The 144179-nt window shown below is 43.1% G+C and overlaps 1 protein-coding gene and 1 pseudogene across 2 annotated transcripts; one reads left to right on the top strand and one right to left on the bottom strand.

Annotated features, from left to right (window-relative positions):
* Nucleotides 1-26873: 26873 nt before the first annotated feature.
* On the bottom strand, nucleotides 26874-122561 carry CBFA2T2 (CBFA2/RUNX1 partner transcriptional co-repressor 2). 2 transcript variants are annotated; one of them, XM_066623662.1, is made up of 11 exons: nucleotides 122486-122561; nucleotides 49639-49782; nucleotides 47088-47329; nucleotides 45925-46014; nucleotides 44361-44542; nucleotides 41763-42013; nucleotides 41199-41284; nucleotides 39303-39498; nucleotides 35358-35429; nucleotides 32570-32760; nucleotides 26874-30874 (listed from the first exon to the last, which is right to left on the bottom strand). In XM_066623662.1, the coding sequence occupies exons 1-11, from the start codon at nucleotides 122511-122513 to the stop codon at nucleotides 30584-30586; spliced, it is 1773 nt and encodes a 590-aa protein (XP_066479759.1). In that variant the 5' UTR covers nucleotides 122514-122561; the 3' UTR covers nucleotides 26874-30583. The 2 variants fall into 2 exon arrangements, with proteins under 2 accessions (XP_066479759.1, XP_066479760.1); XM_066623663.1 differs by having other exon boundaries at nucleotides 32570-32757.
* An 821-nt stretch (nucleotides 122562-123382) lies between these two features.
* LOC136650842 (5S ribosomal RNA) lies at nucleotides 123383-123499 on the top strand (annotated as a pseudogene).
* The last annotated feature ends 20680 nt before the right edge of the window (nucleotides 123500-144179 follow it).

Here is a 144179-nt window from a genome sequence, read left to right as displayed (position 1 = left end):
TCATGGCTGCATTGTGGCTGCATCAGCACTGGAAAGTTGGATACGATTGGGCCCAAAGTCTCTTTTTCATGATCCCTTACTAGGACTTTTAATGCAGGGCCTACCAATTGGCTGTGGTAATAGAACCCTTGAGGAACGAGAATGGATTTAAGGTCTTTTTACAAAACCATGGCACACTAAGGACAAAATGATTACGTAAGGGCTATCTAGGTGGCATCAAGACCACGATTGGGCACACTGTTATTCCGTAACTATTTATGAACTGGTCCTTAGTAGACTATGTATTCCATCTGCCTGTTATTAAGAAAGAGACCTCGGTTCTTTTTAAGAGTAGGACACAACTTCCTGGATCATCCTAAATGATGTTCTCATGAGACAGTACATTTTAGAGCAAAATGTTCATATAGTACCAGAAAAATACAACTTCTGAATATGAATCTATACACGACGCAACCCAAATTTAACAAGGAGATCTGGAGGCATAGCTATGCAGACATCTCAGTGCATCTAGGCAGCTCTTTAGTTAGTGCTTTTATGATGACTTTGTATGCAACAACAGAATTGTATGCTGACTTTCATACAATTTTGTAAGAGCATTAAAAATAAATCACAGTTTATAGAACAAGTGATTCACTGAGTAGCTTCAAAAGATGCCCACCAACAAGGTGACAATGACATGTTCACATAGCAGCAGAAGAGTGCAAAAAGGAAACCCACTAACCTTAGGAATCACACTTGTCAAGTCAGTTGTCATGAGTGGTTTCTGCTGATAAAGAGAACAGCAAAGTTAATCAGTGTGGAATATCTCTAAATGTCATCAATTTTTTCTCTATTCAGGCATCCTCTCTTGATTGTCCTTGGTTATAAGGTTCCCTGGTTTGAAAGTCATGCAGGACCAGCTGAGACATGTGATGTCCCAGCCACTTTACCCCTGCTGCTCTGGTGAAAGTAGCACTGCTTCCTCCAGTTAGAGCAGCTATCCCTTCGCTGATGAAATCTTTGCTCAGTGCCAGCTGGAACTTGGTGCCAGGCTTTGGGCTTGCTTGGAAGGGTGTGGTGCCAGGTGGGTCTCCTAGCAGGGGAACCTGGAATGTAGCCTGATGGGAGAGATTCAAGAAAAAAAATGCAGGAGTCTTCATTAATCTCCAAAAACAGAGCCAGTTATGCATACCCCACAAGCATTCAGCAGACTTAGCTGAACACAACCCCCAAAGCCAGAACGGGAGCTTAAAGAAGTAATCAAGATATGGGATTAGTCACAATTTCAAAGCACATGAGATCCTGAGCCGAAAGCCAAGAACAGTACTTGCCTGATAAGGGATCAGGAAATACCTATCAGTTACTTGGGGGGAGCCTATTAGATGATATTTTATGGTCCCAAATGTTCCAATTGGAACTGCAGCTGCAGAAAAATACAAGGAGATAATTGAATTCAGCATGACTATGCATGTGGGATCTCAGAGATCACTTAGATCCTGCTTCCTAAAACAGTGGCGTAGCTATGGGGGGGCACAGACCTAAGTTTTGCAGGACACCTCAACAAAGCAGCCCTTCCCCATTCCAAGAGATGAAAGCAAAGTGGAGGAGACAGCTCTGCTTTGTTCTAGCTGCCCAGAATGGCTCCAAAGACAAGGGGGACTGCTTCCATGGCACATTGAGGCCCTCTGCGAAACTTAGCACTGTGTCCCCTTGTAGCTATGCTACTGACCTAAAATCATAGAACTGGGAATTGTAAAGGATTATTCAATCATGCTCTTACAAACTGGATATACTGCAAGATAGAGACAAACTGTGGCCCCTGGTAAAAATTAATGCTACTAAAGAAGTTACAAGGGAACAAATTCTGGGTAACAAAATGGATGGGTAACTCCCTCTGGATGTTCTTGAACAAACAAAATATAAATTGAATGTGTTGCCCAAAGGCCAAACTAAATGCATAATGTGGCTTGGTGGATTTTTTTTTCTTTTTGATATAAAGTGCACATGGGGGGCACAGCATGTGTGCAACTGAGACGGCGTGGCAGGGCTTTAGCACTTTGCCCCAACACAGCTCCAAATCCAATTGCCTTCCCCCTCCCATGCTATATTTACTGGAAAAAACAATTTCAAGTTAAAACCAATGGAACATTTTTTCCCAATAAAAATTGTTCACAGTGGGGGGATCATAAGCAAATTCAGAATGGTAGGAGGGGGTAAAGTATAAAAATTCCAACTAAACCCCCTCCCCAGTCATGGTTTTGGCATGTTTCACAAATCCTCCATGTGCTATTTTAAGATAGAAAAAAAAGACCCAAAGACCATATTTTGTATTTAGCATAACATGTAGTTTAACTCCATGTAAAACCTTGATGAATTGTTATTAAGACTATGAGCTAACTATGACTAACTTGGAGTACATAAGTCTTGGGAATTTATAAGCTGATTTCTTATCTTCCATGTCTAGATAAAGTTTTATGTTAGTTTCTGTGAGACTTCCTGCAAAGTCTCCCCAGTAGAGGCAAAACTGGATTAAGAGGGCATCAACAGCAACTTACAAGCCAGTGTACTCAGAAGTGACGCATTAAGGATGTCGGCCACCAATCGAATGCAGTTATTGATCTATAACACAGAGGGAACACAGACTGCACAGTGAAGAATCATAGCACAGAGCCAAACATTTGAATAATTAGGGGTGGAAGATAGTACTGGTCTCCCAGAAACTAGATGCTGAGAATGTTCTTGAATAATCATCCAGAGACAAAATCGTGTTAGTCTGCTGCAGCAAAAACATCGTGAGTCTTGTGGCACCTTAAAGATCAACAGATTCACTGTGACATAAGCTTTTGTGGACTCAGTTACATACTGAAGGGCATCTGATGAAGTGGGGCCTAGTACACCAGAACTTTTCCCACAGTAGATCATTTACTTTTTAAGGTGCCAAACCACTATGTTGTTTTTGAAGAATCCTATAAATGGAGATTTTGCTGAAGAACTTTCCTCCAGAAGCTTGACCAACAAGACAGTGAATTCAAATAAATTCTACTGTGTACTGTTTTATTGTTGAGTATCTGGTACCTGTCTGCATAGGGAGTTCAGCGTGTATGTACCCTAAAAAAGTTGAATCCAGGGAAGCCATCATCTTATCCCAGATAGGAAAAATGTAATGTTGGAGAACTTTGTCCACTTATTGTGCAGTGTGAACTGATAGCCCAATCCTATGCATGCCTCCTCAGAAGTAAGTCACATTATAGTCAATGGAGCTTACTCCCAGGTAAGTGTGGATAGGATTGGGCTGTCAGCCTGCTATTCCAGGCAGTGTTTGTGCTGGAAGAAAGACATTATGGTCTAAAAATTGTGCCATGTGGCTTGTTGGAATGGTTACTCTGAAATAATGCATCTGAAAGTATTCTATTTTACATGAGACCTCTGCTTGCTCTCAGATTAATCAGTAAAGTACCATGACCAGTTATCAATCAGTAGTAGATTTAGTGCCCAATCCTATCCAATTTTCCAGTGCCTATACTGCTGTGCCAATGGGGTATGCACTGCTTCCTGTATTGGGGAGGCAGTCTCAGAGGCCTCCTCAAGGTATGGGAACATTTGTTCCCTTACATCGGGGCTGCATTGTGGCTGCACCAGTGCTGGAAAGTTGGATAGGATTGGGCCCTTACCCTTCAGTTTAGTCAATTGTTGCTATACAAGATAAAACAAACATTATACATCCTCCGCAGTACCTCAGCACTCAGGTCCCTAAACCCATAATTAGGCACATATGATCCCCTGAATTAAGTAGCAACTGATCTGGTAGTGGTTATCTGTTGGCCAACTCACCACGTCAATCAAGATTGTCCAAAGCACAGACTGCATGTCCTTCTCAGATGGGTCAGTCCAACTGAACAAAACAAAATAATTGTCACCATTATGAAGATTGGTGTATTATTGACCATTAATTGGAACTTATGTTTACTGTTGCTTAATGCTCTTTGATATCTACATGAAGCCACTAGGGGAGGTCATCTGGTAATTTAGACTTGGATGTCACCAGTATGCGAATGACATCCAGCTCTATCTTGTCCAACGGTTGTTTTTTTTTTGGGGGGGGGGGGCTGCCAAAGTTCTGAAGCACTGCCTGGAAACTGTTGGGGCCTGAATGGTGGCTAATAAACTGAAAGTATGCAAAACTACAACCAGTGAAATTGCTGGTGCAGATCTGAGCATCCTGGTGTAATGCCAGTCTGCTTGGGAGGGGAGTTAGGATCTGGCCGCTCACCAACCTGCCCACCAGCCTGCCCACTACCTGCCTTCACCCACCATGCCGACCTCCCCAGACCAACTTGAATTTAACCCTGCCCATTGGAGATATGCATTCTTGCATCAGCCTGGAGTCGTTGCAAACATGTTTTACAGCACGTTCGTGACACTCCAAGGCTGACGCAAGGCACTTTCACAGGCCAAGGACTTACTTAGGATTGTGCTGTTAGTGGAATTCACAAATCACACCCCATGACCACCCCCAATTTTAGACAACTCATTTGCATCCTAATAACAGTCAAGGGGAACATCACAAAAAGCAAGAGAGTCAAGCTGCCTCTAGACCCCTTGCAGTTCAAGCACTGCATCCTTTCATGTAAGTGTCTCATCTGGATTCTGATCAGAGTGCATATCTCTGCTGCCCATAGCCATCTGCTGTCCCCAAAATATGAATGATCTTCACCATTCACCTCTTTTGCTTTCTGATTTGAATATCATTAATAACAATTCTGGAAGCTTCAATGATGAATATCTGGTCCTTGGAGGCATCCCAAAGTAGCTTGGCTACAACATCAATCTTGACTTTTGCTAAGGAATTGAAGATGCTGGTCTTGATGCTAAACTCCAGGAAGAGAAAAAAACACACAAATATTTATTATAAGGGCTCTGGATGTTGGCAGAATATAATCTTTTAAAGAGTGCATCTGCATTTATGTAAAAGCCATCACTATTCTATCATGGGGTTAATACAATGCATTTTCCCTGCAATTTCATCTGAATGAAATTCCTAGTGTAATCAATTTTGAGTCATGACAGCTAGGCAAGTCTAAACATCCCAAAATTTATCAAAGTATGATTAGACTGAAACTGACATTCCTCAAGAGTGAAACTACATTTGCATCTTAACGAGACAAAATGACAACAAAAAAGAATCAAGGCATTGCTCACGGTGTGAATTTTTTCGTCTTCTTGGTGACTGTTCAAAAGGTTTAGCAGGTGTTGGAACACAGCAGTTCATCTGTGGATTGCTGGAAGCATGTGATACTGGAGATTTAGGGCGCAATCCTAACCCCTTATGCCAGTACTTTCCAGCACTGGCATAGCGGTGCCAATGGGACATGTGCTGCATCCTGCAGTTGGGTGTCACTCACGGAGGCCTCCTCAAAGTAAGAGAATGTTTGTTCCCTTACCTCAGAGCTGCATTGCCCTTATGGCAGTGCTGACATAAGGGGTTAGAATTGCACCTTCAGGGTCTTTCATTGACTAAAGTTGCAATCCTAAGCATACTTACTAGGGAGTAAACCCCACTGAACTCAATGGGACTTCTGAGTAGAGGTGCATAGGATTCTAATGTAAGTCTCTCCATTGTCAAGGTGCACGTCAAGAGCCTGTCTCAGGAAAAGACTTCCATAAAGTTCAAAAGAACCAAGGAGATTAAGTATGATTCAACTGTTGATTGCACAGTGTTGCAGCATAAGTTCCAAGTTGTGACAGTACCCTTGATTGTAGTGTACTTGGTTCTTTTCCAGCTACCAGTGAAATGAAATCCCTTTGTATACTTACCTTTCGCCATCTATGCCAATTTCAACTGGAAGAGAAAGGTGGACCTTGTCACCAGATGAAAACTTCATGGAGGTGGGAAGGATGGAAATTTTTGCAATGTCTAAGCTAAGAAATAAAAGCAAGGAAGATCATATTAAGAAGGAAGGAAGTAGATGTATTATTACAAAAACCTCTGTCAAATTCTCCGATCCTCAGAGGTGACAAGCAAATAAGGGGTTGAATACAAAGATATCTTGGGGCACAGTCCTATCCAGCTTCCCAGCACTGATACAGCTGTGCCAATGGGACATGTACTGCAACCTGAGGGGGAGTCATAAAGACCTTCTCGAGTTAAGGGAATGTTTGTTCCATTATCAAGGGGCTATACTGCAGCTGCATCGGTGCTGGAAAGTTAGATAGTATTTGGATCCTCAGTTGGGCCCCCAATTTTACCACCTGAAATATAATCTATAGTCCATTGTTTGTTTGGCTCCTGGCTTTGTCTGCAACTAGTTTATTAAGTAATCACTACTTACTAAGCTCTCTAAAGTTTTGGTGCCTCGATTCCCCTTTTACAAAACTATGAAACTTTCTCTCTCTATGAGCAGAAGTTCACAAAGGTTAGGGCCCAATCCTAGCCAATGTTCCAGCACTGATGCAGCCGTGCCAATGGGGTACCAGCTGCATCCTGTGATGGTGGGGGCAGTCACTGAGGCCTTCTCAAAATAAGGGAACAGTTGCTGGTGGGGGCAATCACTGAGGCAATCACAATTGTTCACAATATGTTCTTCCCTTGGGGCTGCATTGTAGCTGGATCAGCGCAAGAAAATTGGATCGAACTGGACCCTTAGACAGCAAACACTGCCAAGATAAACTCAGGTGACAAGCCATGGTGCTTATATGCAACCTTTGAGGTAACCAAACTCTGGATGCCAGGTGAGAGGGAATGGCAACAGGATGCAGGTATCTTGTTGTCTTATATGCTCCCAGAGTCATCTGGTGGACCACAGAGAGATACCAGAAGCTGGACTAGTTGGGCCCATTGCCTGATCAAGCAAGGTTCTTATGTTCTTACATAACTCTTCAAATAAGGTTTCTTTTTTCCTTGGAATTCAAGACTGTGCCTTATGTTGCAATAGAGACTACCTGATTCATTTCTTTTCCTGCTTGAAAGGGTAACTATATGGCTTAAGTGACTGAAAAAGACACCAAAGGCAACAGAAGCTTAAGAGCAGGACTACAATTGTAAGAAATTGCAGCCCTGTAGAGATCTCCACTTCCTACTGTCACTTCCTTACTGTCTAAGTCACTGGCTGATGTGATGCTGGGATGTCATTACTATGACTCTTTGCATTTTGTCACCAAGGTCCCCCGGTCTCCAAGGTCAACTGGTACATCACTCTAGAAACACCAGGCTGTGAAAAGAAAGCTTTGAGCATATAAGTATAACCTTGAAGGAAATCTCTATTGATATACTATACTGGTTTGGGATGCACATATAACTTACAAGAGCAGTTTCACGACAGTGGCCTACTTACTGTTTCATATTCTGTATTCTTTTAAGGACATCACGTTCATCAATGTTGCTCTTTGATAGATTTGGATCATCCCTGTCTTTTAAAAGCGCGTGTACAGCTTGGACTGTCTTGGGTAGTGACTTTGCTATGTCCAGTGGCAGCAGCTGCTTGATCACTTCTGACAGTAAGCTTTGGATAACTGAAAGTGTGAGATAGTACTGTAAAGGCTTCTTCCCATACTGATTATAAGGAATCCAGAGAACAAGGAAGGTTCCAACACTGGTAAATTCAAGGACTTGCATATAACAATGATCCATCACAGTTAATGGCCTGACAAATTTCTGGAGATATGGTTGACCATGATTTAAGACATTGTGGGTGCAATCCAAACCTGTATTTAGGTTTAAAGCACATTTAAAGGTTTAAAGTACCTGTAAAGCACGTTTGCGCCTCCTCAAGGGGAAGCCAGGCTGGAGCTCTGAGAAGTGCTGGCCTGCAGAGGCTGACAGACGCCTCCACACCGGCTTTCCCTCTGGTGCTTGTGTTGGCACTGCAGATCGGCAGAGCCAACACAAGCAAAAAAGGTAGGTGTGGGGGGCAGGGAGGAGGAGAGAGGGAGGTGTTCCTGGGCAGGGGCAGGGAGGGCAGTGGGCGGCCCCGGGGGCAGGCGGGGGCAGTTATGCCAGATCCCAACCCCCATTCCTGGGGAGAACGGAGCGGCTTCAAGTCGCTACACTCTCCTCGGACTTGTGCCACCTCAGGAGGTGGCACATGTCCGAGGAGACCCATAAGCGCCAGCAGCCCTTTCCCAGGGGTAAGGGGAAAAGTTTCCTCTTGACTCTGGCTAAGCCGCTGCTGGTCACAATCCTGTGCTGGATACAGTGCAAGACTCCCGTCTTGCCTGTTCCAGCGCAAGTTAGGATTGCACCCTGTCTCTGTTATGTTAAATGTAGTATCTTTGCAACACAGGAAGGAAAAGAAAGGAGGGTACAAGCTTTTATACAGACATTCCATCCTGCCCAGAAATGTTTGATTTAACTACTAACATTTTAAAAGATGTTGTAATAGAGAGTCAATCTTTTTCTGAGCAGCCGCCGATAAGAGAAAGCCTGTTGTGTAGGAAATGGAAAGCAAGCTACAAAGATCCAGGCTATTCTGTGTAGTCCTCTGGTTGAACAGGGCAATTCAAGTCACTTACTACACAAAAGCTTGTGCAAGAATAAACTTGTTAGACTTTCAGATACCACAAGATTTATTTTCTTGCCCTACTGCAAACAGGACTTTTAAAAGAAGAAGAATGTGATAGAGCTGAGGTATTTAATCTGTGCATTGGGACTCCCTAGGGAGGCATGGGTAGCCCCAAAGGGGTGTCGTGAGGCATGTGGGGAGGGAGCGGTGGCCGTGGACTTGCTGCTTTTCTGCAGCTGTGAATGAGGTGGGTGGGGCAGTGTGAGGTGGGGAGGGCTGTGAAACATGGTGGGGGAGGAAGCAAAGGCTGGCTGGGCAGTGGGAGAGGTGCTGCATCTCATCAGCACAGGGCGAGCTCCTGGCAGGCTTCAAACTGGGAGGGAAGAGTAAGTACAGGCAGCACAGCGCTTTCCTCCACTTGGGAAGGAGGGAGCCCAGCCTGCTCTTAGAGGGGGGTGTCCAGATGCCCCAGCCTGCATTCCTCCATCTTGCCTAGGGGGAATAAGGGTGGCATCTGCATGTTGGGGTGTATGTTTGTGAGCAGCCCCCATCTACTTTGGGGGTGAATTGTAATCTTGCTCTGGGTGGCTGCAATCCTGTCCACACTTTCCTGGGAGTAAACCCCATTGACTCAAATGGGACTTACTTCTGAGTAGACCTACATAGGCTTGGGGTCTGCGTCAGCTTAACCAAGGATCTTCACCTTTCTCTTTTTCCTCCCCCTTCAAAAAAGGAAAAAAAAGACACTCTTGATCAGTCAAGCTTTGCCTCCAAAAATTGATTAAAAAATAAAGATATTCCTTTTCAGCCATCCCGCTTTTTCCTCCTGCCTTCTTTGGGGGTACTTCCCATGTTGGCTGCTATTATAAGACAAAAGGCACAATCCTAGCTAGGTTTACTCAGTAGTAAGTCCTATTGTGTTGTATGGGACTTACTCCCAGGAAAGTGAGGTTAGGATTGCAGCCAAACAGTCTCTGGGTCTCAGTTTGCATTAGTTTGCAGTTAGCAGATACACACAAAACAAAGTCTTCCCCTCCCCCAGCAAATTCATCACTTCTCTCTCTCCCCTCCTTCCCTTTCCAAAACCCTCCAGGTGTGCTGCTAACTCAGGGCACAATCCTAACCAGGTCTACTCAGAATTAAGTCCTAATTTTTTCAGTGGGGCTTACTCTCAGGTAAGTGTGGTTAGGCTTGCAGCCTGGCAGCTGTATTTTTTTCTTTCCTGTGTATAATTATAACACCTTCATCCCCATTTTGGGGGTAAATGAGGTGAGGTGATGCAATGGGGAGCCGTGGCCAATGGCCACAAGGATCAGGGAGCTGTGGGCCGGAAAAGTTCGAAAACCACTGTGATAGAGGAACATCAGAGAAAATTCTAAACACTCAAGGCTTATTCCTGGTTTTTTAACAGGGTTAAAATGCTTCTCTGTTGAAATGCATTATTTCTGGAATTATTGCAGAATGATTAGCTGATTACTTACAGTCATTAAATGCAGTGTCACTGATGCTTACGCTGACAGAAGCATGCAATGTAGGTGAGCTGACTTTGGTCATGGCGGCTCTGATGAATCTCACTGTTTGATCGCTTGGTAAGCTTGGTAGATGGCTTGTATTTCCAATAAGAAATTCTCCACCTCCTTTCTGATGGATTGGCCCAATTCCACTGCTTCTGGTTTTGCAGGAAAAGAAGATCAGAACCATATACCAGCACCTTAACATCATTGGATCTGAGATGTGGGAAAAGAAAACAAAAAAGATATGATCGAGACAAACCCAGACAAAAGAGCCTTTCAAAATATCTTGAGAACCCAAGAAACAGCAGCATGAAGAGAAAAACATCTGCTCACAATACGTAAAAGCACGATAAATGTGGAGCCACTGCTCCACTTTATCCGTTCAGTGTGAAAGGACCTTCATGGGTCAAAGTGGCAAGCAGAGAGGGGGTGATCAGTAAGAAAGGTTCTAGCTAGGACGCTGCTGAGCTAGATGATCTTGCTTTCAAGTGAAAGGTTTGTTTTTTAAGACAGGTACGCTCAAAGTTTCAGCTCTCAGGACTACATGCCTTGCTCATTGTTGAAGTGGGCTGGAATGGAGCAATTATAGAAAATAATATGTGAATTTTGTACAGAACATCAAGAGTGCTCACAATAGGAGAAAAATAACCCTGCCTTTCTGCAGCTGCCCTCAGTGGAGAGTTGTGATTGGGTAGTCAGTCTTCTTCTTCCCTGCAATTGGTGGTTTCTCTGTTGCTGCTGGGGCTGCTACAACTCTTCTCCTTCCCAAGCCTCTTGTGCCATGCTGGAGTCCATGCAGGAACACAGACCCAAGCAGACCAATATTGCCTGAAGTTCCCTCCATGCACTTGGTAGTGTACAGGCACAGCTCCTCTCCCAAAAGACAGATCAATACAATCCTAGGCACACTGGGATGGAAGTGAGCCCTGGCAACAAAAACAAACAAACAAAAACTCCCAAAGACTTGCCCTAACTCAAGCAGGCTACTTTTTCACTGACCATCAGTTATCTCAGAAGCAGAGGGGGGAGCCACATATAATTATAATGCTACTGAACCCAGTTAAAAATGTGTTGGTGGTTTGGATGTGGACTGTGGAGCATTGCTTGGGAACCCTTGCTGTAAGGCAAGCTTGTGATTCTGTCCATGCACAGTCAAAGGATCAGTCAAATCATTAGCCCATTGGCTTCTCAGAAAGGTAGAAAGAAGAGAGAAGATCCTAACTTAGAAAGAAGATATCGAAGCAGGCAGTTCTGTCCGGGGACAACACAAATCTGCAAAGCTGTTCTGAAAAGAGGCAAAGACCAGGAAACAATGAGGAATAACTAAGGAAATCACAACACCTATAACCATTAATGAAAGTGCTGGAGGGTTGAACAAATTTTCCATGGAGAGAAGCCTACATGTTGCGCTCCAGCCCAGAGCCCCTTGCTCTGCTTGGTGGAGACGCTTCCCTGTAACAGGGCACTGTCTCAGCATCGCTGCCTTAATTCTCAGGGAGCAAAGCACAGACTACTCCTGAGAGGCCACCTCCTCCTTCCTTGATGTCTAATTCTGTTTGGTTAAACATGACTCTTCCTACCCCATTATTTCCCCTCATCTAGATATCTTCCACTGTAGAATTTAATTTCCTTCTTCTACTTGACATCCAGTGACCCCCTGCATGCACTAGCTTTCATCGCTCAGATCTCAGTATGAATGTTCTTCTGGCACAAAGCAGTGTACACCTAGCTCTGTGAGGATCACAGACACATATTCAGCCTGATTATTCATTCCTATGCATATTGTCTCAACGTTGACGAGAAAGAGCTACAGCAACCAAATGAAATGACCAATTCAATTGTCATACAGAACACCTGCGATAAGGGTCAGGTCTGAGCCCTCACACTGTTGCCATATTTCAGAGAGTGCAGAACCCAAATAGTACATACTGCATGTTCTGAAAAGACCTAGAGCTCCATTGTCTGAACAGTCCATTTCGAATAGAGACCAGTGGTGTAACTCGGGTTTGTGTAACCCAGTGCGGGAAACTAGCCCATCACCCCCATGATGGGCCTCCTCCCATGCAGTAGGTGGGCCAATGCCCCAGGTGGTGATATATGATATATATCACCATCAGAATGATATATAACATAATCATTATATTATGGGCAGGAGGTCTGGTCTAGAGGGTAGAGCCTCCATTTGCCTGAAGATTAACATCCACAAGGTCGCCAGTTCGAGGCCACCGGCACCGTGCGACCTTGAAGCAGCTGGCAAGCTGCAGCTGAGCTGTTCCATCTGCTCGGAGCGTGGGAGGATGGAGGCCAGAATGTTAAACCAGATCGGAGTGTAACACCTTGAATGTGGTGGTTCTTGAAAGAGAGAACCTTCTTTCAATTTGTAAAAATCCCTGCGTGGATTTAATAAGCCTGCCTGTGTAAACCGCCTTGAATAAAGTCTTGAATAAAGACCAAGAAAGGCGGTATATAAATACTGTATATTATATTATTATTATTATATTATTATAATGGAATAATTCAAAAATACCAAGACTTAAAAATTTTTGGCCACTGGTGGTGTCACCCCCCTGTGTGCGTCACCCGATGTGGCCCACACACCCTTGAGCAACACCAATCATAGAGACCCAGGATACAGTACCTGAATTTCCCAAGAGCAGATGACTTGACTGGTAGCTCTTACAGTGAGGGTTTGCAGGAATGGCTTCTCACACACCTCCTATTCCTTGTTATGTACTGACTGAAGTCTATCTTAACGAAAGGGTTACGCAGCAAGATAATTGCAGCAAACTTATATTCTTATGAACCTTCCAAGATAAATAATGGGAGAAAATACAGTATTCTGGACATGGCTGCGGGCAGAAGGTATCAGGTATGCCTACAGATTTAGAGCCAGTTTAGTTACATAACTCCCTTGTTTATAAGCCATGGGTATAAAAAGGGGCAGCACTGGTCACATAGCCCATCCAGCAATCCATGATTGGTGGGTTCTGTTTTGAAGATACAGCATGAAACAAGGACTTGGTTGTCTGAAGAAGTCAAAACATGATAGTCTCCACAGTAAAGCTTGTACTGGCACAAGTACTTTAGGGCACTTTTGCAGCAGCCAGCACTTGTGGAGCATGTATTCCGCCAACACTTCTTTTTGTGAGGATTGGGCCATCAGTCTTTTCTTTCCCGGAATCTTGTCTTTCCCAGATGCTTGACTGCAGTAAGTAGTCAAAGCAGGCCTATAAACAGTAAACTCAATGCAGGCCTTCCTACCCAACTATATAGTGCATTTCAAAAAATGATGAATGCTGTTTGACCATATGTTTTCTCTGCTGGGTGAGATTCCTGTTCCTTTGGAAGAAAACAATATAGAAACATTTCCTGCACTAAAAATTATTCTGAAGCGTGTCTGAATAAAACGTATTCTAAAAACGTATTCTGAAAAATTATTCTGCACGTCCTGCAGTTTGTGGTTTTGCGTGGTTCTGGTTTGGCACCCTGGTATATGGCCAGGAGGACAGGGAGTATCCTGGGAAAACGTACATTTTCCTCCTAGGCTCCATTATAGTAAGCAAAGAAAGCAATATCTGGTCCTCCTCTGAAAGAAATGGACAAGTGAATAGTAGTGTATAGAATAATAGATTTTGTCATGCGGGGGGAGGGGGGGCTACAAAATCTTCTTTGACCCCAGGTTGCAGATAGATGCCTTAGCTATGTCACTAACTGGGGGGATGCAGCAGAGCAAGTGGGTGGTGAGCTGCTGGGGGGAGGAGGCGGGTTCCTCCCAATTTTCACTTTTTAAAAAGCCTGGGTATGATGTCACTTCCGGTTGTGACATCATTTCCGGGGCAACATTTTGAGCTTGGCACCGGGCTTCACAATCATTAGCTATGCCACTGCCCTGAGCCCCATCTAAGTTGATGTTGCCACAGCTGTAGTGATAAACTATGCCAAGCCCAGCATTCAGTTTGAACCAAGGTCCAAACTGACTAGCAATATAGTCTATTGGTACATAGAGTACTTCAAAATGTCTTTCCTCAGTTCCTGTATAGGCACATAAGTGCTATGCCATTGGCTTGCAATCTGTCACGGCACCTGTGTAAGTTTCTCATTGGAACAACTTCTGCCTGGCTACAAGGACATTGAAATGATCTGACCACATGAACGGTGCTGAGCAGTTCGTTGAAGCAAAGCCGGTTCTGTGGGAAAGACTCACATGAATGTCCCCACCCCCATGATCAGTGTAGTCAAATGTTCTCTTGGCTATGTGCCAACTGCTCCTGGATAAACAGCAAAGAGAACCTCTCAAGCCCCACTTGCATTTATTGCCTATTAGTGAGAAAAATGTTCGTTTGCTGGTATTGGGCGGGGTGGGGGAGATCTCAGTTTGGGAGGTCTGTTTGACCAGCCTAACAGCAAAGTTGTAAGAAATGTCTGCGCAGTCGGTAGAGCACCAGGCTGGAGGCCTGGGCTGCATTTTTGATGAGTGGTTACCATGGAAGTCTGAAGTGGTTAGTGATGCGAGACACAACGAGGCCTCAAAAGAAACCACTGAAGCCCTCCTGAACAGATGGAGTTTTCAAACACACCCTATAATATTCCAGAGCTGTACACTCTACAATATCTCCACCAAATTGACTGGCCATAAATGCAGGGCAGAGAAAAAGAGACTGTTAACACATAATGAATTTATGGAATTCCCCATCACAGGGTGGCTGCGAGCTTTTAAGAGGGGATTTAGCCTTTAAAAGGAGGTTAGATGGGCCCAATCCATCCACCCCTGCCCCTGCCATCCCTCTGCCCATCCCACTCCTCCCTGCCCTCCCCCACCACTGTGCTGGATGGACCTGCTCCACACGCATCCCTGCAGCCACCAGCACCAGCAGGTAGGCTCCAGCCAGCACAGCTGAACCAACGCTGTTGCAGAGTGCTTTATGGTTATTTCAAGACAGCATGCTCTGCTGGAACAGAAGCCGGCTAGGATTGGGCCAATGTTCATTTAAGAGAAGTGTATCAACGGCTATTAGTCATGTCAGCCTTACAGAACCCCCGGTTCAGGGGCAATATCCTCTGAATACTATTTGCTTGTACCAAGAAAGAGTACTATAGCCATGCCCTTGCTGTGGGCTTCCTGAAAGCATCTGGTGTTGGTTACTGTAGGAAACAAGGAACTGGCCTTGTGCAATCATGTGCACTTGGATAACTGGTGTGACCAAAATCTGGTGTTTTCTTGTTTTGAATATTTAAGCATTAGTTCCTGCTCACAGATTACTGTATTTTTCGCTCCATAAGACACACCTATTTTTTAGAGGAGGAAAACAGGAAAAAAATATTCTGAACCAAATAGTGTAATAAAATATTTAATAAACTATAACAGAATAACATTTGAAACATGTAAAGTGAACAGCAGTCAACAGTGGCATTAAGAACCATTATCACTGTCATTAACAAATGGAGAGACTTAAAGGTTTGAGTACTCTAGTTTTCTGGAAACCCCAAGAACTCATCATCGCTAGAGTCAGAATTTATGAAGCTCATTTGCTCACAATCACTGACATCACTTTCTTCGCTATCTTCATATAAGATACCGTCTTCACTTCCATCTAAGGCATTGCTAATGCCACATTTTTTGAATGACTGTACAAGGATCTCCTCCTTTACTGAGTCCCATGATGTTTTCACCCATTTTTTCAGAAGTCCTCCAGGACGTTTGGGCCACACTTTTTCAACCCATATTCTCATTCCATTTTCATCCAACCATCCTGGCATGAAGATCCCCCCCCCTTCTTAGGGTGAATGTGAGCATAAACTGGCATGAAGATCCTCCCCCTTCTTAGGGTGAATGTGATCATAAACTGGCATGAAGATCCTCCCCCTTCTTAGGGTGAATGTGAGCATAAACTGGCATGAAGCATAACATAACGTGCACTCTTTTTTGCAGTATTCGCTCCATAAGACGCACACACTTCCCCCCCCCCCACTTTTGGGGGGGGGGAAGTGCGTCTTATGGAGCGAAAAATACAGTACCAGATAATTAATTTTCAATCAACAAACTAAGGGCCCAATTCTATCCAACTTCCCTGTGCTGATGCAGCTGCAATGCAGCCCTGACGTAAGCGAACAAGGTAAGTGAAGAGGACAGAGGAGTAGATGAATGGAGAGCTTTCTGCCCCTCTCCTTTTGGGGTAGGTGGTTGTAATTGTTGCAGCTTGCTCTGCTTCTTTCAGTCAGACTACCACTTTCTGTAAGCTATGCAATGTGGGATCATGCCATGTGGAACATTATTGTTGACAGGAATATTTTTATGCACAATAGATTGATTTGCCTATGGCTTTGTCAGGCCTTGAAGAGAAGACACATGTTGCTAGAACCAACAAATGAAGATGCTCAAACAACATCAAAGCCGGAGGGAAAGAAACCAATCACATCACATTAGAAAAATGCAAGCAGGCAGTGACTCTGTGGAGAAAGTTGGACCCTTGGTGGTTGAGCAACTCCATGAACCTGTCATTCTCTCTTGAACTAGTATAACGTTGTCAACTCCACAATTAGACACATTTGCATTCTTCAGTCTGATAACATGCTAACAATCTGCATGCATCAAAGTTATATTTATGTCAACAGTAATTGTCACATATTAAGTGATCCCTACAGGTGATAACATGGAGATTTATGGCCGAATCTTAATGAAAGATGCGCCACTGTCAGACACCCAGGAGTCACTGGCTCAAATGGCCGGAGGCTCTATCTGCCAACAACCCACCCAGGCCACACCAGAGCAGATTAGGCGGCAGATTATGGACAGATTGGGGGTGGGGGGAAGTTTGGAGGTAATCTTGCAGTAGCAGTGTGTCCCAGATCTTATCCCCCTTTCCCAGCATGGACCTGCCCCCTGACTCTCCTCAGGCATATACCAGCAAAAGAACTGATGTGGATCCTAGGAGACCCATTGATGCCCAGGCAGCCTACAGGGACATACGGGAAGCCTACAGGGAGGTATTTCAATTGCATTTATTTGCTCTTTGACCTCACTATTTACTGCAGTGTTATTCAAACGGTGAGGCGTGGCTCTTTAGGATGGCGCCAGGAATTCAAAGGGGAGGCGCAGGATGTCCTCTTGCAGCGATACAGTCACAACCCTGGGCAGAATAGGGGAGTTGCTCAGCTGTGAGAGTGGCTGCTGCCGCCCTGCCCTCTTCCGAGCATGCTCAGCTTGCAGTCCTTAACCCTCACTGATGCTTGTCTGGTTGGTTCCTAGTTCCCAGCCTGGGATCGCTTCTCATCAAAGTGAAATCTCTCTTTTCAACCCCCTCCCTCTTTCACTCCCCCCTTTCCATCTCCAAACCTTCCCGCTTTCCTCCCCCTCCCCTTAAAGTTGTTTCCATGCAGTTGGCAAAGGGGGAGGGGAGAGAGAAGCACACACTTTACTTGACCAGGAGCAGAAAAAGGGTACTGTTTTTAAAGTGATTTATTAATCTTGTTGTTTGACTGAAGAGGAAAGGCTGTATTTTTAAAGAGATGAATCTTGCTATTTGAAGGGAATACTTACCAGCCATTGATGAAGTGATTGCCAGCCCAATCCTATCCACACTTTCCTGGGAGTAAGCCCCATTGACTCTAATGGGACTTACTTCTGAGTAGACATGCAGAGGCTTGAGCTGTGCATCTCCTAGTATAGGAGACAAATCAGCTTCCTAACCAAACCCTCCCTTATCAGCTCTGATATATTTTCATGGTCTATTTTTGTTTTCCCCACCAGCTGCTGGAAAAATTTAATTTCATTAAATTAATTAAATGCTCAATCCCATCAAAGGAGAATGGGAGAAATGACTAGTTGGATTGGGGTCCACAGGGGTGTGTTTGTGTAATGTTGGTCAGACTGGTTGGTCACAAAGTTCATTTGATAAAACAATTCTATTGGTATGCTTACACAGTTTAAAAAAATGAGTCTTCCTGGACCAGACAAAATCTACCTACTCCAGCATCCTGTCTCCAACAGTGATCAGCAGCTGATCATTTATAAAGCATGTACATTGCTGTGTATTAATAATATATTTTTAAGATCTGCATTTAATTAATGATATGATTAATATAATTAATATTAATATAGTTAATATAAATTTAATATTAAATATTATAATATTATAATAAATATAATATAATATTATATTTTAGTTGATATTTCTGGCCACTTCCTGTTTAATGATGTCACTTCCAACCCTCAGGAACATGATGGGGAGTCATGGCCAACAGCCACGGGGGTCAAGGGAGCCACTGGCCAGAAAAGTTTGAGTACCACTGCTTTACTAGCTGGGGCTTTCTTCCAAGGAGGTTGTCCTTCCACTTCCTAGTCTGTGGGCTGGTTCTTCCTAATTCTTTGAACTGTTCCAGCAACTTTGCAAGATCTGTCTATGGCTGAGATAGGGGAGCATCACTTGAGGAACTAGCACAGATGAGCAACCCAATCCTGAGCTCTCCAGCGCCCAGAGGAGCAGCACTGCCAAAACTCTTGCTGCTGGTGGCTTCTAGGGAGAAGGGGACATTCATCCCCTTCCCCCAGGTAAGAAAGCAGGCCCTACAATTAGGCTGCTCAAGTCTGTGCCCACTATTTATCCGGCACAAAGTAAAATGGCCCTGTGTTGGGCTTAAAGGCTTGGCACGTGGTTCTGGATCCAGCGGAGCAGAGCTCTGCCGGTCTTGCCCCACTCCTTCCCTCCATCCTTCCTTCCCCCCCTCCCCTGGAACACCTCACCCCCACCCCATTCACCCCTCCACCACGCAGAGCAAGGGATGAACTGGGTGCAAGGGGCCTCTGGCTGACGATGGCTCAGCGCCAGCGTTGAGTCTTGCATGCATGCCTTGCGGCACATTTGCAACACTCAGCACCAGTGGAGGCTGTGCTGGGTTCATAGGATTGGGCCCTGAGGGTCCATTCACAGCATCTTTGTTCATAGTATACTTAGAACATTTTTGCCAATGTCTATCATGAGTAATCAAGATCGGAAGTGAACATAGCTTAATTCAATTGATATTTAAAGGGTTTTGTAATGGTCATCTCAACAGGTTTTTAGTTGATTATCTTTTTGATCAATTTATTCTTAAGAAAGGGAGCTGTTTCCGCTCCTATGGGCTTGAGTTCCTATTAGAAATGGGAGATAACTTTTCAGATTATTCTAAATGATGTTCTCTTGCATCAATGTGCTTCAGAATGTAGTTCAGATAGTGTAAGAAAGAAAGACTTTAGAATGTATGCTGAACACAATCCATATTTAACAAGCAGATTTGCAGGCATACAATATACCACTATCTATGCTAATACATCAGTGCATTTAAGCTGCTTATTAGCCTTTATCATAACTTTGTATGCAACAACACAAATTGTATGCTGACTTCATTCATGCCACTTCATAGGAGTTTTTTTAAAAGATAAACTCTAGCTCAATGGTACCCAATCTGGGGTATGCACACCCTCAGGAGTACATGCCAGGTATATAAGTGTATATATATAAGTGTATAAGTATATATATATAAGTGTATAAGTATATATATATATAAGTGAGCACCTCAGTCAGTCAGATGAATAGTGTTCAGTGAGTGAGTTCTTCTGGGTCTTCTCTATGTACAGTAGCTTTAGGCACCACTTTAAGTTAAGTTTTAAATTAAATTTTCAGTTTGTTTATCAGATATGGATCAGTGGTTGAAACTTGGCTTTTTAATCCAATTATTGGGCCTTTACTTACAGTCACAACGTATTTATCTTTATTTATTTATTTACAAATTTCTATCCCATTTTATTTCCAAAGTGGGCATTCAGAGTAACTTACATAAAGTTAATAAAACATATAAATATTAACAGTCCTAAAAAAAGTATATAACCTAAAATTCTAATTAAAAGCCAGGAGCAAGAGCAGAAGAACCAGCAAACACCCAAAAAGAACACAAGCCCATAAAACTGATACTTAAAAACTTTAAATATCTGTATTAAAAAGCCAAAACCTCAGAAGGCAAGAGTATAAAGAAATGTTTTTAAGCCCTGCTGGAAAGTTTCTAAGGAGGGAGCAGTTTGTAAACTAAGAGGGAGGGAATTCCATAAAGTTGGTGCCACTATGGAGAAGGCCCTACTCCTTTCTGCCACCCACCCACCTCCATAGGTGGCAGCACCCATAAAAGGGCCCTCCCCAATGTTCAGAGAGAACGAGCCAGTTTATATGGAAGAAGATGGTCTCTCAGTATCAACTTTAAATAACAGCAACCATAATCATTGCAAGCATTTGCTAATATGAAGGGTACAGTTTATGGAAATGGCCTACCAAGTGAAAAAAAAGGCTGGGAACCACTGCACTAGCTGATACATTTTGGAACCAGAGCTGCTACTTGTGTGGGAAGTTTCCGACCTTGAGGACTGTTCAGTTGTGAAATCCCTCACATGCATTCAGAAATTGTTTCCTCCTATGACATGTGCACCTTTTGCTTCTTTTGAGCACATAGTCGGGTCTCGATGCAGGTACAGGAATGACATCTCAACATCTTACTAGAACTACAGTACTTCTAAAGCAGATTTCTGTGATCACAATCACTAAGGCAAGAAAAGAGCTTACAGAAGTAATCAAGATATAGGATTAACTGGAATGAAATCACTTTGTCTCTCTCTCCCCAACTCAAAGCAATTTCAAAATTTTTTTATAATGAAGGTAACCAGTATGTCCCTGCTGCTATTCAGGTTTTTCAGTCTAAAATTCTCTCCCATTTGTTTTACGGTGCCCCAATATGTATTAAAGTAATCAACAAGGATATCGATCAGATTGCAGCATCTTTTTTTCGTAGAATTCTAGGGATCCCAAATTCAATTCGTGTTTCCACAATTATTTTAGAATTAGGTATACATCTTCCAACAACCACAGCCTGGTTACTTACTTTTAAATTTTGGCTTAAACTGTGTTTAAATTCTCATTCTGGGTCCCTTTTATACAATTTGTTAAGAGACTTATCTTTTTTCTTGGTTTCGTTTGATAGACAACAAACTTGCTTCTCTTGATCTTCCATTAGAATCCCTGGCAGATATGAGTCTTTCTAAAGCAAGCTTTTATCATCCAAATTCAATTATCTAAGTAATAACCTTAATCCTACTTGTTCTCCTCTTTCTTTTGGTTTGGCCCCATCTTTCGATCATGCCCCTAATTATTTCTATACATTAACCAACCCGTTACATAGACGAGCCTTTATGTTAGCTCGTTTTAACATTTTTCCTTCGGCAGTCCATTCTGGCCGCTTTTTTAATATTCCACGGGAGAAAAGGCTCTGTCCCTTCTGTCACTAGTCTCCTGATTTTTTGTCTCACATTCTCTTTTTTTGTCCAGTACACCTTGATATTCGTAACCATTACCTTACTTCTTGGATTTCCTCTGATCTTACCCCTTCTGATATTACTCTTTCCAAGTTCATGAGTGATGTTTGTGTTTCTCTGACTGCAGCTGTGGCTGGTTATTTATCTGAGATTCTTAAAGTAACGTTGTCAGAATTTAAATAACTTGATATCCTGCTTTTAATTGTCCAGTTTGTTATGCAAATTGCTGTGTCAATTGTAAATTTTAATTGCAAACCGTGTTGATATGCCAATAAAGGTTTCAGAACAGAACAGATTAACTGGAATTTTACAACACTGGAGATTCTGACCAAAAGCCAAGCACAGTTCTTGCCTGATAAGAGATGAGGAAGTACCTGTTAGTTACTAGAGAGGGTTTCTTTCTTTACACTTGCACGTAATTGTTCTATGGTGATTTCCTCCTGCAAAACAGATATCGGTGTGTATGCCTTTATTCCCCAAGGTCCACATTCAGGGTGTTCGTAAAATCTTTGTGCGGTTAAGATCCTAAAAACTTGGATTCTATATAAGATTTAAGAAGTCAGGATAGGATCCTAAAGTGATTTTTAGATAACAACCACCATGGACAATATACTAGGTTGGGTAGTTTATTAGAGACAGAGGGTGCTGTAAATGGCTTCTGTGGCTGGCTGATGTTAAGAAGTTTGGCCCACAGTCAGCCCTTCCATTGCTGTGCTTTATGTACAACACTGAAATAGGACTGGACAGCACCAATACATCTAGATCCAGCTACAGCTATTGCTACAGCAGCATCCATGAACTAGGTGCTGAGGCATCAACTCTTGCACTGTTCACTGAGGAAAGTACCTCTCTCTCTCTCTCTCAGCTAGTTAGGGCTTTAAAAAATACATGTCCCTTACAGAGTGCCAACATCCAATAGGTTACAGTTACCCCCATTTGAAAGTGATAGAACAGTTCTTGTACAGTTCTTTTTTTTTTTAGATTGTGAGCCCTTTTGGGACAGGGAGCCAGTAGTTGTTTGATTTTTTTTTCCTGTATTTGTTTTTGATTTTTTTTTCCTGTAACTTTTTTTTGAGAACTTTTTGTTGAAAAGCGGTATATAAATACTGTTGTTGTTGTTGTTGTTGTTGTACACTTAACCTGCTGGATAATTTGACAAGTGTTGAACTTCACCTTTTTGATGTATTGTGCCATTAACCTAACCTAAACAAGGAATGAAGCATGCTCCAAAAATGCTTCCTGAAAGTTGAGGTGCCAGAAGATCCAATACTAGGCAACCACAGAGATAGGACAAATCGTTATTCAATCAATAATGCAGCTCCATTTCTTTTCCTCTTAAAAATCTGCATCTGTGATCCTTTGTAAAGCCTTGATCTCTTCTGTGGCCTCCAGGCTCTGCAAAAATTCTAGTAATTAAGAGTAATAATGAATATTTAGTAACCCACAAATGTATCCCTAGCAAATACATACTTCAATAAGCTATGTTGAGGGAATGAGGTTAGCGGCTTGATGATCTTCTGTTTATCATCAAGCCAATTTCCTGACAAATCTCAAATTGCAACAAGGGTTTTTAAAAATAATAATGTATACATCAAAGCTGATATCCCACTTGGTGCTTTAATTAGGCTGCCTGCTTTTCATGGCAAAAACTGTGGTGATTTTTTTTTTTAACGCAACTCTTGATGCTGATGGAATGTTTTCATTCAATACTTCTCAAGAAGTCAGTTGTTTAAAGCCTTTCTGGATGTATTCTCCATTTATGAGCGATACTGAATCTACTGATCTGGAAGTCTTCTTCCATCTGTGTCTTCCACACAACCCTAGCTTCCATGGGCTAACTCAGACATATTGATACTGCTGCAGATCTTGAAACAAAATACATGTTACTTTAAATGCATAGTTTGGCCCTTCTGTGCTTGAAACAAGAAGATAGAATGCATGGGGAAATGTAGCTTTGGCCCTGCTATGGTGCTAATCTCGATCAGGGCAAACCATGTATGCTGTTTACACTGGGAGGAGTGGTACCAAGAACTGGAATGATAGCAGTCTCCATTCCAGATGGGACTGTAGTTTTATAAGGGGGACGGGGTTTCTAACAGAATTTTCAGCAATTTACAAACAGTTGCCAGGAACAGTTGCCAGTTGACTTTTAAGGAAGTCATGATGGTATAAAAATTATACAAGTATATAGAATACATGCCTCTCACTACCCACATCCCTGTAGTTTTGTTTACAGCTAAATCCTATACAAGATGAGCTCACAGCTGGTTCATTTTAATAAGTAAAAATCAAATAAAAATAAACATAAAGTGTTTTTAACTGCCAAAATATTTATCGCCTTCTCTGCTCTAAGAGGTTAGAAATTTAAATTAAAATAGTGTGCAAAATCTTAAACCTTCCCTTTCAACTGTTGGGATAATCCTAAAAAAAAAAAAAAAATAGACTGTCATTACAGTCATCATGATGCCTCAGAAATCCAATGCTTAAGGTATAATAGTGAAACTTTGAAATGAATTACGTCGTATCATGCAAGTTTCATGTTTTGAAAATGATCTGGATTTCATTGTGTTTGGGTCTCTGCCCCACCCCCAGTATTCTATTTCAGCTTTAATCTGAATCACCAAGAGATGATAGCAATTAAAAGCAAGGAAGGAAAGCATTCCTTCAGCCCAGTCAAAGCCTACAGTTCTATGAACATGGGCCACAGACGCCACACTGTGGTACAAGTGGGGAATAGGAGCTTTTGGTGAAGAATTCCAGTGGAACAAAAGTGGTGATCACACACACACAGTTCTACAAATCATGTAAGAAATGGAATCAAAATGAGCCCCTTAGTCAGAAAAAGGTTCCTCTTTTCAGGTAGTATTTCAAAGAGAGCCCAACTTCTAGAGCCTTTCCATCTCTATATATACTAATAGGAAACGTAGGTGGTTGAGTGTCTATCTGGTCTCATGCAAAATGGGGCCACCCCAAGATAAAAGCACATGCTCAGAGTGCTCCCTGGGTACACAGTAGTAGCTACATTAGTAAATTAAAAGGAAAAAAGGGGAACAAACTAAAACCTTACCAACTGACACAAGATTGAGCATTCTCAGGGGTCTTCTGGAACCATGTAGATTGTTGGGGGGAAGAAATGCAGCAGAACACAGTGATGAGGAAAGAGAGGAATGGCTGGTTGGGTCTCCAACAGCATGTAGTATGCTATGAAGTAATGCATTTTCTGTGCTAAAATCAGCACTTGGCCCTGGAATGAAATTTCTCCCCCAAGAAAAGCTATACCCTGCATCCTATATAAATCACACAAACTGAGCAAATGTGCACACTGATTTTACATAACACGTCTACCAAAAAAAAAAAAAAAGCACACCTTTTTTTAGTTGCCAAGAATGTTTGAACAAATTTAGAATATTTTTGGGGTGTTCAATCCAAAAATAGCATTGGTTCTGCCCAACTGGCTCTAGTTTTGGGGGTATGGCATAGCCACCTTATATGCCGATTCAAGCAGCTTCCTTGTGAGGAAGTCCACACCATGGCTTCCTCGTGAGGAAGCTGCTTGAATCAGTATATATGGTGGCTATGCTGTACCCCCAAAACTAGTCAGTCATATGAAAACAATACCATTTTTGGATTCGGCACCCCAAATATAGCCAAAAATAGGTCTAACTTTTAAGACAACAAAATGTGCATAGGCCTGTGTAATCTATTGCACAAATTTCTCTATGTTGCATATCCAGTTCTGGTTTTGTGAGGGCTCCCTATGTCTCGTCTCACTGGAAATCTTAAGTCACCCCCTTCCTGACATCCAGTATATGGAGGCCCACATCCATGCATAGATTTGCAGCCAACAGCGCAAAAGGTTTGCTTTTAAACCCAGATTTTCTGGAGCCCACATTCAGTACCATTCTCTCTGCTTTTCTTGCAGTATACGTAAATTGCAAGCATATGTGCATAAATATGAATATGTCCTTGCTGTCAAGGCACCAGTCCTGAAAGTAGCTCAGAGTCAGGCCTTGAGAAGCAGGGGAGCAGTTGGATCAGACAAAACAATGCCGGATGTCGTTCCAGGCTTTGACACCAAGCTGAAGCCTGAGCTGAGGCCCACCACCCAGAAGACCCCAGAACATGAGACCCTGGAACCAGGACCCACTGAGCCAGGACTCCTCAATGAACTGGTTCCTTCTGTACCCAAAACCTCAGTTTCCAGAGCCTGCGCATCAGCACTCAGCACAAGTATGGGGTGCAAGACTCAAGGCCCAAGGGCTGCCCCTTTAACTCCCTCTACTTTCTGGGCAGGGAGGTGGAGCCCTGGAGGAATAGGCTGAGCCTGAAGACATTTAAGAGCCCATTCCTTCTCTGGCCCTTGTCCAGCAAGTAGTTCATTGGGAGCTCTCCAGGTCTTATACCCTGATTTAATCTATCCCAGTAGGCAGAACAGATTTGTCTTCAACTGTGCAATTGTGTTTGATACAGATGCTTTGCTCCCCTTGAATGTACTGGAGCAATGTTCTTCAGCCTGTGGGTTGGAATTCAAATGGGGTCATGAAGCCTTATTTGGGGGGGAGGGGCTGGCTGGTCCCTATCTTGCGCTGAATACAGTGCAAGCCTCTTGGCTTGCCTATTCCAGTGCAGGGTAGGATTAATGTTTCAGGAGAAGTTTGGGAACCATTGTGTTGGAACAGGGGCGTCCAAACTTTTTGGCAGGAGGGCCACATCACCTCTCTGACACCGTGTTGGGGACCAGGAAAAGAAGAGTTAATTTACATTTCAAATTTGAATAAATTTACATGAATATATTAAAGATAAAACTTTAATGAAAGAAGGTCTTGCAATAGCTCATGGTCTATAAAAGGTCTTGCACAAAGCAAGGCCAGCCTTTCCTTTGCTGCCACTGCTGCATCATGGACATGAAATAAGCAGTGGAGGGAGCCCTTGTCCCACAGCTCACATGAAAGGTCACACAGTTGGCCGTCATGCTGAGAGCAGTTGCATCAGGTCAATGCGGGCTCCACCAAGTCTCTGGAGGGCCAGAACTCATTGGAGACTGGGGTTCTCTGCAGGCCAGATTGGGAGTCCTCGAAGGCCGCAAGCGGCCCCAGGGCCAGGGTTTGGGCACACCTGTGCTAGAAGATTATCAAGTGGTTATGATAATCAGTTCAGGTGCGGACATATAACTTCATCCCCCTAGAGCAGTGTTTCTCAAACTGTGGGTTGGGACCCACTCGGTGGGGTGCAAACCAATTTCAAGTGGGTCCCCATTCATTTCAATATTTTTAATATATTAGACTTAATGCCACCATAGATCTATGCCATGCATAGATTTTTAACGATAGTAAATGGGACTTACACCTGAGTGTGGTTAGGATTCTTAAAAAATTTCCTGCTTGATGTCACTTCCTGTCATAACATCACTTCCAGTGGGTCCTGACAGATTCTTATTCTAAAAGCTGGGTCCCAGTGCTAAAAGTTTGACAACCACTGTCCTAGAGCTCCAGTTGCTTACTGACACTTTTAAATGAAAATGTGTTCTATACAATACAAAAGGAGGTGTTGTAAGGTGAATATAGTCTTTTTATTGACTACTGTGAGTAGAACAAACTAAATACATCTGTAACAGTTTGGGTTCCTTTATACAGTACATTAAATAAGTTATGCACATGGAATAGGTAACAAAAATCCCTAGTATAGAATCAAATGACAAAAAAATATATAGAAAACTGAATCCAAGAAGTCGTCCCATAGAAGAATTTCACATCTTTCCATTCCATTTTCCGAAATCATTCTAAATCATGGTGACTGCTAGTATTTCATTTATGCACATTAGTGTATTTTTTTTTCTCTTAATACACAGCAAAGCCATTGTAGTTGCATGGAAAAATTATGGAAGACTGTCTATTTACACACAATATATCAGAATGCCATTTCTCTCACTCACAGGATTCTTTGGAGCTGATCACATAGCACTGGACTATCTTCAGAAAATTAGGTGGCTGTTGGAGTTTAATAATAATAATAATAATAATAACAGTATTTATATACCGCTTTTCAACAAAAAGTTCACAAAGCGGTTTACAGAAAAATCAAATAACTGGCTCCCTGTCCCAAGAGGGCTCACAATCTAAAAAGATGCAAAAGAACACCAGCAGGCAGCCACTAGAAAAGACACTGCTGGGGTGAGGTGGGCCAGTGACTCTCCCCTTGCTAAATAAAAGAGGAGCACCCACTTGAAGAAGTGCCTCTTTAACCAGCTAGCAGGGGTAAACCAGTTAGCAGGGATTTCTAAGCTTAATAAGCTATTTCAGCCCAAAGCCTTAAGTGGCATTTCCATACTTGCTACAATACTCCGGAAATTTTGTAAACTATCTTGAGTTCCCTGTAGCACTGGGCAGTTTATGATATAAACAGGGTTATTGGGGGGGGGGGGTTACTTCTATACACCAGGTGCATTTTGCACCTGACAAAGGTTGCCATTAAATCAAGTTATTTTGATGAACTTCAAATCCTTGATCCTCTTCCTTCTCAGTCAATATGAATTAAGACTCTCTCTAACAGTACATCAATAAAGTTGTAATTTTATACACTCTTTCACTGGAGTAGTGGTCTAATGGTCAAACTAGATATGATGTTGGAGACACATGAATGCATCTCAATGTTGGGGGAGGGGCAGAAAAATCTGGGGCAGAGAGCACATATAGGCACAGTATGGGTGCCTCTTCACACCTAATAGCAATTCTGGGGGACTATTTGCATCAAGCATGTGGGGAAAATAATTAACCCCCCTTTCCCCATGTTATGTCCCCATGCCCCCAATTCAATCACACACAACACTGTAGGTCAGCAGTTTTCAACCACTGTGCCATGGCAACTGGTGTGCCGTGAGTGGTCCACAGGTGTGCCACAGGAACTTGGGGAAAATTATTTATTAGTAGGGTCAACGGGGAAGTGAGCCCCCAATTGGCAGCATGGTGTGCCTTGTCAATTGTCAGAAACCTGATGGTGTGCCTTGACAATTTTAGTGCCTTGTCCGTGTGCCATGAGATGAAAAAGATTGAAAATGGCTGCTGTAGGTAGTCCCCCTCTGCCCACCAAAGGAGAGGCATTCCTGCATCTTAAGTCCTTAAGAGGACTCGTTTGGTCCTCCATCTCAAGTGAACCTGAAACTCCAAAGCAAGCAACACCAGAATTTTTTTGCATAAGCCACACTACTGATGATTCACTCCCTGTGAACATGCATAATTAACAGCCCAATCCTATGCATATCTATGCAGAAGTCCCACTGAGGTCAGTGGAACCTGCTCTCAGGTAAATGTGTACAGAATTACAGCCTAGGTCACCTATGGGCTGGTTTGGATAATATATCTTGGCCACATGCCCAGCTAAGTTTCCTTATTCTCATGTGTGGGGGAGGAAGCTGTTTATCTCTCTAAATGCACTGGAAACGCAGCTTTAATGACCAAGATGCAAGTGCCTGGACAGGTGCACAAAATGAGTGCACATGTCCTTAAATGCATGGTGTTTGTACAGAAAAGTATAATCGAAACCAGCCTAATGCTATGTTTCTACATGTGGCTTTTTATTATTTTTTTCGGATCTTCATACAGTCTTTATATCAAACATGTCATTAGAGGGCAAAAGGTTTTAGAGCAGTGTTTCTCAATGTTTGTCCTCCGCTGTACCACTTCACGTGGTCCACCTATTTGAAGTGCCTCTGAAAGTAACTGGCGATGAAATCATCATCAATTACTTCTGGGTTGGAAGGCTAGATGTGATGCAACAAACACCAGTAAAAGGCTCAGGATGGACAGGAGGGCTGTCCATGCTTCGAAGCTCTGCACACTGAGCTGAGCCTCCAACCACGGTTTGTGGTGTTGCATTCGTGGTCTCGCTGTTGGAAAGCCAAAGTCCAGGGGTCCAGCGAGTACCACCACATACCAACACAAGTGCCACTGGTGGTACCCATACCACTGGTTGAGGAACACTGTTTTAGAGGGAGCATTACAAGTGCATGGAATTGAGGTCTTCTGAAAAGAGCTTCTAAGGGCACACTTTTAAATGCTGCACAGGTCACAGGAGGTTGGTTGCCAAGCATGCCACAGATAGATCTCAGTGCTCACAGAAGTGTGGCCAACTGCTTCAATGCTTTGTTTTTAATGCACAGAACCTTTACTTAGAGCCAAAAGTCTAAAGACAGACGTTGCTTAGAGAACAAAGAAATTAGCTTTGAATGTTTGCAAAGTTAAAACTTAAATAGGTCCCAACAGTTTAGCTGTTGTGCTGTGAGAGAATAGGATATAAAATGATCTGTTGGAATAATGCATGTGTGTCTATTAATTTATACGTTGATAAAACTTCATATAATGTATTTAAAGCCAACAACTCCTATATGGGGTGGTGGTGGAATGTCTTTGGAATAGCAAAAATCAACCAATTTGATCTGCAGAAGGAGCCGTCAGCTGCTCTGCAGAATCTTTGCATGAAACTTTTCAATCTGTTAAGTCTCCGAGATAAAAGTCAGGAACGGCCTGCTCCATAATTGTAATGGATTAAAATGGCTCAAGTGAGATGGTTGGCAATTCATTAGATGAAGTAGTTTTAAATCCTCCTTCTAACAAACAAGAATCACATCCTTCTTTCTCCCATCATTCTTTCCTCAAATGTGTCCAGACTGAGAAAGGGAGAGAAAAAGAAAGATCAATAAATAGTCTTTGACAGGGGAAGCAGGCAGAACAAATGACCAAGCATCTACTTATACCCCATTTCACTTGATGCACTTTTGCCAGACAAATACCCATTTCAAGAGTTCCTGCCCACACTATCCTTCAGCGTGGTAAGCCTTTTGCAAAAAATCAGTTGTCCAGATTGTGCAGGGGAATGCCAAGTGGGGAGAAGTGGCTGCCAGGCAGCTCTGCTGTGTAATAAAAATAAGAATCACCTTATTTGAAGTGGATATATCTCCCCTCACTTGAATTCTCAAAGTGAGAATATGAGAGCACGTTTAAAAAAAACTTCAAAGATAAAAACAAAACAGGCCAAAACAGGTCTTCAGGATTCCAGGGAACCAGCTTCTCCCAAAATCAGGGGAGACCATTCTGAGACCTCAACAGTGAAGGCTGACAAGGGTTCCTAAAAATGACAGTATAATGATATGGAAAATGCCCCATAAACATTAGCCTGAGTGCCAATGCGCTGGAGTACGAACTGTTGAGGCGTCCGTTGTTCAATGTAGAAAACTAGGAAACTAATAAAGTGTGCTATCTTCTTTCTTAGAGCCCATTAGTGTCTACAGCTGTCACAGACGCTGGAGTGGAGGATCGCGAGGTGGTGGCCGATGTTTTCTCTAGAGCTGGACTTGGAATCCCCTCAACTGCTTTCAGAGTGGCTGCTGCAGATCGCCCGGCGGGCAAGGAGATGGGTTTGACCTGGCTGTGTAAACCTTGCCCACAGATTCGATGGTGTCTCTCCCAATCTTTGTGTTGACAGAAGGAGCCACAATAGCGGGCAATGTTGCATCCACTGCAAGTCTCGCTGGCTTTACGACCACAGTTCCAGCAGCTCTGGGAGGGGAAAAAAAAAGAGAGCGAGAGAGAAGGGACCTCTCTTAAATACACTTCCAGACAAAAGCAACACTTTTAGTTTCAGCGATAACAAAGATCAGTATTAATAAATACTGTTAATAATAACCTCCAGGAATGTGCTACGCAAGGCACTGTTCAAATGCTCAGGTACCAGTGTTGAGGGCAGTACATTTTGACATCAGAAGTTGAACATGCTCTGTAATCAACTGGAATGGCTTTCCAGGCTCTACCAAATGACGGCTTGCTTTATAACTCAGCCCAACTGAGTTCATAGTTCTCAGTTGGGCTGAGTTCAAATGACATCATCATAGTTCAAATGACACCAGAGGATTATCAGTTGATATTTTTATATGGCAGGGTTTCTAAGGTATGCATACAAGTCTGCCCCACTAAGGTTACAATTGTCCCTCCTCAGAACAGGTAACATCCCCTCCTATGAAACACCTTGGTTTTTACTTTCTTACTTCCCCTCTTATTAAGTGTAACCTCTGCCTGCAGCCTGTTTTTTTCCTTTTTTCCCCTCTGCGGAATTTTCATCTTTATATTTTAAAAGTATATTTTTGATTCTTTCTCCTTTATAAATAGCAGTTTTTCCTTTCCAGTTAACACTGTAAACATGAGCACCCATGTAATAGAAATTGCTTATAGTTCTCAACAGCTTTATAATTGTATATCATTTCTTTTATTCTGTATATTTCTTATATACTGATAAATATTTCTGATAGTGTTGCTTCTGGTCAAATTAATTCTTTTCAATAAATTAGTTGTCTGGAACTGAGTGAATACTGAGCTATTTTCCCCTTTTTCCTACAATAATAGTTTATTAGGCATGTACACCAGAACTATGAACTATAAACACCTTGACATGCATGTTTAGGAACACCCATAAATGTACCACGCATGTGTAACTACAGCACGTTAATTCACAAAATCTAGCATGGGAGAGACTTCCAGGGACACAGGTTCCAACTTAGTAGTCAAGTAGAGCCACTTAGGCCACTTGGACATCAGTGGGTGGACTTCCAGTGTATGGACCATACCATATGGTATGGCCAATTTGCAATGACTGTAACAGTGAGGGTGGGGGGATCAAAGCTGGGTGCTCCAACAACAGATGGCTACAGATGTTGGGCAAGAGGGTTGACCTGCTGTAGCAGAGTACAGTACTGGGAGTGGGGATTTTTCTTTGACAAAACATCTCCTACACTTGCTTTACTCACCTGCATTTCACCAACTACCAATATTGCTTCAAATTCAACAGAGTACATAGCAGAGCTGGGAACCTCTCTTACAGTGTTATGTAAGACATAACCTACTGCGCAACTGTTTCCCTGCAGTGAAGATCAGTAAGGCGCGCATAAATGGAAATTCTCAAAACACTGCCACCTAGGATACTTTGGTAGGTTAGAGGGTAGAATGAAAGAACCCAAATCAGTGGCTTGCAAGAGGGAAAAGTGTCTCAAAATGCTATCCTGAACTAGGCAAGAGAAGAACACAGAGCCCAAACCTATGCAGGTCTATTTAGAAGTAAGTCCCATTATAGTCAATGGGACTTACTCCCAGGAAAGTGTGGATAGGATTGCAGCCTAATGAGTTCTGAATTTTTAAGATCATGTCTTCAAATTTCTTCGATGCTCTCCCAAAACTGCCAGGGATGTTTCCTTGGTTCCTTACCTCTGTAGATTCTTCCTGCTCATTAATCACTAGAAAAGCATCCTCTGTTGCCTGGCGCTTGGCATCCGCGATGGTCTGCTCCATTCGGGCCCTCTCCGATGCAATCATTTCAAATGCCTTCTGCTCTGCCTCTGCTACGGCTTTCTGGACCTCAGACATGGCCTGGCGTTTCACTTCATTCACAGCTTCTTCTGAAGGAAAACAAAAGCCTCATCAAACAGCCTCCCACGGAAGGCAAAGTACACCCTGGATTTAGAAAGCTCCACCTCTGCATGTACTTCCATCTGATTTGTAACTGTGTATTGAAACAGAATGAGGATCAATGTCTGGGATCAGTTTAATTCCTTGAGAAGGTCACCTGTTGTTACCGCGTTTCTGCCCAAAACGTCCTATACGGAAAGCTCACTGCAGCATACAGTGGGTTTATCTTGAGCCTATGGGATTGGCTGGAGTATCTAACTACATCTATTTTTAGATTTTTATCCTTTTAACAGCCTAGGCCAGCAGTTTGCAAACTTTTTAGCACCTTGACCCACTTTTTAAAATGGCACTGTTGGGACCCACCTAGCTTTATGGGACTAAAAAAAGTTTCACTTTACCAGCTGCTCAAGCCTCTGTTTTTATTCTTTTTTTACTATGGTGGGAGGAGGGTCTTTTGGAGCATTTGTTGAATTCCACGTTCATCAGATCAGGACCACGCTGTGGTCTTGCGTCCCTTTACCCTGGCATTAGACAGGACACAAGGCATGTCTGTCTGCCTGTGAGTGAATACACACATGCTGCTCCATTTCAGTTTCCACAGGGCTCAATAAACTTTGCTAGTCAGCTATCAGCTTGTCAGTTTCAGTTTCATGACCCATCAATTATCAGGTTGCGACTCACTAGCGGGTTCTGACCCAGGTTTGGGAAACACTGACCTAGGCTATCCATACGGACCATAGCCGTGGATACTATTTTGGGAGATCGAGCAAGGTAGGAGAAGTTTTCTACTGTCAGTAGATGCACTCTAGCCTTGCAAAATCACACGAAGACCCTTCCCCCCCCCCACCCACACACAAAGCATAGAGCTAGCATATGTATACTAGACAGAGCACGGGTGCTAGCTGAACTTTCCAGTTGTGCATGGTGAGACTCAGTGGCATAGCTAATGATCGTGTAGCCCGGTGCCAAGCTCAAGATGTTGCCCCGGTAGTGATGACACGTCCGGGCTTTTTAAAAAGTGAAAATTGGAAACCACCCAGCAGCTCACTTGCTCTGCTGCCTCTCCCCAGTCAGTGGCATAGCTAAGGCATCTATCTGCTGCCTGGGCTCAAAGAAGATTTTGTAGCTCACCCTCCATGACAAAATCAAATTTAATTAATTAAGAAAATAAATAAATAAAAAAGTTATTGGTTCCATGCTGTATCATAACAACATCTCACTGGCACTCAGAATAATCAGTCTCATAGGTCAGTTTGGAGTTAAGCAAATCCACTTTTTGTTCCATAAGGCAGTTGTGTTTTCATTTTCTGGTTAATTGGCCATACCTTTTGATAGAATACAGATATTCCAATGCAGTTGGTTTCACTGCATTCTGCATTAAATTATCTTTCCAATGATATATAACATGACGGTATTATTCATACATACCAAGATTTTCACAATTTTAGTCACTAGTGTCAAGCTCAGCTTGTTGCCCCCCTAGAGCTTGATGCCCAGTACAACTGCTACCCCCTGCCCCCCTTAGTTACGCCACTGGTGAGACTGTTATTTTGCAAGGCTAGATGACATCTAGTGAAGGTACAGGATTTCTCCTCTCTTGCTCACAAAACAGCATCCGTGGCTTGTCTGCATGGACTCACTTTACTAAGTTATTTTATAACACTGATGAAAAAATAGGGTGAGATTTTTTGTATTAATTATACAAAATTAGTTACCTTTCCACGCTCTCTCTCAGCCTCAGTCAACCCTCCACTCCACCTCACGACTTGCATAACACCCTAACAGGTGCTGCAGTTGTTGCCATTTGCCCGGGGAACTCCCAGGTTCAACAATGCAGGACCCCATGACAGTGGTGGGCCTGGAGGGGGCAGGGGGGTAAAAGCCCCGTGCACTGTATCTATGGACCCTATGAGCATGGCATCCTTGCACCCGCCACAGCACTGCCTCCAGCTCCGCAACGCTGCCTCCATCCACCCTCCAGAGCCATTTTGGAAGGCAAGTGAAGCCCAGCTCGACCTTCCCCACAGTGCTCAAAAATTTGTCTGAGGCTACTGGAGCACCCTTAGGAGTACCTCAAGTTTAGTGTAATTTTAACGGCTGCATTTTTACAAGATGTACTTTTAATGGCTCTCCAGAAGTATCAGACAGCTTTTGGAGTGCTGTGAGGTTCCATGCAAACGGGTAAGAATGGGGGGGGGGTGGCGTGTTGTGGGTCTGGCTCCAGGTGCTACAGCTGGCCAAGCCTGCAACTGACCCATGAGACCTTCGGCTGCCTGTTCCATGGAAGTGGCTTGCACAGAGACTCACCACACAGGGAAGATGCCGATGCTACCTGCACATTGGCATTTGGCCCAGGAATTCTACCTAGACCAAACAGGTATGCAGTCATGTGTCCATCTGGGTCCATCTGCTCAGAGGTCCTGGCTGGCTCAAACCCTTTTAGGACAGGAAGTACCAATGAGGCTTTTATGAGTTTTGTTCCCCAACCAACCAGCAGGGCACCAGTCTTTCCTAATGGCTAGAGTTCAGGTTTTAACACCCCACACATTTGTGTAGCCATCCTCAAAAGACGGTCTCCCATACTTACCAGCTTTTTTCCATATCTCTTCAGTGACATAACCAGCTGTTCCTGACCTGCTACTGAACTCCCGCTGAGAATCTGTAGAAAAAAAGAGTTGGGGCAAGAGTATTAGATGCAGAAATATTCTCTACCCCCCCCATCCCAAGCTTCAAGAACTGATATGCAACATCAGAAAGAGACAGCATGACGAGAAGAGGTCAGGGTTAATCGCTAAAACCAAGCCAAGATTCTGCAGTGAAGAGTGTTCACCAAATGGCAAGATGATAAATGACCCCCTTTAATTTCGTGTCCTGCATAATTGATTGCACTGTGTAATCTATTTCTATCTTTTCAGACTCTGTCATCACAAGCTACGCACTTATAAATATAACCTGTCAAGCATCTGGTTTGTCCTACAGTAATGGACATTAATCCTCGCTAATAGCAGCTCGCCTTTTCCACAGTGTCTTGTATTTCTAAGGATTTCAGACAACTGATGGCCAAGCCGCAGGGGAGGAAGTCATTCACTTGTGAACTCAAAACAGGAGGATGCACAGTACAACCAAGATCCAGCAAGATGAATGCTGATCGATGCCACTGCCCAACAGAAGGGTCTCGCTGTGCTCAGCAGTTAGATTAGATCAGTGGTTCTCAAACTGTGGGTCGGGACCCACTTGGTGGGTCGCAATCCAATTTCTGGTGGGTTGTGAGAAGCTGGCGGCAGCCATATTGGAAGATGGCAAAAGACATAGGCGGTGCCATTTTGGAAGTGGGCAAAGCCTGGGCGTCACCATTTTAAGCTTCCTGGCATGGAGATGTAACTAAGAGCGGCTTGCAAATGTGCAAAGAAAGCAGCATGCTGCTTTTCCCCAGTAAGCATGCTGCCGCCTTCCAGCTGGAGCTCCCTCTGTACTTGGAGGCTTCCCACAGGGGGGCCAATCGCAGCCAGCCAGGCTTCTCCCCACCAACTTTTGTCAGCTTGGCTGCCTTGATGGGATAGGCTGCCTTGGGGTTGTAAGACAGAGCAGCTCCCCACTCCTGCAGCTGGACTGGAGAGCATAGGTGGAGACCTGAACACAGGGCTTGGGTGAGTAGAGACACACCCTTGTGATCTGCCCTCTTGTGAGCCTGCCTTGAAAGCAGCATCACCGCCACCGCCACCGCCGCCACCCCGCTGCAGTTCTCATCCTCTGCATCACGACCTCTCTCCCTCTCTGAAATCGCCTGGAAGCCATGATCCTTTCCTGCCCTGGCTAGCACATCCTCTCTTTATACCTTTGCAGGGGTGACAGGGGATCCTGGTTGCCTGGCTGCCAAGAGAGCAGTGGAGGGGGCAAGCCTGGCATGTGAGGGGGAGCACCCAGGGAGAGTGCTGCTCCCCCCAGCAGCTTCTCTGATGTGCACCCTTCCCCTCTTCTTACTTCTCTCTTAGGCCGCAATTCTGTCTACTCTTACCTGGGAGTAAGCCCCATTGCCAATAATGGGAATCAATTCTGAGTAGACATGCTTAGGGTTGGGGGAGACGAGGGGAAGCATCCCTGCTTATCTTCCTTCTGTGGGGGATACTACTGTTTTTACTTCCTTTATTTACAAAAGCTCAAGCTACTTGTATTGAGGTGCATGTGTAGCATGCGCTTGTTTCTAATGCTGAGCACAGTATCAATAGCCACATCAATGTTTGTTAGTTTCAAGCACAATACAAGAAGCAGCTTGAGATTTTGTAAATAAAGACAGAAATGAAAACAGTAGTAAATACACAAATATTTTGTTCTAGATGTTGTTTTATTTTTTTGCTTGATAGCAATGGTAGCGAGGGCAGGGAGAATTAGAAGAAGCTTCTGAGCTGGAATACTGTCTCTTGTCATTTACAGTTTGAGTTTCTACGCAGGAACATCCTGCTTGATGACATTACTTCCAGCTCAAACGCCAGTGATGTCACTTCCTGTTTGATGGTGTCATTTTTGGCTATGACATCACTTCCGGTGGGCCCCAGACAGATTGTCATTCTCAGAAGTGGCTAAAAAGGGTGACAACCACTGGATTAGATGATTGCATGCCTTCAGGCTGCAAAGTGATGGATTTCTGGCACCAAGATATACATGTGCTAATCGGGAAAAACCCTGAGGATAAAGCACCTCTTAATTCTATTGCATCTCCCTTTGAATAGACAACAACTTTTCCCCCACAAAGCAAGGCCATCAGGTCCAGCAATGTGAGAGACAGCAGTGGGTGAAACACAGCACTGTACAGACCACAAATGAATACAGGATGCAATTAAATGAACTTCATATCCAGCCAATGTGGGCATGAGCCACACTGATTAGATCCTCTCCTCCTCTGTGTACTGAGGGCACATATACATCAGACCGTTTAAGTCAGATCTTTATGCTCCTATTCCACACAAGCTTCTTTTCCATTGCTTCCCCTTCCTCTCCACCTTGTTCCCTGCTCAGAGATCTTGCTTGGAAACTCTTTTCCGTATCCAAATAGCAGCCCACATCAAGCCTACTACTAATGGGGAATGAGAGGGATATGAGATTCTGCAAAAAATGATGTGCGTTCTTGGCTACTACTGGGAAGTCCCCCCACCCATCCCCTGGCTGCTACTGGAAGTCCCCCCTTAGTGTGTGAAGGTTAAAAGAACAAATCCAGCCCAACACTTTGCCCCACGTGTGGTTTTGCTTCCATGGGCTGTTATGCTGCTCTCCCCTGAGGTCAGACTAAACCTCCCCCCACCATCACTGCCTATTTTGATTGAGGGATGCTGAAGTATCCTCCTGTCAGTCTTTCAGGAGGTTTCTAAACAAACAGGAAGTACATCTTACATATGATGGTTGCTACTCGCAAGTCAGGGTGTTTTTGTTTTATATAGATGGATTTATGGAATACAGGCCTGTCAACATCTTGTCATGGTAGCTACAACTGAACTTTCATATTCAGAGACAGTATACCTTTGTTTGTAAGATGCTGGGGACAAATCAACAGGGGGAATCTGGTTGGCTACTCTCAGAAACAGAATATTTGATCTTTAGTCAGATTCAGCAAAGCAACAGTTATGCTCAATTAAACCCATGCCATTCTACTCACTGCGAAAAAATCTGGCCTTTAATATTAAAGAGTGAATGGGTTTTTAATTTGACAGATATGTCAATGGCAATTTCATTTCTTTCTACTGTATATTTGCTTTGAAATCAAAGCCACTGGACGCCTTGGCCCGTTTTCAGAAGCATTACGATGCTGTTTTATATGACTCTAGCATCATGCCAAATGGATACACATTCAAGCTCAGCATTATTTCCTTGCCTGTCTGCAAAATGCTGAATTTGGAGAACCACACTCCATACCACTTTCAAGAGAGGTCTTTGATCTCAAGGGCGGGATCTCTCCTTTTCTGTGGAAAAGGAGGCAATCTAAAAGGGGAAGTTCTCCACAGACAAGCATGCCCTTGATTCAAACAATCTGAATACACGGCAATAGAGATTAAAGTACTTCTAAGTACGATAGATTAGGTTGCATCTCCAGTTTGCATTACAGCAAGCTTGGGGAAGTAGCTCTCAGTTTTGTAGTCTTATTGTTAATGGGAATATTAACACACACACACACACACACACACACACACACACACACAGAGAGAGAGAGAGAGAGAGAGAGAGAGAGAGAGAGAGAGCGAGCGCAGTGGCAACCCTATGGTTTTCACTATCCCTCAAAGAGTTTAATACCTTAACTCACTTGTGTACAGCTCCACCTTAATTTTGATATCTGATGCCCTAGATAGACAATCCACACCCTGACTGAAATCTTGCCTTATTTCAGTCAGTCAGTCATAGTAGCAAAATGACTGCTTGCTTTTTTTCAGTGTTAAGATCTCAGGCAATTCACAACTGACCAAAGCCTACACACAGTCACCTTTAAAACTATTGTTAAGCAGCATTCCACCTCATGTCACAATGCAACCAGCAAAATATAGCCTACCGCTGCTAACAGAGTCTGAGCTCCCGGGACTGTGCTGTCTAACAATTAAGTCGCTCCCTCCTTTCCGTGGCTCTGTGGTTTCACTACATCGCCTCTTCCAGTAGTTGAGCTCTTCCCTATCAGCTTCCTGACAACGACGGAGAACAGCCATGGAGCGCCTGGTCTTCTCTACCATTTCCATGATGCAGTTCAATGCCTTCAAGAAAGGAGAAAAAGATGACATTTGAAGTTCTAGTTGGAAATGATTTTACTGCAACTTTGAGAAACTCGGAGGTAAAACCTTTTGCAATTCAAACTAAAGGTGAAGCAGTATTTGAATGCTTTCATATATAAATCCCTATATATAGAAAAGTACTATGTTGGGGAAAGAATTCTTGACATGCTAGGTTTCTATGTGCAGGGATTTTTTTTTTAATAGAAGAACATTAAAACGTGCAATCCATCACTTGATAAGTTATGATCATTTCTGAATTCACACAAGTTAGTAGCTGAAGAACTATAACAGGTTATCCTTTTTTAATTGAACAACTGGGAATTCTGACACTATGGCTGTGACCACTAATGGTTCTTGTGCCTCTGCACAGACCCCTTCCAAAAGATGAGCTCTGAGCTGTGTGGAGTTTGGAGCCAAGTTGCATGGCCCTGCAGCTTAGAAGGAACACTGGCTGTGACCCAGAGACTACAAGGGCAGCAAAAGGCCATGCACACTGTAACCTATGCACCCATGAGCAGAGAGTGTTCACAAGGGTTATAAACGCATATATGTAGCTACTGCTAAGGACAATGCTTGCTCTCATGCATCAAGATCCACCTGCAGAAGCCTGTTCTGCCCACAGCATTGCTGAAGTGATCATACACAAGATGTTTTCATCAGACATATCAAGATCAGAAAATGTAACACTGTTTGCTCTGAGGATTGGGTTTGAGTTTGTAGTTTTCACCCATTATAAACTACTCCACCGCAAACCACTTTCCACAGTAACCCACAGATTACTGGGCCTATTTATGTCTATTCTATCCCTAGGGCCTCACTTCCCTTGCAGCTCATGCCAAAATGCTAGAGTGAAATCACAATCTGTGTTGGGAAGAGAAACACAACTGTAACAGTGAGATTGCCAGAAGCACTTTGCCTGCTGCTAGCCTGGCTGAATTCTAGGGCTGCTCTCATTTGTTAAAAGCAAAACGGACATGAGGGCGTAAAACACACAATTTTTCCCCACAAGAAAGGTTCTTCCCAGTTAAGAAAGAGACTGTATATAGCATGCAATGAATTATATAGGAAGATCTTTTATACCATTGTTCCATCTGACCAGTGTATCTCAGGCAAAGGTCTTTCTCAAGAACTGCTGCCCCAAGATCCCTTATTAAAGTAGAGATGCCAGAGTTTGAACCTAGCACCTTGAGCACATAAAGCTAACAATGAGCTATGGCTCCTTCAAGCTAGATCAGGGGTCTCCAAACCCTGCCCTGGGGGCCAGATGTGGCCCGCAGCAAGCCTCTTTCCAGCCCGCAGCCAACCTCTTGACCCCTGAAAGCCTCTGGCCCACTCAACTGAACGTGACCAGAACTGTGCTCTGATTGTGTCTGGAGGGTGTTCTGAGGGCCAGAGAGGTTGAATGAAAGAGCCCATTCATTCATTTATTCACTTATCTAAGTTCAATCTTTATTTATTTAAATTTTTTTTCCACACCACGCCAGACATTTGATGCGGCCCTCTGGTCAAAACGTTTGGAGAACCCTGGGCTAGATGATCCCATGATCCTGTACCCATCTCTTCTGCTATGCATACATGGCTCTGTCACTGTCAAGGACTGATCAGAAAGAACTCAGCATGCAGGCCACACAAAGGGGAGCAAAAGGGCCTCTTCTGTGCTGTGACCTCATTCCCATTCTTACGTGATCAAGATGTTTCCATTCATCAGCCCACTCTCTCTCGGTCAAGCGATGGTCCACCAGTTCATCCTGATAGCCTCCATTTAATCCTGATGTATAAGGTATGAAACATGCAATAGTCAGACAGGACTCTTGCAACATCTTGATGCAATACAACAAAGTAAACAAATGTTTACTTGATAAACATATACTGGACTTCTAAAAGTACTACAAAATCAATACGATGCTGCTGTATGTTGTGCGTGCCCCATTTTGCTATACATGCATTTATGCCATTGCGTCCCATTTATCGACAGCGTTAGAAAACATGTTTATTCCAAAAGGGCATTTTATGATCTATTCCACTGCTTTTTTGTTACTTTCTGCTAGTCTTCAATGCTACTGTGCATTTTTAATATTTTCTTTGATGTTTAAGTTGTATTTTATTCTTGTTATTACAATGCTCTTTTCACTGTAAGCAGCTCTAGAATGTTATTTCAAAAAAGCAGGACACAAAGATTAAAGGGTCATCTTTTAAAAATATCCTGATAGGAGCTGGAAGAGGGCACCAGTGAGTGCCATCCTTACCTATACTATGTCTATCTCGCAATTCCCTGTGCTCCAACATCTTGCTTGGGTCTCTGTACAAGTGGGATGTTGCAATGTCCTCCAGGGTGTAATGCTGGAGCGGGGGTGGAGTGGGATGAAACTGCCCAGCTGGATTTACAATGGGCAACATTAGAGCTGGACTGTGCCGAGGTGCAGGGCTAATGGTGCACACCCTCTTGGCGGGAGGCTCAGAAGGAAGTGGGTCTCTCTCAAAGCTGCTGTCTTCCCTCCTGTAAGCAAGGCAAGGAAGGAAGGTTCCCATTAGTGCTAGGAAAGCAAATTTAGAAAGGCAATTAAATTAATAGATCCACTCTAAGAAAGCAACAAGTTCTTAATTGTACAAAGCAGAGGAGCAAGAGGTAATTAGCTAAGTAAAAATGAACTTGCTCAAAGGAGATTCATGCCAGACGAAACAACACTTTTGAAACATCATTTGACACTGCAAGCTTCCTCTTATTGCAAATACGTGGCCACTGGAAACTATGATAGGGACAAAGGGGTCAATCTCCCTTTCCTCCACAGATATTATTTACCCAAACACAAAGTTACGCAGGACCAAGTCAAATCAAGTAAACCGTAAGTTGAGCCTCCTGGCCTAGGTAAAGAAGTGATCCCCTTGTACCAGGGATACACTATCTCATTTGTTCGGCTCACACGGAACATTTCCATGTCACCAGCATTTTTGTAGGGTCTTCTAAGCCACTTGCCACAGGCCTATGAACACATTTTGGGTGCTGATTCCAAAAATGGGATCAGTTTTGCCTTATCACGAGAAAGCTACTTGAACCATTCACTAACGAGGATATGCTGTATCCCTGAAACTAGACATATTAGGGCAAAACCGATGCCAATTTTTGGAATCAGCACCCCAAATATACCCAGCAATATGTCTAACTTAAGACAGTAAAATGTGTGTTGAACTGTGTAATATGTTTCACAAGCAAAATGTTATGTTTCCTGAACTATTTTACATGCTTCACTATGGGGATGCTTTTGAAATTTCCTCTGTGCACACTTCTTGACAGATTTGGGGGGTCTGAATAATTAAGGGTGCAATCCAAAGGTGCAGCTGGGCTGGTGCAAGTTCCTTGCGCTGGCCCAATGTTGTCACGAAAGTGCTGTAGAGCACTTTTGCGCAGCTGCAACTGCACTTCAGCCAGTGCAAGGGACTTGTGCCAGACTCACTCCCTGTGCCAACGAAGGCCCTGTGGAGAGTAAGTTTGCCCTGGCCAAGCTCAGCTGGTGCTGGGATCTGGAGAGGGCGTAGGGAGGGCGGGGAGGAGGGGTGTTCTGGGGTGAGTGGTCAGTGGTCGTTCCTGGGGGCAGGTGGGTAGGGAGTGGGAGGTAGGGCTGGGACCTGACAGTTATGCCAGATCCTAGTCCCATTCCCGGACAACCCGGGCCGCTCGGATTTGCACCGATTGAGGTGGGGCAGATCCTAGTAGCCCCACTAGGACTGCAGTGGCTCTCCCTGGGTTTAGTGGAAAAGTTTCCCTTGCCTGGAGGTGAGTCTCTGGCTACCTGAAACTTGCCCTGGATACAACGCAGGTCCACTTGCCTGCCTGCCTGCTCCAGTGGAAGTTAGGATTGTGCTGCACATCTCATTTGTCAAGTACTACCAATGAGCCAGTGATCCACAGTCTTCTGTTTCTGATGCTATTCAGGTTGTAGCATAAGTGCAGTTTGCTGCAGTTTCCAGTTCATCTTCTCCTATGCATCCAACCAGATTACCAATGCACAGAAGCACTTGTGCACACTGATTAAAACAATCAGTGCCAAAAGAGATTTTCATGTGACTGCATGAGAATATCAAGATGATTTTTTTTTTTTTTTGGGCCTGGGGATTTAAGTCACTGCTCAAGTGCACCCTTGCACATCAGTAATTTTGAGTGGGGAGACATGCCCTGAAAATGTGCTGTACTGTGCACATGCCAATTCTCAATTTGACAAATTCTCCTGGTTGAAATGAAAGACAGGCAAGGTGTAGAACCATCTCACGGAACAGCAACAGAGAGTCACAGAGGACAACTGCTAATCCCTCTGCCAAAGGATGTGTGACAGACTAGTCATAATCTTCCAGAAATTATCTAAAACATTGGTTCCCAAACTTTTTAGCACTGGGACCCACTTTTTAAAATGACCCTCTGTTGGGACTCACCTAGGTTTACGAGCTTTTAAAAAAAAATTGTTCCACTTTACCAGCTGTTCAAGGCTCTGCTTTTATCCTTTTTATTACTGGGGGTGGGAATTACCTTCTGGAGTAGCCCTAAAGGCTGCTGCAGCCATTGGGCTACTGCCTGATTTACAAAGGCCAAGGGATGTGGCTATAATGGTGATTGGGCAGAAGTGCTCCGCATCCCCCAAGTAGCAGCTTAACACCCTTAATGTGCATAGCGTAATCTGCCCTGTCAGTTTTGCAACCCACCAAAAAAAATTGTGTTGTGACCCACCGGTGGGTCCTGACCCACAGTTTGATAATAAAGGATCACTTGCCTTAAGACAGGGCATGGAATAAGCTTCCAGTAGAAGGCATAAGAACTGGCAGAGATTTCTGGGCTCTGGAAACAGCTTGTTTACCTGTCTGGGCTGTGTCTCTTCCCATTTCCATTCACTTCCATCAGCAGCTCAGAGGAGTCCGCTGGGGATGCAGTGTTTGTATTCAGCAAGATGTGCTCATGCTGGGCCAAGTACTGGGAAGGAGTTTGTTTGGCTGCCCGGGCACAGTGTAGCAGCTCCCTCTGAAGAAGGGGAAGGTTGGCCTGCAAGACGAAGGTACAGCTTGCATTTAAATTCAGAAATGCAGTAGGTGCTATTGCTGCTGTCCATCTAACAAACCTGTGAAAGCAGATGATACTAAAACAGGGGCTTTCCTGTCACAGAGGTGCCCTTCTGAATCAAGGATGTACTCCAAGGCAAGCAAGCCTTCAAGAACAGAAAGAACTCTTTATACAGAGTCCCCTACCCTCCTCCCTTTTTAAAGACCATGCTGTGGCTGGTAAGTAGATTATTCACCTGCTCCTTATCTGTAACATTTCAGTTTGAGTACCAGAAATACCTTCCCCATTTAGAGTGATCCATAATGATAGGAAACCAATGGAACTGTTCTATGAAAAATATATTTCTCATGGTCCAATCATATTGGGACCTGGCGCAGTTGGAACTAGCACTGACAGTGCAAGGTTCTCTATGGCTGTTGCAAACAGCAACACACCATTCAGTGCAGCTGGGCTGCCACCATAGCAGAGGGCAGCCCTGTGCAAGCAGCCTGCCAGTGACCCCTGGTGCCAGTTTACAGCCCAATCCTAAACTCTGCGAGCACCAGCGCTGGGTGTGTTAAAAGTGATGTAAAACACTTTTCAACACTTTGCAAGTAAGTGATGCCAGCAGAAAAGCCTTCACTGTCTTGCAGGTATCTCATCCCACCGGGGCAGGGAAAGTGCTGTGTTGGTTGGCAGGGGGAGGGAGGAAAGGAGGTGGGAAGGGGGTGTTTTGGGGCAGGGGAGGGGTAGGGAGAAGGGCAGTTCAGGCTTGGAGGGGGGTGAGCAGGCCTTTGCTGTATCCTAACTTCTGGGCCTGAAAGCACTACATGGGGCTATTTGGTTATGTGCCAATGAATTAGCTGTCAAAAATCTGAGTAGCTCCATTGAGCATGTTGGGGCTCTACACAGGTGTAAGGGAACAAATGTTCCTTTATCCCTAGGAGGCTTTCTGTCTGCTCAAAGCCAGCTGTGTATACAGCATGGGCCTGTTGGCCCTGCTATGCCAATGTTGGATAGGATTGGGCTGTAAGTCAACACAGGGGGTGGACAGGAAGTGGGCAGTGAGGGGAGGGTGGATCTCCTTCCTTTCCTAATAAGATTTTGGGGAAAAGTGCTTTTGAACTGAGCCCACACCCTACCAAAAGTGTAAGAGATGCATACTCAGGGAGGATCCACATCCACTGTAGAAGGTATGCAAACCATTGCCATTTTGGCAGAACTCTGGTTTGCAGGAGAACTGCTTGAACAGGAAGAGCTTTTGGATGTTCTCAATGCACTGTGACTTACAACCTTTGGAAGATCTTACTCCCAGGCACTCACTCCCACTCTCCTTAGTGGTTCATAGGCTACAAGTCAACACAATAAGACTAATCACTAATCACCTTCAAGAATGGAATCACAAACGGACGAAGAGGGAAATTAGTGGCTTCCTGCAGTTTGCAGTGAAACTCCTCTATTGTCACTGTAGAATTCTGCAAAGAGAAACAAAAGTCTTACCAGCCTTCTCATGGATACAAAGAGCCTGGACTAAATGCATTTGCATCCCCTTTTCTCTCATGTTCCTTTTTATAAGAAAAATATCCTGATATAGCAAAGTAGAATTAAGCTGAATTTCCTAGATGTCAAGGGTTATCTAGAGCAGGTGCATGAAATGCATTTCATATAAGGGGTCAAAATGCATTCATGGCACCTGCTGAGGGCCAGAAGTGGCATCACTGAACAGGAAGTAATGTCATTAAGTGAAATAAGTACTTCGTTCTCATTAGCTGCAAATGGCAGAAGAGAAAATATGCAAATTTTGATCATTTTTCAAGATATGGGAGAGCCCAATACATTAAGAGAGCTATCATGCAGGCCACCCTGTCAGCAGCACTGCTTCTGCTGAGGTATCACTTCACAAGTCATCAACCATGCCTCCGCAGAAGTTGCACTGCTGAAAGGGAGAGCTGCGTGATAGTTGGGTTCTCCCAGTGCCTTGACAGCGTCTCCCTGGTTCACCCCCTTGGTCTGTGCCTTCCCCTGCAGCGTTCCTTGCCTTCTGAGGTCTCCTTCTGTCACTCCCTCCCAGAGCCATGACAGAAGCGGCACTGCTGAAAGCGAGGTGTTGGGAGAGCCCAATTGTCGTGTGGGCTGGATAAAGATCTTCCACATGCTAGATATGGCCCATGGCCTTATGTTTGACACCCGCTGTCTAGAATTCATTATAGGGCATCATTATGTTTTTACCCCACTGAACACTGGTTAGATTTCAACCAAACACTAGAATGTTATGAATTCACACTCCAAATGATCCTGGCATAGTCAAATACTCTAGTTCTTGGATAAAAGGTGTGCAGTGAAGATCCAGAAGAAACTAAAAATCAGTCTAGTCAGGAAGGCAAATATTTTAACAACCCCCAAAAAGCCCCACAACATTTAAATTGCTTAAAAAAAAAAAAAAGATGTTCTGCTGACAAGCATTTGACATAAGTAAAAGGCTCCATAACAAACTGCAGATGTGTCCACATCAGAATTCCTTGCTGTATTCAGTTCTATTAACACTCACCACTAATGCTAAAACAAGGGTCCGGACCTTCTCCCCAATTTCTGGTGAAATGTCATTGCCAAACTGCTGGAGGGTAGTAAGGAAGCGTTTCAATTTGCTGAGCTGGCGAGCGCCACAAGTAGCTGGCAGCTGCTGGTTGGTTAGTGAAGACGAAGAGGATGAAGCAGGCCCATTGCTGAACCTTTGAGGGGGCGATGGTGCACCATTCAGTGTTGGAGGAGAATGGTTCATCCCACTGGGTACTAAAGTGCCAAGAAAAGCAAAAACCAATTAAGATGATAGCCTTATTCTGAAACTGAGCTGCAAGATGCTGGCAAACACTATGCTGGTCACAAACAAACACAGATATTCTGTATTTAAAATTTAATATCTTAAAAAGACTCAAGCTTTAATTTAAAGCTCTTCCTCACAGCAGTGGTTCCCAAACTATGTGTTGTGGTGCCCGGGGCTGCAGCAGCAAATTCACAGGAACACTGTGGAATGTCCCCGGTGGCCTGGCTCTCTTGGGCACAGACATTTTGGATCATGTGAGATTTTGCACCATCCAAAATGGGGGTGCCCAGAAGAGCCGGGAAGAAGAGGCCTCCACAAAAGAAAGACGCTGCGACCCCCTAAGTTTGGCAACTGCTGCTCTACAGGATTCTGGACTTCTGCACTATTGGTAGGACAATAAATTCAAAAGACCTGGGGAAAAATACTTACAGTGCCATCCTACCTTGCACTGGAAAAGGCAGGCCAGGAGGCCTGCACTGTATCCAGCGCAAGACTGGGGCCAGAAGTTGTTACCCCCAGGTAAACCACCATGGCCCCAATGGGTTTCCTCGGACTTGTGCCACCTCAGGAGCTGCCAGCTCAGCCGGCTCCCAAGGAGGCACAAACATGCTTTATGGCACATTTGCAACCCTCCTAGGCAGGTGCAAGGGACTTGCACTGGCCTGGGGGGCCGGTAGGATAACGCCCTTAGTGTCATGGAATAAATAAATGGGAATAAATAAATTTATTGTCAAGCAATAAATAAAAAGTTAGCACAACAGCTTTGAAAATAAGTTCAAGCTTTACCCTAGGTGCCATACAAGTGATCAGAGATAGATGACCCAAGGTAGTTTGAAATTTTCAACTGCAACAGTGAATGATGTGGGAAATATAGCATGAAATTGTTGCAGATGCCTCTGAAATAATCAGGGGCTGAACTCTCCCCTTTCTTGTCAGTACTCACAACAAGGGTGTACCTGCTGGACCAAGCAACAATCCCTGATCTCCTCATACTTGGGTTACTTCATAATGATTGTCAGCCTTATTGGAGTCAAATATGTTATTTAAAAGGCTGAAGGAAACAAGAACAGGTTCTACCCCATAAAAGTGATTTATGCGGATAGTACAGTGGGCCCTCCGTGTCCGAGGATTCAGAACCCACAGGCTTCATCATCCATGGGTTCCAGTTTGGCTGTACTTGTCGTAAGAGGCGACTAAACAGCCACCGGGTAGATGGGACTCATCAGCCTGGGAAGGCAGCTCATCTGAGAGAAGGAAAACTCTGATCCCAAACCTCCACTGCCTTGTGGCTACATCCAGTTATGGAAAAGGCTTCAGGAGTCAACCTCGAGGCAAAATCAGGAGCCGGAGTCCCTGAGGCAGTTCATGGCCGAACACAGTCACGTTCTGGCAACTCCTGCGATGCTGCTGGAACCAACCGTATTGGCTTCTGCCTTTCCATTGGACCATTTCAGCGATGTGGAGAGGGGGGATTTGCTGCATGGGTAACAGTCTATCCTCCATATCTACTTTACCCAGGCTTCGCGCACTGGAGAGGACACTGTTCCAGAACACTATTCAGAGCGCGATACCCTAGTCTTCTGAGACTGAAGGGTGCCAACATAAACCCTTCAAACCAAGGCCCTCAGATCACCCTCCAGACCTAGGTTAGGGGGTACCCAAATCTGCGGATTTGAACATCTGCAGATTTTGGTATCCGCAGGGGTTCTGGAAACAGAACCCCTGCTGATAACAAGGCCCCCTATAGCACTGGCATAGCTAGAGGGGGGTGGGACACTAAGTTTTGCAGGGAGCCACTCCACAGCATGCAAGTGGCCCCTCCCCTTGGGTGCCATTCGCCTCCATTTAGTCTCCCTGCAGCGTGCAAGCGGCTCCTCCCCTCCCTTTTGGAGCCATCTGGGCAGAGGGGCGGCAAAACGGAGGCGAATGGCTCCCAAGGGGAGGGGCTGCTTGCACACTGTGGGGTGGCTCCCTGCAAAACTTAGTGCCCCTCCCCCCCTCTAGCTACGCCGGTGCCCTGTAGATCTATTGAAAAAGTCAGACATCTACATTTCGGAAAGCACTGCTCAATCGTGGCCTGCCAAGCCAGTGAAAACAACAGGTCGATTTAATTAGATTAACACACCAGCAGTTAACTCTTCCTGGCTTGGAAGAACACTGTTAGAATCAGAATGAAAGAGATGGAGTTTCATTTCTTCATAGTCAACAAAAAACAGTTAAGAAATATGGCCAAGCAGTTATAGTAAGAGGTATTTAATCCAAATTGCCCAAGTCTTACATGCAGCAGGGGTAAACGAGATGGGTCGGGGTCCACCGGAGTTGACAGGTGGCAATGGTGGCATGCTGGATGGAGAAGTTCTTGACTGTATCTTTACTTCCACAGGGGATCCTGGCATCACTGGCACCCTCTTCTCACTGGCAACTAGGATGGAAAGCAGAAGAAAACATTTAACCCGGTGTTATTTATTCATTCATTCTTACATCTCCCACTTGTCAGCCCAGACTAGCACTCAAAGCAACTCTAAATCCACACAAAGGTGCTGCATGGTTAGGGATATGCAGTGTTATTATGCAGTGGCATTAGTGTTCTCCATAGTGCAGATGGAAGATAGAGGATAAGTCTGGTCTAAGGTCCACTTAGGATGCAATCCTAACCCCTTATGTCAGTGCTTTCCAGCACTGACATAAGGGCAGTGCAGCTCTGAGGTAAGGGAACAAACATTCCTTACTTTGAGGAGGCCTCTGTGAGTGACACCCAACTGCAGGATGCAGCACATGTCCCACTGGAACAGCTATGCCAGTGCTGGAATGCACTGACGTAAGGGGTTAGGATTGTGCCCTTAGTGAATTCACGGCAGAAGGGATGAGATCGGAACTACAGACATCCTGTTATACAATCCACCAAACTCTTAGCTACTCTACAACTTCAACGCCCACATATTCTCCCTCTTCTCATACATACACATGCATATTTTGGTGAATGCCAACATTCACGTGTTCAAACACGTGGTCCAATTCTGGAGATACACCCTATTTATGCAAATAGTCTTGCACATCCCTATCACTATAGATCAGGCTGCAATCCATTTTATACAGGTCCAGGCAGCTGAGACCATCCACAGCTCCCAGAAGGAACCCCTGGGAGGGAGATCTTTCTTGACGGTCAGGTTTCCAAATAGTCATGGGTTGCCTCTATGAATAAGAATTGCTTCCAAGAGACAAGATAGGGGAAGCTACACAAAAGCAATCTTATCCTTTGAGTCAGTGTTTCTTGAATGGTGGCTCAGGACCCACTAGGTGGGTTGCGAGCTAATTTCAGGTGGGTCCCCATTCATTTCAATGGTTTAATTTTATTTTTATTTTATTTTATTTTTACTTGATGCTACCATGGTATGTGACTGCATTTGGGGAAATGTTACAGACCTGTACTTTTAACAAGCTACTATGTATATTCTTTTAACAATGATAGTAAATGGAACTTACTCCTGGTAAGTGTGGGTAGAATTGCAGCCTAGGATTGTTAAAAATTGTCCTGCGTGATGATGTCACTTCCTGTCATGACATCACTTCCGGTGGAGTCTGACAGATTCTCATTCTAAAAAGTGGTCCCAGTGCTAAATGTGTGAGAACCACTGCTTTGAGTTGTCATTTGAGTTTGTCATTGGCCTTTGTCAGGAAGGCTAACAGAAATGGAAGGCTTCCAGGACAAAAACGTGTGCAAACTATTTGCAAGGACTTCCTTAGCCACACAACTTGAAGCTTAGGGAAAGGAGCCAGAACAAAGTAAGATGTAGGTAGAACTCACACTAACACAAGCACTTTCACCTTTCCTTTCCAAATGTGGCGAACAGAGGAAGGACGGAATGCTGAAATTCCACACTTTCAGAAAAAGGACCCAGGTTCCAAGAAGACTCCCTGTGGTTCTTTCGTCATTGACCCCCCCCCTCCAGTATAACATTCTATTCAAATTTTAAAAAGGATCTCAACCAACTGCTTTCCTCAATGGGTGAGACCATCCTCCGTAGTGCAAGCAAATCTGTTGTGAGTCTCTGTTGCGCAGGCACCTTTATATAACCTTGTGGCTATAAAAGTCACGTCTCCTTCAGTAACACACTGGCCACTTATTAGCTCAAAAGAAACAAGAAATGGGTGCCTGTCTGATTTGATTATTTCACGGGCAATCTGGGGCTCTGTTCTATGATGCCTTTCAGAAACATATTAACAGGTTTCCAATGCATCCATCTGGGTCCCGTCTCCCCCCCCCCCCACTCTCCTTTTGTTAAGAGGGAGACAACTAGAAATGGAACGAACAGACAGTTGTCTTTCACTTCCTCATGGACAGAGTGTAAACCCCCAAGGGAGCCCTCATTTTTGACCACCTGCTTTTTCAGTCATGGGCGCCAAAAGGCCTGGAGGAGATCTGAACAACAACCTTTGCAGCGCTTGGCACAGCGCTGGAATTTGGTACAGCACACCAGCAGGCATGCGGAAATGCCTGCTCAAAAAAGTCAGACTAAAGACAGCTCCAGATTCTCTCTGCTGTCAAGGGAAAGCTGCTTCTATGCATCCGTAACCACTGAAATCATCAAATATATGTGGTCTGACAAAGCCTCTTCTGGAACAGAAACCTGTTTGCAAGTCCTAGAATAAAAGTAAAATATTCAGTTTCTAGGTAAATATGGGAAATGGGAAATATTTCCTTTCACCCTCCCCTACTTACAACCTTGAAGGTTTCTCTTTCCTTTGGTGTAGGGTCCCCAGATACATGTTCAACAAGTGTATGTGTGGACACATATATGTGTCACAGGAAATGCCAGTGCAACACTGCCAGCTCCTTTCCATGCAAAATGTGCAACAGTCCTGGAACTTCCTCATCATCAAATCTCTGGCATTACCAATGAAGTCAGTGGTCACAATACTCTTGCATTACAGTGTAACTGTCTCTCAGTTCACTAAAGGCCCTCAAGGAGACTTGCAACAAAAAATCATCATTACACCATCACAAAATAGCACAAGCTGGTCTACACCATAAAGATAGACTACAGCATCAGATATCCAAAACAAAACTGCTGAATCGCTTGCAAAAAGACCTGATGGAACATTGAAAGGTCTTAGCAAGTCTCCTGAAGCCTCCAACAGAACTGGCCTAATGGAAATTTCCAAAAAGGGTATTCCATAGGAAAGGTGCTACCAAGGTATCCCGAGCATGACTTCACCAGAGGTTTGATGCACTAGCAATATGGACAAAAGGCTAACACAACTGAAGCACTCAGCTTTGTAGCAGGGTTACAGCCCAATACTATCCAAAGAAGTAAGTGCCATTATAGTCATTAGAGCTTACTCCCAAGTAAGTGCAGATAGGATTGCAGCCTCAATACGGCATTCCTTGCACTCAGAAGCCTGTCACAGTTTCCAGGGAGGAAACGGATCTGAAGAAATCAGAGTTGGTAAGTGTGCAGACCAGAATGCCCCCAGACAAAAAAAAGGGGGGAAGCTTTAGGTTTTCACTGAATTACAATGACAAATTTAAAAAAAAATGCCACTTTGCAACTTCTGTTGACAATCTGTTCATCCGGAGGGAGGGGGGGAATGTGCTACTTGTGTGAAAACATGTGAGGAATTGAACAAGCAGAAGAACTCTTCTTCACACAGTGCTGAGCTCTGCTGTCCTTCACCTGAGAAACCCTGTGGAAATCCCAAGCACCTGTTTTTGTTTTTCCAGTCCTGCACCAAGCTGCCATTGGCTCCTTCCATTTTCATACAGGAAAACAGAATGTGCGGCAAGGCAAGAAAGAACTTGTTTTGGGTTTGCTCCAATGACAGTATTGGTGACAACAGTCTCTCATTAAGGTTTTGTCTTATAACAGACACCAAAATACACATATGGGAAAGCCCATTATTTACAGAGCAACAAGGAGCATCCCATTTCAACATCCTAGAGGACCTGCACCCATTCACGTTTATCAGCTCAACGTGACAACAGGTTCATTGGTTTATAGAAGCCAATTTAGAAACCATAAGCCCCCTCTTTAAAAGAACAAAGAAACAATCTTGTACTTGTAATCCTTTATATGTGTTGTGTGACGTACACTGGTTCCTGGAAAATGAGGGCATGCTTACATGCTAATATAAAGGAGCTATGGACCCCCAGTTGCAGACCACCCAAAGAGTCACTTATCAAGGAATCAAAAGCTGCTGGTAGCTCTGTCTTTTCACTGTTATTCATCCATTCTATTCCTAGATCCAAAGCATTAGTTGTCCCATCACAGAGTCTGCACAGTTTCAGGTGCGCATTTACTATGCAGCCAACTGTGTTTGTGTGTGTGTACATTGTAGAGAACAATGTAATATGTTAAATACAGATTTCAAGTCCTGACCCCTTCTTTACCTGCATATTGTGAACACCTTTATGTTAGCAAAGAGTATCTTGAAACACGCAATGCCAAAACCCACTAATGCTGTGCGTTAACATCAGTGCTGTAAAAATCAGCAGTTCCCTTTTGGAAGTGTATATGTGCCAAAGAGCCTAGTCCAATTACTTAAGGTAGCAAATAAGAGTTTGAAATTGGGGGGGGGGGGGGAGTGAAGAAAGCAGAAGCAGAGGTAGACTATTTCAATCTCACAGGAAATTCCAGCTCTGATCTTAGTGTTGCCATATTTAGAGTGGCTTCAACTTCATGGGGGGAATGGAAGCATGTGTGAACCACACTTTGTGTTTTCTGTATTCATTTGTGATATTCAATGAACAAGTTCTGTATTTTCCTCTGCAATCAGATGAGCAAGTTGCACAGACAGTAGCACATCTAGCTATGTGGCAGCATCCGTGATTGTCCGCAACATTCAAAGTGACAGATCAGAAAGGCAAGTCTTTTATGCTTCTTCTCCCCCTTGTATCTCAAATATCCAAAGTGTCTCACTGATGGAAGAATGTCAAAACTCAGAGCGGAAGGCATCTGTATTGAAAACTGGAAATAATTACCAAATTTGATGACAGCATTTCTCAAGGACTGAGAAGTTCAATGAGTCCATTTCCTATCTGGGTGCACACTTTATTCACTGCCAGGAAACCAGGATGTGGTGTTAACTTTTGCAAGATGTGTGGACAAGACGCACACAACACTGCCATTTCTTTACTCTATTTTTTCATCTAAAGGAATTCGACCATTTACAAAACTCATGTCTCAATACACCTGTTAGTCTCCATGGGTCCACAGGATACTTACACTGCTGGTGCCTGTACAAAATGTATGCTGCGTGGGCTGCTATCACACCCAACTAGAAACCAGAACTGTGACAACTCATTCCATATATCCAAACCATTCGAATATCAAAGATCCAAGCTATGCTAGCCCCAACACTTGCAGTATTGCCAGGTTGCGGCATTGGTAGTACCTGGGCTATGCCATGCCCAAGGTGCATAAACTCATGCTTGTGGCCACTGCCCAGCTCTGAAATTTCATCCAAGCAAAGGTTCAAACAACACATTTTTCTGAATGCAATACAAGACTTGTTTCGGGCAAATATTGAATAGACAGGGATATGTAGGAGTTTCTTTTAAATGACAATCATGTTGTAAAACATGTATTATTTCATACTTCAGAACTTCATTGCTTTAAATAGAGCCATTCGAACGCTGGCCCAGGGGCTGAATCTGGCATTCCGCCTGGGCGCCACATGATGTCCTCTATGATTGGGGGACAGGGACACTCTGAGCAATTGCATCTGCCCAAACATCCTGTCCCATGACCTTCTGGGATGCCGGGCAGCTAATGCAACTGCCTAGAGCATCCACGTCCCCTCATCATGGAAGACATTGTGCAGCACCCAGGACAAACAGAAAGAAGTGGTCCAAATGAGGACCACTTTTCCATTGCTCAGCAGTCACAACTTTGGGCACCGCTACTTTAAATAATAGTTTCTCTGAGTTTGGCAATGGAGAGGGAGACTTAAATTTGATTTAAAACCATCCTTCTACCAGTTTTACAGGCACATACAAAATACCTGAGATCCCATACTTGCTTTCCAAACTGAAGCTATTCTTGTAGCCTAACTTCTTTGAGCATCATATTAGCATTATTCCCTCCGTTAAGAGATTTTAAAGTCTTTAAAACAGGGAGATGTTTAGCATGTCATCCAAGTACACCACCAACCTCTAGTTTCTTGAACCCTAATCAAATCTGAGACTTTGTTTCTCAAGAAGAAGAATCATTGGCTGGGACAGTTTGGTCCAATGCTGCTGATTAAATAGTTTTCAGAAGCAAGTACCAACACTCTGTCATTCTCCATCATTCTTGCTCAGTCAGGTCCTCCTTTTCAGCCCACTGCCTGCTCCCTCAAGCCCCCCTTCCTTACAGGTTGAGCCTACTTATCCACAGATTTTATGCCCATGGATTTGGCTAATACAGGTCCCGTGAACCCATGCTGAACCAGATTTGGCCTAACCTGAAGCCTCCAGAGGCGACCGGAGCTCAGCTTCTCAGAGTTCTTTAGAGGCCATGCATGGCATTTAAAAGTCTCAGAATGGCTTCTGGGGGTGTGAAGGGCACTGCTGGTTACTGGCCCAAAAAATTGGATGTGCCCTTCTGGGACCTTGGGAGGCCATTCTGAGGCCTGTAGTGGCCATGAATGGCCTCTACAGGCCTCAGAATGGCTCTGGTTGCCTCCAGAAACCATGGATTTAGTTATCCACAGTTTGTGGTATCCATGGTGGTTCCTTGTGGGCTATCAAAGAGACAGCTGAGCTTATGTTTTTTATCACTAACTCTCTGCAGGCTATCAAAGAAATTCTGTCCTTCGTGGCCACATGAGGAAGACCTCATTCAACACCTTCACATATAGAAATCTGCCATCTACCTTTTCAGGATTTGGACTTGAGCCATTGATACCGAATGGCCACTAAAGTTATATTTTCAGGAGCAAAAGGAGTGGAAACAGTCAGCCCCGTTACTTCATAAACAATCACAGAACAGCCCCTTCTAATGGTACCCTGAATGTTCCAAGCAAACTTGATTTCATCTGTCCAAAACGAATACATCACTAAAAAATTTTCACTCTGTGAGACTTGAATGTTGTGCCATCTTTTTTGCCGCCCTTAATAATGCTTTTCCCCCCTTTTTCTTTTCTTTCTAGTTTGTTAAATGTGATCATTTGTTGCTTTTAACCCCTACTGTGAGTCACCCTGAGCTGTGAGTTGAAGAGTCAGGATAAGCTGAAAAGCCAAGTTCTGAGACTTGTATACAAGTTTACTTGGATAATGTTATTTCTAAACCAGACAAGGGGCAGTTTCAGAGTGCTACAGACAAGCATGCCCAGAAGGAAAAGAAAGAAAGCAAAAGATGAAATGCAAATGTTCTCATAACAATAATTCTGGGAACTATTGCAGTAGATGAGGACCAGTTCAGAAACAGGTCAAGAAAAGTCATCATTCCTAATCAGTCAAGCTATGCAAAACCCTCCATTTTCCTTAGCATGCAATTCTTTACACATTTTCCTGGAAGAAAGCCCCACTGAACACAGTGGAACTTAGTTCTGAGTAAACATGCAACAGTGCACCATTAGGCTCATTACAATGCTTGACCATCAAGCAGAGCACAGAGTCAGACCAGTTGTTTTACCCAATATCCCCCTCTGATCCAATCGATCCCATGATCAAGAAGATTCCTTACAATCTGCTTGTGCTTCCCAGGTATCATGTGCCATGTTTGTTTTAATGCATTGTCACAGAAACTGGATGAGATAATGCAAATATGATTTCTCACCTTCCCAGTCTGGTAACTGCTTATTTTGAACAATATGCTTATCTATTTCAGCTGCTCACCATCTGTTTCCAGTCTCTATCAAGCTAATATTTTTCATATTGGGAACTAAAAAGGGTGGGAAAGAATTCTCTTTTGTTTTCTAATTAGTACCATTCTTTTCTGTTTGAGGACATCTTGCCTTGCCCATTTATAACACCTCTAAGTACCGAGACCCTCAGTTGACAGGTAACAGTGGTATCAGAATCTGACAGCTGCTATCAGAACCAAGGCTTCCTTTCTCTGGCATAGTTCTATCCTTCTGCCACATTGACTTGCTTTGAGTTCTGGGTTCTAGAAAGAGTTCTGGGATACACACTCAGGTCTTGTAGGACACTGTGCAGGCCAGCTGGAAGCAGAGAAATGCAGCCTTGAACATGCCCTGCACTCTCAAGGTTGGACATGACAGCTAAGGACGAGGTGCACTGGATGAGCTATTGTTAATGGAAGCTTAGCCAACATTAGTAGTCATCTCAGTGATGAACCTCCAGATAAGCTTCCATGGAAACCCAATGCTTCTCAGAACTCAGTTGGAAAACCACTGCCTGATTGAACTGTAACCTATGTGGTTCAGCACATAACAGCATGTCTGGTATTTCACAGTACATTGTAAGCACAAGCTGAAAATAGCTAGAAATAGGGCACATGGAAACAAAGCTGTCACAGGGGAGGGGAAGGAACAGGAACCATGCAGAAATTATCTACAGCAGAAAGGGCAGGAAGCCATGGCCTGCCACCATCAAATGAATGCACAAAAGTGAGTGGGTCTTTGGGGGAAAATTCTTGGTCTGCACAGAAGAATCAAGCCTATGATTAAAATACTTTTCAGATGTTAAGCTTTCTATAATAAGAATGCTAGTGTATATCGATACTTCCCAAAAGCTTCAAAAATGTACACTGGGGACACGTGGATTTGCCAGCAAAAAATATTGATAAGAACCAATTATCTTTCGGTCACAGCCTATCCAGAGTGCGTCAAGGAAACTTTCATGGGAATTATTTTCAATGACCCATCACCGCCTACACATTCTCTTATTTCACCTCTGCTGCTACAAGCCTTATTAGTCATCCTGAATCCTGTCCTAAAGGGAGAGAGAAGGGGGGAAAAAAATCATAATTTCCCCCCCTTCCCAAAGTGAAATCAAGAGACAACACATCAGAATAGTTTTCTGCTACTTCCAATACAGTTATCTGCATAGCACCATATCTACCTATGGCCATTTTGGAGCCTTTAGCGCTAGCTGACTATGAGATAGTAGCAGCAACAGGAGCAGAACTAATGGGGAAGTGGAAGATTAGAAAGCAGTCCTCAGGCTAGGACTAATCCAAGGGCTGCTACTTGCTGATCACAGGGAAGGTTTGTTCAGCAGCGCTGTTGTAAGCTGAAAGGCTGCCATTTACTTGAACATGGAATGTTGCTTTGGGTGCCAAGCCACAGCTAGGATGTGGGTGTTCATTGCTTTTTCTTGGTTAATCTCCCCCCCCCCCCAACCCTTTAGGACAGACCATAGTACTTCTAGAAATAGGTCTCTTCCTTGATGGCAATTCACATCTACTGAATAATGACCATATTCACTTGTTATATTCCCATTTCCTTGAGTGCTGTGAATGGATATTCAGAGCACTCACAGAAAGACATAAATGACCCCAGCATTTAGAAAAGTGGATGTCGGAGTATGGGTGAAAACCTAACCCCTTGGAGTTTTAATTCTGCAGGATGCAGTGGGAGGAGAAGGGATTTAACACCTCTTGTGAGTTCTTGGCAGCTTGTAGGATTGGACCCCAGAAGCATGGGCCAAATACTAGATAATTCAAAAATAAATACATGCCTCTCCCACACACAGCTGTTTCATTTTATGCTCAAATCAGCATCGAAAGCAAGTATAATATAAGCTTGATACAGCAGAGGATTTTACAATTCAAAACCAGTTGAGAAAGCATTTAATATGGGGAGCCACATAAGCTTTTCTTTGTTACAGAGGAGGATAGACAGCTTTGTTTGCCTTCCCTTCCATGAAGCCAATCTGAAGCATCTGTCATTCAAATGCTATTGATTTATGGCTTGGAAATTTTGATGGATTCTCTTCATCCTTTGCCATCACACATTTAATTTTTAATAACTTCTGAACATAAGAACTTAAGAACAGCCCCACTGGATCAGGCCATAGGCGCATCCAGTCCAGTTTCCTGTACCTCACAGTGGCCCACCAAATGCCCCAGGGAGCACACAAGAGACCTGCACCCTGTTGTCCTCCCTTGCATCTGGCATTCTGACATAGCCCATTTCTAAAATCAGGAGGTTGCACGTACACATCTTGGCTTGGAACCTGCGATGGACTTTTTCCTCCAGAAATTTGTCCATTCTAGGTCAGAGATGCTTCTGCTTGCTTTCCCACTGTACAGAGCATGACGCAGTAGAAGCAGAAAAGATGGGACTGAAGCAATAACATCTTTTCTTTTTCTATAAGGATTGACATCCCCATTTGCAAAGTTCTCAGCTGTTGAAAGCAGTGAATAAACAAACCTGTCTCCTGGTTATTACACTAGGATGTCTGCAGAATGACTGAAAGCCTCCAACCTGTTATTCTCCCTTTCAACCACAGAAAACCTTTTCCCACTAAGAATTTTCTTCTAAAAGATGGAACCAAAAAGTTAAATTTTGGTAAGACTGCACATAGCCTCATTCCCCTAAGCACATGGCCCTAGTGATGATTAAACTCTACTCATCTTATCACAAATTCTACAAAACCTAAAATACCATGTTCAGAACAGAGTCTGCAAATTTGTAACTTTCAGAAATGTTGAGTTTAATCATTCATTCCAAAGACAGGGTGAGGGTTTTCTCGGTGTTGCATAACTTCAAAAGGATATGCATGTAATGCCTCCTGAACTTTTCAATTTAAAGCAGGGGTCCCCAAACCCTGGCCCGGGGGCCAGATGCGGCCCGCAGCACGTCTCTGTCCAGCCCGCAGCCAACCTCTTATCCCCTGAAAGCCTCTGGCCCACTCAACGGAACATGACCAGAACTGTGTTCTGATTGTAGCTGGAGGGTGTTCTGAGGGCCAGAGAGGTTGAATGAATGAGCCCATTCATTCATTTTATTCATTCATCTAAGTTCCAATTTATTTATTTAAATTTTATATTTAAATTTTTTCTGGCCCTCCCCACCATGCCAGATATTTGAAGCGGCCCTCTGGCCAAAAGGTTTAGAGACCCCTGATTTAAAGGACCATGCCAGTATCATGAAACATTTTGCTTTATTGCCAGATTATGAATGCCACATTTTATATTCCTAATTATAACAGTACAGGCATGCCCCTATCTTTTAAAAGGGTAACCCCAGTATCAGCAGAACCACAGATAACCGTAATTGCGGATAACAAATCTGTGTACTTTATACCAGAGTACACCTGTATTTATATAGCACGTTCTCAAAGTGCTTTACGTACATTCTCAGGAACTCTTACAACAGCACTCTAAGGTAGGCTAGTATTCTCTCCCCCACTAAAGATGGAGGTGGGAATGGGCCTGAGATAATCATGGCAGGGGTAACATATAACACGGACTTCTGAGTTCCACGATTCCAGTGCCATTTACTCTTAATGGAAATAATGAGACCACTATTATGCTTCCTGCAAACAACCATACTCAACACGTATTATTAATCATCCCTGCTGGATCAGGTCAAGATCCACCCGGTCTAGTGTTCCATCTCTCACAATGGTCATCAGATGTCTTTCAGGAGTCTACAAGCAGAACAAAAGGGACGTAGCACTCCCCTAACATCGTCTCCCCCCCCCCCCACCAGCAATCAATATCCAGAGGCATACTCCCTTCTGGACACAGAGGTTCCATGCTTTGCAGTCAATGACACACCTTTCCTTCACAAATTTGTTCATACCCTCCTTCTAAATTCACACACAACCCCCAATCCATTCACAGCACTAAAGAATTTGCAAATGGCCAGATTTTCTTGGAACTGTCTACGTCCCAAGCATGGTTACTCAACAATCAGCACCAATGAATTCAGCAAGCCTAACTTCGAAATAGGTATGCTTAGGGGTGTAGTTTCAGTTTGTCTGAAAAGTTTTAACTAAAGTTGAAAATGACAGGGAGTTCTAACAGGCAGGTGCAGAAGAAAAACATGAGATGGAAATGTCTCCTACCTCACCATTCTCTGCATATTCCTGCTGCAATTTAAACTCCTTCACTGTAACAATGAAGCTGAGCTGAACTGTCCAGATGCGAACATCTGTTTCTCATTTGCTTCAGCCAAAAAAACATTAGGAAGATTAACGACTCCAAAACCAGGACTGCTCCAGACATAACAAGCAAACCTAAAACTACTCCGGAGCAATAGCTGCTATTATGGAACCTGTGACAAAGTCTATAACCAAGGTGATTTTTCTTACCATTCCCACAAGCTCAGAAATCACTAAGACATACACAGACAGTTGCAAGCTGGCAGACAGGTAAAGGATTCATAGGAAATACAATTGGGACTTCCCCACCAAGATCAACCTAAGCACTTAGGGCACAATCCTAATCAACTTTCCAGGGCACATGCAGCCCTGAGATAAGGGAACAAATATTCCCTTATCTTGAGAAGGCCTCCATGACTGTCATGTGTCTCTCTCTCCCCCCCCCACACACACACACTGCAGAATGCAGCACATACCCCATTGGCACGCTGCATCAGCCCTGGAAAGTTGGAAAGAATCAAGTTCTTAGAGTTTACTGTAAGGGTACTTCCATGCAACCTAGAAACCCGAAATTGGGTACACAAGTAATCAACAACCATGATTATTAGTAACATCCAAAAGAGACATTTGTACATCACTTCCTCAGAGGAGGAGGAGATGAGGATGTGAAACAAAATCCAAAATAATGAAGGCATATTTATTCCAGATACAAAGCTAAAATTTGATATAGACTCAGTCCCGTGTTGCAAATGTGCACATTTCTCAAGGGACTATCAGAGCTAAAGACATTGATGTCTACCTCATTATTTAAGCCAGTTCTTCAGGGCAGAGGAAGACCATCAATAAAGAGGAAAAGTTGCTGGGCTTCAGCACAGTACACCCCTGAATCAGGCTTAGGTAGACTTCCAGTAACAACCTGAGACACAAGCACTTTTGGAATGCAAGATCAATGTACCAGTGTGGTATATGCTTTCTAAATACAGCTTCATACCAATGACCTACATATGCCTATACTGCAGGATGGATCACAAAAGGTCCCTTGAATACCATATAAGCAAGCTGCAGAGGAACCAAGCCCCTTCCTGTTCCTACGGAATAAGGTCATTAGGCAGTACAACGTCTGGAATGGGGCAATCAATAGTACAGCAGTGATGATGGCTGCTGCCCTCTGAAGTCTCCAGTGGTGTGGTCCCAGTTCAGCAGTGTTCTGAATTACCAAGTGTGCCAGGTGTGTAGATCAGTGATGAAGCACGTACTTCATCAAGCTCAGAGGATTATGCTGTGGCGTCTGCATTAAGCCATTTCTGCCCAACGTTGCATATATGCTATGCAACCAGGACCAAATGTATACACATGTGGGCTGGGCAGAAATGGGTTAAAGGTAGCAAGATTAGGGAAGATCTTTGCATGAAGCTTGGAGAGCTGATGCTCATCAGACTGGAGAACACTGGCTTCATACGTCCTGGTACCTGAACCTGAGTGCCCTTTTACTGGCACAGAAGCACTTATGAGTGGAATGAAAAACAAGCAATAGCATCCCACAAAGGGAATGGACCAGGGTCACTCAATATGAGACCGACATTCTCATGTTACACAAGATCCCATCAATATAAACAGCACAAGAAACATACATTCTATAGTACTGAAAGCACATTGGCTGAACCATTTAGAGGAACAAAATAGTTTTACAGTATGTGCTAATTTAACGCAGTGTGTGGGAAGTCTCGTGTGCCTACTACGTTAAAAACAAAAATTGCCATAAGCAACCATCATCCAAATGGTACAAGATTATTAAATGCAGTAGGGGGGAAGCGTTTCAACCCAATGCAAAAGATAAAAATAAAGGCCTATTCCCATACACTCTCTGTGCTGATTACAGCAAATCTGAATAAAAAATGCTTTGTATTTATTTCATGCTGAACTCCATGATCAGGATGACTTACGTATGTATTTAATGCTAAACACATGTTGCTCTTGATGACTTCAACTTCATGCATGGATTTTTACACAAGTCTTTTCTGCCTCCTCTTAACCCCCCCCCCCCCCGTTCCAGAATAACACTTATTTTACCATTCAGGAAAAGAGGTCCTGAAATGAAGTAGAGAAAAAAAAACTCCCACATTAAGCCTGCAATCCTATGCTTACCTAGGAGTAAGTCTCATTGAATCCAATGGGACCCACTTCTGAACAGACATGTATAAGGCTGAGTTGTAAATTTTCCCTTTTGTGTTCATCTTGCTCTATTACAGGGGTGTCAAACACAAGGTTCATGAGTTGGATGCAGCCCCTGGAAGCTTTTCATCCAGCCCCTCGGCTCTCCCACCACCACCACCACCAGCTGCTCTCAGCTGCTGAGCTATGCTGAGATGTCACTGCTGAACAGGCAGCCCACGTGATAAATTGGGCTCTTCCATATCTAGAAAATATAATCAAGATTTGCGTATTTTCTCTTCTTCACTTGTCGTTACTAAGTGAGAAAAAAGTGCTTATTTCTGGTTACTTCCTGCTTAATGACATCACTTCCTGCTTAATGACATCACAGCCTGACTCACAATTGTTCAGGAAATATGTGGGTTATGGGGGTTTGAAATGAGTCTTTTTCCTCAGTTATTTAATCCATTATTTAAAACAAAGATAATAAGTGATAATAAAACCAGCCATAATTGATGATTTGGTACTGGTTCGTAGGACCATGAATAGAAATAGGGAACTGAAGCATCATTTAGGCATATGTCTTGCTTTTGTATAGCGATAGAGCCTTGTTGGATTGAGGTTATTAGTTGCATTAGCCAGGTATTAAAGCAATCATTGCTTGTGGGTATGTATATTCTCTGGAATTATCTGCCTATGGAAGCTATCTGAAGGACAATGGAAATGGACTCTTTGTGCCCTTACTGTAGCTAAATGACTCATCCTGAAATGTTGGAAAAAAGAGGAAAAATATAAGGAAAGAGAGAGTGTACACATTATACACACACATACGTATTTTCCCTTAATTTTCACTCCTTTAATTTTTTCCCCTTTTTTCTTTTCCTTTATTTTTTCTTTCCACATTTGATATTTAGTTTAGCAATTGTATTTTCACTAATGAAGGAGATTTAAAAACAAGAGTTTAGTGAACTGGATACTAACCTAAAGCTCAGAAAACAGTCACTACTAGACATCCCTGTCTATCACTCAATGTGAGTCCATTCTCTTCTCATCCCACTCTAGATAATATCTTGGTCTCAACATCTGAAGACTTTTAAACAAAGGCCCTTCTGGGAGCTGCCTGCCATCTCCAACCAGGATCTGATGATGTCCACCCAAAAAGGGTGGGTCAGAGAAGAGACTGCAGTATTTAAATCCAGTTATATTTGATTGTAAGCAGCAATATTAGGTTTCTATGGCTTTCTCCAAGCACAGGGTGATGGGAGGGACCAAAACTATTTCCTCACTGATCCACACAGCTTAATAAAGCCCCTCCCTCACATGTCTTCAGCAAGCATGCCCAAGAGGCTTAATTAAAACACACTTATAAAGTATTTTATAACCTTTTCCCAGATACGTAGGTGGTCTCCCCTAGGCAAGGTCATGTCTTGCCCCAGATAGTCACCCCGATCCAGCAATCTTTTCCATGTGCAGAAGTTGTGACATTTGGAGAGCTCCCCCACTCAGAACTGCTTCTCTATCCTCTCAAAAGGAATGAGGCAGACATACAAAGGAATGTCCACATGCCGTGGCTCCCTCCACCAACATGAATGTGGAATTCCATGATCACAAGTCCCATGAGCAAGTTGAGACTGCAGAGATCTCTGGGTTCGACTGTGCATAACTGCTAAAACTGAACGCTTCCAACATTAACATATTCAGCCCGGACGTGTTTGCAGTTGTGCTACAAGACAAAAGGGAGCCAATGAGGATAACAGAACATGGAAAGAACACAAGGATGAGACTGTCCAGCATCAAGGTCCACAAGGAAAGGTTTATTGTAAGGCAAAAAGTCAATGCTAATGTGCACCATCTAATAATACTGAAAATAATGTACATAATGGTTACTGACCAGGGTCTCTTCCACCCTGTGATGCTTTGACCCCACCTTTTTACAATTGTGTTTTCCCCTCTCTCCTCTCCCCACGGTATGTGCCGCTTTTATGTATACTTGAGAATAGCACTTTATGTATCAGATAAAGAAAGCTTATGCTGAAATAAATCTGTTCGTCTTTAATGAGCTGCAGGAGTCCTTGTAGTTTCTGCTGAAACAGAAGCGTCAATCCCTCAGAAAGGACTGAGTCTTACAGTGCAAGTCTAGGCATGTCTACTCAGAAGTCTCATTGTGTTCAATGGGGTTTATTTTCAGGAAAGTGTGCAGGATTGCAGTCTCAAATTGTGTTCCTTTTTGCTTCTCATTCTAGGGCTATCAGCATGTTGTGTTGTTTATGCTTATACAGACATTTATATATGGATGCATCTTTTGTGTGAATGACTGTAGAAGTATTCATTTTAAAAAATCAACACAGGGACGCTTCATAAATGCAGAGTAGAGACTGCTTGTACTGCTCTGTGCATTCAGGTCTACATTAACAATCATGTACTCTGTACACATAATCCTTCTTCAGTTGTCACCCCTCCAACATATATTCAGCAAAGACATAGATAGAGTGGGTGAACTGGAGTGTGCTGGCTAGTGATGATTTTGGATGTTTTTGCAATGGCAGGCGCTGAAGGCCCATATGCTTTCTCTGCACCAATGTAAACCCTGTCCAGGTTAGAAATAAACTTTGTATTTGAGAAAACTTTAGATCAGTGTTTCTCAAATTGTGCTCTTAGGAGCTCTGGGGCTCCCTGAGTTCAGAGGCTCCATGAGCACACCATAAGTGGCAGAATGAGTGCACACTTTCTCCACATACGTATAAGAGGTATCTGCTAAACTTGTTTGGTGTCTGCTTACAGTTTGGCTGTACTTGTCGTAAGAGGCGACTAAACAGCCACCGGGTAGATGGGACTCATTAGCCTGGGAAGGCAGCTCATCTGAGAGAAGGAAAACTCTGATCCCAAACCTCCACTGCCTTGTGGCTACATCCAGTTATGGAAAAGGCTTCAGGAGTCAACCTCGAGGCTAAATCCGGAGCCGGAGTCCCTAAGGCAGTTCATGACTGAACACAGTCACATTCTGGCAACTCCTGCAACACCGCTGGAACCAACTGTATTGGCTTCTGCCTTTCCCTTGGACCATTTCAGCGACGTGGAGAGGGGGGATTTGCTGCATGGGTAACAGTCTATCCTCCATATCTAGCTTACCCAGGCTTCACGCACTGGAGAGGACACTCTGTTCCAAAACACTATTCAGAGCGCGATACCATAGTCTTCCGAGACTGAAGGATGCCAACTGGCTAAACTTGTCAACATTAGTAAAAAAAACTTAGGAAAATTCTTCTGGTACTGCTGGCCACATGGCAGTCTTGAGACACGGAATGCTTAACCTAAGATTTATAGACAAGAAACATGCATAGGAAATGGGAAACTTAAGTAAAAATATTTGAAAGGAGAAAATTTGCATCCACAAATGCATTGTGGAAGGACAGTAGTTCTTAGCAATGAAGTACAAACCAATGCAGAGAGCCATTTAACCTAGACCAGTGTTTCTCAAACTGTGGGTGGGGACCCACTAGGTGGGTTGCGAGCCAATTTCAGGTGGGTCCCCATTCATTTCAGTATTTTGTTTTTAATCTGTCAGACTTGATGCTATCATGGTATGTGACTGCATTTGGGGAAATGTTGCAGAACTGTACTTTTAACAGGCTACTCTGTATATGCTTTAACAATGATAGTAAATGAGACTTACTCCTGGGCAAGTATGGGTAAGATTGCAGCCTAGGATTGTTAAAAATTTTCCTGCTTGATGATGTCACTTCTGGGCATGACATCATTTCTGGTGGGTCCTGACAGATTCCACTTCTTAAAAGTGGGTCCCATTCCAAATCTTTTGAGAACCACTGACCTAAATTGGGATTTTATCCAAACAGCAAAAGTATCCTCAAAGTAAAAACCTCAAGGACACAAGATTCTGAGGCAAAGACCTCCTGTTAACTATAGTAACTAGAAAGTGTATTAACTCAATTAGGGCTGTAATCTTATACTGCACACACCTACTTGGAAATAATCCCTTTTTGATTCAATGGGACTTGCTCCAGATTCCATTTACCAATCTCATCTAAAAAGCAGGAGAATAATGAAAGAAGCAATTACAGAATAATTCTCAATTTAGCACTAAAGGAATCAAGAGTCAAAGAAGCCTACAAAACCAGACATCAAGGGGGTAAACCTCATCAAGAGTGGGTAGATTCGAGAATGAAGACTGCACTGAAAACAGTTCCATGCAGACAGTATCTGCTCTTTGAAGATGCAATCTGGCATCTTCTGGCCCAGTTTTAGGGGCTACCCATGTGTCAAAGGGTTTCAAAGAAGCAACACATGCACATTCAAAATTTAAGACAAAAATCACAACACAACTGCAAAATGCACAACCACTGAGCAAGTCAGGCTCAATTAAACAGAGAACATACAGTGCACAAACTGACAGGCACAACGGCTGACCTGGATGTGAAATACGTTGCATCACAAGGTCAGGTTTCCTTGACAAGAACCAGCAGAGAGTCACTAAACATAAAGGAAAATGAACGCTTTTTGAAACAATCTCAGATGTAAAGCAGAGTCCTTCAGGCAATCCAGCCTCCAGGATGCTGGCTGAGCCACCAAGGGAGAAACCCCTTTAACTGAGAGGTCTTTCAAAGTGAGATGGAAGACAGCCGCTGGAAGAAAAAATGCATGTGGAAAAAGCTCTAATGCAGGGATTCTTTCCCAATGAGCTTCTCAGATCAACACAGGCCCTTCTCAAGCCAACCTAAGTCAAATAAATACCAAGTGAAAGTAGGCAAGACAGCTAGACACTCACCCTAATCCCATAATAATGAGTAGATTCTGTAGCCCATAAACACACAGCAGATTGTCTTTTTCTGTCTCATCAAAGTACATGTATAGCTACACCAAGCCCATTATCTTAATGCAAGTTGCTTCTTTAGAATATTTACTGCATCTGTATTAAGTGATAGGCTATATATCACCATTTATATTCAAATCAAAGAGGTAGCTGTTTGCCACAGGGCTTTCCAATGAATGGTATTAGTACCACTACTGGTACTTTAGTATGGCTGGTGGTGTTTGATCCCATGGCCCTGCTGAGAGTTGATGCACCAGCGGGAAAGATGTGGTGGTATACTTATCTGGCTCATCTAAGCAGGCATAGAAAGAGGATGCCGGGCTGTAAGCTGCTCACTCCTGTGCACAGCTTCTGTCTCTGGTTGCTGGGGTGGTATTTGAAAAGAGTGGTACTTTCCTTGGTTTACTAACACAGGCAACAGCTTACAAGCCAAGTGTCTACAACAGCTATTTTCATCCACTGTGCCATGGCACACTGACACGCCACGATTAGTCCACAAGTATGTTGCAAGAATTTAGGGGAAGGTCATTTATTACTAGGGCCCTTGGGGGATGTGAGCCCACCTGACAGTACACTTAACAATTGTCAAAAAAAACCTGATGGTTTGCCTTGACAATTTTAGTGCCTCGTCAGTTTTTCAAGTGAGATGAGACGACAAATGTTGAAAAATTCCAGGTCTACAGGATGCACAGAACAAGTGACAAAAAGTTAACTCACAGTCAGATCTTTGAATACAGAATGGCCTTTACCCACATCCATCTCAAAACATCCCTTGTAAGGGATGTGACATTTTATACTAATCATTCAACTTTGTCCCACCTTCCCTTATCAGACCTGCAAAATCTCATCTACCTTTCAAAACCAAGAGCGGGGGGTGGGGGGAGGGTTTGTACAGAATATTATTCACAGCCAGGAACACTAGAAATAAAAAACCACAGACTCCCACAGACACTTGACTCCCACAAATCAAGACAGAAACATTCGGAATCAGAAAATATGTCCTTAAAAGCTGAAGCCACAGGTGAAGCCACAGGTATAAAGTGATAACCATTATTCATTTCCAATACGTAAAAGATATGGGGCTTGTAAAATTTCCTTAACAAGGCAGGCTGAGCCATATTTGTGCTCAAGCACAAGTGCACCTTCTCACAATTACTTAGGACAGAAAGTCTTTCAATTACATGCACTCGGCCATTAAGCAAATTGGGTTTGCCCAGGAGAAGACAACTGGCAAGACAATAAAGAGACCCTTAAGATAAATAGATCACATAATAACACCCATAAATTATGCAGGCAGATGTTGCAAACTATTTTTTTCTGTTCAAAGCCTGACTGTGTGCTCAACAGTAACAGACATTGGTTTCCATAACAAGAATGACCTTTCGCTAGAATCATCATTACCAATTTACACAGCGTCATCTGCTGGGCACAATTCTGAGCACACTTAGCCAACCCATCTCCAAGGAACCGTTTAGTGTCATGGAACTTTGGTTGGTTGGTAACCTTCAGTCTTGAAAGACTATGGTATAAGCCTACAGCACCCGGTATTCCCAGGTGATCTCCCATCCAAGTACTAACCAGGCCTGATCCGGCTTAGCTTCCGAGATCAGACGAGATCGGGCATGGAATCGAACACAGCTCTAAAAGCATTATGAAAGAACATTATATGACAAAATACAATCAACACCTCTTCCCAAACATACAAAATACACAGGTGGATCAGAGATGAGATATTAAAATTATTATGTATTTCTCAAGCATTTAATGTAAGAGGAAGAGATTAACTCAGCCCACAGAAGTGGTGAACCAATGCAGTGACATGTACAATTTAGCCCAATTGTACACAGTACTAAGCTGGGAGGCAGGAATGAGTACAAAGACTATTGCTGCTGGCATGTCACAATTTGTGAAACTGGACTGGCAACTAGCAGACCTAAGATGCTTCACCCCTGACACAATTATGTGTCAATGCTACCACAGCAGCAAAACTGAGAGATCCCATTCGTGGAGCTCTGCATGCTCCAAATCCAAACAGTTAACCGGCTCTGAATTCTGCTAGTATAGCAAGACTAAGACAACCTAAGAGCTCCTGCTTTGGGGGAAAGCAAGTCCAACAAACTTGCAAGTCCAAAGGATCCCTAACTCCTATGGTCCTCACCAACCCCCGTATACAAAAAAATCAATCAAGTATGTTCATAAACAGGTCAGCCCCAACCGGCTGTTAAAAGACAAAGGGCAGAATCCAACAGGGATCCTCAACTAGCAAGAGAAAATCCCTTAATTAATTCACTCTAAGAATCCCATCAGATTCTATGGGGGAAACAGTCTAAGAAAACCATGGGCACTACAGCCTTGTGTTCTTCATCTGTTCTTCCTTTTCAAGCTGCCTTCTCTTCCTTGCTGTTGAGCATTTGGGAATCTTGCCAGTGCTTGGTCAAGTCACCCCCATTCAAGCTGACATCCAAGGACCACCATACCAGCCAGCACCCAGAAGCAGTAACATCCCGCTCCCCTTTCCTTTCTGGGCCCCAGTTTTAGATCACTGTTTTGGCACTCGAATAAGTTCATTCATCGCACCTTTCAGCCTTGCCTCCATTGTCCTTTTCCTGCAGAATTACACAGCTGTGTCACTGGCATACAGGATCCCTCCATAGTCATTGCTTTCCCCCATGTGTGCATGTTACATGTACAGTACTTTTAAAAAAAGCCAATGCTGGTAACGCTATATTCAATCAAGTATGCCTCTTGGCCATCATGCACACAGCCACACTGGCAAAAGATTACAGTACTGTCATTAGGCTTTATAAAAGGACTTCATCTCACAAGAAACAGATGACATAACTGGAGGTATAATGGAGCTATATATTATGTGCCATGTCATTATGTGACATTTTTGTAGCACCTTTTTGTGTATGTCACTGTAAACTGGTTGGGCTGGACTGGGGGAAGTGCATGGGTAATGACTGTGGCTGCATCTGCAGACACTATACCATCTATATCGCCTATCTAGTACACTTTTAAGGGGATAATTTATAATTATAATTTATAAAAAGGTATCCTTGGAATAAAAACACGAAACACCGCTTTCTGCACTTTTCGTTCCTGGGAAAAAACAAAATTGCAAAAAAATTAACACATTTTAAAAACTCCTCTAAGCATAGATGTTCAGGATTAAGGGGATACAAGGGAGAATGTGTGGGTGGGATGCCACTTCAGGATTCTGAAAGCCTTGACATAACTGAGTAATGGCAAGGGTCCGTTTCCATCATACAATTGTGGCACTGCAAGCATAAATTTGAAGTCCTATGGTATGAACACTGACTGACCCATATGTTAAGCCATTGCTCATAAATAGCTCACCACATGAGCAACTTGAAGTGGTCCTGCATGGCAACTGTAATATGTAACTGAGCCTAAGAAGATCAGAAAGCATCACAAAACAGCAACTAAAACCAGCCCAGTTAAAGTCATCTGCACTTCATATGATGAACAACTACATATTCTTGCCAAAACAGCAGCATCAGGTAAAACAGCTGCAGCTGAAACTGAAACCAAATGCGTGGCATCCTGACTAGTGCTGATGCCATCAGGCGCTCAATCCACAAACAGAACCTTCCTCCATGAACGAAAGGAGCGTTTTGTTCACTAGAGAAGAGACAGAGGTTATCTTCCATGAACCAAGTGCTCCTTCCATTCATGATGGAAGTTTCTCTTTGTAGAATAAGCTCCTGACAGTAGAAATCTTAGTTACAGTGCAACCCCTTATCTCCCCCAAAACATCAGCATCTGTAATATACGACATTCCAAGGAGGGGTTCAATAACTTAAGGCGCAAAAGTTGCAAACAAGTCTTAAGATATTCCCAACTTTATGACTTGAAGCTAGATATTAAACAGTCACTTCTCTGCAGCATTGAGAACTGAACTTGGGACGACTCAGACTCAAGTCCTGAAAATGTGCGTTTTCCGCTGACTCTTTGACTGGTGAGTCACGTGCATGGAAGACTCTGGAAACACTCGACTCAGGGCCCTCCTGACTCAGCACCTGTCCCCACGTGTGTAGACTTGAGTCTGCCAGTGTCTGGGTGTGCTGGCTTACTGTTTTTGCAGTATGACAAACCTCATGGGCTCATCATTTCAACTGGGCAAGCAGCAGGGAAGTGCCAGTTGTAGACAGGGGAGGGTTAATGTTTGTATTTGAATCTCTTCTGCAGCAAAGTGCTTGAGTTCCAGTTGTTTGTAGAGGTCATACATCTCTTGCATGTGAAGCAACACAAGAAATGCAAAGACATTGAAGTCCCTCACACCTCCGCTTCTGCAACTTGCCCATAACATCTCAAAGTTGCCCTCCCGAAACAAAGTCAGTGATAGTTCAAAGTCTCCTACAGCTCACATCAGCTAAATGTCTGTGTCAGCAGCTGGAAGCAAACAACATTCTTGATCACCACCAGCTGGGAGGTTTGTCCCATTAATTTGTAAACACAGCAGGAAAGAGCAATTCCGTCCCACCCACGTGCACAGGCAATCACCACAAGCAAGCAGAACTCCGAACATCTTTTCTGACAGAGATGCAGGTGAGGAAGAAGCTATTTTTGCTTATTTTCCCCAGGAAAGTGAGAGATAGCCAAGCGAAACCCAAAATGCAACCAAGTTGAATTTCCAGGAACAAACAGTTGAGATTAAGGGCCCACATTTAAATCTCCATTACAAGACTGCGCAAGTTGAGAACAGAGGCTTTTGGCGCATACAAATGCTCTAGAGCAGTTAGCGTTGGCCCAGGCTCAGAAGAGGTTGTCAAAGAGAGAAATCGGAATAAAGGTCTGCTGGCCATTGGTGGAAAACCAAAGTACTGTATTATTCCTCAACACCCCTGCAACTTAGGGGCAGGAATTAGCCCCCATTGACAGACTAGCCATTGCCAGACTAATGGAGGAATTATAGGATTACCCAAGCCTTCGAGTAAATTAGTGCCACTCTCGAGAACAGAACACCTACATTTTCGCTCACAGCCAGGATTACCACTGGGCACAACTATTACATGAATATAATGTTGTCTTGTGTCCAAAACACAAACTGTCTAGTTTCTCTAAGTGGCCACCATACCATATAATATGCACAGTACACAGAAAACTGGCTGCTAAGTGCTGAAGTGTGAGATAAACTTGAGGATATGCATGTTTGATTTTATATGATCACTTGGAAGAATTAGCCTCAAACAACATAATGACTCCATTTTACAGGAACCTAATCAGCTTGCTTCTTCCACCTGCTTCATGTGCAAAATGCTCATCTTTCAGTAATTGGTGTCCATTTTCTCCTCAAGAGCCTACCACCCAAGGTATCGGTGGTTTGCATACACTACCCCAAATTTGCCAACAGCAACAATGAACATCCTGCACTGTACATAACTGAAGAAGCTCGCTATCTTCCTGCAAAAATCCTACTAGCATGGTCACACCACAACATTTTAAAGGCCGCTCAAGCTCAATTCAAAGACTTTTTAACCTCCTTCCCACAGAATATGTGCCCAATCCTCACTCAACTGCAAAAGGTATTTGCTACATACTATACAACACTAGATGTGATAAGGGCTAGCTCACTTCCTGAATGGAGCCAGCCTCCATACAGAAAAGGTATATGATGAATGTCACAGACATGATGTGAACATTTAATTTCCTATAAAGTTCCTATATTTAATGTTATTTAAAGTTCCTATAAATTTCCTATAAAGTCACTGCATCATGTACATAGCTACTGTAAATGTTTGCACTGTATGATCCACAAACAACTTAAGCTACAATTTGTAAACTACTTGCCCCAATTTGTTTACCATTACAATGGGTACACATGTGGGCTTAAAGTCATATTTCTCTATTTAACCCATTTCTGCCCAGTCCACAGGTGTATACATTTTATCCCTGTTGCCTATATAGAAAGTTGGGCAGAAATAGCTTAAACAGCCAATTCTAGTTTAGAAAGCAACATGCTGGGTTGTTTTTTTTTAAATCATCACATTAAAAAAAAATCTTTATCAGGTTTTGGCTTAGACAGAATAGTTATGAAGGTTCAAGACCACACAATGAAGTTTATGTATCAGTACCATAGGTATCTAAAAGTAGTAAAGCACAGTTGTGTTTTTTTCCACGACCATGTCAAATAAACCAATTATTATGGGTTGAAAGGGTTTGTTCTCAGAGTTCAAGTCACTTCTTAGGATGTGGCCAAGAGTTGAGAGCATCTCCCCACTACGTATTACAGAAGAGCCACAGCTAATCAGGAGCTCCCTGCAGCTTGGAGACATAACAAAAATGTTTTAAAACGTATAGTAGATGCCCCACATGACAAAGCAGGGAAACAAACCAGATACTGGCTAAAAATATATGAAATGGTCCCTAGCAATTTGACTACAGAATCAGAGACCAATAGATGTTCCAGATTAATGGGGTAAAACAAAGGCATGATCTTGTGCAGGATATGTAATTCTTTTCTTCTGAATAAGCAAGTTGCATTTGCTAACTACTTGGACCTAAAACTGAATGCCTATACATTCATGTTGACTAGTATAGAACCAGAAAAATATCAGTATGGTCAGTAATGTTTACTTTCTTTGGCTCCTGTCAAGCTTTTTTAAAAATAATAATTAAGTGGAAATGTGCATGACAGAAACTACCCTGCTAATGTACGTTTCAAAGAGACCATTCATTCGGAATATTTTTGGGCTGTTTTTCAGCTTGGAGGATCAGAAACATATCACAGACATGCACTGCCCTTCCCTTTGCATACGCCCCCACCCCAATTCCTTGTTTGTGCAAACCCTAGTTTGCCCAGTTTGGAGGTAAAAGAATGCACAAGATGAAGAGAGAAGGAGGGGCAGGAATGGGAATATTATACTGAAAGAACTCATTTAGATAGCTTTTATGCAAAAGAAAGAACAGTGGAGGGAAATATCTAACTTTTGGAGATCAAGAGCATTACAAATAAGACACAATAGATATTGAACAGTATTTATTATTGCAAGTTTCCCAATGTACCCAGTACTGGGCACTCTATCATAGGTCTTGGGATCCAGGACACAGAGCAAGCGCCAATCTTGTACTTCCATTTTACACTCTTTGTCTGAGTTCTGTGTTGTGTTCATTTCTACGATGATGAAAATTACATCTAACCCAAACTCCACAGGCACGTATTTCCACAGAGAAACACCACTTTTGCCCAGTAACTACTAACTGTAAGCCCTTACATCTGGAAAGCTCTGAGCACGTAAGTTTTCAAATAAGTGATCTTGCTTAGCGCAAGTGTATGAAGAAATCCATTCATTTCACAACTGCCCCTTTCTCTTTTAATGGACATCATTTGGTAGCACAAGAGCACAGTCTGAACTCATGCAACAAAGCAATCTTGCTGAAGGAAAGCAGGACAGGGTTTGGTCACAGTGCCTGGATTGGAGACCACCTAGGAATCTCATATAATCTGCCTTGAGCTCAAGAAAGGCAGGATTTTAAAATGTAATAAATACGTTTACTGGCTGCCTAATGAAAACTATGTTCTTACAACACCTCTATTTAGTGCACACCAATATGTTTTCACCACTATTAGGATGCACATTTGTTTAGGAAATATGTGGATTACAAACAGGGAAACTTAAAAAATAAACCAACAACATCCGTTATTTAATCAGTCTTTTTGTAATTATTTACAATCTCCATGTTTTGAATCAGCCCCACCATAACCTGAATACTCTACCTATATGGAATAAATATGGATCAGAGAGAGTACTTTCAGTTAAGTCCTTTTCTCAATATGTTAACTTACTGCAATACAGGAAGCTGTACAGGGAGGGCACCAGGATGAGGTCTCTTGTTATCTGGTGTGCTCCCTGGGGCATTTGGTGGGCCTCTGTGAGATACAGGAAGCTGGACTAGATGGGCCTATGGCCTGATCCAGTGGGGCTGTTCTTATGTTCTTAAGCTCTTTTGACACTGAGAAGCACTCAAAAATACGACCTTCCACCTGCAGTCTGACGGGCATCCCAAACTTCTGTCACCTCATTCTACGCCATGTATAGATAGCTTAGAGCAGTGGTTCTCAAACATTTTAACACTGGGATCCACTTTTTAGAATGGCAATCTGCCAGGACCCACTGGAAGTGATGTCATGGCCAGAAGTGACACCATCAATTTAGGTTTCAAGCCAAAGCTGTGATCAGGCAAATGTCCCATTACACCGTGTGCTCATGCTGTTATTTTGCATTGCTCTGAATTCAAACATTCCAGCTCAGAATTCAAAGCAGAATGTAGACTTGGATCCTTCTCCAACCACACAGATCTCCCATCTTTCCTGTGCCCCATCTTCCCACTAACAGAGAGCACCAAGCCTCTCTACCATCAGGAGGCACTATGCCTCTCTACCATGAGGAGTCCGCCCTGCCCAGCAGCTCTGTACCCTGTATTTTCACCTCTGTATTTTCAATGGCAGCTGAGCTAGGTGCTTTGTGACCCACCTGAAATTGGCTCACAAGCCACCTTGTGGGTCCTGACCCTCGGTTTGCGAAATGCTGGCTCAGAGCCTTCCAAGGCACATTCTTGATTGCTGTACTCAAGTTATGGACTACAGGAGATAAACCGACATCCATGGTGGGTTAACTTTGGAAAGTGATGTAAAACTTATCTGTTGAATTGGTTTCATGGGTTAGCATTACGCCAACACAAGCAAGAGGACTTAAAAATACCAATGAGACTAAAATAACACTGTTTTCCTAGGGAGAGAAGCGATAATAACGTTTACATTTTATCATTTCATCCAGTCTGTGGCATTAAGTAGGCGTTATTTAGATCTACAGGTGAACCAACTCATAAGTATTTATAAGTCTAGGAAGTAAGCATGTGACATGGGGACCCACCCAAAAGCTACCCAGAAAAATAAGCTGATTAGCAAGGCAGCAAGATTTGTACTATTGCTAGCAATCCGCAATTCAACATCATTTCTTTTTTCAGTTTACAGACTGCTCTGCAGGATCAAATCTCTTTGTTTTATTTTTAAAGACTCTTTCAGATCAGTGTATATTTCTACTGACACTTGCCAACTGCTAATTAAATGTTAGGAACTGTGGTCCCGAGAAAATTCAGGCAGAATCCCCCAGGGATGTTCTCTTCCAAAATCCCCACTGAAAACACACAGGAGTGGTACTGGGCTGCTATACAGGGCTTGTGCAAGAACATTTCTCAATCATTTGCACTCTAGGTTTGTAAAAGTGTTGACTCAAAAGAATATCTTGGTTCATCTGCCCTCCTGTTTTAATCCAGTTATATTCAGCAAAATTAATCAGCAAGATGAAGAAAAAAAAATCACCACTTTGCTCATCTAGTCTATAGGAGCGGTTCTGCAGGGTAAGGAGTTCGTTGGGTAGATATTTTCCATGGAAGATCATATAAACACTGGCAGAGGCTTTCTGATTAGCAAGATTCCTCACATTTGGCTAGCAAGTGAGTGCTCTGAAACAGCCCATGTTTACTGTGCACTTGTGGGAAGCATGGAAAGCAGAGGGGGTGGGGAGAAGAGGGTGTAATTAGCTTCACTTGTAAAATGTTCGCCATAGTTGTAACGCGGACTGATGGGAAGCCTATGGGGGCGGGAGTCTAATAGATTTCAGGACATTGTTCTTTGCAGATAATAAAGCGTGTGCATTTCGGGGTGGAAGCAAATCAGTAAGTGGATACTACTTCTCACCACAAGCCCATATGGAAGTAATCAAGCGCAAGGGTGGCAGCTGGGGCCAATAACAGTCACCTGCAGCTGAGGGACACGGGGGGGGGGGGCCTGGGGATTGGTTTTTAATGCTAATTTCCCCTCCAAAACAATGAGCTAGAAAGAGCAGAGTAACAGACGAGACCGGATGAATAGAGACCCACTAGAACAATAGCTGCACCTGGTGTTAGGAGCAGAGGAACAGAACTGGCACGCGTCAACAGCACAGGGCACATCTGTTACCCTCACAAAGTGGCCCACCCCCCCCCCTCCACCAGCCTGCATAAGCCATATGAGGTCTTTAAACATTCACAGCTTGCAGTGCACAACAGGTTTCAGTTCTTTCAAAGCTTCAGTATTCTTCTACGCCTTGCACAGACTGAGCAGAATGACAGAAGGCCATCACAATCCACTTACACAAAACGGGGGGGGGGGGAGGATACCTCTGGTTAAGAGTGAAAGTCAGATTAAGTTAATGAAAAGTCCAAACATCTGTGAATCAAGTCACTTTCCATGGTGTTCAGATACTACTTGAATACTTTAAGTACCTCACAGGTTCTGTCTCACTCGTCACCCAGCAGCAAGACACCACAACTCACACAGCCTTGAAACAGAAAGTCTTGGAACGCACAGCGCATCATATACCGCACATTAACGTGCATCATTTTTAAAGAATTCACTTCACACTTGTAAGGACGTCACCACAATGCACTTGTTGAGTTATCGTTCACTTGTAAAGAGCTTGGCAGTCTTGACATAACGAACATTCAAACACACGGCTTCAGCTTCTCATCACAATTTTGACACATCCATATTATAATACGAGTTGGGAAAATGTAAGGAGAAAAACCAACAATATTTACATGGCATCTCTCCAAAGAGGATTGAAACTCCTTACTTGCAAACCTGTGCCATAACCACAAGTTCTTGATATTCCATGGCTCGTGAGCTACATGTGGCTCTCTGACATATAATGGGCGGCTGTTAGAAATATGTTGGCTGAACTCCTTTGCAAAATTTTGTAAAAAGTTTTCAAGATTTACAATTATTTGCCAAGTATAAACTGAGAGCCCACTGGATTAAAACGTTAGTTTAATGTTCATGGTGAGTAAATACAATTAAGAATTTCATTGCTTCTTAAACATTGCAATTCTCAAACATCTCTCTTGCGGCTCTCAGACATCTGAAGTTTATCATATAGGGGTCTTATGTTAAGCAAGTTAGGTTCTATGAACTTACTACTGTCAAAAACAGAATAGAGATACTTCTGAGATTCCAATCCGTTCAGAAGCATGTCATTAACCTATACCTTAATTCCAGCTTCTCAGAAGCAATGGATCAGATCCACCAATAACTCTTTCAGAGCCAATCTATATTCAAGGTAGAACTGCAAGGGCATCTTCCCTTCTCACCCACCCAGTGCATCTACTCTGCCTTCAGTGTCCCCAGATGCCTACACAGGGGTGCAATGTTCAAACATAGCCTATGCAACTAAAATACGATGCATGTAAGCCCAAACCACATGATTGATTCTGAGATTCTGGAATGGCCTAAGTGAGGCAGGTGCAACAGATGAGTTTGAGCGAGTAGACACTGGCACTATCCACCAGAATATGGGCCAGCATCATTATGCTGCTGGGCCACCAATATGGCCCATCATTATGGGCTAGCGGCATTGGGAACAAACATCATCCAGCCTGACACACCAGTTCTAACTTGCTTCTGTTGAGAGTCCAAAAGGTTATTCAGATTCCTATTGGGATATCTTTTTGTTGATCAACTAACTTCTGAGAAACAAATACTTTAACATAAAGTATTTGTTTAAATACTTGTTTAATACACAGTTTATTAAAACTGGACCAAGGAAAGAAAAGTGAGTACTTAAACCAGCAATTTTCAACCAGTGTGCCATGGTATACGGGCGTGCCATGAACCGTCTTCAAATATTCCATGGGAGTTTGGGAAGTGTTATTTATTATTAGGGCCATTGGGGGATGTGAGCTCCCCACAAGCAGCACAGTGTGGCCCTGACAATTGTCACAAGCCTTGACAATTTTAGCACCCTGTCAGTGAGCCATGAAATGAAAAAACTGAAAACTGCCGATTTAAAACCTCTTTTCTTGCTGCCTTGTTTTCAACTTAGACCACTGGTGTTCACAATTAAAAAAAGAATAATTTTACCAGGTTAGCCTTAATCAGGGGACACCGATACTTTCAAACTGGAACATCTTCCATTGGTGAAAGAGTGTAAACTTTAAAATGCCAAAAATGGGCACTTTGCCATCTAGTAAACAGATACAACCGACAGGCAGAGCCAGCCTTGACCCTGACCAATAGCAAAGCAAAATGTTTCAAGCACTGCACTGCAGAAAGGGTGCATTTCTCCTCCCTCCAATTTCCATCTCTGCATCTTATCTAGGAAATGAATGCCAGCTGAGAGCAGGGCAGAGTGGTCATGCTGATATTTCAAGTGTCAAGGCTGGCACTGCCCCACTCTAAGGAACATGACCAGCAAAAGTGCTGATATTCCTACAGAAAGATGGTTGTATTTCCAAGAACTGAATTACGGTGGGGAAAAATATACCTCAAATTCTTAAGAATCAGTCTTAAAATGTTAGGCCCTGGGTCATAAGAACATAAGAACAGCCCCACTGGATCAGGCCATAGGCCCATCTAGTTCAGCTTCCTGTATCTCACAGCGGCCCACCAAATGCCCCAGGGAGCACACCAGATAATCACCAGGGTCATCAAGGAGTTGGAAAGATTTTCTGTCATGTGCTCTGTGATGTACAAGATTCTTATCATGAAAGCCATGAGCAGCACCAGTGTAGAATGCAACCTATGCATTTCCTCTTTTTCCACCAACAAGCTAGGGAATTTTGCATGTCAGTGGTCATGGCACCCCTTGCAAATAAAGGAGATCCACACCAGTGTAATCCTTTGAAACCTGTTGGTGAGACATGACTGGGAACAGAATCCAGTTTTTGGCCTCCTGAGATTTACTGTTCAGAGCTAAAAGGGTTAGAATTTGACAAAATCCGTGCACAGTGGGCTTTGTCAGTAAACAGAAAGCAACTGGGTTATGTGGAGAAGAAAGAGGCCATCTGAACAGCCAAAACAGTATCGACAAGGTTTTTAAGTTGAGAAGGATTCCACTGCAACTCTCACAGTAACAACAAGTACTCAGCTGTCTGCCACATCAGGCACGATTCTAATCTTTGCTCAATGCTATTCTTTCCACCCAGTTACAAAACTAAGCCTACTTGGAGAGCCAGAGTGGTGTAGTGGTTTTGGAGGTGGACTTAAGTCTCTCCCCCCCCCCCGCCATGAAGCTGACCTTGGGCCAGTCACTTTCTCTCAGCCTCACCTACCTCACAGAGTTGTTGTGAGGACAAAAGGAGGGGAGCAGCTGTGTACATCGCCCTGAGCTCTTTGGAGGAAGGGTGGTATAAAAACGTGAATTAAACTTTATTCATTCTTTTAGGAATAAAGGGCAGGAGGTCTGGTCTAGAGTGTAGAGCCTCCATTTGTCTGAAGATAACATCCGAAGGTCGCCAGTTCGAGGCCACCGGCACCGTGTGACCTTGAAGCAGCTGACAAGCTGAGCCGAGTTATTCCATCTGCTCTGAGCGTGGGAGGATGGAGGCCAGAATGTGAAACTAGATCAAGAAAGTAACACCTGAATGTTGTGGTTCTTATAAGATAGAACATTCTTTCAAATTGTAAAAATCCATACGGGGATTTAATAAGCCTGCCTATGTAAACCGCCTTGAATAAAGTCTTGAATAAAGACCAAGAAAGGCGGTATATAAATACCTGTATTATTATTATTATTATTATTATTTTTCAAGACATGGACTTCTCTCTTTAAAGGCCAGTGTTCAGGAATTCCTCCCAAACTTGCCTTCTGACAGTCTAGGACAGCGATTTTCAATCTTTTTCATCTCATGGCACACTAAAATTGTTGAGGCGCACCATCATGTTTTTTGCAATTCACACCATGCTGCCATTTGGGGGCTCATATCCCCATTGGCCCTACTAATAAATGACCTCCCCCCAAATTCCAGTGGCACACCTGTGGACTGCTCGCAGCACACCAGTGTGCTACGGCACAGTAGTTCAAAAAGGCTTATCTAGTGATCTGAAATACCACCAGGGTATCCTAGATGTAGGTAAAACTGCAATAAGTGAAAATATTATTCCATCATTATTTCCCTTGAGTAATGCTTTTTGGGGAAGTCATTCAACAGAAATCACTACAACTACCGAAAGGTCATGACTGTCCACTGTAAATAAGGTGCAAACGGAACCCCTAAATTTGAAGAAAACATGGATCCTGACTGTTTGAGCAAGAACTTACTTTCATTGCTTTTAAATCAAGACCAGGGAATTCTCCACGGACAATTCTATCTCACACTTAACATTTCATTTTGGTTGTCTTGTGTTATTAATTTCCTGATATAGTTGGTTCATAAGCTATATCTACATAAAGTCAGAAAAGAGCTAGACTGCCTTCAAGAATTCCCTGAACACCCTGAAATCTTTCAAATGTGTTTTCTTATCTGTTTGCATGCCCTAGGCAGGACCTTCGCATGGATCAGCTTTGATTATACTGTACAACAGGGGTGCTCAATAGGTGGATCGCGATCTACTGGTAGATCGCGAGGCAAAATGAGTAGATCGCGGAGTGCCGACCCCCCCCTTCAGGTGCCTCTGGGAGGAAACGCTGGGAGTAAGGCCCATTGTACTCAATGGGGCTTACTCCCAGGTAAGTGTGGCTAGGATTGCAGCCTCACAGCCTAATCCTAGGCATGTCTACTCAGGATTAAGTCCTGTTATACTCAGTGGGGCTCAAGGTACACCAACATACATTGTACACATAAATGTTATATGTTATGATGGCGCGAACATTGTAAAAAAAACTCTGTTAGATCTCCGGGCCTTGCTGGGTTTCAAAGTAGCTCTCCAGCCAAAAACGTGTGAGCACCCCTGCTGTACAATGAAGCTTGCTGTGCTGAATTAGCATCAGCTACACACAGCAACTCAACTTTGCCAAAGTAAACCTCCACAAGTCATAACAAAAAGCATTTGCGCCACTTCTCAAGCTCACTTCCTTTCTTCTGGCCATGTTCACACACTATAGGTTTTCATAGACACGAAGGAAGTACTGCGGCACACATTCACTTTTTGCATCATGTCATGGTCTCTGGCTCTGTTACTATGGCAGGCTTTCATAGCACTTCAAACTGTCACCTGGAAAAACTGAAGCTAGTTCCCATGCAACAGATGTGTCTGTGTTTTGCTGTGAGCACGACTGTTACCTATACTGTGAGTAATACTTACTAGTTACTAGTAAGTCTACTAGTACTTACTTACTAGTAAGTCTTACTAGTAAGATACTTACTAGTGTCATGATTAGTAGCAAAGGCTTAGTCCCTCACCCACTTTAAACCAGTTTTTGTTGGGGGGGTGGGTTGTAAGTACCTGTAGCCAGAGTACATGACCTAAAGTAGAAATCATTTATCTTGCCTTCTGTCCCTACAAGGTTCTCTTCCCATTTTAGGGACATTCTGCTAATCTATTCAAGAAAATATCCTGCCTTTTCCTTTTTAAACCAAGTTCCCAAAACTAGATTAGGGTTGGTGTCCCACAGAAATAATCTGCATCACCTCTAAATCTTCATCCTGTCTCTACTCATTCTTTTTTTTTCAGTTGTCCTCACCCTGTCACACTGCCTTCTCTGTATTGCCTCACACTTTGACAACTTTAGCCCAGACTTCATTAGCAACACTGACCATCCTCAGGCTGCAAGAACAGAAAAAAACTACACTAAAAAGGTACCTGGAATGCTTCATGTTTACAATATACACTGCAATAAAACCTATGATGGCGCAAAGCTTCACTGCCAATGCATGGAGATGGTTCTTTTTATCTGGGATATTTGGATTTCTTCTGAGAGATAAGAAACACAGCACATTGTCTAGTTCTGACAACTAGTTCTTATAGCAGAATGCTACCAAAGATTCCAGAATACCCCAAAATGGGGTAGGAGTGGAGGGTTATGCTCGCCAGCTACAGAGTTACTGGTGCTGCAAAACTGCAGCAAGAGTGAAGATAAAGTTTGCTCAATCCAAAGGCTTGCAAGTTCTGCAAAGAAGATGCTATTTAGAATGCAAGCAGAGAAGCTGTTATAATGCAGGGTGACTCAGACTGGGGAACCTTAAAAGGGAAACAAAATATTACAAGATATTCTGCAAAGGGAACGCCTACCATTTTGCTTGAGCAAAATGTTAGCAAGGGGAAAAATCTTGCCTTCGCTTCAGTGTCCCAAGAAACATCCCCCCCCCTCAAACTTTTCTAGTTGGAACACTTATTCTTGGGTAAAGCAAAGAAAAAAGAAAACGTGCACAGTATTGGGTCAGGATTTAATTCCTCAAAACAGGTATGCAATTGATGGGCTTCCAAAATAGGACCCAGTTTTCAGCATGGACCCACTTAATGAGAAGGAAATACCATGATACAAAGACTGACAGAGGATGGACAAATATGCACCAATCTATTAAAAAAAAAAGCCTGACATCATAATACAATCACAACAACTGGAATAAGGTAGCGCTGGTAATTAGACTGTTTGAAATGAAAGAACTTCATCCTGGAGTTTACTCCTTAATTGTACCCTATCACAGTATGTCAGCCATTATTATGGACAAATGAAAATGATCATTTTTCATAGCAGAAAGCCAAAAGCATCCACACAAATCACTCTGCTTTTCCATTACAATTTGATAATGCAGTGCTGAACCCTAGCTTCCCGGCAAAATCTTGATAAAACTATCAGCCCTTCTTACACAGCAACATACAGCGTTTGTTCTGTTCGCCACTGAGGAAAGTGCTTGCCATTTTGTTCCGGCTGCACAATTCATGTAGCAGAGCAGCTCATTTAATGAAGTTTTGACACAGCAGAGGCACTGCAGTCCAACTGAGGGCGGTTAGAGAGAGGGGAGGGAGATGGAGCAAAGTACTGCATCTGTTAACATTTTCTCTCCTGCGCGGGCACAAACACAGAGCTACATTGCAAAAAAAAAAAAAATCCTTCTGCTGCAGTTTAACCCACAGAACATTTTTGTTCCAAAGGGGGGGGGGAAGCAAATCAAAGCCAACAGCCTCACTTCAACCAAAGCTATTTAGAGGAGCTTGCTTACCGTGTGCACCCAAAGAACAATCCAACTGCTATTGAAAGATGCCCCAATTTCTTTAAAATCTGAATAAAAACTGTCTTCTTATGCAGCTCCTAATCTTCAAGCTGAGTGTGCGACCAACCTTCCTTCTCTTTTCATTAACTGGACATGTGTCAGCTCCCTCACATCTGTGATTTCTCACTGACTAGAGCAGCCTGTCCAATTCCAGAGAAACACAGATGGATCCCAGATGGGAAGGTCCTGACAAACAGACCAGCTCTTTACCTTGCCAGAATACTTAGATAGGCATACACACATGCAAACACGCACACCCTTCTCTCTCTCTTCCCTCTGCCTCCCCGTTGCTCACTCTCTCTGTTACCAGGGCTCTTTGCCAGCTGATGTCACTAAGTACACACCTACCGGTGGCTTTGAGCTGGTCTGGCATTAATGTGTTAAAGACACACAGTTTGTTTATGGCCAACAAGAATCATGTTGGTAAAACAAGCTATGTTGCTGGCATCCTTCAGTCTCAGAAGACTATGGTATCGCGCTCTGAATGGTGGTTCTGGAACAGAGTGTCCTCTCCAGTGTCAAAGCCTGGGTAAAGTAGATATGGAGAATAGACTGTTTCCCATGCAGCAAATCCCCCCTCTCCACGTCACTGAAATGGTCCAACAGAAAGGCAGAGGCCAATACGGCTGGTTCTAGCGCGTCGCAGGAGTTGCCAGAACGTGACTGTGTTCAGCCATGAACTGCCTCAGGGACTCCGGCTTCGGATTTAGCCTTGAGGTTGACTGCTGAAGACTTTTCCATAACTGGATGTAGCCACAAGGCAGGAGGTTTGGGATCAGAGTTTTCCTTCTCTCAGATGAGCTGCCTTCCCAGGCTAACGAGTTCCATCTACCCGGTGGCTGTTTAGACGCCTCTTAAGTACAGCCAAACTGAGGGCCTATTCTTATCCCCAGCTCTAATGTCCTAATCCCTAATGCCCTAAAACAAGCTAATGTCCCTTGTAAGGAGGAGCTCCAAAGGTTGAGATAGGGCGCCATATGCAATAAAACTGATCCCTGTCAAAAGCCCGGTTATCTATTCCCCACCCCATCCCGAGCTTTTGCCTATAGGGAGCACCTTCAGTAAAACATGCTTGCCAGCAAAAGCAACAATGAAGGGTATGTGACACTTAAAACTTGTATATATACACAAAAGTATATATCTGAGTACAAACCAACATAAGCTACCACAGGCCAAAGCCCCCATCATTAAATGCACTAGTTGGTCACCTAAACAGTACCCCAAGTATAGAGAGAAGAAAGAAAAAGTTTTTTTCCATACACTCTATACCAGTGGCTCTCACACATTTGTCACTGGGACCCACTTTTTAGAATGAAAATCTGTCCAGACCCACTGGAAGTGATGTCATGACCAGAAGTGACGTCATTGAGCAGGAAAATTTTTAACTATCCTAGGCTGCAATCCTACCCACACTTACCCAGGAGTAAGCCCCATTAACTAGTTAAAAGAATATACATTTAAAAGTACAGGTCTGTAACATTTCCCCAAATGCAGTCACATACCATGGTACCATCAGGTCTAATATATCAAAAATAAAATGTTGAAATGAATGGGGGCCCACCTGAAATTGGCTCGCGACCCACCCATTAGTGGGTGGGCATGAGGTGGGCAGAAGGGAGATCAGGATTTACTGGCTGGTCTCTGGTTGACTTGCAGTAGATTAGCAAGGAACTCTTAACTCCTAAATGTTCAGCAATAGCAATATCAAAAGGGATTCCTCCCCTTTCTTAAAATCAAGCTATTGAAATAAAGAAAGCTTGGGGAGAAGGGGAAAACAGTAGATTTGTGTAGCAGGACTGTAAGTTTTTGGTAGTAAAAACAAACTCTGGAGCTGTGCTCAGAGGCACCCTTTCCTTGATTCCAAGACTAAGGGTGCAGTCCTAACCCACTTTCCAGCACTGGCATAGCGGTGCCAATGGGACCTGTACTGCATCCTGCAGTTGGGTGGTACTCACGGAGGCCTCCTAAAAGTAAGGGTATGTTTGTTCCCTTACCTTGGAGCTGCATTGCCCTTATGTCAGTGCTGGAAAATGGGTTAGGATTGGGGCCTAAGTGTATGTTTGCCACCATCCCCATTACTTTGCAACTCTACTTTGCAACTACACCCAAGTGGTACAGCTTAAGTTCCATTAAACTACAAAAATCTGTAAACTACAGATCTGCCCATTTCTGGTAAAGGACACCAAAAGGAAGTTATTTATTGTAAGCTAAACCACTCCCAATCTCTATTACATCTAAATTCAAAGATTAGGGTGAAATTAGTCCTGATATGCTGCTTTTCAGCAAAAACAACAAAAGGAACTAAAGCTTTTGAGGTTGAAATTGTTATGGAAAACAAAGTTCTTCCTACAGGCTTTAGGACCACATTCCCCAAGTTTAGCTCTTCCTGACATTTCACCCTTAACTCTGAAGGGCATTGTCAAAGGACTGAAATAACACCTAAAATGTTGAAACCACCAGGAGCTGGAGAAGCACCTTTGACTTTACAGCATGTTTACAACTCTCCTGGGCCAGTGCAAAGGGCTTGCGCCAGCCTAGGGCACTGTTAGGATTGCACCCTTAATTAGATGCATCATGCATCTGACAAAATATGGCTCATTATAGAGACCTGTTAGTTGCAACAAACTAACATGGTTGCCCCTCTGCAACTCTCACCAGGGGCAATGCTGAAGACAAGCTCCAACTCAGTTTTCTAGCTCTTGAAAACGGGATTTGGAGAAACTGTTTGGCAAATTAGCCCATTAATTTTTCTGCAAGAACACATAACTCTTTCTCGTAAACTGCTTTGGGCACAAACTCTGCGACACAACAAAACATGATAGATATTAGAAAGCAGCAAAACAAACACAACCCAAAAGAGTGACAGAGCTCCAACGCTGCAGGAATACAAAACTAGATCTGGAATCCCCAACACTGACACTGTCCATTTATGAAGCAAGCACATTCCATGTCATAATTTATGAGAGGTGAAGGGAATCTGAAGAACTGCACAGGACGGGAATTATCTTTCATTTCTTCTGCTTGAATGAGGTGCACAAGAAAGCTGTTGACTGCAACAACTTTTTAATATTGCTGTTCTTAATAAAAGAAAATTTCTGTCAACCCATATGCACCATATGTTAACAGAGTAAAATACATTTTAGGCTGCACTCCTAAATATGCACAATTGGAAATCAAAATCAATATCAGAAAATAGTAAGCAGCACGTGAAGCTGTATTTACTCACTTAATACCATATACAGTCAAGACAATACTCCAGGCAATGTAACCAATTTGATACAGGAGCAAATTAGAGTTTAGCCCCAGCATCCTCATCTGTCATTCACCGATGAGTTCATTGGCCAGCAGAGGGAGCTCAGTTCAAAAGAGCAGGTCTCTTTCAGTGGATGTCCTTTTCTGCCACTCAGCTACTGGTGGGTGCTATATCTGCTGGGGGGGGGGGGAAGCTTTGCCTACTTTGAGCTACATGATCCTCACTGGCAAGCTGATACAATGTGGTATCTTCACTACACAGCATGGATCACACCATCTGATAGTGCAATGATGCACGATAGGTTTCACCTCTAACAAAGCCTGAACTTGTTAATATATTAGCACGGGCATATGTACGCTGCTGATGGAAACTCTTGCCAGGTCTACATACAGGAGACATGCCAGGTCCCCTAGGTTGCTAACTCTCCATACATTTGATGGGGTCTTGCACTTAGAGGCTGAGTTTTGCTTATTTTCTTTCCACACTGAAAAGATGAACACATGAAAAAACATATGGAGGTGTCTTATACCAAGACAGATATTAGCCCACCAAGTGTACTGTCTACACTTACTGGCATAGCTCTCCAGAGTTGTGCCAGTTGGCAGTGCTGGTGAACAAAGAGAGACAGACAACTCATTACTACAGGCCAGTAGTTTTCAAACTGGGGTGTCTGCAGGGTTCCCCAGCTTGTCAGAAAGTGGAGCGATCGTGCTCCACTTCCAGTTTTGCGGAACTGGAGCACAATTGCTCCATTTTCACTTTCTGCAGGCTGCGGAGCACTGCAGATGCTCTGGCAGGGCTCCCCGCACCCCAGGACGGCTGCTGCAGGGACTGGTGAGTGCATCCCAGTCCCTGCAGCCCCGTCAACGATGCAGGGGATCACATCGCTGCCTTCCCCCGCCGCTTCCCCCCTTCCCCCACTCACACAAGAACTTACAGTGGTGCACTCTCAATGCGAGTTTGAAAACCGCTGCTACAGACAGTTGCCCTGGAAATAGAGCCACAGAAGCTGGAAGTGTTTTTCAGTGATTTTCAATGCTGTGCTCCGTGGCACACCTGGAGACGTTTTCATGACACCCCGGTTGAAAACCACTTAACTAACAGTACCGTTGACACTGAAACTTTGGGGAGCTGCTGCCTGTCCAATAGGAATGTTTCCCTGATATACCTGGAGATGCTGGGATCTGAAGCTGGGACCTTTTGCACACATAGCAGACACCCTTGCAGCGACCTATGGCCCTTTCTTGAAGAGCCAAATAAATAGTGAACATGAGTTTAAAGTGTGAATATCCATGTCACAATGTCTATTTATTTAAGGCATTTTCCCCCACCTTTCTCCCCAAGGGGACCAAAGATGCCTTACAAAGGTGGAGGTACAATAGCAGTTCTCTTGATAAGCTAAACACATGTGTAACCATTGTGTAATTGAGACCATTGCTTAATTGGTCTCAAATCTTGCCCTGGATGAGAGACAGTGTGGCCATTTCATTTCTGACAGAAATTCACTGTCTTGAACAGCTTCATTAATAGGCAGAAATCTAACAGGTTTGGCTTTTCCCTAGCATGAAGATACCATGAAGCACTTCTAATGGCTGAATATCAGCTTTCCATGCAGCTGTTATGCCACAGCTACAGGAGCTTTGCCAGAACATGACTAAAACATGATAGCCAAAGTGCAATGTGATTGTTCCCTCACGTTTAAGACTGCTTCACGTGTTCCTTTTTCAAACACACATTTTGGGTGTGCGCTTAGAAGGATGAATTCAAAGCACACATTTGCAGTCGTGTTCCATCACAGTAAGCCATCACTTCATGCTGTGGCAATCCTGGGTGTGACACAGTAGAACGTGTGAAATGGCCCTCCAGGTCAAAGTAGCAACTTTCCCTTCTTTCAAAGGGTTGCACCAACTCAACAGCCATCAGCTCTCCCCCCACCCCCTGAAATACACCTCCAAAATAATAATAATAATTATTATTATTATAAAAATAATGAATTACTCTGTGCAGGAAGATTCCAAAGACGACAAGCCTTCAACAAATACACACAGAAAAAAAGGCAATCTGGCTGGGAGGAACAGCAGCCACTTCCAAGTATTCTGCAATATAGACTACAACCAGCCTACAGAAAGAAATAACACTGCCTGCAACGAACAGGGAAAATGACCTGAAACTGGTTGTACTTTCTTCTCCTAAGAACTTTCCATGCAGCATGCTGGGAAAAGCAAAGCATGAGCACAGACCGCCATTCATACCTGTATCCTTGATGCAGTTTCTGAGGAACAGTAAGGAAATCAGAAAAGTCATTTTGAGCTTTAAGCCAAAACTTCTGACTCTATGACAGCCCATTTCCAGAGCAACAGGAGCAGCTGAACTTGCACTGACTTCTATTAACAACTGTGATGCAATACGGATGTTTTTTGTTTGTTTGTTTTTGCTAGCTTTTACCCTGGAAAGAGATCTCTGAATATTACAGGTTATCACACCTGCCCATATGGATTCAGGCACAGCTGGGACATACGCTACAAAATTGAGAGAGAAAGAGGCAATGCTGAAGGGCAAAATCTCTCCTGCGCAGGTTCTGAAAGCAAATATATTGCCTTGAGAAGGAAAATTGTGGATTACATTTTTGCCAAATCTCAGTTAAAATGTGGCTTAAAATTTGGTGAAAACAGGCTCACTGACTACCAGTTGGTCATTCCCAGTTTCAATCAAGACAATAAAATACTCCTGCTAACTAGGCAAAGAGGCATCTTTTCAAAGTGGTTGTTCTCTTATATTAGTAGGAGGCAATAAACTGTCTTTTTTTACCCTAGCATGGCATCTTCCAGTGGCTGGGGCATTTTATAGAAGTGCAAGTGTGGGCAGGGAACCATTTATTTATGCTTAATTTTATTTTATGCAAGAGTAAAAAGAAAATACATTAAGTATGATCCTTATTGATTTGCCAATTAGAAATATACATGTGTGTGTGTGTGTGTGTGTGTGTGTGTGTGTGTGTGTGTGTGTGTGTGTGTGTGTGTGTGTGTGTGTGTGTGTGTGTGTGTGAAAGCAGTCTAAAATATTGAATGAATGTATCCACATGCTTCACATTATTTATTTAGCCAGCTTTGTGATTTTTGTTGAAAAAGAGGATGAGGAAGAAGAATCATTTCTGTGATTCCCAAGATCTTGGCTAGATTCCAAACTTGGCTAGATTACAAACTGCAGACTATAACCAGCAGACTACATCAGCTGTGATGTAGTATAATAATAATATGCAATGTTGTTGGTACTTTAAACCATGAAGGACACGCAGAAAGTCATGCTCTTAGTACTATAGCCCAGCACAGTATTTGAGGGTCAGGCAATTCATGCCTTTAAAACATAAGGGGCTGCTTTATATACCAGTTTGCATGATACCATATACCCATATACCATGATGGATCTCCCTAGCTCAGGGCTATCTTAGCATTAACAGCATTGATTTCTCAGGGTTTCAGGCAGGTAATTATTCCCTAGGACTGCATCCTGAGATCCTTTTACACAAGAGGTGCTGGACCCTGACCTGCGACCTTATATATGCAAGCATGTTTGCTACTGCTGAGCTATGACCCTGCTTGCAAGTGGTTGGTGGTGACTTGTCTTAGGATACCTAGCAGTTGGGGTGGGGCAAGCAGTTACCTCCTGAACAAGTACTTCTGATATCTATTTGACAATATTGATACACTGTTAATTAAAATAATATCCTGAATTACTAAAAACATTTATACCCTAATCTTCCGATCAAGAAAAATCCCCAAGGTAGCTGACAATATAATTTGGTTTGCTTAAAACATTAGTTAGAACAAGTATAAAAATTAACAAACAAAAATTGCTGACAAAGCAGAAAAGAGAAGTAAAATCAGGATGATCTTTAATCCTCACTGAGCCCAAACTGCCACTGTGGAGTAACAGTCCTGGACTACGCATTTAAACCAAGAAGGCTCCCACCTAAGGGAATTCTGGAGTGGAGGTGACACAACCCAAAAAGGAACTGTTTTGCATGGTCAGGCTAGGGGGAAGGGGAAGATAAGTAGGGTCCCCAATGAGGACCTAAATAAGTGGTAGGTTTACTTGATCTTACTTGTATAGGCAATCCTTGAGGAAATACTTGTGTACTTTCCACAAGCTGGATACAAGTGTGAAGTGCAATTTCAATCATGTTTAATGTGGCACCAGATTTCAGTCATGTGCCCCAACTCTGTCACCAAATCAGACATATTACAGCATCACCCCTCCACTTCTGCTGTTCACACTTTGAGTGACAGACCCAAAATGGTGTTTCATCATCACAGAGCATCAGAATACTTGCTCTTTGCTGCCAGACAAGAGACACATTGGGTACACTAAGACCCACTTACTCATAAAGGCAGCTTATTTCCTTGAATTGCATAGCTTGTTTTTTTTTGCTATTGTTGCAAAAATTGTTGCATAATTTTATTCACTGCAGTCCTAAGTCTTACTGTACAAACCTACCACTTCTTTTGTTTCTCATCAGCACAAGAGGAGAATTTTAATGCTCTAAGCTCCCAGTCAGGGATGAGGAAGGAGCTCTTGTGGACAATGGCTCCAAAACAGCCATTTGAAATGCATGACAATGGTGGTTCATCCTTTTTTGAACAAGACTCCACAGAGTCTTTGACTGGTTAATTGCTGGCATGGAAGGAGCCTTTTCCATCTTATTATTTAATAACCCCTTTAAATTTAAACAGCTTATGCAAGACACGCTGGCCTCTCCGCCAGCAGCCCAATAACTTGGCCTGAAAAAGCTAAAATTTTCAATGTTAACCTCACAGACCATTTCCACACAGCACAAGAAGAACCTGAGGTTCTCTCACACTATCTGGACATGCATTGACACTGGATATAACAAAGGATAGTAACCAAATGTGCAGTGCCTCCAACACAGGTTTTATGTTCTCATTACATTTTCTGACTTGTGCCTGAACCAATTTAAGCCATGTGTGGGTGCGCGAAAGAACCCATAGCAGGACTGTAGGATAAGATGCCTGTGAGCCATATTGATTTTAAGCAGCTCTTTCAAAAACTGAGATAGTACGGTTTTTACTTCAAAGAGAATTCCTGTCTTGCCGACTTAGCAGTGGAACTTTTTCATCCCATTCTCCTCTTTTTCCTGCATTATGATCAACTTAGGCTGTGTATATACTAAACATGAGTAAACGCGCCATCATTCACTCTTCCTCACAGTTAATCAACACCCCTTTGCTCCCACTGTTGATCGGCCCATCAGATTATTGGGATGGGGGAGAAGAAAAAAAAAAGGAAAGCGTCTAGGGCTGGAAAAAAAATTACAGACCTTTTGTGCCTGGCTTGGCATTCCAAGCTCTCAGCTCTTGGCTCCACGAAGTCTGATTTAGCAGAAGTGCTGGGAGCTATTAGTTTACGAAAGGACCAGCACGCCCACCCAAGCGCAGACCGACTGCAAGGGGCTCCTCTTACACCATCGCCATGTGCCTTTCATTCTGCCTTCAAGGAGCTTGAAAGGTTGTGGTTTTCACTTAAGACAGGAAACCAATCAAAAACCAGAATGGCCAGGGGAGAAGAGAGCAGAGGTCAGAAGAAGAAATTACAGGATCTCTTCCAGACTGTGGGGCTGGCACAGGAGATATTACTTAATGTACAATTTATTGGAAGGATTTGGCACTTCGCTATCCATTAGGCTAGTTTGACATAAACTAAATGTCTTCTTTGCATTTACTTCTTCCCTCTCTGCCCCAATTCCATCTTTCTCTTTTGTTTATAGATCTATGGATCAGACACAGCCGCACTCACGTGTCTCTTTTCCTCATCATCCATCCTCTTTCTCCTTCCCCCATAGGAAGTAGGTGCCAGTAAGTGTATTTCAAACGATCTCTATCATTCCTCCTCCGTTCCAAGATCTTGTTCCACTTTTATCCATTTACTCTTTTAAAAACCCCAAACAAATATAACGTGAAAATGACCAGTTGACAGAGTGCAACATAATGTGTAACTACTTGCTAAGCTAGCAGAGGAGCAATTTGATGGGGTCAGAGCTCAGTGCTTTGCACAGACGATCCCAAGGTCAATTCTTGGCATCTCCAAGTTGGGTGGGGGTGGGGGAATGGTCTGAAATCCTGGATAGTCATTGCCAGTCAGTGCAGACAGCAGTGGCCTGGATTCGTGATTTCCAGTGGATGAATTCCTAGATTAAACTGGACGATTGGAGAACCCTCCTCTCCTTCTCTTCGCATTGCTGTTTTGTGCATCACCTTTTCTTCTTTCACACCAAATTCTACTCGTCATCAGAGGAAACCAGGTACATTTTGAGGTGGTTCATTAAAATCTCATTCACATAGCAGAAAATATACCAGCTCTCTCTCTTTGAACTACACATCAAAATAAGTTTTTTTGAAACTTCTATCTTGCTTATAGCACAGTTCCTCCATCAAGTAACCCTTGACATCACAGCCCTGATAAGCAAACTGAAACCTCTGAGAATTCTTTGCCTCTTCACAAAACCACAATTTGCAAAGTTCCACTAGAAAAGGCATAATGGCTAAGCCAGTTAAAACCAGCTACATTTGTAATGCCAGCGCACCCCAGGGCTGAATAAAAGCCAAACACTTCTGCCCTTATTTTAGTGGGGCATTAAGAATGAGCAATACCATTAATGCTGGAAAGTGTCTGCACGCATCTTTACAGTTAACGCTGAAAGCCTCTAAACCAGGGGTGGAAAATCTAGCAGTTGTTAAGCACCATAGACTCTCAAGGGCTTCTGGAACAAGGATGTTCCAGAGAACAATTCCAAAATATGGGCCAATTAGGTCTGCCCTTTTTCCCCACCCTCCCACACACCCAGAAAGTCATGGGTAGCTTGCATCTATGAATGTTTATTCAGAAGGCCCACTATGTTCAATGGGGCTTACTTCCAGATACCAATGTGTAAGGTTACATAGCTTATAGGGTAACCTGAACCCTCCTTCCACTGGGCCTTAAGACTGCAATCCTATACACCAGTGTTTCTCAAACTGTGGGTCAGGACCAACTAGGTGGGTCATGAGCCAATTTCAGGTGGGTTCCCATTCAATATTTTTAATATATTAGACTTGATGCTACCAAGGTATATGACTGCGTTTGGAAAAAAGTTACAGACCTGTACTTTTAACAAGCTACTGTGTATATTCTTTTAACAATGGTAGCAAATGGGACTTACTCCTGGGTAAGTGTGGGTAGGATTGCAACCTGCTAAAAAATTTTCTGCTTGATGTCACTTCCGGTCATGACATCACTTCTGGTGGGTCCTGACATATTCTCATCCTAAAAAGTGGGTCCTGGCGCTAAATGTGTGAGAACCATTGCTATACCAACGTAACTGGGAGTAAGTCCCATTAGCATCAATGGGCCCTACTTCTGAGCAGACACACACAGGATTGTGCTCCAAGACTTTTCTTTTGCTTAGTATGGCATTTGCTTGTTAAATACTTGTTAATCTCTTGCTTATGGTAGTTTTTATTACTGTTTTACTATTTTATTGCTTTGTATCCTTATAGCGTTGTACTAGCTGTTATGTTATGTATAAACAAGTGGAACAGCCACTTTTATTGAAACAAAAATTCTATTTTTTGGATTTTCCTATCACACAATCTGTGAGTTCACATCATGTTTCTTGCCTACCAATCCTGAGATTTTTCAACATGTACTACAGAAAAATGTAGCCTATCGCAGAAAAGATCACCAACCCAAGACAAGAAGAGCCCCCTTGGATCAGGCCAAGGGTCCATCTAGTTCAGCTTCCTGTATCTCAGTAGCCTATCATATGCCTTCCAGGAGCACTCAAGACAACAAGAGGCCTTTATCATGTGGCCACTCCCTTGCACCTGGCATACAGATAGGCTACCTCTAAAACCTAGAGGTTTAATATTAGCATCTGCAAGAGGACATCTGCAAGAGGGATCTGAAGGCCTTAGGAGTGGACCTCAACAAGTGGGAAACCCTGGCCTGAGCCGCCCACTTGGAGGCAGGCTGTGCAGCATGGCCTTTCCCAGTTTGAAGAGACACTTGGCCAACAGTCTGTGGCTAAGAGGCAAAGAAGGAAGGCCCATAGCCAGGGAGATAGACCAGGGACAGACTGCACTTGCTCCCGGTGTGGGATTGTCACTCCTGAATTGGCCTTTTCAGCCACACTAGAAGCTGTTCCAGAACCACCTTTCAGAGTGCAATACCATAGTCCTTCAAGACTGAAGGTTGCCAACAACATAATATTAGCATGACTTGTAATCCGTGATGGATTTTTCCTCCATAAATTTGTTCAATCTCCTTTTCAAGGCAACTAGACCAGGTGCCATCACCACATCCTGTGGCAAGGAGTTCTACAGATTAAGTTTGATGAGTTCCACAATCTTGGAGCACAATACTGACCAATTTCTGCAGCTATGAACTTTCATAGGCAAGAACTACTTGTGCAAGAATTCAGGGTTCAGTTAGAATGTGAAATACTGTAGATGAGACAGTTAATAAGCTTTTAATAAGTAGTTATTAATGCAAAAAGTATCTTTTTTATCATACTGAAAAATCATGACATAAACTCAGATAAACTGCATTTAACTACCATGTGCATTCCCTCTGTAGGATCTTTTTCATCTTGGTGACACACAGCCCAGTCTTTCCTTAATGTGTACCAGCTGCATTTTGCCTGCCATTTTGAACATCTCCACCTGCTTCCACAGATGTTGCTAGTGCAGTTCAAGGCAAACACCTGGTCTTTCACACCCACACACTCAGGATTTTGAAAAGAGATTAGAGTTAAAAGCAAGTCCGGACAACACTGGCCTAGTTAATGGCCTAGCAGCATTTCAATGATAAACCCTGCTTCAATAGCTTGCACTCCAGCTGTTTTGAGTGCCAGTCGGCTGAAACTTGGCACTGAAGAGCTGTGTTGGGGGGGGGGGGTGAAATGTGCATTAGGTTAGTCGCTTTTGAGCAACAGACTGAAACAAAGATAGCGTTATGACCATGCTTAAGTCTCTACAGTTTGCCAACTGTATGACACCAACGGGATACACCACTACAGTACTTGTAGAGCCAAGTTGGAAACATGAGCTAAGGGCAATCAGCCTTTAAAGATGAAATCTTTGGTCATGAAACCAGTTCAAGGGCTCCTGTACCTTAAAAGGAAAGGAGATGACACTCTTTTTTTAGAAACACCACTTAAGTGGTAGGATACCTTCCCCAGAAAGGTGCACAGGTCTTTTTCACTGCCTGTTTCTAAGCATATGAATGGAACCAGGCTTTTCAGGAAAACCTTTGGGTTGCTTTAGCATGGCTGCTTGAGTGTCCTTCCCTAAAATATTTTCATTTACATAAGAAGAGGCCAAGAGCTCATCTAGTCCAGCTTCTTGTATCTCACAGTGGCCCACTGGATGCCCCTGGGAACACCTGTATCCTGTGGCCACTCCCTTGCATCAGGCATTCAGAGACAGGCAACCTCTAAAAGCCAGAGGTTGCATACAGTCATCATGGTTTTTAATCAATAAAAACCATGTTCTGTTCTTATTGATTCTTTTGTTTCAAAATTGCATTACCGTAACCTACCATTACTGTAACCTACCTTTCCTGCAGAAAGGCAGGGTATAGTGCTTTTAAAGTTAATAAAAATAGCTGGAAAAGAGAAATTTAACAGATGTCTTCCCCCTCCCCCCAGCCCTGCATGACAAGTTGTACCTGCTGAAACTGAAGTTACCAAAGGCACAGGGGCCCTGTCCTCCTCTGCATCTGGTCCCCGAACAGCCACGCCTTGCTTCCATATTCACAAACACATTCAGAACTATCCTCCCCACAAGCTGCATCTGCCTTAATGCAGAAATTCAAGGATGAGGCTTCTCTCCACATGGAAATGCAAGCAGCACCTGTTGTAGTTCTGTGCATTATTTATTTAACTTTATTTTTATAAATTGAAACTAACAGCCCAATCCTAACTTGCCCTGGAAACAGACAGGCTGGCATGCCTGCGCTGTATCCAGCGCAAGGATGGGGCCAAAAGTAGTGCAGCTCGAGCCAAGTGGAATCGCTTCCCCTTACTCTGTGTCACGCTGCAGTGGCCCCAATAGGTCTACTCGGACCTGCGCCACTTCAGGAGGTGGCACAGATCCAAGCAGAACAGAGCAGCCAGAGGCTGCCCTGCGCCGCTCAGGAACGGGGGTCAGGTTCCAGCATAACCGCCACGTTCCAGTCCCAGTCCTGCTTCCCACTCCCCACCCACCCCAGAGGAATACCCGCTGCCTGCTCCCCCACCCCGGTACACCTCCCTCCTGCCTCCTCTCCACCCTCCCCAGACCCCTACTTGAGTTGGGCTCATCCAGCGCAACTCACCCATCCTTCGGGGCCCGAGGTGGCACAGGAACTCCAGCACACATCTGTGCACTGGCCTTCAGAGTGGCACAAAAGTGCTTTACGGCACTTTTGTGAAACTCTTGGGTCGGTGCAAGGGACTTGCACTCTCACTTAGGATTGTGCCCTAAATTATATTATTTTTACTTTATTTACTTGCTTCCTTAAGAGACGAATTTGTTTATATGGATAGAGAGAGCTGTAAAGAGTTGGGTGGGCTCTCGGTATCCACGGTTGATCTGTTTCAGGACCTCCTGCGGATACCATAACCTGTGGATGATGAAATCTATGGGTCTCAGGCCCTCTAATCTTCCAGAGGCAATGGAGGTTGTACTCCCATTGCCTCCAGAGGATGTTCTGAGTTCTTCAGGAGGCTTCCCTGTCCCTACGAAGGCCTTTAGACATCACTTCTGGCTTTTACAATAAAACAATAGCGACCTTCTAAGGTCTCTCCAGTCACCTCTGGAGGGTTCGGGTCCCGAATCCAGCGGGCCCACATATCTTTTTCTATCAAAAAGTTCATTATACAGCATTAAAGACAAGAAAACATTAACATTACCGATGATGTTTAGTCATTCGTGGCACCTCTAAATACATGGTCATCTGCAATGGCTCCTTGTTGGAGTCAAGGGGCAATGATTTTCCAATAAACCATTCTACCATCAACTATCCATTGCAAATAAAACACACCAGCAACCATTTTTAATGTCAGGAGGATTTTCAAAGCAAAAAGAGGTGGGACACATTATGGAGAAATGTGAAGACCAGTGCCTAGGAGACTAACAGCCCAATCCTATGAATGTCTACTAAGCAGTAAGTCCCATTGGAGTCAATGGGGCTTACTCCCAGGAAAGTGTGGATAGGATTGGGCTGCAAGATGTGAACCTGAAACTTCCCAAGTCTCACCTCTCTCAGTAGCTCACTAGGTGGCCTTAAACAAAACCACCATTGTTTGGCTATGACACTTTACATGCCTGTTGAAGCCTTTACTGAGATAATGTATGTGAAGTACTTTGAATGATCAGAAAGCTCTATATAAATGCAAAGCAGTAGTATTGAATGTCTAGTGGTGGGGAGGGAAATCAGACAAACCTCTTCACTGTTGTGAACAGTTCCACACTTATGTAGCATAATTTAAGGTTTTCACAGGATGCATTACATTTTGCAACCTATCCTACTTAAGACAGGCATCACAGGACTCGAAAGAAGACATCAGCTTTGTAATGCCAGTTAATAATAAATAATAATAATAATAATAATAATAATAATAATAATAATAATAATAATAATAATAATAATAATAATAATAATAATAATAATAATACAGGTATTTATATACCGCCTTTCTTGGTCTTTATTCAAGGCAGTTTACATAGGCAGGCTATTTAAATCCCCGTAGGGATTTTTACAATTGAAAGAAGGTTCTATCTTTCAAGAACCACAACGTTCCAGATGTTTCTCTCTGATCTGGTTTCATATTCTGGCCTCCATCCTCCCACGCTCAGAGCAGATGGAATAACTCGGCTCAGCTTGTCAGCTGCTTCAAGGTCGCACTGTGCCGGTGGCCTTGAACTGGCGACCTTGTGGATGTTGTCTTCAGGCAAATGGAGGCTCTACCCTCTAGACCAGACCTCCTGCCCAAATTAGATATGCCTTAGTGCCAGTTTTAAGCATCAGCACTCCAGACAATCAGGACCAGGACATCTACAAAGACAGAGAAGGCACACAAAACAACTCAATTTCTTCCAACAGTCAGGGGCATTCCATTTTTCAGCATCTGCCAATCTACTTCAGCTACATCCTCTACAACAGGGTTTCTCAAACTGTGGGTCCAGAATGGAGCCCTCCAGATTTAACTAGAGGCTACAAGCACTGGTCCTCTGCAGGCCTTCAGAAGCAGCCAGAAAGCCAATTTCCGGTTTATGTTCAGTTTGTGAAAGTGACTTCTTCTAGTGGCTTCCAGAGGAGTGTGGAGACCTGGTGCCAGAGAAGGAAGTAGGTTGCAGCTCTTTCCACTGCAGAACAGGTAGGGATGGCGGTGTGAACCCCTGCTCTACAATACTCATGTAGCACATGAGTGCTACATAACAGCATGTAGCAGCATACATAACAGCAGCATACATACATAACAGCATACATACATAACAGCATGTAGCACATATTTCTACAGGTACATCTTACTTTTCAAAGTAGTATACTCTCCTGCAGCCGAACCGTGAGCCCCTCGCCATGCACACAGCAGAGAGGAGAGTATCCGGCTCGGCTGCAGGAGAGAGGGACACATGGTGCAAGACTGCTTCTTGTTGCTCCTCCGCTTCGCGGTGCCTGCAGCCCAGCCTCAGTTGCCGGCCTAGTAAAGCATGCACACAGCGCTGGGACTTCGACAAGCAGTAGCAGTACACAAACCTGTTTAGAGGGGAGAACAGTTTAGCCCCTTGCTCCACACCTGCAACTCACTGGAGCTGCAATCCTAGTCACACTTTCCTGGGAGTAAGCCCCATTGACTATTATGGAACTTGCTTCTGAGTAGTCGGGCATCAGATCGTGTTCTTAAACTCCCTCCCCTCTTCGCATGCAGGCACCTAAGGCTGCAACCCTATCCACCCTTTCCTGGGAGTAAGCCCCATTTACTATAATGGGACTTACTTCTGAGTAGATACATAGTGGGTTTGGCTAGCTGTGATGGGTTGCCTGTGTAGGAACCTGAAGTGGGCAGCAGCAAGGCAAGGCAAGAGGTGCCAGGCTAGCAGGGAGCGAGCAGCATGTGGCACCCAAATCAGGCCTGGCCTGGCCATCATCATCTCTTCAGAATTCATTGACTCCTATTCTGTTCCAGTTCCTATAGATAAGCTGCTGGCTAGTATGATCATCTCAGCCCCCTGTACCTCTCAAACTGGATATACACACTTTCCTGGAAGTAAGTCTCATTGAACACGATGGGACTTAGTTCTGAGTAGGCAGGCATAGGTATGGGCTCTAAATTAGATATGCCTTTTAGATTTGTGGTCACTTACAGAAGTAAGTAAGGCTGAAATCCTATCCACATTTACCTGGGAGTATGTTCCATTGACTATAATGGGACTTACTTCTGAGTAGGCATGCACAGGATTGGGCCCAATCCTGTCCAATTTTCCAGCTCCGATGTACCCACAATGCAGGCCCGTGGTAATTTTATTTATTTATTTAATTGATTTATTAAATTTGATGTCATTGTGGGGGAAGGGGGGCTACGGAATCTTCTTTGCACAGGGTAGCAACTGGGATAGCTACGCCACTGCTCTGGGCAATCAAGTAGCAAAATCAAAAAGATTGCTTTTTTTCCACTTAAAAATGACTAATACAGGTGAGCAAACTAGTAACTGGTATTTCTGTGGACTTGTAATGCTTTGTTACTTTATCGGAAAGGTCCACGCTGCTCTCAGACATCCCAAAACTGGCACCAAGAAGCCCTAAAGTGTACCAGTAATACAGTAGGAGAGCTCTGCCACAAGATTCTGAAGGGGTGCCCAGTCTCCACGGCCTAATAATCCCTAGTATTTCAGCTGAGACTGCCAAATAAACTGTAGCAGGGACACCTGTCTGATGGAAGAGGGACTAAAACCAACCACTCATTTCACACAGGCCAGCAAACAGCTGTCAGGCGGTAATAACCTCATCAATGCCAACCTGGGCTGCAGTTGATCTAGTGACCCCAAAGTGAAAGGCTCCATATGCCCCTCCTAATCTGCTATAAAGCATTTAGCTTTTGCAAATAATTAGTTGAGCTTCTCCTATTCCTTGTCAGAAATGCCATTTAAATACAGCTGAAAAAAATTACACTGATCAACTGCAATGTATCAATTAATTCATTAACACAGAACAGCAGCACAGCCCTAATTAAAAGGCATTGCACCCAAGGGGAGCCAGATCTACATCAGTGCCCTGGTAGAAGAGGAAGGGGGGATTAGTGCTGTTGGCAAGCTTTGTCCATCTCTTGCTTTCTCCAAAACTAACAAACAGAGATGCTTGAAATCTTGGCTAGAAAGCACAACTGGCTGCTAGAGACAACAGCCTCACACAATCCCTTCCTTCTAACCGACAGAAAATTAATAAATCCAAACCTGTATGGTTGTGTTGGATCAATGTGAGCATTTTCGCAATGCAGCACCATCTTTTTTCACCCCAAAGAAAGCAGGAGAAAAATGAATTGGTGGGAATTGGTAGCAATTTAAATGCGAAAATGTAAAAGGTGTGGAAGTACAAGTTTATGGTGGTAACCGCCACAAGATTCACAATCTTGAAAAAAGTGCACACAAGCATACTCTGGCTTCTACCTATTAACACACCCCAAATGATGCTGAAGTTTTTTGTTTTTTTTCAAGATTCACTCAAGATTGTTCATTAATCACAACCTCCCGTGTTGACCTTGGGATTTGGGGAGAGAATAAAAGGGGGGGAGCAGGAAGATGTGAATGCAGCCAAGCATTATTGCCTGCCTGCCTCAAAATACTCCCCACGTCTCTGGACAAAAGCAGTGACTTCTGCAGGGTCTTGCTGCAGACTTAAACACTGGCACATGCTGAGCATGTTAGTCTGTGTGTCAGAGGAACATGTGGCAGCCCCAGGTGGCCCAAGGCAAAAAGCTGCCTGCCTACAAAGAAGTTCAAGGGCTTGATCTCATCTTTCCTCCCTCCCCCCTCCCACAGTTCCCCACAAAAGATGGTTAGGATTTAGCTACATTAATACTAACGTTATCAGCTCTAGAGGAAGCAGGGCAGGGGAAGCACCTTTTAATGGGTTCACAGGAAGATTGCTGAATCTGAAAGCTCCCCAACTTTAAACAAAGATATTAAGCCCTCATTCGATGCAAGGTCTTAATGGCTTATTATGTGGACTCGGTAATGTAACATGACTGCAGGGTCATCATCATTTGGATATACAGTCTCAAATAAAGGGGTTAAAAATGCAAGTTATTCATTTCTTCTACATGCCTAGCAACTTACCACTACTATAAAAAGGAAAAAAAAAAAATGAATGTGTCTTTCAAGTTGTTTCCCAGTTAGCCTGCATACATCCAGGGGTGGAGATCTGAGTCACTAAAATTAAGGCTGCAGTTCTTGAAGCAGGTCCCACTAATCTCAACTGTGTGGCAAGGCACTCACAAAGGGGGTAGCAGAAAGAATAGCAAGCTACCCAGAATTAAGGCTCAGATTGCATTTATCAACCCCAAGAAGGATGTGACTGATCAAACCCAAGAAGGATAAATTTTGGCTGATCTCACTTGCCAACCAAAAAATGTGTAGTCACCAGGACCTTGCCTGTCCCCGGGGATGGTCATGCCATGCATGCCATGCCATGCCAGACCAGAGGCAACTCCTTGTCCTATTCCCCAGCTACAAGTCTGGAGATAAAGGGGGAGGAGCGTGATCACCCCCACAATTGCACTGGACTTTCAAGCACCTTCAACAAAACACAACTGTAGGTACTATTACCTATTACCAAGGTTGGAATTGGTAATTACCTATTATCTATCACCAAGGTTGGAATTGGTAATTGGAATTAGATCAATTGGTAGACCAAAGGTTGGGATCAGTTCATCACATTTGCCAGAGGGCAAGGGAAATCCCCCCCATGCTGAAAAACATTTTGGATGTTTTCTGAAGGCTCCTGATGTAGTTGTACTGCTGAAGCTAGGGGGGAATCTGTCCTTGCAAGTTGCCTGGATAGGAGACTGAAGTGTAAACTGCTCCATGCTCTTTAGAATGGCATAAATGTATAGAAGAGTGGGCTTCACCCACAATGCCATGTTGAATACAATATATGCCAAAAGTGGGCCACGTTACATCTGCTGATGTAACCCCATGAATGCTGAGCAGCAGACTCTGCCCACACTGCAGGACACACCGGTGTCATGCTATACTTTTAGCACAGCTACAGCACAGCCCAATGACAACTTTTTTTGTTGAACATCCTCTCACAAGTGCCATAAACCCTTTGCAGCAGCCCAAAATGCCCTTCTGCTTTTCTCAGGGCAGAAGCCTCACACTCTGAAAACATTTCACTTTAGCTAGGAGCTACTTCAACAGTAAATGGCCATCAACACACTAATGTTAAAAGACCTCAGAAGCAGAGATATTTCTGTTTTGCTGAAAGCAACCCCCTCACTTCACAACAGTTAGAAAATCAACTATGATTTTTCCACAATCAGTGGAAAAATCACAACACACATTTCAGGTACCAGTTGGCACTTGAAAATGTTTCCATGCACAATAACTCATCCATGGCTAAGTCACAAATAATAGATATTGTCCATTGGCCATGTCCTGTTTTAATTCTGAAAACTAAACTAGTGGTTCTCAAACATTTTAGCACCAGGACCTACTTTAAAAAAAAAAAATCACTCTATTGGGACCCACCTAGGTTTACAAGACTTTCTTTTTTTTAAAAAAAAGATCTAGAAAGAATTTATTTATTTATTTACAAGTAATAATAACCAGGGGGAAAAAATGCTCAAAACATTTATCAGCCTATTTGTACACATGCTTACATTCTGCAGGAGCTGGGGTGGGTAATTAACAGCTATCTTATAAACTGCAGGAGCTGAGCTCTTTGCAGGCCAATTAGCAGCTATCTGATATTTGAACAGCCTCATGACTTGAGACAATTAGTTACCCAAACTTTCCATCACACTGTGAGGCTGTGTGGAACCCACCTGAAATCAGGTCGCAACCCACCCGTGGGTCCCAACCCACAGTTTGGGAACCACTGAACTAAACTTACATTAACATTCCAACAATGAAATGTAGCCTATATTGGATTTACTGATAATTAAAGCAAGTGTGAAGCCTTCCGGTCCTACTTTCCTCCACATTTCTGTGTGATCAAACACTGACAGTAGATCAACCACTCAGGTATAAAACAGTTCATGCTAACAAATGTGCAATCCCATCCCCAGAATGAGTTATAGGGTAGAGGGCAGCTGGCAAGAACAAAGCAAAGTTCTACAGGAAATCAGCCAGATAAGAGTACCTTCCAATTTGCCCTTCCTCATAACTTACAGGCAAAAAAAAGAACTGTCTGGGGGAGGGAGGGTCTCCCCACCTGGCTGGGCCATGAGGTGACAGCCTGGGGGTTGCTGTTATTTCCAGTATAGATCCGCCATTGCCCCCAGTGAGCTTTTACCAACTGTTCAGACAAAATTATGTCAGAAGAGAACTTGCCAAGAAGGTTTCCACTTTGAAAATGACCCAATTTAACTCTCCCCCAAGCTATTTGAAAGGTATACAGGAGAAAACCCCATTTTTTAAAAAAACTCATCTTTCCAGAAGAATATGCAGCTAAAGGTGATTTGGACTTGACAGCCTTCTCCAAGAAGACACACTGAGGTTTGGGAGACCCTCTCAGATTCTGACTGTTATGCAAAACAGGCCCTGGAACTGTCTTTTTATCCTTCCCTCCTGCCTTGTGCACAGTAAACTTGTAAAGAAAGGGGGGAGGGGGTTCTGGTGAATGAATGCATGTACAGTATACAAAGATCTTTTTGCTTAGGACAAATTTGCTGCTCAACACATGGCCAAACTCGCACACAATAAATTAACTGTTTGGCAGCCACTGAGCTATTGCTGGAGCCAAACCAATTAGAGCTTTAATGTGATCCCAATTTCCTTTTTCTGAGAATAAGAGGAAAGGAGGGGAAGAAGGTCGACCATGGCTAAGTAAGTAAATACCCTCTTGCTTTCTAAATCCTTGCCAATCATCCTAGATAAACCTGTCACCCACAGCTCTCAGATCTACATTCACACTCCCAAGCTCAAACAGGGAGCCTATGGGCGATCACACATGGTGCTCAGTGTATTTGACTACTGACATGTGTTTTCCATAGTTCTGAAATTCAATCATTTAAAAAATATTTACTGAGCTTTGTCTTTAATCAAAAAAACCTGGTCAGAAATAAAGCAAACTTAGCACAAGTCCCTAAGCTCAAATGCCAGAAAAGCCAGGGATGTCACCAGATAAATTCAGGTCCTTTTGCTGGAGAGTCTTAAGAGCAATCCTAGGATGAAGAGAGGTAGGATAAGGTCCTTTAAGACCCCCAAATGGAAAGAAATATTTCAAAAAGGCCACAGAGCAGGAAAAGAACTGGTAAGGTTACTTCTTTCCAAAGATAGAAAAATAATTATATTTTCCTCCTCCTTCAGAGAGAGCAGCATTGTTTACCCAAGATTTCTGGTAGTATCCATCAAGAAATAATGTCCATGTCCTGACTTAGGACCCAACCCTATCCAAATTTCCAGTACCAACACAGCCATCCTGCAAGGGAAGGGCATCCTGCAATGGAGGGGCAGTGACAGAGACTTCCTCATGGTAAGGGAACATTTGTTCCCTTACCTTGGGGCTGTATCGGCCCTGGAAAGTTTTATAGGATTAGCTTCCATAATACTATAGCATTAGCTGCTTCCAGATCACTTGGCCCCCTGAAGCTCTCCTTGAGAGCAAGAAATAATCAAAGGGTTTAAAAAGAGAGTTCTCTAGGTCACTATACGCAAACAATCAACCCACTTGCCCCTGCAAAGAAGTCAATACTCTTAGGACTGGACTAGAATGAGGATTAACAGAGATACTTAGGCCACAAACCTAACCACACTTTCCTGAGAGTAAGCCCCATTGAACAAAATAGAACTTACTTCTGAGCAGACCTGTTTAGGACTGTGCCCTCAGACATATATAAGGTCTTAACCCCTGCTAACTGGTTAAGAGGCGCTTTTTCAAGTGGGTGCTCCTCTTTTATTTAGCAGGGGGAGAGTAAATAGCCCACCTCACCCCAGCAGTGTCTTTTCTAGTGGCTGTCTGCTGGTGTTGCATCTTTTTAGATTGTGAGCCCTTTTGGGACAGGGAGCTATTAGATATTTGATTTTCTCTGTAAACCGCTTTGTGAACTTTTTGTTGAAAAGCGGTATATAAATACTGTTGTGGTTGTTGTTGTTGTTGTCTTGGGTATGCCCCACTGAGATTTTTTACTCTCTCCTCTCCATACAGCAGAACCACAATCTGTTTTTGAAAGCCCCCCTCACTTCTAGAAGTAGTTTGCTATGGTGGCACTGGGGCAGATATTAGAAAAACACAAGCCCAGGACACCCCCCACCACCACTCAAATAGCATGGCCTCTTTCTTCTGTTTATTAGATAGTATCTTCTGAATTGTGGAACTAACAATAGCCAAAAGAAGAAATGAAGACAAAAGGATGTTTAGGGATCCATCTCTTGCTCAGCAGAGGGAGATGAAGGCTATTAACCCAAGATTTGCAAATTATCCCAGCTCTGGAAGAAGGAATTCATTTCAGTATCTGTTCTTCACATTCAAAATGGTCAGGTCAACAGAAACAAAGCCTGCTAAAGGTTTTGTCAGGTCTAGGTGATCAGCAGAGCTATTGAGAAACTGGCCACCCTCAAGAACCATGATTACCACTGAAATAAGGAAGGCCCAGAATGACATACTAAGGATTTCTAAGATTTTGTCTTCTTAAAAGGAACCCCTGAGTTTAGAATATTTCTGTCACATGGCCTTTAGAGTGGTAGCAGAGTTCCTCTGCAGTTTTGTTTCAAACAAATGAAACCTTCAGTGCATCAAAGGATGCTAAACATTTAGGGTGCAAACCTAACCCCTTATGTCAGTACTTTCCAGCACTGGCATAGCAGTGCCAATGGGACATGTGCTGCATCCTGCAGTTGGGTGTCACTCACGGAGGCCTCCTCAAAGTAAGGGAATGTTTGTTCCCTTACCTCTGAGCTTCACTGCCCTTATGTCAGTGCATAAGGGGTTAGGATTGCACCCTTAATTAGCTACTTCTGAATGGATCGGCTGGTAAATGGAAAAATTAGCAGGTTAAAACTGCCAGTTAGATTTCAGATTGACATACAGTGAGATAATCTTAGGATGGCAGTGGCCTAGGTCCAAAGACAGAGCATCTTTACATCTGGCAGAGCATAAACTATGCACCTTGCCCTTTCTGAATACTAACTCCAAAAAGAGTTTTAAACGCAGTGTCTCTATGAGTGTTTCAACAGCACATTTCAGAAAAAAAGAACCTATGCAAACATTACCCAGTCCAACCATAGCAATTCACTGGATTCAAATGGTAATGTTGCAAGCAAAGTTCAGCTAAAGCAGGGGTCTCTTAACTTTTCAACAGGAGGGCCACATTGTACATGTTACACATTTTCGTGGGCAAAAAAAAAAATCAGTTTTAAACAGGGCAGAGGCAAGCGATGCACGGCACATTGTCCGATCCGTTGCGAAACCCAGTTTGTTATAATTTGTTTACATATGAACAGAAATGATGCTGTTTTCTCACTGCAATTCGTTTTACCAGCAGAGGTGAGGTTAACATTTAATAATTATGATTTGAGAGTCTTAAAGCATGTGGCTCAGGTGACTGAAAAATTAGGGTTAGGCAGGCTGACACCACTTTGGCCATATGGAAAACAGTGTGGCAGACAGAACTGCACATGTTAACTGTCCAACTGTGTGGTTGGGAAAAATATATTTTAAGTTGCTGCAGGCCAGATAAAATCTTGTGGTGGGCTGGATGTGCCCCCCCCCCCCCGCCATAGTTTGAAGACTCCTGAGCTAAAGATCAATCCAACTAAATCACAAATGCTTGCAAAAAGAAATAGGTGGTTGCAGGTGGAAGAGGATGCACAGGGCAGTCTGCTAGAAAGACCAGCTCTGCCAATAAAATAAAAATAGACCTATAGCTAGATGGGCAATTTGGAGATGGCTGCTTCTTCATTGTGCAAAGCAGAAACTCCACATCTCACACACAGGAAGAGCTGAGCCTCAGCTTAGCTATGCCTTGAAGTTCACAGATCTCATCACAGGAGAGACCTACAAACCTCTGCTTCACATGTTACTGATAAAACAGAAGCTCTGCACACTCACTACTTTTCCCACTTCCATGAATCAACTTTCTGTAAACAGCCATCTCTCCGCCATCTTTTATTACTCTTATAGAGTCTGAAATCTTAGCTTTAGAAGATGGATGACAAGCTTGGCCCTGCTCAAAGCAGCCTGCAGTCTCCCAAAGGGAGATGACAGTACCCTCCCACTGAACTGAAATTCCGTGAATAAGGCATTTTTCTGCCCTGAGCCTTAAAGACAGGGCAGTACATGCCTTAAAATAAAATGAATGCTACATCAACAAAGGACCAGATTACTCATAAGCCAACTTATATACAGCATGCCTTGCCAATATATGTCTACTGCCGGACAGATTGCTGCCCTTTTCCACAGAAGGCAAAATAAAAACCTCAGTATAGCATTGCTTTTTGCTGCCTGCGATCCCTCTGTGCCAGATTTATAAATATTAATTTGGTTTACAGCCCTCCTTTCTGTCTATAACAGATCTACAAAGCAGTCAATAATACTGAAGCACTCCAAATCCAAAACAGAGCCCAACATATCAAGGTGCTTTCAGAACATTAAACCAATTCGCTCAACACCGCTCTCATAATAAGCCACTGGCCTAGTGACTAGGCCCTAGTCTGATGCAGCAAGTAAGTAGTGTTAGCTCTTTATCACAAGCATCTTTCAACAAAGACTTTCTAATCCAATACCATTTTATGCCAGAAAAACTCAGAAAAACAGGCCCATGTTTCCAGGGACACATGCTTATGTGCTGTGGTTAATACTGAGCAGAATTCACAGGTACATAAGAACATCAGAAGAGTCCTGCTGGATTAGGTCAAAGGCCCATCTAGTTTAGCTTCCTGTATCTCACAATGGTCCACCAGATGACTCAAGAAGCACACAAGATACCTGCATCCTGGTGCCACACCCTTGCATCTGGCATTCAAAGATAGCCTATTTCTAGAACCAGGAAGTATACCCATCATGGCTTGTAACCCATGATGGAATTTTCTTCCATAAAATTGTTCAATCCCATTTTAAAGGCATCTAGGCCAGGTGTCATCACCATATCCTGTGGCAAGGAGTGCCACAGATTAATTACACACTAGGTAAAGAAAAATTTTCTTTTGCCTGTTCTAACTCCACAACACTCAATTTTAGTGGACGCCTCCTGCTTGCTAGCAGATGCCTACAGATAATACACTGTACAGTTGGCACATCAAGTTCACACTTTCCAGGGACCTCACCAGATGATCATGGCCCAGTCACTCCCAGCTACAGCACAGAATGTGTGCTGTCTTGTACTCTTTGGATAAAATACAACAGAATAATAAATATATGTCACGAAATAATTATGCTTGATTCAAGTTACCTTCATTCTTCTTTATCCCATCTATCCATTTGCTAATAAATTCACTTTCTAATAAGTGTTTCAGAGGATTCACAATCCAGTTTTGTATGAAGTATAGGTAAATATATGAAAGCCAATAAATTGACATTAGCTGACATTGACATCAATATCAGCAAATCAAGCAGCATAACTGGATGTACTCAGAGTATTGGCTCTCCTGGGACAAGAAGGCAATCTCAGAACAACCTCAAACATTCCCAACTTCTAATGCACATTTTCATTCACTGAATCACTTCAATTGGAACTATTAACGTTTAATAACTCTGACTCCAAGGCTAAAAACATACAATCACATAATGCAATTCACTTAAGAGGGACAACATCAACACAAGAGTTTTCAGGGTCAAGGGTGCCTAGAAAACATTTCACTGTTCTCATGCATTACACACTGATCCAAAGGGATACATTGTTTTATCATTGCAGCAAACTGAATCAAACCAGAAACCTTTAATCAAAGTTGATGCTTTGTATTATAACTATATTGTGTACAGACTACCCATTCATAAGAACAGCCCCACTGGATCAGGCCATAGGCCCATCTAGTCCAGCTTCCTGTATCTCACAGCAGCCCACCAAATGCCCCAGGGAGCACACCAGATAACAAAGAGACCTCATTCTGGTGCCCTCCCTTGCACCTGGCATTCTGACATAGCCCATTTCTTCCACAAATGCAGCTCAACTAAACATACAGTAACACGTAATGGATAGTTGTACCCCAAAAGTGTCTTTTGTTTGTACAGAGCTTAGCTGGTCAGCACAGCATGTTAATTGATCTTCCCTTCCCACCTGTTGTCCCTTGCATCTTCCCCAAAATCTCCTTCTGAGAATGAGTACAGCAGAAACCAGGCGCGGGGGGCACCACACAGGGGATAATAACCCTATGCAGTCATATAGCAGCCATAATGTGTCTCAGCCCAGAAAAAAATTGCCAGATACGGAAACTGCACTTTGGCAACTTGCACAATTGCAGGCTATTTATAGCATTCCTACTCCTCATGGCAATTTAAGGTTTAAGACTTAAGAAATTTAAGACTTACAAATTTATTTTTTTTATAGTGAATACCCTGCACACTAACAAGGCAGTCCACAAACCCCAATCAAAATCAATCAATCTTTCTTCCAATTACCGTGAATCACGTTTTGCTGGGGTGAGCATCCTCAGTAACTTGCAAATTGCTACAGAGGGAGCTTGTAAGCAATAGGCACTAAGGGTTTGCTTCCATGCTGCACATATGTCTGTAAACACATCCCATACTGAACATGCATGTGGGAACCAGCTGCAAGTCATCCAAAACACAATAGCAGCTTGATGGCTACATCATACTTCCTCCTACAAGAATAATTAATTTCAGCAAATAAATTCCCAAATGGTATGCTTTTTCCGCCAGCTAAAATGAAAGAAGCTTCCCTTCTCAGAGTTAGATCACTGATCCATCCCACTGCCTACACTGGATGGGGAGAGATTTCCAGAGATTCAGACAGAAGCCTTTCCCAGCCCTATCTGGAGTTGCCAGCATTGACCCTTGGGACCTTCTAGATGCAAAGCATTTCCCCAACAAATTGGCCCCCACCTTCAGACTAGATATGAAGTCTTGGGCTTTTTAACTCTGCTGCCTAGGGATGGGAATGGTTAGCTACGAGTAGTGGTGGTGGGATGATATTGTTGTGGTTTGGTGAGGGATTAAGGCTGTAGTTTTGTTTTTGGATTAATTCCAGGCTGCCTCAAACTGCCAAGACAAGAAAGGTGAGGCTAAGGCACAAATGTTCCAATAAATAAACAGCCATTTTCTATCCTAATCTACAGATTTTGATCAAAACAGCAGGGCACATGCCATAGTACGTGACAATCTCCATAATTTGCTCACCAGGATATGGAAGGTTCCAAAAGCCAAAGAAAGTTAAAAGAGGAACCCAAGTCCAAGAGGCTTGAGAAATGCTGCCCTACAGGTATGGATCCTGCAGAATATGAGTTGCTCTTCAGCTTAGCTTTCCAAAGTGGAAAACAGGACAACCAACACTAGGGGTCAAACTCACATAAACGGTTTCCTGAGCCTCTTGCAGGACCTTATATCTCCTAGCTCCATTCAGGCTGCAATCCATTACACCTGAGGAATTCAATCTGTGCTGGGGCTTCCCTAGGGAGGCCTGGCTAGCTCCCAGGGGCATCCTGAGGTATCTTGGGGAGATAGGTGCTCATAGCTGCTCAGGTGCACTGCTGCCTCCTGACTTGCTGCTTTTCTGTTGCCGTGAATGAGGTGGGGGGGCGGTGGGGGGGCGGTGGGGGGGGGCTGTGAAACATGGTGGGGGGAGGTGGTGGAGCCTCCCCCTCAAACAGAGAGAAGGCTGGTTGGGAGGCTGGCTGAAAGGTGCAGAGAGAAGGCTGACTGGGAGAAGCTGGGAGGTATGCAGTGCTTTCCTCTGCTTGGGAAGGATGGAGCCCAGCCTGCTCTTGGAGGGGGTGTCCAAATGCCCCAGCCTCCATTCCTCCATCTTGCCTGGGGGGAACAGGGTGGCATCCGAATGTTGGGGTGTATGTGTGTGGGCAGCCCCCATCTACTTTGGGGGTGAATTGTAATCTTGCTCTGTGTGGCTGCAATCCTATCCACACTTTCCTGGGAGTAAGCCCCGTTGACTCAAATGGGACTGTTCTGACTAGACCTACATAGGCTTGGGGTCTGTGTCAGGTTAACCCAGGATCTTCACCTTTCTCTTTTTCCTCCCCCTTCAAAAAAAAGAAAAAAAAGCCACTCTTGATGGCTTTGTCTCCAAAAATTGATTAAAAAATAAAAATAACCATTCCTTTTCAGCCACCCCCCCTTTCCAAAACCCTCCAAGTGTGCTGCTAACAAACTCAGGACACAATCCTAACCAGCTCTACTCAGAAGTAAGTCCTTTTTTGTTCAATGGGGCTTACTCTCAAGTAAGTGTAGTTAGGATTGCAGCCTCAGTGCTGGCAGCTGTTTTTTGTTTCTATAGTATAATTATAACACCTTCATCCCCATTTTGGGGGTAACTGAGGTGAGGTGTTGTAATGGGGAGCCAATGGCCACAAGGATCAGGGGAGCCATAGGTTGGAAAAGTTCAAGAACCACTGCATTACAGGCTTACCTCGTAGTAAGTCCACTAAACTCAATAGGACTTACTTCTGAGTAGGCATGTGCAGACCTGCCCTGTTACCTACTTGCAAATGAGCAGGCTGTAGTATTTTGTGCACCCACTCCTCAGTGTGAATTCATAGTTTGGTACATTGCAATATATTTAATGCTAGCCCAAAAAAAAAGAGAGAGAGAGAAATTCATCCACTGTCCGTAATCGCTTTCCCTTGGCAAGGGCTTTTATGACTGGGTGTGTAGGCTGTCCATCTCTTTCCACACTGGTGCTGACATCTGCCTTGAGGCCACTTCTCTATCAGACTCATCACACACTGTAAAATGCTCTCTCATTTCCTCTGAGCCCTGGGATGCATTCCTCCCTCTGCAGTTTAGTGAAGCAATGTAAACATGTCAACACAGGCCAACCAGGGATCATACTTCCGTAGTCAGATTTGCAGATATCAATATTTTCCATGTTTTCTTCAAGGCTTTATAACTTCAATACTCTTTGCCAGTACCTCACTACTTAGCTGATGTTGTCTGAAGTCAACATACTAGTTTATTCAAAGATTTAACTATTGCTGCACGGGTGAGAAAAACTGAGCAAAATGACACAGACACTGCAATCCTATGCATGCCTACTCAGAAGCAAGTCCCACTGAGTTCAATGAAGCTTACTCCCAAGAAAGTGTGTATAGGATTGCAGCCAAAATGACATACATACACACTGTGGCAATATTGATGTAATCAATTAACCAAATCTTATTCTTCCACCAACTTTTCAGCTTTTCTAAGTCACTACAACTTTTACTATTATTGTGGCCATTCTACCCAATGACCTTACCATTCTTGCCCTTACCAAAACGTAAGAAAATAGGTATTAATTCATATCCTTTTGCACTCAAGCAAACAACATTTAGCCTATAAATGCTGCATCTTTTAGAAAGGTCTTGGTGGTTTCCCAAGTATCAAAAGTTGCATTATGAAATCTAGTCCTCCTGATTTTGGAGAACTGCTTGGAAGTAAAATAGCAACATAGTAGAAAAGGAGCAGAAATTAGAGGGTAAATAACAGAAAAGTTCAGTGTATTAATACTTTTTTCAGTTGAACAGGTAGGTTAAGGTCTGTTGAAAGAAAGTACTTCTCACAACAACTGAGGCTGCAATCCTATATTACACACTTACTTGGGAGCAAGTTCCATGTAACTCAATGAGGCTTACTCCTGAGTAGGCACGCATTGTGCTGTAGGAGAATTCACTAACTTGTTGTTGGCAACCTTCAGTCTCGAGAGACTATGGTATCGCGCTCTGAAAGGTGGTTTTGGAACATCGTCTAGTGTGGCTGAAAAGGCCAATTCAGGAGTGACAATTCCTTCCACAACGGGAGCAAGTGCAGTCTGTCCCTGGTCTGTCTCCCTGGCTATGGGCCTTCCTTCTTTCCCTCTTAGCCTCAGTCTGTTGGCAAAGTGTATCTTCAAACTGGGAAAGGCCATGCTGCACAGCCTGCCTCCAAGCGGGCCGCTCAGAGGCCAGGGTTTCCCACTTGTTGAGGACCACTCCTAAGGCCTTCAGATCCCTCTTGCAGACTTCCTTGTATCGCAGCTGTGGTCTACCTGTAGGGCGCTTTCCTTGCACGAGTTCTCCATAGAAGAGATCCTTCGGGATCCGGCCATCATCCATTCTCACAACATGACCGAGCCAACGCAGGTGTCTCTGTTTCAGCAGTGCATACATGCTAGGGATTCCAGCTCATTCCAGGACTGTGTTGTTTGGAACTTTGTCCTGCCAGGTGATGCCGAGGATGCGTCGGAGGCAGCACATGTGGAAAGCATTCAGTTTCCTCTCCTGTTGTGAGTGAAGAGTCCATGACTCGCTGCAGTACAGAAGTGTACTCAGGACGCAAGCTCTGTAGACCTGGATCTTGGTATGTTCCGTCAGCTTCTTGTTGGACCAGACTCTCTTTGTGAGTCTGGAAAACGTGGTAGCTGCTTTACTGATGCGCTTGTTTAGCTCGGTATCAAGAGAAAGAGTGTCGGAGATCGCTGAGCCAAGGTACACAAAGTCATGGACAACCTCCAGTTCATGCGCAGAGATTGTAATGCAGGGAGGTGAGTCCACATCCTGAACCATGACCTGTGTTTTCTTCAGGCTGATCGTCAGTCCAAAATCTCTGCTTAGCTCAAAGCACAAGATTTGATAAGCTAAGCAGTCCAAAATCACTAACTTAGGTCACTTTTTTTGAAGTCTTGACCAAGTTCATGGAGGACAGTTTCATGTACAAAGGTTGTATTCCAGGGCTGGGGTCCAACAAGGAAGCCTATCATCTTCATGCTCTACTTGGAAGCATCCAAGGGCATCTATTGGAAACCAAATGCTGGGCTAGATGGATATTGATACGATCCAACACAACCAGTCATATGTCCCTATGAGCAATTCAGTGGCACTCGCACAGTTATCAGGACTAGTTCCTAGAACATTTCCAGGAACAAGCAAATAGTTTGAGAATCAATGAATAGCATGACTTTTTATGAATCTTGGTGACCCTAGAATAGTGGTGAGGTGAAGACATTTCTGTTCCACTGTATTTACCTGCACTAGTTTACCAATTAGCATGACAGTTTGCCAACCTTGGAGACAATCACTATCTCAGAAAAAAAGGTCAGATAATCCCTTAATGCAGCAGGCCACTATAAAGAACAAGCAACTCTTTTTCAAGTTCTTGTGCTTGAGCTAAGCAGAGAAATTCCATGCCAATTTCCTTCAACAAAGAGCACAGTTAGATCCTAACAATCCTGATGGATCTAAACTACATATTTCTTATTCAGCTGGCAGACTAGCAGACATTGTACAACCATCACAAAGAGAGATAGCTTTCAAATTCCTATGGACTCCCACCTGATCTTTTTCAGAGGACAGAATGTTTCTAATGCTCATTCTAAGCCCAGAGGCAATACCTTTTCAGGTGCCAACAATATTACATGAATATTCACTGTCAATGAATATTCAAATAATTAAAAAGAAATCCCCTAAGGGACAGTCACTTGTGTGCTTTCTCAAACCTTCCCCAATTGCAGGAAGGCCAATGTTTTTGCATATCTGTTCATAAATAAGATGCCCAGGTTATCAGAAATAGGCTCAAAATATGCCACTGCAATGGATAAAATATTGTGTGTGGATGTAGGGAACCTAACTTCAAATTCCTGTTAAGCTGCAAGGGTGACTAGATGGCTAAGGGCAAGTCACTACCTCTCACAGGATTGTTGTAAAGCTAAACTTATTCTGAGTTCCTCAAAGGAATAAAGCAATACAAATGTAACAAATAAAATGTATCTTGCATTAAAAGTCCAGGGTGTGATAGAATTATTTCCCCATCCAGAATCCATGAGAAAGAGTGCAAGGAAGAGAACCAGGTGAAGGTATGCTAGTGCACTTCCAATTGCAATTAGCAAAATCTGTACCCAAAAGTTGCTCATCTAGGGAGTTGTGCAAGCCCACTGATGTTTGTCTGTTTTCTTGCCGCAGATCCAAGAGTAATTTTCCAGGGACATTGCTTAAGAAAAGTCAACTGGGATCTGGTCCTTCCAGAAGCCACTGCTTAGTTATCAGCACAGACTTTGAACCAGAAAACAGGAACAGCTGGATCAACCCCACAGTCTAAGTCAGTATCTTGGCTCCAACAGAAACAAAAACAGAGGAAGCGGAACCCCTGAGTGGAAAAATGTTGCATAGCAACCCCTAAGGAAGAAGAGGGCATGTGTTGAACCTATGAGAATTAAAATAATTACCGTCATATTTTTAAGCCTACTCTTTATCCAAGGAGCTCAACAGGAGATGCATGGCCCCTTCCCCACACTTCACAACAACCCTGTGAGGTAGACTGGGCTGAGAGCAAAAGACAAGAGCAAGATGTATTTATCTACCCCGCTGGCAATCAAGGCAGGTAACAATATCAATAAGGAATATAAAAAACAGTAATAGATACACAAAGACTAAAATATAAAGGAAAAAAGAAAATATATCCAAGAAAATAAGATCACCTAGCCAGCTTCCTGCCTAAATGGGGATTTGAACACATGGTTCCCTAGTCCAACACTCTACTCCCATAAGAAATACTGGCTCTCATACGAATTAACCACAACTGTGGAAAGTGCATTCTTGAGAAAAATGTAGCCACATTTTAAAAGGTTACTAAAACAGGGCTGGGGGATAACATCTAAGTACAAGTATGAAGCTGAAATTTACATGACTGAAACTCCCTCCCTGCTCCCAACCTTCCTAATTCTCCCCTTTGTTGAGTATATTAAGTTTCCTTATTGTTGTTATAGTGTACATTTTTTAAAATGAACAAAAATTCAATAAAACAATTCTAAACAGAGATGGGAATGAGGCAGGATGTTGTGTAGTAAGTAGCTAACATTATCTGAAAAGCATAGGAGCTAGGCATACATCCATCATTTTTTAGCCCCCTGCCGCCGCTGCCCCGCCCCCCCGTCCTCCATTGCTGCTTTGCATTTCATTACCAGTCTTTGAACTCTCTTACACATGTCTGTCCAGCCTGGAACAGAGGAACGCAGTGCATACATCTATTTTTATTGTATGAATCAGAGTGTTGGGACAAACCAGAAAACATACTATGGTAAAACAAGCCACAAGAGAAATGGGAATGCTTTGGTGGATGTTGGAATGGAATAAGCAGCAGAGTAGCAAGAAACAGATGTGGCTTGCCAAAGCTGGGTAGTGTTTTGAACTTTTAGGAATGCAAGATGAACTTTCCTATAAGAACTTCCAGACGGGAAGCTGCACTCCTCTGTTTTAGCAAAAGACAACAAAGATACTTGCAGTAGACACCATAAAGACTCTCTGCTTAATCGCAAAATAGGCTTTTGTAGACTATAGCCCGCTTCATCAGATATGTCCTTGGTTGACACACCGTGTTTATACACACAGCATACACGTATTAAAAAATTACTAATAGTGGAGCCAAATTGTCTTGCCGTGACCACAGACCACTTGTCTGTACAAGATGGTGCAGAGTTTAAATGTATACCAGCTGAACACAGTGACCATTCATGACAGCTGTATTATGTGATAACACAATCTTCCTAGTTTTCCTATACTAGCCTAGCACCTGCACTGAGACAAAAATCACTCTCTCAATTGAGACCTTTAACAAAGGAATCAAATTGATGGATAAATTCTAATTCAGCATTTTCATGCAGGACAAAGAACAGCAGCAAAAGCTAGGAATCAAGGGGAAGAGATGGAGAAATGGCTAAGAGGAATGAGCAAACCATGGGGGGCCCTCCCTATGCTCACCAGTGTAGGACAAACCATGCTGAGGTTGGGAGAGACAAATCTCAATAGCAGCAGCTAGGAAACTATCACAGTGGTACCAGTATATGGATATACCATAGTCTTTCGAGACTGAAGGTTGCCAATACAATATGGATGAGATATATATAACTAGGACAGCAGTTCATCTGACTGGACCCCAAGAGATCAGCTGGGTTGTCACATCCTTTGAAAAATTGGGCAACATTCCCAACAAAGGCTCCAGAGCACAAAAGTCTGGCAGCCCAATCCTATCCAACTTTCCAGCCCCAGTGCAACCTCAATGCTCCCAAACCTTAAGGAGGCCTCTGTGACTGCACCCCCAACCCAGGAAGCAGTGCATACCCCATAGGCACAGCAGCACAGGCACTGAGAAATTGGATAGGATTGGGCTGTGAGGCTGCAATCCTATCCACACTTACCTGGGAGTAAGCCCCATTGTCTTTAATGGGACTTACTTCTGAGTAGACATGTTCAGGATTGGGCTGTGAATCTTACAAGCAAAGATAAAACCAACAAGTTTAATAGTGCATCACTGTGGGGGAAAAACAATGTGGGATGAACACTGAGCAAAATGTGTGTCTGTTAAAAAGCCAAAAGGTTGTAATAAGCTGCCTATTCTCAACTTCATACATGCCAACTCTTGTTGACTGCAATTTAAGTTCTTGGAGCAGCTCCATTGTGTAAAAAGAAAAGAACTACATGATAGAAAACCACTACAAAACTAATCATTATGAAGATTTAGTCTTTAGGAACAGAACATTGACCTAAACCATATGACAATAACGGTGAGGTTCACAGGGAGCATTTCTTTAGATGTGTCTGCCGCATTTGATGTCTTTTTTTTCTTAATACTGTACAGTATTTCAAAGTCATAAGCAGCACAGCACTTTCCCTGCCCAGCAACACTCACTCACTCACTCTCTCTCACACTCACACACACACTCTTTATATGTACTAAGGATACATTTGTAAAGACACATTTGCCAGGCCTGTTCTGCCAAAACTTTCTGTTTCAGTAAGGGCTACACAAATGGGTTTCAATGATCTTTTAAGTATGGGGAACACAAAACTTCTGGAAAACAGAGAAATGCTGCAATTATCCAATAATATCACCTTGCAACAAGTAAGGGTGCCAGGAGGAATGTAAGAGGTAAGAGTTGAAAGAGACTATTCACACGCATCACACAATTACATGTGTGAATTACAATTACAATTAACATGTCACACAATTATTGTGGTTTGGATACTTAGTCTGAATGCAAGAAAAGTCTAAAAAGAATACTCATGGTTGCAATTCTCAGCATATCTACTATGGAGTTGTCTGAATGAATTAACAGGTGTCACTTCTGAGTAAGCACACTTGCAATCACATTGCATGTCCACTTTGCCTGGGGTACTCAAACAGATTAACAGATTTTCAAAAGGACTCAGCGCATAATTTCTTCTTAGGGAAGCCTCTCCTGAGATTGCCACATTTCCAGCAGAAGCTAGTTCCCAAGGTAACTGAGGGATGTCGCTATCATACAAATGCAACTTGCACTAAATTTTTGCTTTGTAAAGATATTTATCCCAGCAAAATAGGCATCTGTAAAACTTGACCAGAGTGTTATTATGGGAGACACTCTTGCACTTTGTTAACTTGTCCAGGAAATCTTCTCAAATGTAGTAGAAAGCTTATACTTAGGACACAAATATCCATGCCCCAACACCAGCATTCTGGTTCCCTTCTCTGACACCCATTCCTATCATGCTACTGGCCACAGACACACACACAAAACTCAAAATATACACAATCCAAGTTACAAAGAGGAACAGCTAAAGGACTCTTGCAGAAAGCATCAGTTCTGAACACCAGCTGGGGGGGGACGGGAGACCGCAGACTAAATGAAAGGTTCATGTGAATAAGGTTTAGGGCAGTGGGTTAGAGAGCTGAGGGCCCAATCTATCCAATTTCCCACCACTGATGCAGATGTAATGCAGACCCCAGGTAAGGGAACAAACCTTCCCTTACCTTGAGCAGTTCTCCATGACTGTCCCCTTTGCTGCAGGATGCAGCTCGAGTCCTATTGGCATGGCTGCATCAGTGCTGGAAAGTTGGGATAGGACTGGGACCTTAGCCTTGCAAAAGAGAGCAGAGCCCAGAGGAGGAGAAGAACCGAGACTAGGATAACCAGACCCCAGGGTAGGAGGAGTTGCAAATCAGAAACAAGTAAGGAAAGATGGAAAGTACTGGGGGGGGGGGGAGGAAAATAAAAGGAATTTCTAGAGGAATTGGAAGGAAGGGAAGACAAGAGGGAAGGGAAAGGAGAGAAAATATTTGAGACAAGGAAGTGCGGGGGGGCAGGCAAACAGGGTGGCTACAACAGAGTTACAATCTGGGGAAAAATGAATACAATGAAGCAGAAGATCGGAGAAAGGGAACTGGGGCAGACCGGGCGGGGGGTTGAAAGCACGGGTGGTAAGTAAAGAGAGGCATAAGAGGGGTAGGAGAGTCAACAGGAAAGGGTTTCTGAGCGCAGGGAGGTCTCCAGGGGCAGAATCCGGCATGATGATGATGATGATGATGATGAAGGACATCAGATCTGCAGCTCTACTCAGAAGCAAAGTCCCCCCCGAGTCACCAGCACTGCGAGCTGCGAATGCTCCGCGCGCGTTACGTTCCTGGGTCAAATCCCGCTGGGCTTGGGGAGGTAGTGGGGTGATCGTGCTCAGATAGGATCGGGCTCCCTGGGCGCGCGTGTAACAAGCAGGGGGGAGCCAGGCGGGGGAAGAGTCAAGGCTGGGAGAGTCGCTTACACTGGGAGGCTCCCGGGATGCCCACCATCGCCGAGCTGGACGCGGCTCCTTCCCTTTGTTCCGTCCTCCTGGCCAGAGACGACGCGGGGGACGGGAGCGCAGGAAGGCGCAGCGCTAGGCCCCTGCCTCGGCCACGCCCCCAGGGTGACGTCACTCCATCTCTCCCCCCCCCAGACTCCTCCCCCCATAGTAGTGCATGGTCCGCGATCGCGTCTTTGGAGAGTGCTCGTTGGGGCTGGGAGGTTTGAGGTGAGAAGCAGCAGCTCCATCGGTGGAAAGATGCCCCTGCATCTTGACCAGAGCCAGACCAATCACCTCTCTGATTTCATTGGGACTTTCTCCCAAGGGTGCACATAGAACAGGGCAACCAGGGAGCAGGAGCGCATGCATGCTCCACTCCCCAGTTCCTGGGCTTCGGGGTGTGGATTTGGGACCACAGCGACCACCACCCCACTTTTTCTTGACAATGGCTTAGAACAGTGGTCCCCAAACTTTGCAATACCAGGATCCACTTTTTACAACTACCCTCTACTGCGGTGATTTTCAACCACTGTGCTCAAACCAGTGGTCTGTAGGTGTGCCACAGGAGTTTGGAGGAAGGTCATGTATTAGAGCCCTTAGGGAATGTGAGCCCCTGGCCTGCAGTGCTGTGTGCCTTGTCAACTGTTTAAAAAAAAAACGGATGGTGTGCCTTGGCAATTTTAACACCTTCTCAGTGTCCCATGAGATGAAAAAGGTTGAAAATCACTGCTCTGTCAGGACCCACCTAGGAGATCTAGAAAGAAATAATTTTTATTTTTTATAAGTAACCCGAAAAAAGACCCTCAAACATTTATCTGCCTATATTAACACATGCTTGCAAACTGCAGGAGCTGGGCTCTTTGAAGGGTCATTAGCAAATACAACTGTTACCCTGCACATGCCCAATCTCGTCTGATCTTGGAAGCTAAGCAGGGTCAGGCCTGGTTAGTACTTGGATGGGAGACCGCCTGGGAATACTGGGTGCTGTAGGCTTATACCATAGTCTTTCGAGACTGAAGGTTGCCAAGCAGCAAATACAGTATCTGATTTTCTGAATAGCTTCAGGGCTTGAGGAAAATAGTTATCTAATTGTTCCATCCCCCTTTGGCGACCCACTAAAAATCAGGCTGCGACTCGCCAGTGGGTCCAAACTCAGTTTGGAAATGACTGGCCTAGAAGAGATGTGGCCAGTGTCACCACTGGTGTAACAAGGGCATAGCCTGAGGGGCACCTGCCCAAGGCACTACACCAAGGAGGTGCATGACTGCCTCATGCTATTAACGGCTTTCCTGAAGGAAGGGGTGCTGGCAGCTTCTTACCCCCATTCTCCTGTGGTGGTGCCTCCTGGAAGGGGGTGGCTCCACAGAAGAAGGAACGGGGGTGTAAAGCTGTCAGCACCCCCTCTTCCAGGGAGAACCCAGAAGTGACATCAAGATGTCACATGATTTTGTGACTTCACTGCCCCCAGGCACCAAAGCTTCTGGGTATGCCTCTAGGTGCAACCCAAATCCTGAAGCCCAATTTGCTATACACTTTGACTGGGAGTTGAAAGCCGCAGATCAGCCCCTGTGGGGAAAGGCCCAGCCCCACCAAGCAGAAGTTTCAGTGGTAGTTTTTGACGGGAAAGGGCATGAAGGAAAAGCATCAACCTTCTCTCTGCACACTCCAATCCCAATCTGATTGGTGCCCATGCATCTCTTAGTAGTTAAAAAAGTGATAAGCACCCTTCTTAAATATTTTAGATAAAGCCAAGCAGTTGGCAGAATCCTTACAGGTCATAACTACTCAGATGTAATGGTGCCTAGGATTTCAGCCCTAATTGACACACTAGTTGGAAAATTTAACCAGTCTTTGGAGAACCTGTTCTAGGACTACAGTGTAGCCAGTTTGTTGGATTTGGAAAAAAAATAAATCTCAAAACCAGGCAGTGTCTCTCATCATAATAGAGCAGCATGATCTTCTTTTGGCCATTTACCAAAGCAAAATAAACCTTGTATTCACTTCCCTTTAAGAACATGATTGTGCTGCCTTGCTAGATAAGACAACATTTGTCTGTTTAAATGAGGGCAAGCTGAAGCACTTTGGCTGACAGTGAAATTAGTTTGAAGCATTTTCCCTGATACAACAGTTTGCAGGCATATCCCTCAAGAACTGGCTTCCAGTCTACCATGTAGGTGGTTTCTGACTATTTACCATGGCATTACAGGGAAATGCAGACAGAGTGCAAACATCAAGGGCCACCAACTCTGTGTGAAGCTATTCTGGGAGATGGTCCTTTTTTGAACATGATACAATGTCCTGTCATTTAAGGCTGCAATCTTGCACAAACTTATCTGGCAGTCATGTCTAAGATTGTGCTGTATATCAAAGAAGCTCTATTAAAATCTCCAGGATAGCTTTCAGCAGTTCTCTAGATTTTAAACCAGGGGTCTCCAAACTTAGGCCAGAGGGCTGCATCAAATATCTGGTGCAGTGTAGAAGGCCAGAAAAAAAATTTAAATATAAAATTTATATAAATAAATTAAAGATGGAACTTAGATGAGTGAATAAACAAATGAATGGGCTCATTCATTCAACCTCTCTAGCCCTTAGAACACCCTCCAGATGCAACCAGAGCACAGCTCCAATCATGTTCGGCCAGTTGGGCCAGAGGTTTTCAGGGGATAAGAGGCTCACCGTGGGCCGGATAGAGGCTCGCTGCGGGCCGCATCTGGCCCCTGGGCCAGGGTTTGGAGACTCCTGTTTTAAACCATGGAGCCATGGCACATTGGTGTGCCATGAATGGTGTGCGGGTGTGCCATGGATGTTTGAGGGAGGGCCATATATTATTCCGGTCATTGGGGATGTGAGCCCCAGGCCTGCAGTGTGCCTTGTCAACTGTTGAAAAACTGAGGGTGTGTCTTGACAATTCTAGCACCTTCTCAGTGTGCCATGAGATAAACAAAAAGGTTGAAAATCTCTGTTGTAGAGATTGGTGCTGATTCCTAGAGGCTCCAGGCCATTTCTGGATGGTTGGCAACCTGACTTATGGCATATCCCTTCTAGTTTCATTTTGGTCCATAACTGAAAAGATGTTTAATTGTGACCAACTGTCTGTTCAAACATAGTCCCTGTTTAGGATTGTGTCAAGGTTTTGGTTGGACTTTTTATTATCTATTTGTCGGGGTTCCCCTCCTCCCCAGCTTACCCAGGGAGGAGGCTTCTGGACCAGAGCAGAGGCAGCAGCCTTCCCAGCCCTCTCAGGAACAACCCTGGCAACTCCAGGTGAGAGGAGGTGGGAGGGAAACAGAAAGAGGAAGGGGAGGAGTTGTGGTAAGCCCAGGGAAGGGCAGGCCTAGAGACAGGCCCTTTTTATACCATCCCTGTGAGGGAAGGGGAGGGGCCAAAGGGGAGGGGTCTGCCCTACATAAACCTGGAGGCCAGGGATGACAAGGCAGTTGGGAGTTAGAAGAGCAGGCAGGAGGATCTGCTGCTAGCAGCCCCTGCTCCTGACTAATGAATGCTGCCAATCCAAAGAAGGGGAACTGGGTGATGCAACCCCCCCTTCTTGTGGGGAACAAGTCTGAGGCCTCCACAAGGGGTCTCCCTCAGAAGGGCTGGGTGAACCCTCCCCCACAGGGAGGCCTCACACTATTACTCAATCAGCAGTAAATATTGGCCACTGTTGCATATTCTTAAAAAGACTTCAGGCCCAATCCTATCCAATTTTCCAGCCCCAATGCAGTCCTAGGGTAAGGGAACAAATGTTCCATACCTTAAGGAGGCCTCTGTGACTGCTGCCCCACCACAAGATGCAGTGCATGCCCCATTGGCACAGTTGCACCAGCAGTGGAAAACTGGATAGGATTGGGCCCTAAGCCTGTTCCTGTGCTGAGTTATGTGGCCAATGAACATTTATAGCAATGGACATCATGGAATCAGTCTGTTAAACACACAGGAAACAAGGTTTTCCATAGCAGGCAGTATTATCTGATTTCAAGCAACTGATAGAAAATGTTAGTTTTGTTCTGTGATGTTCATCCATGTATGGTGGAACAGTTTAAAAGCAAAGGTCTGGAAGATGCTTTGTACATTGCTCTGTTTTGGATTTGGGGTTTATATTGGAAAAGATAAAAACAAATGATCATCTTATTTGTGAATACAAATCAATTGTCACGGTTGTTATATGTCCCTGTTGGAAAAAGCAGCTAAAGTGGACTATGGGCCCAATCCTATCCAACCTTCCAGCACTGATGCAGCCACAATGCAGCCCCTAGGTAAGGAAACAAATGTTCCTATACTTTGAGGAGGGCTCTGTGACTGCCTCCCCACCACAGGATGCAGTGCACTTCCATCAGCATGGCTGCACTGGCACTGGAAAACTGGCCCTCACCTGGGGGTAAGCCCTGTTATAGGAGTAATAGGATTGGGCCCTTACCTGGGAATAAGCCCCATTAACTATAATAGGACTTATTTCTGAGCAGACATGCCTAGGATTGTGCTTTAAATTCGTTTATGTTACACCAGGGTTGCAGTCCTATATGCACTGAAAGTCAACTCCACTGAACACAGTGGAACTTACTTCCAAGTAAAGACGGATAGAATTGCACTGTAGATTGAGGAGCTAATGGAGCACAGGGACTCAGAGACTGAGCTGTGAACTAAGAAACCCCAGCTTCCTCAACCAAGCCATTATCTCTCCACTTCAGCCCTGCCCCATCTGCAACAGGAAGACACTACAAACCCATCTTCCAGGATCCTTGGAAGGATTCCAAGAATAACATATGTAAAACACCATAGGGATACTTAAAGGGATAGGAATTTTCACATTGCACCAAACTCAAACAAGAATTCTCAGCACCTTTAAAATTTGCATACCCTTTCCCAAGCAGAGTCCTTTTATGAAGAAAAAGGAAAGGAAAGCAGGGTACTAAAATCTATTTTTAGAATGTGAAATGACAAATAAGGAGTATGCCTCCAGAACATGTGGAAAGCAGCTGTCTTTAAACAGTGCCTGCCCTCATCCTGCTGAAATCACAGTCTTTAGCGCATAGGTTCTGAGCTGCATGAGCCTTGGAATTCTTCCCTCTAGAAATCAACCACCTTATTTCTAATCACTTATTCTCAGAAGTCAGCATATCAATAGCAGTGCTTATTGTCTTGTCTAAATGTGTTGGACTTTGATAGGCTACTTTGCAACAGAACGTATCAAAGAAAACATTTGGGGGAACCAGGTAACTGCTGATCTTTTCCAAGCACATGTACAGAATTTCTGGCTATAGGATGAGGATACCTTAAAAAAAAAATCATAGTAATGGCTCAAGTCCTTGCTGTGGGCTAAAGTGGTAATTAACTCCCTCCAAGTGACACATTTCACAAGGTGCACCTTCATTCTGGAAATGGTTAGCACACCTGGTTCATTATAGGCTTGCAAAGATTCATAACTCATAATCTTAACAGGCCAGGTAAGTAGGTTAATCTTGGCAATGATTGCTCTCCAGGGAGAGGAATGAACCCCAGTGACAAAAGGGGAGGAGCCGATCTCTGCTGAGACAAATGTCCCTTAAGTATAGAGGTGAAAAGGTTCTGAGGGTTCCTACTGAGAGTGGCAGACCGACCATGCTGCTTCTGTTATTGCTGCAAGAGTGCATCTGTTCAGAATTGCCCGGGAGGAGGGACGGTAGATTGCCGATAAAAATAAAGCTGAATAGAAACATTTCTAACTCTCTCAAAATAAACTAACATGTGCACCGTTATTAACTTGTATATACTGCCTGCTACCAGAAAAGAACAGTCAGTCTTTTTCAAGCCTGCTTGATGCACCTTACACATCTCCAGGTGGACAAGAATCTGCATCACCAACGTCACCTTGTCGAGCACAGAGAATAGTTTCTTCCATAAATTCCAGACTACTGGGGCATTTAAAAAAAAAAAGTTCCATGTTTCTGTTTCTAGTACACATGGCTGAGTGGAAGAACTCTTGGGATAGTGTCAACTGTAATATTAAATGACTATCATCCATTCCAGACAAACTCTAGATCAGGGGTGCTCAATAGGTGGATCGCGATCTACCAGTAGATCGCAAGGCAAAATGAGTAGATCGCGGAGTGCCGACCCCCCCTTCAGGTGCCTCTGGGAGGAAACGCTGGGAGTAAGGCCCATTGTACTCAATGGGGCTTACTCCCAGGTAAGTGTGGCTAGGATTGCAGCCTCACAGCCTAATCCTAGGCATGTCTACTCAGGAGTAAGTCCTGTTATACTCAGTGGGGCTCAAGGTACACCAACATACATTGTACACATAAATGTTATATGTTATGATGGCGCGAACACTGTAAAAAAAACTCTGGTAGATCTCCGGGCCTTGCTGGGTTTCAAAGTAGCTCTCGAGCCAAAAAAGTGTGAGCACCCCTGCTCTAGATCCATCATGTGATCTCTAAGTACCCATTCTTCGCAGCAGTACCAGCAATGGATTATGGAGACAGTGAGGTCTCCCCCATGCACTGGTCTCCCCCGTGTCGTTTGCCCTCGATGATGCTTTGGGTTTCACTACTTTCATCAGTACTGAGCGTTCAGGGTTGGCCAGCTTAGATGGGCTGCAGCACACGGTGTAAGTGGCCCCTCCCACTCGCTGTCAAAGCCTTTCCAGGCAGTGACGATGGCAACGTACAGGCTCTTGCCAAACCAAACACTGCCTGGAATGGCTCTGATGGTAAGTGGGAGAGGCCGCATTGCGGCACCTACAGTACTTACCATTTTGCCCCCCCCCCAGCTACACTACTGATCAGTGTGAATAAGTACTGAATTAAAATTCCTCCCAAATTCAAGGTGGATGAATGTCAGGAGAGTAGCAGAAGAGATGAAGCCTTTATCCAGGATTATATTGAAAGATGACATTATTGCTTGATACTAATAAAGTATATGAACCTTCTGATTCTTGATTCTAGAATGAAACTCGGCAGTGTTCCGTTTATAAAGCATGGTTTTGCAAAGTCCATTTTGTCATTAAAATATTGCTAGAATCCATACCGAAAGAATAACTATGCACATTTGACTTCTCATCTTTATTACCCAAAGGCATTTATGCAACACTTTTTTTTCCTCCAAGAAAAGCTTGGCAATGAAAAAAGTCATATAGCGTTGAATTGAGAAATAATAGGATAAAGGTATGTGTTGGGTTATTGGATTACTAGGAGTCTGTAATTGCCCTGCTGGTGTTTCCTTCTAGTCTAAATAATTGCTTGATATGCTCAGGGTCTGTTGCTAGAATATAATGATTGCAATGTGCCAAAATAAGTTAAAAATAAAAATGAAGCATAGCGTTGCCATTAACTGAGAGAGCAACAGTGACTCACCTATTATCCGAAACACAGGCCAAGGCCAAGGTTGGTCAGGGGATTGCATGGTTGCCTGCAGCTGATTGGGGATCAGAAGCCACTATTCCTGTTGCAAGGCTTCTTTCTATGTGACATTTAATTGAAAGGCAAATGTGTGAGCTGAGTCTATGTTGCTGCACAAACAATTCTTGCATTTTCCATTTCTGCACAAAGAAAGAGTGAATACTGGCCCTTAATATAGATTTTGCAGGTTCATTCAAAATAGAGTGGGGTCACCATCAGTCATTGGCTCTCGGCACTTCCTGGTTTGTCTGGCAACTTCCAAGTTATCAAGTGACACTAGATAAGTAGTGAAGTGTGGTCCTACTCCTTTCCTCCTCTCCCCCCCCCCCAAAGCAGGATGCTATCTTTCATTAAAAGATATATGTTGCACACTCTCTCAGAGGATTAGTCTTGCCATTTAGCTCTGTAGCAGGCTGGTAGATTTTTTTTTATTTTAATGTTAATAGTGGATGCTTCCATTTGCTGAAATACTACATATTGTGCTCAGGCCTCTGATCACAGGGCATGTGAATCTACTTAATATTATTTGTCCTAAGGAACTGATGCTTCTTTAGAACATAAAACACCAAGGTGCTCAGACATCACATCAGGATTTGCTATTTACATATCTGAATCTACTCATCCTAGATCTAGGACTCAAGCAGGGATTTATATGGCTAATAATTGTAGTGGTGAAAAAAAACTCATTTTGGAATAGATGTGAACTTCACTTTGGATGCAAACAAAGTCTCAGAGGCCAGCATGTTAGCCAATGAGCTTGTTAGTCAATGATTTGATTCTGCACCTACACTTAAGAACATAAGAAATCAGGCCATCTAGTCCAGCTTCCTGTATCTCACAGCAGCCCACCAAATGCCCCAGGGAGCACACCAGATAACAAGAGACCTCATCCTGGTGCCCTCCCTTGCATCTGGCATTCTGACATAGCCCATTTCTAAAATCAGGAGGTTGCACATACACATCATGGCTTGTAACCCGTAATGGATTTTTCCTCCAGAAACTTGTCCAATCTCCTGTTAAAGTCGTCCAGGCCAGACTCCATCCTTGGTGGTAACTTGGTGATAACTTGGAAGTTATCCCTGCACCAGGAAGATAACTATTTACAATGCACCAATCTGCAGCCTCCAGGTATGCACCTTCTCATATGCAGACATAGAGGTTAATCTGTTTTATTCAAAAGCAGCCTTTAGTGCCTCAGTGCTTTAGAAGCCTCTGAATTTATCTGCTTCAGCATGGCACTAGCCTATCTCAATGCTTAACCTAGCAGACTGCCTGCCATCTGCCATCAGCAAAACAACATACATTTAAATGTTAAATACACAGCATTGCCATGTGACACCTAGAAAAAGGCAATGGCTTAAAGCTATATGGGCTTTGTTAGGTAGTATTTGCTCTATGAAAAGTAAATAGACATTCTGAGCTTTCTGCCTAGCAGATGCTAGGAACAACAGCTATTTCCTTGGGGGAAAATTGCTTGATGACCTGAGGGGAGCTGAGAGTCCCTCTGCTCTCCAGATTGGGGTCCAGAGACTGCTTGTTTCATTAATCAATGATCAGTTTATACATTCTCACCATCTTTGCTTATGGGCTGAGATTTTCAAAGAGTGATGGGGAGTGAAGCCAAAGAATCAGTCAGTGAGTAAAGATTTAAAATGGTAATCATCAGGGTTGTGGCTCCCTTCCACAGTTTGCAACATGTCAGTCATATGCATACATATGTTTGTCAGAAGCTCTGAAAAGTGTCCTTGGTATTGCTGTGACCAAATCATGTGAATCCATCAGCGTGCATTTCGGTAAGTCAAGCAAAGTTATTTCTGAAGGTGGACCTGAAACATATCTGGACTGTAACTTTATCCAAAATACATGCAATTACTGCATTTAGTGACGCTTGCATTGGCACTGGGAAAGAGACATGTACCCATATTTTGTCCAATGTAAGTAGTGAGTGATATAGGCAATAACTCGGCACTGTGATCCTAATTATACACATGGTTGTAAATGGTGCACAGAGTGATGTACACAAATGTACTTTCAACTTCCTAAACAGGAAAAGCCATCTATCAGGTATCTATCTACCATCTATCAGGTATATAAATATACCTGATAGATCACTTGCACTGATAATATAAATAAATCACTTGCACTGATGTACAAGTGACAGCCAGGATGGTATTGTAGTTCTGATGTTGGACTTAGACAGGGAAGAATCAGGTTCAAATTCCTGCTCAGACATGAAGCTTCCTGGATGATCTTGGGTCATCTCTCAGCCTCACCTACCTCACAGGTAGGTTTTGTTTTGAAGGCAAAAGAAGGGAAGAAACAATGCAGGCTACTTTGAGCTCCTTGGAGGAAGGACAGTATAAAAATGTGAAAGAGTCCTCATTGCACTAAGTAGGACACATAAGAACATAAGAACAGCCCCACTGGATCAGGCCATAGACCCATCTAGTCCAGCTTCCTGTATCTCACAGCGGCCCACCAAATGCCCCAGGGAGCACACCAGATAACAAGAGACCTCATCCTGGTGCCCTCCCTTGCATTGGCATTCTGACATAACCCATTTCTAAAATCAGGAGGTTGCACATACACATCATGGCTTGTAACCCGTAATGGATTTTTCCTCCAGAAACTTGTCCAATCCCCTTTTAAAGGCGTCCAGGCCAGCTACCGTCACCACATCCTATGGCAAGGAGTTCCACAGACCAACCACACGCTGAGTAAAGAAATATTTTCTTTTGTCTGTTCTAACTCTCCCAACACTCAATTTTAGTGAATGTCCCCTGGTTCTGGTGTTATGTGGTGTTATGTGAGAGTGTAAAGAGCATCTCCCTATCCACTCTGTCCATCCCCTGCATAATTTTGTATGTCTCAATCATGTTCCCCCTCAGGTGCCTCTTTTCTAGACTGAAGAGGCCCAAACGCCGCAGCCTTTCTTCATAAGGAAGGTGCCCCAGCCCCGTAATCATCTTAGTCGCTCTCTTTTGCACCTTTTCCATTTCCACTTTGTCTTTTTTGAGACACATAAATGCCCTAGTTACCTTCACCCATTTCTGTGATGCATCATAGTCATATATGCATTCCACATGCTTATAGGAACTCAAGATGCCATACATGGATGAAGTTACTACCCACCCCTTTATCCTCACAACAGGCCTTATCAGGTAAGGCCTGCTCTCTGTTAGGAAGGAGGAATTTTACTTGCTTTTATTTAATGGTTCAAGAAAGTAAGCACCTTTGTCAATGTTTTCATTTTCCAGGATGCACACAAGGGTGCTGAAAGAATAATTTTGACTGGTCCTTATAAAGGTATTCCTTACCACAGTGCTTCCCAAATTCCTACAAGGGAGTTGGGAGCACTGTCTGAGCTGGGGAGAGGGTATGGCGGTGATGCAATCCCCAGAACCATGGTGCTGCGGGAGATGGGAGGGTTTTTTTACTTACCGGCAGCCAGTGCTCGAATCCTGGAAGGTTCAGGGGGTCCAGGGAACCCTCTGCAGGGCTCCTCACACATGTAAAAAGGAAAAAAAAAACAACGGGCACTTCTGGTTTCGCAACGAAAAACAGAAGTGCCTGTTTTTTTCTTTTTTTAGGTGTAAGGAGGTGGAGGGAGCCCTGTGGAGAGCTCTTCAGATCCTCTGGACCCCCCAGGACTCTGGCACTGGCTGCTGGTAAGGGGGAAAAAAAAAAAACCTCCTGTCCCCAGCAGCAGTGCAATCCTGGGGATCATATTGCTTCCTTCCCCCTGGTTAGTGCACTTCCCCTGACACAAGCACTTTCCTGGCTAGTGGGTCGCAACCCACCCGCTTGGGAGCCACCATCTTACTAGATCGTGGCTTTGGGTTTTTGTTTTTTGCTAGTAGACTAACACAAATGTGTCCCATTTTTGTGTTCAGGCAATCCAAGAACATAACAGCTTTGTAGAAAACTGAAGGAGAAACCTAAAAAGGACTGCTTCTTTCTAACTAAGTCTGCCCACACCCTGAGATCTTCCGGGGAGGTTCCCTTGCATATCCTCTTCCATCTGAGGCTCATTTGGTGGCCTTCTCTGTTGTGCCACCCACTTGGGAGAAACTAGCTCTCGCTCTCTCTCTCGCTCTCTCTCTCTCTCTGTGTTGCATTCAGTGCCAACTACACTCCTCTGCCAAGAGAGTTTCTCTATCTCCGATCAATTCTTTTGTTCTCTCAGGCTTATGTTCTATTGTACTTTACAGTTGTCCATTTAAATATTATTGTGAGCCAAATTGAACACTCTTTGAGAGAAAATCATGATCCAAGTTCCCAAAATCTAGAAATAAAAATCAAAGAAAGAATGAGTTTTTCCAAGTCAGTGTAGGCTGTGAAAATTGCTCTGGCCACTTGATTCTTCTCATTCTTTTCTTTTTTGACAAAACATTTTCTCACTCTTGGCTCAACTTTCTGGACCAATCAGAGCCTCTTACAGTTGGTTTAGACCCTGAGATTTACTGAAAGGGATTCCAGCATGTAATTGGCAATTTTCTACCCTTTATTGGATTCCCAAGTGTCTTTTTAAAAAGAGAGAACAAACCAGCAACTGGAGCAAAAAGATGTAATAACAACTGAAGCATCAGAGACTTCTTAGGAGCAAAGAGTCTTTAAATGCAGGCCTAGGAAAAGGATGCATCTTAAATGGATAAATAGAGCTGGCATGAATCCAAAGGCTGGTGTCACATGATGTTTAATCCATCAATGTGGACATAGTGAATTCATGAGTAACCTTCTCCTCTGGTCCTCCTGCTCCCCTCCCCAGTGCCTTGCCCTTGGCTGCTGGGCTGCCACCTGCTCTCTCAATCCCACCACACAGCTGCTGATTTAGAATAACAAATTGACACCCACTTGCAGAGTCCATTACCTACTAGGCAGGAGACAAAGTAAACCCATTAACCTAGGACACTGTGTCAGCTGGGACTCTAAGAGGAAATAGAAGTCTTCACAAAATGGACAATTTTGATTGTCCTACTGTAATAAAAAAAATGGCTCCATCCTGAAGTTTTGTGTACTTTGACCTACAAAGTAAACAGACAAATGCTAAGAAAATACTATTAAAGGACACACCACTGCCATTCAAAAACAGAGAGATGTGTAGTTGTGTTAGAACTGAGAGTGCTAAAAGGAGGAGCCCTTTAATCCCACAGTTTCATTGGTTCTGTTGAGATAAAAGTACTTAAGTGATTTGGGGCTTCCTCTTTTTTAATCTGGCAAAATTTCCAGCTCCAAATTCCATCCATCCTTATTTATTTTTCAAAAGTTAGCAATCTGAGTTAAGTTTGATCATGAGTATAACAACGCTGTATTTAAATGATGAAATTCAGAGCAGGAAAACAAGTCACAAATGTCTAACAGTTATAATTCCTTGCAATTCCATACTACTGTTTCATTTATTCAGCGGGGACGACAAACAAAATAATGATATTACGCCTGACATTTTTACAAATCAGCTTATAAATGAGGAGGGGGGGTTTCTGTTTTTTTTAAGTATACTTACTGTTGCTCTTTGGCGCTTGATATTGCTGTTTCAACTAATTGGGATTTAAATGATTGCTCTGTCCAAATTTCTCTGTATTATGCATAGAATTAATAAAATATGAACAGTTCTTAAAAATTATGAATTGAGGGCAATATGACTAGTGGTAAGATCTTTAGACCTTGCATGGATCCTTGCAGTAAGTGACTTCATAAGAGCTTTGCTGCAGCTCCGGAGAAAGCACTCTAGCATCATGTATGCTAACCCAGTAAATGGGCAGCACAATCCTAATTCCCTCCCACCCCGCTGATGCAGCAGCACCACTTGAGGACAAGCTGCATCCTATAGGGGGAGGACAGTCCTGGAGGTCTCTTGCAGGTAAGGGAACATTTGTTCCCTTGCCCAGGGGGTAAGCCTCCATTGCCATGATGGGTCCATTTGGATTTGCACCAACTGGCACAAGTTCAAGTGGACTTGGGAAGGTGGATTGAGGTCAGGAAGGGGGATAGGATATGAGGGGAGCTGTTTCCACCAATACTGCCCCCTTTCCAGCCTCAATCCCCCCCATCCTGAGTGCCCCCCATTACTCCTCCACATCCCTCAAAAATGCTGTGCTAAGGCAGGAATCCCCTACTCACTCATCTTGGTCTTTATACTTCCATGTGTCCTGCACTTCCTGTTTTATTTAAAGGGCCCATGCAATGAACAAGCAAGACAAGGGGTAAGTTGCCATATTGCAGCTTTTCATATTTGGGGGGCAAGTGTGCAGTGGCAGCAGTGGCAGCAGCAAAATTTGTGCCCACATCAAGTAGCACCTGGGTTCAGGCTGGGCCTTCCCTGCATGAATCTATCCATTCAGTACGATCTTTTAATGAGACTCTCTTGCACATTCTGAAGTGCAACTGTACTGTAGATAATCTAGTGCAGATGAGCAAATTGTCAGGCTCAGCACGGTAGCTCCTACTATCCTTCCTTGCTGCCACCCTTTCTTGGTATTGCTCTACTGAGTGGGAAATGTGGGTTCAGATCTCATTTCCTACTTTACTGATACACAATATTGTACTAAGGCATGCTGACTTATGCTTTCCCCATGCACTTTCCAGGGAACTTGCCTATTTTGGTTTGTGGAAGGGCTGCGCAGTTTCTCTGTACAGTATTGTGTTGTATTTCTTGGAGATGAAGTTCTCTTAATTTTTGTTGTTACATTGGTGTGACTAGGTTGTGTGGATGCAAGCAAAAGCACATTAGGGATCCATGCAATCAGGCTGCCCCGGGGAAATTTATGGTTGCTCAGAGGTAACATGGGTTGGAAGCCTAAATCAGAATAGTAGGAAGGTGCAATGCTAAGCATCCAATTTCCTTTGCTGTTGGGCACTAAGAAGGTGACATAAATCACACCTCCAAACTGCAAAGAAGTACCTTTGCTGGTGTCAGAGGCATCAGCACAAATGGCTGGTGAAACAAGGTGCAGGCTAATTAAATCAATGCTGTTTTAACAACTTGGGAGTCTCTAAATTTTCCCCAGCCTCCTCTTCCTGGGGGCATCATCTGCCCTTGTGGAACATGTTTCTGATGCTGGGATAATATAATTATTTTTCCTTTCATCTCTCAGTTGCCACTTCCGAACTCAGATGTTTGAAAAGCTTTTCCCAGTGAGATTTGACAGATAGTTAATATGGCTAATTCAGCAGCCCTTCTGTAACCCTGCAAAAAGTTTTCCCAATTAGATTTCAGTATTTTTTTTTTTAAGAAAACATTTTAGATTTCAGTCTTCTGGAGCAGGGGTGGGCAAACCCTGTCCCGGGGGCCATTTGCAACCAATCAAGGACCCCCAGTCTAGCCCGCAGGGAGCCCTCAGTCGCCAATGAGCCTCTGGCCCATCAGAGACTGTTGAAGCCCAGATGTGAGCTGCCAGACATGAGCTGTGGATCGAATTAGAGCAAGACCTTTTATAGTCTCCATGTTCTTTTGCCCTGAGCATTATTTCAAACACACACACCCCAATTGCCTCTGAACAACTTATGTCTCTGTGTATTACTGGCTTGATCTGTATGTTTTCACTGTGCAAGAGGTATGTGGCAAACAGTGCATAGTTTTCATGTGGTTCTACACCTCTGTATTATAGTTCTCATGTGTATTATAAATAAACTCAGTAAAATTGATTCATTTGTATAAGTTTTGTCTCTGTATTCATTTATGTAAATTTATTCAAATTTGAAATGTAAAAATTTTTGCCCCTGGCCCCCCTACACTATGTCAGATTGATGATGTGTCTCTCCTGCCAAAATGGTTGCCCACTCTTTTTTTTTTTTATTTTTTTTTAAATTTTATTTATTTATTACAGATACAGGTAAGGAAAATTTATTTATACAGGTATTTATATACCGCCAAATCTTTGGTCGTCAGATTTCTCCTCAGACTTTAATCCAAGCTGTTATAAACCTCCATAGGAATTTTTACAATTGAATAATTCTAGTCTTTCATAGAATTCTTCCTTCCAGCTGGATTCCTTCCAGGTCTGACCTCTCTCTGGCCCTTCGCCTCCCATGCTCCACTTGATGGCAACTCCTCTCTGCCACTGAGGGTCAGCTCATCAGTATATCAGTGTGTCGTTAGTTCTTGGGTTCTTCCAGTTGTCTTGAACTGGCAACCTCAGATCTTCAGGTATACAAGGCAGCAGCTCAACCAACTGAGCCAGACCTCCTGCCCATAAAATAACCCATAAAATGGGTTATACTTGGGACTGGTACTACACAGGTTACACATAAGGGTATTGGCCCTAGATTACAACATGCATTATTCAAAAAAAACAAAAAAACAAAACACAATCAAACGACTGAAAAAGAACACAATAATCATCAATACAAAAGCTGTCATATTTATCAGTATAAAAATTTAGATTTATCTAAACACTCAATATTGTTTAACTAAAATTATCTATCCAGTCATAAAAAGGCTTCCAATATTTTCTTACTCTACCTAAATCTCTCTCTTTCATTCTTTCTGTTAAAACTTCCATTTCTGCTATTTCATAAATTTTGTCCATTAAATTTTCTCTAGTTGGCATGTCTGTAGATTTCCATTTTTGTGCAAACAATATTCTTGCTGCTGTAGCAATATGTACAATAAGGTATTTCTTACATTGGTCTAATTTCTGATGTCACACTTAGGAGGAATATTTCTGGTTTGAATGGTAATACACAATTCAATATCCCTTGCAACAATTTATGTATCATTTTCCAGTATTTCTTTGCTTTTTCACATGTCCACCACATATGATAAAAGGTTCCTTCAACCTCTTTACATTTCCAACACTTATTTGATGACCCAGAATACATTTTTGCTAATTCCTCTGAAGTTAAATACCATATAAAACATTTTATATAAATTCTCTTTAAAAGACACTGCTTTAGTTATTTATATTCCAAATCTGTTTCCAGTCATCCATCGATATATTATATCCAAAATTTTTTGCCCAGCACACCATTGCATCTTTAACTGTCTCATCCTCCATTCTTATCTCAAGGAGAAAATTGTACATTTTTTTTATATACTTCCCCTCATCAATCAAAAATATTTTATCAAAACTTATATCTTCTTCATAAAAACCTATTTTTTAGTCTTCTCATAAACTTGTTATTTGCATTTCGTTCCACCAGTTCAATTTTATTCCTTTCTCTTCTAACTCAGGCTTACTTAGGATCTCTCCTTTAATATTCAGCAGATCGCTGTATGATTTATTTTGGTCTTTTTAAATCCAGTTTGGATTAGTTGCTATTTCAAGCAGTTTTATCCATCTGGGTAATTTAGAGTATATCTTGTATTTTATCTGTTCCCATATCCAAATTAAAGATCTTCTTAAAATGTGTTGTCTAAAATATCCATGCTGTTTGACTTTATCATAAAAGAGGAATGCGTGTTAGCCTATTTGTAGATCACGTGCTTCTAATATTAAAATTTTGGAATTTGGTATGAGTCCCCAATCTCTTATCCAGTTTAAGGCTGCTACTTGATAATGTAATTCCCAGTCTGGTCATCCGAATCCTGCTCTTTTTTTTATCCTCCTGAAGTAATTTCAGTATTATTCTAGGTTTTTTACCTTGCCAGACGAATTTTGTAGTAATTTTATTCATTTCTTCAAAAAAAGTTCTCTTCAAAATAATCAGAATAGTCTGTAATTAAAACATTAATTTTGATAATATTTTCATTTTCAATAGAGCTATTCTTCCCATTAGGGATAGTTGCAATTTATTATATTTTTCAAAATCTTTTTTTATTTCTTTCATTAATTTAATATAGTTGTCTTCCATTAATGTACTTGTCTTTTTGGTAATTATAATTCCTAGATATTTTACTTTGTTATTTGTAGTCCAAATTCTTTTAATCATTCTATATCATTGTCTCTTATATTTTTAAGTATCATTTTGGTCTTCTGGTAATTTATTTTTAGATCTGCCACTTCCCCATATTCTTTTAAGTCTTCTGTCAAAAATTCTATGGAATTGAGTGGATCTTCCAAGATAAATACCAGATCATCTGCAAACGCTTGTAATTTGTATTCTTCACTTTTAATTTTGAGCAGTTTCATCCTGTCCTCTTATTACATTATTCAATATTTCTAGTGTCAAAATAAACAACAATGGTGAAAGTGGACAACCTTGTCTTACTTCTTGTTGAATGTTAACCTCTCTCGTCAATTCTCCATTTACTCTTATCTTTGCTTTTTGATCTGAAAATATTCCTTGTATCATCTTAGTAAATTTTGGACCAAAATGTAATTATTGAAGACAGTTAATCATAAAGTCCCAATGTAAATTGTCAAAGGCTTTCTGGGCGTCTAAAAATACTAGGGCTAATTTCTTATCTGGATGCGCTTCAAAAAATTCCAATATATATATTATAGTTCTCACATTGTTTTTCAATTGTCTTTTTGGTAAAAATAACAACAACAACCCAGTTCGATCTTCTTTAATTATTTGATTTAATATTTTTTTATCTTGTAGCTAAAATTGAAGCAAAAATTTTATAGTCTGTATTTAAAAGTGAAATGGGTCTATAGTTTTTAATTTCTTTTTCATTTGTGTCTGATTTATGTGTCAAAGTAATTGTTCCTTCCTTCCATGAGTTTGGTATTTCTCCAGTCTCCCATATGTCATCAATCACTTTTTTGAATGGCAACAACAATACTTCTTCAAATTTCTTATAATATTCGGCTGGTAATTCATCAGGGCCTGGCATTTTTTGGAGTTTTTGCCTTTTGATCGCTTCTGTTATTTCATTTATAGTAATTGTATTTTCCAATAGATTCTTTTGATCAGCTGAAATTTTAATGCTATTATTTTTCTTCAGATATTCTATTTGTTTCTGGTGTTCTATATTTTTTCTCCCATATAATAGCTGATAAAATTGTTCAATAATTGTTTTTGTTACTTCTAATTCTGTTTTCTCTTTTCCAGTCAAATCTTTCAATGTCTTAATATAGTTTTTTTGTCTTTCTTTTTTCAGCTTATCGGTTTGTTTGCATTTTCAAAAAAATTTTGTTTTGCCATTTTCAATTTCTTCTCCATCTCCTGCGTTTGCATTATTTTAATTTCATGTTGTATCTTCTTAGTCTTTTGTTGAACCTCAAGGGAGAATATATTTAAAAGACTGGAGGAAAAAGAAAGAGTAGTGGAGGGAGAGCAAGTGAGAGTTCTGAGAGAAATTCCCTGGAAAGTTTGACAAAAAAGAGCACCTTATAGAAGTTTGGTGCAATATTGAGAAAAAATAATGTGAAATATCATTGGCAAATTCCAGAAAGCCTCCTGTTTGTTTATAAAGAGAAAAGATTTAATATAAATTCAACGATGAAAGTTCAACAATTTTTATCAAAATATGGAGAAAGCCTAGGAGAACAAAACAGGGAACTTTCAGAGAAAAAGAGTATGTCCTCTCAAGAAGAAGAAGAATCTTCGGATCAAACTCAAAAAGAACAGAATGGAGAAAAGAAAAAAAAGAAAGAGATGGATCAAGATATAGAAGACAGCCAAGAAGAAGAAGAAGAAGTAGTAGTGGGAGAAAGAAGGAAAATACAAACATGACAGAGAACAAGGAAAATATCAAGAAAGACTAAAAAAAATTTCTAAGTGAAAATGGTTGAACAAGTGAAATTTTTTTCTGTAAATATTAATGGACTGAACTCTCCTCAGAAGTGCAGAAGAATATTCCATCAATTAAATCAAAGCAGATGTAATCTGAATTCAAGAAACTCATATTAGAAAAAATGATGTTCGATTTCTCAATAATAGAAAAATGGCCACTTTATTTTTTGCCTCAGACCCACACAAAAAGAAAAGGGGGGCAGCTACATATGTTAACCCAAAATTGGAACCTGAATTGAAGTGGCAATCGGAAGATGGGAGAATTCTGATTGTAGAGATTCAAGCTGAAACAAGGAAAGCATTAATTGTCAATATTTATGCACCAAACACACATCAAGATAAGTTTTACAGAAAGTTATATGAGAAATTAATCATGGGAGAAGACAGGGACCTTTTTTTAGTGGGAAATTTTAATGCAGTTTTTCAAGATAAATGGGACAGAAAATTTAACAAAAGATCTGTAAAAAGAGGAGGAACCTTACCCAGACCTTTTTTGGAAATGGCAGAAGAATTACCGTTGATTGACACATGGAGAACACAATACCCGGAGAAAAAACAGTTCACATACTATTCAAATTCACATAATTCTTAGTCTAGAATTGACATGTGCTGGGCCTCAATATCTGGTTTAGATGGAACTTTTCAGACTGAAATCTTACCCAATATGTTTGCAGATCATAATCCAATTTTATTAATAATAAATAAAAAATTAAGGAGAAATAGTTGGAAGTTAAATACAACTCATTTGAACGATCAGAAATTTTTGAATCAAGCAAAAACAGAAATAGAATTTTTTTTAAAAACCAATTTTCATCCAGAAATTAAAACACAAATTGTATGGGATACGAGTAAAGCATTTTTCCAAGGACTAGCAATAAGAAATGCAGCAAAACAAAGGATTGGACAAGAGAAGAAAACTAAAGATCTCATACAAAGATTAGAGAAAGGTGAAATGGAATTATAGAAAGAACCTACAAATCAAAGAATTCAACAATGGTTGCCCACTCCTGGAGGATTGTTATGTTTTATTTCATTTCATTTTTCAATTTTTTCCTGTGCTGCTGGATCCACATGATCGGCATTGAGACAAGAACTCAGATCACATGTACGTTATATGGACATGAATATGAGAAGTCATTTTGGGATGATTTATACCATGCGACACAATAAAACCCTATGGAGTTGTTTACAGAAAGTTCAGCTAACAAACTGTGCTCAATGGAAACAGCCAGTTTTGGTCTACTGTAAGATAAGGGTGAAGTTGGCCCAAGGTCCCATAGAATGCCAAGCAATTAGGAAAAAAAAATAGCCTTACCAGTCTTGGGTCAACTGTCCTCTACAACATTTTGGGATCAAAAGCAGATGTGGAAAAATTCAACCTAGAAAGAGAACAGTTGCATGTATTGTTTTTTCTTAAAGCGTTTTGAAATATAATCTTTCAGAGGAATATTTCTTATAGCCCAATCCACTGCAAGTTAACTCCCCGCACAGTGATGCAGTGGAACCAAAGTGGTATTGCTATATCCTGCAGGGAAGTATTGGCATGTTGAGGCCTCCTCAAAGTAAGGGAACATTTGCTCCCTTGCCTTGGGGAAGGCCCATACTGGCCATATGAGTCTACACAGATCTACACCAGCTATATCGCTGGTGCAAGTAAGTTGACCCATGAAGGTGGATCAGGCTCAGGAAGGGGGTCAGAATTCAGTGGGCACTTCGGTTGTTGAACCCACCCCCTTCCCTGGCCTAATCCCATAATGGCCATAGAGAGTACTGCTGCTCTTCAGTCCTGAGGAATTAAAGGACACTGTATGACAGTTGCTGCAGGCTTGGTTCCTCCAGGGATTGCGTAGTAGCCACATGACTACACCCCCTTCTCTTCCTGTTCTGGCACTTGGTCCCCACCAGCTAACTTAGACATTATCATTGTCTCTGAAGCTTATGGGCCCTGACATTCCCTACTACGGCACAGTTGTAGCCTTGATTGTATTGTAACCTGTGGAGGCCTGATATCATATATATTGGCACAAGGGTACACTATAATTAGAAATACTTTGATATTGGTGGGGCCCAGTCTCTTCCAGCCTCTGGCAATTGGCTATACAGTCCAAGTTCCAGGTTCTTCCTTCTAGACAGAATGAGCTGCAAATGGTTTCAGGGACTAGCTGATGGTGAAGATGACAGTCGCCCAGCCCTTCTGTAGAGTCTTAGTTTTTGACCAGATTGCAACATCTTTTTTTCACAGAATTCTAGGGATCCCAAATTTAATTCGGGTATCCACAATTATCCTAGAATTAGGTATTTATTTACCATCAACTACAGCCTGGTTACTCACCTTTAAATATTGGCTTAAATTGTTTTTAAATTCTCATTCAGGTTCTTTTTTATATGATTTGTTAAGCGATTCTTATTCTTCTCCTTGGTTTCGGTTGATAGAAAATAAACTTGTTTCTCTTGATCTCTCTTTAGAATCCTTGGCAGATTTGAGTCTTACAAGAGCATATTCATTGATAAAAGACAAGCTTTTAGCAATTGAATTTAATTATTTAAGTATTAATCTTAACCCTATTTGTTCCCCTCTTTCTTTTGGCTTGGTCCCATCCTTTAATCATGTATCAAATTATTTTTATACATTAATCAACCCGTTACATAGGCGAGCCTTTATGTTAGCTCGTTTT

This window comes from Tiliqua scincoides, chromosome 4 (genome assembly GCF_035046505.1).
Source record: "Tiliqua scincoides isolate rTilSci1 chromosome 4, rTilSci1.hap2, whole genome shotgun sequence".
Taxonomy (NCBI): domain Eukaryota; kingdom Metazoa; phylum Chordata; class Lepidosauria; order Squamata; family Scincidae; genus Tiliqua; species Tiliqua scincoides.
The sequence above is the reverse complement of the archived record's forward strand: the minus strand, read 5'-3'. Positions and strand labels throughout refer to the sequence as shown.

Bases quoted from the DNA above. Each gene is read 5' to 3' on its own strand.
- CBFA2T2 (XM_066623662.1), bottom strand. From the start codon at position 122,513: ATGGTGGGCATCCCGGGAGCCTCCCAGT. The intron at 35,430-39,302 runs GTAGGCTATATT...TTTTTTCTACAG, and splicing joins CTCAGACTCTGTTAGCAGCG to ATTCTCAGCGGGAGTTCAGT. The intron at 30,875-32,569 runs GTAAGGAACCAA...TTCCCCTCCCAG, and splicing joins AGCAGGAAGAATCTACAGAG to AGCTGCTGGAACTGTGGTCG.